This window comes from Salvelinus alpinus, chromosome 4 (genome assembly GCF_045679555.1).
Source record: "Salvelinus alpinus chromosome 4, SLU_Salpinus.1, whole genome shotgun sequence".
NCBI lineage: Eukaryota > Metazoa > Chordata > Actinopteri > Salmoniformes > Salmonidae > Salvelinus > Salvelinus alpinus.
In genome coordinates this window covers 85,302,475-85,446,653 of record NC_092089.1, presented here as the reverse complement: position 1 = coordinate 85,446,653, position 144,179 = coordinate 85,302,475, and the positions used below count along the sequence as shown (strand labels likewise).

General features: G+C 41.6%; 1 protein-coding gene across 3 annotated transcripts in view; it reads left to right on the top strand.

The window, feature by feature from the left end:
* Positions 1–142,289: 142,289 nt before the first annotated feature.
* Positions 142,290–144,179, top strand: part of LOC139574641 (myb/SANT-like DNA-binding domain-containing protein 4) — a 2,313-nt gene continuing 423 nt past the window's right edge. Inside the window, exons 1-8 of one of the 3 annotated variants that reach the window (XM_071399397.1) lie at positions 142,291–142,660; positions 142,958–143,028; positions 143,116–143,292; positions 143,383–143,444; positions 143,527–143,613; positions 143,701–143,742; positions 143,811–143,984; positions 144,064–144,099. In XM_071399397.1, the coding sequence (XP_071255498.1) occupies positions 142,503–142,660; positions 142,958–143,028; positions 143,116–143,292; positions 143,383–143,444; positions 143,527–143,613; positions 143,701–143,742; positions 143,811–143,984; positions 144,064–144,099 (807 nt within the window). In that variant the 5' untranslated portion in view covers positions 142,291–142,502. Of the gene's footprint in view, positions 142,661–142,957; positions 143,029–143,115; positions 143,293–143,382; positions 143,445–143,526; positions 143,614–143,700; positions 143,743–143,810 lie in introns of all 3 variants that reach the window. The other 2 variants (XM_071399396.1, XR_011674806.1) reach the window with 2 other exon arrangements.

Genomic DNA, 144,179 nt, shown 5'->3' with positions numbered 1-144,179 from the left:
ACATTACAATACCACTACACTACATTACAATACCACTCACTACACTACATTACAATACCACTACACTACATTACAATACCACTCACTACAGTACAATACCACTACACTACACTACCACTCACTACACTACACTACCACTACACTACTGTCATGACTTTACTTTCATTAATCTGATGACTGTTATTTAGTTAATCCACTAACTATGTTTAATTGTTACCCAACTAAATTAAGCATTAGGAATTTGGGGCACACGGAAGAAGTTGGTAAAAGAGTGACCATCTCCCGAATTACAGTTTTTCCCAATTGTTTACACACTTAAACTGGCCCATGAGGCAGACCAATAAAAAGTAGAGTGATCGCTGATTAAATTTGGGCAACTGTGGTGGACCATGTGGTCAACCATGGTCTGACCTTGAGAGAGGCTGAGCAGAGAGTGTAGCCCAATCTGAGCCGCTTCACCATAGCGTCCATCAGCCGGATGTTCCAAAATGAGAATAGGTATGTACTTCAGACATTGGACCTCTCTACAACATGTACTACTTGACAGTAGAACAATGTAAAGCACTGTAAAAACGGTAGATTCTAATACATATTGTAAGGGGAAACAAAGTCAATGTTTCATGTATTACTGTATGTATGAAATTGGGAGCTATACTTTGTAAATGTTTATCTTGTATACTGTACTACTGTAGTGTTTACTGTACTGCATGCTATTTGTTTCTGTAGAACTGAAAGACGACCACAACGTACGTGGTGGTAGAATTTACAGACAAACAGGAGGATGCCATTGTGCAAATGGTAGTTGAAAATAATGCCATGACTGTGAAATCCAAAAACAGATTATTGAAAACCCTGCCATCTTCCATAACATCAGAGTGAGCTTATCAACCATAGCCCGCATCCTGAAGAAACACCATCTCCGGATGAAGAAAATCTACAGAGTCCCATTTGAAAGGAATTTCCAAAGTGAAGGATAAACGGTACGAATATGTGCAAGTAAGTAATGTACTAGTATTACACTCTTGAAACAGACTCATTGATGTTGTCAGTGAACTTTACTATACAGCAATTACAGTATTTACTGTAATTTCAGAGAATCATGGAGATGCAAGTCCCATGCTCCAGAAAAGCATATTCATAGATGAGGCTTGATTCAATTTAGAGAAGACGAGGAGGAGAGGAAGGAACATCATTGAGGTACCTGGTCAGCGCGGGAAATGTAACCATATGCGCAGCTATGAGCCACAATAGGGTCCTCCACAGTCATGCCACACTCGGGCTGCTCAGGTCCGCAACTGGTTCCATGACCATCCCAGGTTTACAATTCTCTATCTCCCACCATATTCCCCATTTCTCAACCCCATTGAGGAGTTGTTTTCAGCATGGCGGTGGGTGTATGATCGCAAACCCCATGAACATATGTCCTTTCTCCAGGCAATGGAGGAGGCCTGTGGTGGCATTCCAGCAGAGTCCTGTCAGGGGTGGATGCCAGAAGATATTTCCCCCGCTGTCTGGCCAAGGAGAGTATTGCCTGTGATGTTGATGAAAATCTGTGGCCGGACACTGATTTTGTTTTCTCAATGGAGTATTTGTTTCTTGACTTAGATTTGACAGTTTCTTTATTTATTCCATATCAAATCAAATCAAGTTTATTTTATATAGCCCTTCGTACATCAGCTAATATCTCGAAGTGCTGTACAGAAACCCAGCCTAAAACCCCAAACAGCAAGCAATGCAGGTGTAGAAGCACGGTGGCTAGGAAAAACTCCCTAGAAAGGCCAAAACCTAGGAAGAAACCTAGAGAGGAACCAGCCTATGAGGGGTGGCCAGTCCTCTTCTGGCTGTGCCAGGTGGAGAATTATAACAGAACATGGCCAAGATGTTCAAAATGTTCATAAATGACAAGCATGGTCAAATAATAATCAGGAATAAATGTCAGTTGGCTTTTCATAGCCCATCAGTAAGAGTTGAAAACAGCAGGTCTGGGACAGGTAGCATACAATTGAGCTAACGTACAGTAGTACAAATAGGACTATTTTTCATCCTTTGCATATGCAAAATATATTTACTGTATGTTTGCATTTTTGCTGTATGTGTGCTTAAAGTATGCTGTTTTGCATGTATTGAGTCATGTTGAAATATAAAACACACATTTTTGCATTTGTGTTCCTTTGTTTGAGTACACACAAACAATATACAGTATAACAACAAAATCGTAGTCTTTACACTGAAATAGGTTCTGATAGTAGTGTTTTGAATATGTCACATTAGTGTGAACTCGGTTGTCACTAAGTTAGATTCATTTGATGTGTGTGTGTCTCATTTGTAGGCAGAGTTTCATTTTGAGCAGGGAGTACATGATTTTTGATTGCCGTGTTTCATTTTGCCAGATCTCTGTGGGGTTTGGTGAAATTGGCTAACTGTTTTGTGATTTGTGTTTTGAGTACCTGAGATGTAGTTTCAGACAACATGTGTTACAGTTTTTCCCAATTGTTTACACACTAAAAATGGAACTTAAAACGCAAATCACCGAAACCTGAAACTCATGTACCAAGTCTGCAAAATTGCAAGCACTATTCCTGCTTTACACCTAGTTTTCAATTCTATGTCACACGTTTTGCAAAACACTACACACAGTTCTCTACATTAGGCACAACATTCAAAATTAAAATCTCTTTAGTCCCTTTGGAAAGCAACGCCAATCACAATGCCAAGCTCTATACACCAAATGGCAACACCCACTTCTCACAGGTGTAAACACTAGTTGCTGAATTGTTCACTTAGAAATCAGAGCTTTAGCACTATTAAAGGCCACAGATGAGCTCTCCTGTTTTGGTGGAAAATGGACGTCAATGGTGACGCAAGAGCTAGAGGTTAAGGAGTGGGAGTGACTTGTGTATTTCTGAATAATATCCATGGTTTGGAGAATGTGTAAACGGTCGGTGGAGAAGCCAGCTACGACCCGGTCCATTTTGTTTCATGTTTGTGACCTCATGAAAGACAATACAGCGACATTACTATAACTCTGTTTATACAGGTGCCTCCGTTATGAGGTTTGCGTCTAATTATTGTATAAAATGAATGAGTAAAGGTGAAACTATTTGTGAAATGATGTAATTTGATGTTGAACTGTTAATGTGAGAGAATTGTATTTCCTTTAAAGTTTAAGTCATTGGCCCGCCCCCATGGGCTCATGGGACAGCCCTTTTCTACTGTTACGAATAAAACCCCCCCTCCTGAAGAAATCCTCTTTAGACCACACGTACCTCGATGGACACCGAGGGGGCACAGGTTGAGTTTGGACCACAAAAACCTCATGTTTAAGCTAAGGTTGCAATGGTTGTTGAATTCCTAACCATACCACGTGGAGTATTGGCTACGCGGCGGGAAATGGTTAAACTCTGAGACTATCGATCCCGACAGAATAAGAGCACATTTTTTATACTAATTACTAGTCTGCAGCTCGAAATTATGTCATCCTGGGATGCGAAGACAGACAACCGCCGAAACAACTAGTCTATGAGAACATTTCTGAATGGTACTCTGAAGTTTCCATTCTAACCACGGAAGACTTCAGGGAAGCAGAGCGAAAGACGCTCGGACGAACTCTCTAACAGAAGAACTGACGATTCCAACAGAGATCACGACGACACACTGGGCGTAAATATATATTGATTGCAATTATTTCTGAATGAGTGAGCGTTCATGTGCAAAGGATTAGCATTTAAATTAATATAATTATCAACTGTGTAGTGACTCTTTTTGTCTTTCCCACCCTTCTCAGTCCACACCCACTTCCCTTTGTCCACCAAGCCGTCATATGGGCTTAACCCACTAGGGAACCTCCCCTATCATTTCCTTGTAACCATATCTACTGTTTGTGTGTTTATGCATTTCTGTGATTATTTAGTTAGTTAGTAAATAAATGATTAAGACAATTGATGTATGGATTATTCATAGTAAAGGCTGAGTTCGTGCAGATAACCAACTATTTACGACGTTTGGAATTAAACTAACGTGATGTAAAGAATCATTCATTAATTAGAAGACTAATTGATCAGATATTAAAATATCTGAAGAGTTACATTAGGAAAATTATAACTTTGTAATCTGAAGATTTTCCTTGGTGCCCCGACTTCCTAGTTAATTACATTTACATTAGTTTAATCACACAATAATAGTTTTATAAAATAACAGTCTTCACTTTAATAATGCCAAAGACACAACACCGCCTACGCCTTGCACGCATGCCTCTTCTCCAGGCAATGGAGGATGCATGTGGTGAAGTTGATGTGGGGACTTTCGGCGGCTGGATCCGTCACATTTACATTTACATTTAAGTCATTTAGCAGACGCTCTTATCCAGAGCGACTTACAAATTGGTGCATTCACCTTATGATATCCAGTGGAACAACCACTTTACAATAGTGCATCTAACTCTTTTAAGGGGGAGGGGGGGGTTAGAAGGATTACTTTATCCTATCCTAGGTATTCCTTAAAGAGGTGGGGTTTCAGGTGTCTCCGGAAGGTGGTGATTGACTCCGCTGACCTGGCGTCGTGAGGGAGTTTGTTCCACCATTGGGGTGCCAGAGCAGCGAACAGTTTTGACTGGGCTGAGCGGGAACTGTACTTCCTCAGAGGTAGGGAGGCGAGCAGGCCAGAGGTGGATGAACGCAGTGCCCTTGTTTGGGTGTAGGGCCTGATCAGAGCCTGAAGGTACGGAGGTGCCGTTCCCCTCACAGCTCCGTAGGCAAGCACCATGGTCTTGTAGCGGATGCGAGCTTCAACTGGAAGCCAGTGGAGAGAGCGGAGGAGCAGGGTGACGTGAGAGAACTTGGGAAGGTTGAACACCAGACGGGCTGCGGCGTTCTGGATGAGTTGTAGGGGTTTAATAGCATAGGCAGGGAGCCCAGCCAACAGCGAGTTGCAGTAATCCAGACGGGAGATGACAAGTGCCTGGATTAGGACCTGCGCCGCTTCCTGTGTGAGGCAGGGTCGTACTCTGCGAATGTTGTAGAGCATGAACCTACAGGAACGGGTCACCGCCTTGATGTGAGTTGAGAACGACAGGGTGTTGTCCAGGATCACGCCAAGGTTCTTAGCACTCTGGGAGGAGGACACAATGGAGTTGTCAACCGTGATGGCGAGATCATGGAACGGGCAGTCCTTCCCCGGGAGGAGGAGCAGCTCCGTCTTGCCGAGGTTCAGCTTGAGGTGGTGATCCGTCATCCACACTGATATGTCTGCCAGACATGCAGAGATGCGATTCGCCACCTGGTTATCAGAGGGGGGAAAGGAGAAGATTAATTGTGTGTCGTCTGCATAGCAATGATAGGAGAGACCATGTGAGGATATGACAGAGCCAAGTGACTTGGTGTATAGCGAGAATAGGAGAGGGCCTAGAACAGAGCCCTGGGGGACACCAGTGGTGAGAGCACGTGGTGCGGAAACAGATTCTCGCCACGCCACCTGGTAGGAGCGACCTGTCAGGTAGGACGCAATCTAAGCGTGGGCCGCGCCGGAGATGCCCAGCTCGGAGAGGGTGGAGAGGAGGATCTGATGGTTCACAGTATCAAAGGCAGCCGATAGGTCTAGAAGGATGAGAGCAGAGGAGAGAGAGTTAGCTTTAGCAGTGCGGAGCGCCTCCGTGACACAGAGAAGAGCAGTCTCAGTTGAATGACTAGTCTTGAAACCTGACTGATTTGGATCAAGAAGGTCATTCTGAGAGAGATAGCAGGAGAGCTGGCCAAGGACGGCACGTTCAAGAGTTTTGGAGAGAAAAGAAAGAAGGGATACTGGTCTGTAGTTGTTGACATCGGAGGGATCGAGTGTAGGTTTTTTCAGAAGGGGTGCAACTCTCGCTCTCTTGAAGACGGAAGGGACGTAGCCAGCGGTCAAGGATGAGTTGATGAGCGAGGTGAGGTAGGGGAGAAGGTCTCCGGAAATGGTCTGGAGAAGAGAGGAGGGGATAGGGTCAAGCGGGCAGGTTGTTGGGCGGCCGGCCGTCACAAGACGCGAGATTTCATCTGGAGAGAGAGGGGAGAAAGAGGTCAAAGCACAGGGTAGGGCAGTGTGAGCAGAACCAGCGGTGTCGTTTGACTTAGCAAACGAGGATCGGATGTCGTCGACCTTCTTTTCAAAATGGTTGACGAAGTCATCCGCAGAGAGGGAGGAGGGGGGAGGAGGGGGAGGAGGATTCAGGAGGGAGGAGAAGGCGGCAAAGAGCTTCCTAGGGTTAGAGGTAGATGCTTGGAATTTAGAGTGGTAGAAAGTGGCTTTAGCAGCAGAGACAGAAGAGGAGAATGTAGAGAGGAGGGAGTGAAAGGATGCCAGGTCCGCAGGGAGGCGAGTTTTCCTCCATTTCCGCTCGGCTGCCCGGAGCCCTGTTCTCCAGAAGATTCTTTCCCCGCTGTTTAGCCAGGGAGAACATCGCTTGTGATGTAGATGAGGTGCTGTGGCCAGACCAAAATAGGAGGCAGGATGCAGCCTAATGTCTCTTTTCTTGCATTTTGCTTGTGTTTTGGTGTTTAAAGTTTTGAAAGAATGAGCAACTTTAATGTTTTTTGTAAAGAAAACCCTTTATCTTACTGTATGTTTTTCCTAGTTTTCTACTGTTGGGTGTGGAAAGTGTTACACTATTCCCCAGGCGCTCTCATTTGTTGACTTCTGTTACAGTCCAAGATGGCGTAGCAGTCGGACGTCTGTCTTGTCTTGTCCCGTCCCGTGTATATATCGTTTTCTACGTACATATTTAATATATTTTTAATCTCAATTTCCATCTACAGACTAAACATACTTTCCTGCAACCCGCCTCACCCAATGTGGTATCGTTCTGCTATTTTTTTATACTTTAGAACTGGAACCCCCATCAGTAACTAGTCAGCTAACTAGCTACTAGCTAGTAGTCAGTTAGTCACTGCTAGCAGTCATCACCGTTAACTCAGACATCAGCCAGCCTCAGCCCGGTCAATTCCTGCCAGTCTGCACAGCGCGATATCAACCCAGAGCATATCGGACTGCTTTTCTCTACCACATCTACGGATTCCTACTGCAAGCTCTGAACCTTTACACTGGATCATCGCAGCTAGCTAGCTGCTATCCGAGAGGCTACTCCTGGCTAACGTCTCTGTCCCAAAGCAAGCACCAGTTAGCCTGGAGCTAGCCCCGAGCGAGGCCCATCTCCCGACTAGCTGAAGAGATCCATCAGCCAATTCCTTGGCTACAATACCTCTTTTGCCAATTGACCTGGACCCCTTTACTGCCGACACGGAGCCCCGCCGATCCATCACGACTGGTCTGCCGACGTAACCGTCCGAGGGTTTCTACAGGCTCCTCCGTTGCGACGTCCCCCGCAGGCCCATCTGCTAGACTGCTAGCCCTTGCCTGCTAGCTGTCTGAATCGCCGTGTCTCCAGCTCGGCTAGCTACTCACTGGACCCTATGATCACTCGACTACACATGGCTCTCTATAACATTCTCTGAAAAGATAGAACTGCCAAATGGTGCAGAGTTGCAATCTACTGCAGAGATATTCTGCAGAGTTCTGTCTTACTATCCAGGTCTGTGCCCAAACAATTCGAGCCTCTACTTTTAAAAATCCACCTTTCCAGAAACAAGTCTCTCACCGTTGTCGCTTGTTATAGACCCCATTCAGCCCCAGCTGTGCCCTGGACACCATATGTGAAATGATCGCCCTCCATCTATCTTCATAGTTTGTACTGTTAGGTGACAAGGGACATGCTTAACACCCCGGCTGTCCGACAATCTAAGCTAGATGCCCTCAATCTCACACAAATTATCAAGGAACCTAAAAGGTACAACCCTAAATCCGTAACCATGGGCACCCTCATAGATATCATCCTGACCAACTTGCCCTCTAAATACACATCTGCTGTCTTCAACAAGGATCTCAGCGATCACTGCCTCATTGCCTGTGTGCGTAATGGGCCCGCGGTCAAACAACCACCCTCATCACTGTAAAAACGCTCCCTAAAACACTTCAGCAAGAAGGGCTTTCTAATCAACTTGGCCCGGGTATCCTGGAAGGATATTGACCTCATCCTGTCAGTAGAAGATGCCTGGTTGCTATTCAAAAGTGCTTTCCTCACCATCTTAAATAAGCATGCCCCATGCAAAAAGTGTAGCACTAAGAACAGATAAAGCCCTTGGTTCACCCCAGACTTGACTGCCCTTAACCAGCAAAAAAACATCATGTTGCGTTCTGCATTATCATCGAATAGCCCCCGCGATATGCAACTTTTCAGGGAAGTCAGGAACCAATATACTCAGTCAGTTAGGAAAGCTAAGCCTAGCTTTTTCAAACAGAAATTTGCATCCTGTTGTACTAATTCTAGTTTTGGGACCGTAAAGTCAATGGAGAATAAGAGCACCTCCTCACAGCTGCCCACTGCACTGAGGATAGGAAACACTGTCACCACCGATAAATCTACGATAATCTATAGTTTCGATAAGCATTTTACCACGGCTGGCCATGCTTTCCACCTGGCTGCCCCTACCCAGGCCAATATCTCAGCACCCCCTGCAGCATCTTGCCCCAGCCCTACCTTTATAAAATCTTCAAAAGCCAAGTTAACAAACAGATCACCGACCATTTCGAATCCCACCGTACCTTCTCCACTATGCAATCTGGTTTCCGAGCTGGTCATGGGTGCACCTTAGCCACGCTCAAGGTCCGAAACAATATCATAACCGCCATTGATAAGAGACAGTACTGTGCAGCTGTCTTCATCAACCTGGCCAAGGCTTTCGACTCTGTCAATCATCGCATTCTTGTGAGCAGACTCAATAGCCTTGGCATCTCAAATGACTGCCTCGCCTGGTTCACCAAATACTTCTCAGACAGAGTTTAGTGTGTCAAATCGGAGGACGTGTTGTCCGGATCTCTGGCAGTCTCTATGGGGGTGCCACAGGGTTCAATTCTAAAGGCCGACTCTTTTCTCTGTATATATCAATGTCGTTGTTTTTGCTGCTGGTGATTCTCTGATCCACCTCTACGCAGACGACACCATTCTGTATACAGTTGAAGTCGGAAGTTTACATACACCTTAGCCAAATACATTTAAACTCAGTTTTTCACAATTCCTGAAATATAATCCTAGTAAAAATTCCCTGTCTTAGATCAGTTAGGATCACCACTTTATTTTAAGAATGTGAAGTGTCAGAATAATAGAAGAGATAATTATTTATTTCAGCTGTTATTTCTTTCATCGCATTCCCAGTGGGTCAGAAGTTTACATACACTCAATTAGTATTTGGTAGCATTGCCTTTAAATTGTTTAACTTGGGTCAAACGTTTCGGTAGCCTTCCACAAGCTTACCACAATAAGTTGGGTGAATTTTGGCCCATTCCTGTTGACAGAGCTGGTGTAACTGATTCAGGTTTGTAGGCCTCCTTGCTCGCACATGCTTTTTCAGTTCTGGCCACAAATTTTCTATAGTATTGAGGTCAGGGATTTGTGATGACCTCTCCAATACCTTGACTTTGTTGTCCTTAAGCCATTTTGCCACAACTTTGGAAGTATGCTTGGGGTCATTGTCCATTTGGAAGACCCATTTGCGAGCAAGCTATAAATTCCTGACTGATGTCTTGAGATGTTGCTTCAATATTTCCACTTCATTTTCCTGCCTCATGATGCCATCTATTTTGTGAAGTGCACCAGTCCCTCCTGCAGCAAAGCACCCCCACAACATGATGCTGCCACTCCCGTGCTTCATGGTTGGGAGGGTGTTCTTCGGCTTGCAAGCCTCCCCCTTTTTCCTTTAAATATAACGATGGTCATTATGGCCAAACAGTTCTATTTTTGTTTTTCACAGACCAGAGGACATTTCTCCAAAAAGTACAATCTTTGTCTCCATGTGCAGTTGCAAACTGCAGTCTGGCTTTTTTATGGCGGTTTTGGAGCAATGGATTCGTCCTTGCTGAGCGGCCTTTCAGGTTATGTCGGTATAGGACTTGTTTTACTGTGGATATAGATACTTTTGTACCTGTTTCCTCCAGCATCTTCACAAGGTCCTTTGCTGTTGTTCTGGGATTGATTTGCACTTTTCGCACCAAAGCACGTTCATCTCTAGGAGACAGAATGCATCTCCTTCCTGGGCGTTATCACGGCTGCGTGGTCCCATGGTGTTTATACTTGCATACTATTGTTTGTACAGATGAACGTGGTACCTTCAGGAGTTTGGAAATTGCTCCCAAGGATGAACCAGACTTGTGGACGTCTACAATCTTTTTCCTGAGGTCTTGGCTGATTTCTTTTGATTTTCCCTTGATGTCAAGCAAAGAGACACTGAGTTTGAAGGTAGGCCTTGAAGTACATCCACAGCTACACCTCCAATTGACTCAAATTATGTAAATTATCCTATCAGAAGCTTCTAAAGCCATGACATCATTTCCTGTAATTTTCCAAGCTGTTAAAACCTCTTGGAGCACGGATCCCTTTAACGGGATCATTTTCGTAAACAACCGCTGAATTGCAGAGCGCCAAATTTAAAAGAAATACAAAAAATATTTATTTTCATTAAATCACAAGTGAAATATATCAAAACACAGCTTAGCTTGTTGTTAATCCACCTATTGTGTCAGATTTTGAAAATATGCTTTACAGCGAAAGCAATCCAAGCGTTTGTGAGTTTATCGATCACTAGACAAAACATTACGAACAGCTAGCAGCAATGTAGATTGGTCACGAAAGTCCGAAAAGCAATAAAATGTATCGCTTACCATTGATGATCTTCGGATGTTTGCACTCACGAGACTCCCAGTTACACAATAAATGTTCCTTTTGTTTGATAAATATTATTTTTATATCCAAAAACCTCCATTTGGTTGGTGCGTTATGTTCAGAAATCAACAGGATCCAGCAGTCATGAAGGGAAGATGGAAATTCCAAATAGTATCCGTAAAGTTCGTAAAAACATGTCAAATGTTTTTTATAATCAATCCTCAGGTTGTTTTTAACATAACTAATCGATCATATTTCAACCGGACGGTAAACTATCAATTCTAGAGAGAAAGAAAATGTAGAGCAACAACTTTCGCGCGCATGAACTAATCAAAGGACACCTGGCCATCCACTGACGCGCTTTGATAAATCTCGCTCATTTTTTCAGAATAAAAGCTTGAAACTATGTCTAAAGCCTGTTCACAACCTGTGGAAGCCATTGGAAAGGGAATCTGGTTGATATCCATTTAAATGGAGGATAGGCAGGCAATGGAACAGGGATTTTTCAAAATAAGAGCCACTTCCGGGTTGAATTTCCTCAGGTTTTCGCCTGCAAAATCAGTTCTGTTATACTCACAGACAATATTTTGACAGTTTTCGAAACTTTAGAGTGTTTTCTATCCTAATCTGTCCATTATATGCATATTCTAGCATCTGGGCCTGAGAAGGCCGTTTACATTGGGAACATTATTTTTCCAAAAATAAAAATTCTGCCTCCTAGCGTCAAGATGTTATAAGGCACAGTCAACTCAGTGTATATAAACTTCTGACCCACTGGAATTCTAATACAGTGAATTATAAGTGAAATAATCTGTCTGTAAACAATTGTTGGAAAAATAATTGTCATGCACAAAGTAGATGTCCTAACCTACTTGCCAAAACAATAGTTTGTTAACAAGAAATGTGTGGTTTGGTTGAAAAATGAGTTTTAATGATTCAAACTGCCGACTTCAACTGTACATCTGGCTCTTCTTTGGACACTGTGCTAACAAACCTTCAACAAGCTTCAACGCCATACAACACTCCTTCCGTGGCCTCCAACTGCTTTTAAATGCTTGTAAATCTAAGTGCATGCTCTTCAACCGATTGCTGCCCGCACCCTCCCGCCCGACTAGCATCACTACTCTGGACGGTTCTAACTTAGAATATGTGGACAATTACAAAGACCTAGATGTCTGGTTAGACTGTAAACTCTCCTTCCAGACTCACATTAAGCATCTCCAATCGAAAATTATATCTAGAATCGGCTTCCTATTTCACAACAAAGCATCCTTCACTCATGCTGCCAAACATACCCTCGTAAAACTGACTATCCTACCGATCCTTGACTTCGGCGATGTCATTTACAAAATAGCCTTCAACACTCTACTCAGCAAACTGGATGTAGTCTATCACAGTGCCATCCGTTTTGTCACCAAAGCCCCATATACTATCCACCACTGTGACTTGTATGCTCTCGTTGGCTGGCCCTCACAAGATATTCGTCGCCAAACCCACTGGCTCCATGTCATCTATAAGCCTTTGCTAGGTAAAGCCCCACCTTATCTCAGCTCACTGGTCACCATAGCAACACCCACCCATAGCACACGCTCCAGCAGGTATATTTCACTGGTCATCCCAAAAGCCCACACTTCCTTTTGGCCGCCTTTCCTTCCAGTTCTCTGCTGCCGATGACTGGAACGAATTATAAAAATGCGTCTTATATCTCCCTCTTTAACTTTAAGCATCAGCTGTCAGAGCAGCTTACAGATCACTGTACCTGTACAAAGCCAATCTGTAAATAGCACACCCAGCTACCTCATCCCCATATTATTACTTAACCTCTTGCTCTTTTGCACCCCAGCATCTCTACTTGCACATCATCATCTGCACATCTATTACTCCAGTGTTAGTGCTAATTTGTAATTATTTTACCTCTATGGCCTATTTACTGCCTTACCTCCCTACTATTCTACATTTGCACGCACTGTACATAGATTTTTCTATTGTGTTATTGACTGTACGTTTATTTATGTGTAACTATGTGTTGTTGCTTTTGTCACACTGCTTTGCTTTATCTTGGCCAAGTCACAGTTGTAAATGAGAACTTATTCTCAATATGCCTACCTGGTTAAATAAAGGTGAAATAAAGACATTTAAAAAATACAAAACACAAGTGTTCAAAAATACTGCATTTTGGAAATTAATGACAACATTTTTGTTACTGTATTGCATTTGTGTGTGTTTATTTATGTATATTTGAGTAGGTATACAGTACTGTAACAATCTTTTACAACCGGCTACCGTGTAACACTGAAAATGCAAAAAGGGTTAAACCTACTGATCAAATCAAAGTTTATTTGTCACGTGCGCCGAATACAACAGGTGTAGACCTTACAGTGAAATGCTTACTTACAGGCTCTAACCAATGCAGGTGGTCTGCTTGAAGTATGTTGGTATTAGAGACTCAATCAGGGACATGTTGAAAATGTCAGGGAAAACACCTGCGAGTTGGTCAGCACATGCCCGGAGCACATGTCCTGGTAATCCGTCTGGCCCCGCAGCCTTGTGTATGTTGACCTATTTAAAGGTTTTACTCACGTCGGCTACGGAGAGCGTGATCACACAGTCGTCTGGAACAGCTGATGCTCTCATGCATGCCTCAGTGTTGCTTGCCTCGAAGCGAGCATAGAAGTGATTTAGCTCGTCTGGTAGGCTCGTGTCACTGTGCAGCTCGTGGCTGTGCTTCCCTTTGTAGTCTGTAATAGTTTGCAAGCCCTGCCACATCCGACGAGCGTCGCAGCCGGTGTAGTATGATTCAATCTTAGCCCTGTATTGACACTTTGCCTGTTTGATGGTTCGTCGCAGGGCATAGCGGGATTTCTTGTAAGCTTCCGGGTTAGAGACCCGCACCTTGAAAGCGGTAGCTCTACCCTTTAGCCCAGTGCGAATGTTGCCTGTAATCCATGGCTTCTGGTTGGGGTATGTACGTAAAGTCACTGTGGGGACGATGTCCTCAATGCACTTATTGATAAAGCCAGTGACTGATGTGGTGTATTCCTCAATGTCATCGGAAGAATCCCGGAACATGTTCCAGTCTGTGATAGCAAAGCAGTCCTGTAGTTTAGCATCTGCTTCATCTGACCATTTTTTTATAGACCGAGTCACTGGTGCTTCCTGCTTTAATTTTTGCTTGTAAGCAGGAATCAGGAGGATAGAGTTGTGGTCGGATTTACCAAATGGAGGGCGAGGGAGAGATTTGTACGCGTCTCTGTGTGTGGAGTACAGGTGATCTAGAATTATTTTCCCTCTGGTTGCACATTTAACATATTGATAGAGATTTGGTAAAACAATTTAAGTTTCCCTGCATTAAAGTCTCCGGCCATTAACGCCGCCTCTGGGTGAGTGTTTTCCTATTTGCTTATTTCCTTATACAGCTGACTGAGTGCGGTCTTAGTGCCAGCATCTGTCTGTGGTGGTAAATAAACAGCCACGAAAAGTAAAGCTGAGAACTCTCTAGGCAAGTAGTGTGGCCTGCAGTTTATCACAATATACTCTACTTCAGGCGAGCAAAATCTAGAGATTTCCTTAGATTTCGTGCACCAGTAGTTGTTTACAAATATGCACAGACCGCCCTCCCTCGTCTTACCGGAGTGTGCTGATCTATCCTGCCGGTGCAGCGTGTATCCCGCTAGCTGAATATCCATGTCGTCATTCAGCCACGATTCCTTGGGATATTCTTAGTAGTGTTTTGTGTTGAGCACATCAGTGTGTTGTTGGTTGGTAGACAGATCTATTAATTTGACGTGTGTGTCATTTTAAGGCCAAAAAAAACATTTTGGAAAGAGATAAAAACAGTTTTGAATGCAGTGTTTGCTTTTCTTAGAGACTTGTAGAGTTTTGCATTTTGTGTTTGTGGTTTTATGTTTGGAGTTTTGGGAAATTGGCCAAAAGATTCAGCAAACATGTGTAAACAATTTTGGAACACTGTAACAATTGAGAAAAACTAAACTCTAGAAGGTATATATATATCTATTACGTTGATAAATTGTCATCTTATTTAATCACTACCTCTTATTATATCCTCATTCTGACAGTCGTAACCTCATGCATCTGCTGATAAACCCAGCCTTGCTCATTATTCAGTTTAGTTTTAGTTTAGTTTATTAATTCGACCATTTACAAAAACAAGCACACACACTTAAAAATCCATACATGCACATGAATAAAATCATCGAGGATAACACACAATAAAGTCTGGGTGTAACGATCTTCTTCATCTGAGGAACAGGAAATATCGGACCAAAACGCAGCGTGGTAAGTGTCCATGTTAATTTATTAACTAAACACGAAAAATACAAAATAACAAAGTGAATGAAAGAAACGAAAATCAAAACAGTCCTGAAAGGTGTAACAACACAAAACAGAAAACAACTACCCACAAACCATAGGTGGGAAAAGGCTACCTAAGTATGGTTCTCAATCAGAGACAACGATAGACAGCTGCCTCTGATTGGGAACCATACCAGGCCAAACACATAGAAACAGAAAACATAGAACAAAACATAGAACATACAACTCACGCCCTGACCAAACCAAAATAGAGACATAAAAAAGGAACTAAGGTCAGGACGTGACACTGGGACTTATTTCCATTGTGGTCCTCTTGAGAAAAGATGGCTAGACAAGATCAAACACAGTATGGCAGTGAAATAATAAAACTAAAACATAGAAGAATATCTATCTCATCATTCCAGTTACATCATAGGGGTTATTCATATGGGCACAGAAGACATCAAACATATTTTTACTTTATTTTTAAAGCTGTCCAGAGAGGACATTGTTTTTATAGGCAGAGGCAACTCATTACATTCTGAGGCTCCAGTATACAAGAAAGTACCTTTCCCAGCATTACTCCTGAACCTGTATAAGCACACATCAGCAACATCTGACCTGGTGCTGTGATTGTGTGCATCCCTAACCCGAGGAAAGTAATCACTTAGATATCTGGGCGCAGGACCATAAATACTCCTGTAAACCAAAACCTAGTCTAATCTGGGACACCCTAGCCTCAACAGGCAGCCAGTTTAGTTCCTGAAAGCAGCTCCTGCCTACGTGAGTACGTGGACTCACCTTCAATACTACCCTGATCAGCTTATTCTGGGCTTTCTGGAGCTTCCCCTTCATAAGTTTAGATAAGCCCCAAAACCAGGAAGTACTAGCATAGTCAAAATGGCATTGAATGAGGGCAGTAGCTAGCACTTTCATGGAGTCCTTATCAAGCAGCTTGGACTTTCTAGCCAAAAACGTAGTCCTGGCATTAACCTTCCCTAGCAACTTATTGGCCATGCTCTCACCTCCCAAACTTCCATCAAGGATACATCCCAAGTAGCTAAAATCGGTTTTAGTAGTCAGCACCTCACCCCCTAAATCCACTCTGATTTCAGACGACCTACAAAATTTAGGTCTGGATCAATAAACAGAGATAGTTTATTATCTCCAAGCCATTTGCTAATGTTAGTAAGCTCTGTGCTAAGTATGCTCTCCAACATAGTTTTACTTTTGTGAGACACCAGAAGTGTAGAGTCATCCGCATAAATAAAAAGACGGCAAGAACAAGCATCTTTCATATCGGTAATATACAATAAAAACAGCATAGGCCCAAGCACGCTCCCCTGCGGAACGCCACAACTCATTGGTTTTGCCTGAGACAGTGAACCATTAACCTCTACTACTTGCTCCCTTCCTGATAAATAGGACTTTACCCAGCCTAGAGGGATACTGCTTAATCCCAGTGCCTCCAGTTTGGAGATTAGAAGACAGTGGTTAACTGTATCAAGGCCTTCTGTAGGTCAAGTAGTACCATTCCACACAGATTTCCCTCATCAATCTCTTTCCTGATGAAGTCAGTCAAGTAAAGTAGACATGAATCAGTGGAGTATGTTTTTCTAAAACCCGACTGAAAATCATACATTAGACCCTGTTTGTTAACATATTCATACATTTGCTCATGTACAATTCTCTCCAGGATCTTTGATGTTACACAGAGGATAGATACAGGCCCATAGGATAGATACAGTACTACACAAATTGGTTTAATTATTTATTTACTAGCTAACTAAACAATAACACAGAATAAACATACACCTTTTACATGAGACAAAGGTCCATAGTGGACTGACACAATATGACGGCTTATTACACAGATGGAGAGGGGGGAAAAGAGAGAGAGAAAAAGGGACACATTGTGGATACATTCTGTAACTATTCTCCCATTAATCATATACTTTGCACACGAACCACCGCCCGTTTGGAGTAAGGAATCATGAATGTATTTACGTATGAAATTCCGTCGTTGGTCGTTTATCTATGTCAGAACCAAGCCTTCTTGGAAAGGGTTGGTTGGCCCTTTCCGCGGCCCACTTATACATTCTCTGATTGTCCATCAGAGGTCATAACATCCTTCTTCTTAGTTGTCTGGTCTCCATGGGTGTTCATTCCTCAGAATAGCTACTTAGCTGCACCAGTGATTGTCTGAGAGGGGAGTTCTCCTCTCTTCACCTCTGGTAGATAGTCAAAGTTCCAAACCACTTTACACACGCAGCAGCAGACTGGTGATGTCCTGGTCTGGTAGGTGAGTTAATTTCCTTCACCTCGTGTTGAGGTTGAAAGTTTCAACCATTTCAAATGTGTAGCTAACGCCTCATGTTTCCTGGACTAAAGGTTGATTTCTCTTCCAGGCATTTATGTACTCTTGGTCAAAAGGGCCGTTCCATCATGCTGACAAGGTCTCTGACCTCACTCGGGGTGTGGCTACTTAATGTGCAAAGGATATGAAAAACAATAAATCTCCTTATAAAACTAAAATCATATTCCTATCTTATCACAAATACCTTCTTCACTTTTCATATTATATGCTCAACGCATCAGATGAAACATCATACCTGTAACGGCTATACATTCCATGTTACAGTATTTCCTCCATAAGATTTTTACTGACATCACAAAATAATCAACCACATGACATTAGTTTTCCATATCTCCCCACTGACCATTCTTTATGATAGAATTATTGTTCCATTGTCACTTTTTGGATGTTAGAGTTTTGGGCAGGCAAAAGTCTCTGGAGACAAAGTGACATTAATTTAGTCAATACTGGAGGATAGAGAGAATCCTCTCCTGATTAATTTACGATTGGGAGGTGTCAAAACTGGCCCAGTGCCCTCCTCCCCCCTCTTTGCGGGTGGCAGTGGGTCTGGTTATTGTCAGCCATTGCCAAGCTGATCTGACACATTGTGATCCTCATAGGACAGTCATGACAAAACCACTCGCTACACTCCCCATACCAGTCTCTGAACCACAATATCACTCGATACACCACAATACCACTCGCTACACTACCACTCACTACAATACCACTACACTATAAGAGCACTCACTACACATACAATACCACTCGCTACAATACCACTCACTACACAATACCACTACACTGCACAACCACTCACTACACATACAATACCACTACACTACAATATCACTACAATGCACTACAATACCACTACACTACAACGCACTACACTACAACTACACTACAATACCACACACTGCTACAATACGACTCACTACAATACCACATACCTGATGGTCGACCTTTACCTGTGTCGTATTATATTTTTTATGTAAGACAGACCGTCTCCCTGGGAAAAAAAAAAGTACTGAAACAAATGAAGAGATACATATTGCAACCTATATGTGTCATAAAAGAAACAGTCCCACCTTCTCTTACCTAGCTGCACAGCAATGCTTCGACATAACAGAAAGGACCCATTTCCAGGCCTCCTACAGTCTCCCTCAACAAATGTTTCAACTGACAGTGAAGTGAGCATTGTTTTACACAAGTTAAAAAGCTGTCAAGGACAATTTGTTTGAGCTGAGGGTGGGTAAAAAAACAACACCAAAAAAAGCAGACAGACTGTATCCCTTAGTATTATGGGGGGTTAAAAACAGAGGAGAGGTAGTCAGGAGAACAGTCAGTCGTCAATCACTCAGCGTGGTGACTCCTATTGTGTGGAATTGCACTCCGAAGACAAAAGGAGACTTCAAGTAGTGATATGAGTAGCCAAACTCTTTTAGACTCCAGACGAGATCACTGGGAATTGTCAAATCTAATGGTGTGTCATTGGTGTGTACAGCAGTGTCTCTCAGCTATTGTTTTATTATCATTCTATGGGAAATAATGGCAAACTATTCATCTTAATCACAGGTTTTAGTAGCCAACACTCCGCAAATTGCGGCTGCAACCAGCTAAAATAATTGTTTGTGTGATGAACCACAAAGAATACAGTCATTCTCAGTTTTTGTTCATTTGAATACAACTTTGCTATGATGAGTTGTGTTTACTACATGACCGAATTACTTTAGTTTGTTGTTCTCTGTTTGTTGTGCTCTAATGCAAGTTTAAATGTCATCCACTCATGGATACTTTATGCTTAAACCATGTGAATTTTTGGTTTATTCTGCATAATTTTTGGATTGAAAATGCCCCAAACATACAGTGTATTTGGTCCTCTGTAGCTCTGTTGGTAGAGCATGGTGGTTTCAACGGCAGTATAGTGGGTTCGATTCCCTAAACTACCCATACATAAAATGTATACACACATGACTGTAATTTGCTTTGGATTATTATTTTTTTGATAAACGGCATATTATTGTCTTCATATTACTGAACACTCAATAATGCTTTGAGGTTGGTGAATTGGTCAGTGTGTCATTCAAAGTATATGGTCCATGTGATCAGCTCCTTTACGCATTACAACTGCCTGGTATTCCCCACAGCAGATACCACTCACTGTCGATATTAAATGGCCCCTGAGTGTTGGATAGTCTGAGGGAGAAAGCAGATCTTACCTGTCATGTCCTAACCTCAGATTTTCAAGAGACAGTCCTTGTAAAAACGTCTAGCTGGAGCTGTCTGAGTGGTTGGCTTCTGAGCCCTCACCCATTAGGGACTTAGGCCTAAGGCTGACTCTATTTACCCGCTACACACAAAAAATAAAAAAGGTTCCTGGAGGCACCTTTAGGGGTTCCTCAGATTGCAACCTTTTAGTGTGTTAAGGTTCCTGTAGGAGCCTTTTATGTACCATGTATTCTCTTATGAATAATAGCAATAATAGTAATATTAACAATTATACAAATAACACTGAGTGGAAAACTTGTAAAGTCACAAATTCCTTTTATTGACTTTAAAAGTCCCAGAATTCTCACTTGCAGACATAACAGAAATATCTGGTCTCCCTTAACCCTCTCTACAGCAAAAAGTTTGCCATTCGTACAACATCTGTTGGTAATTTACCCCCCTCATCAATTCACAGAACACATTTCTGAATGAACAGTATAGTGCTTTTCACTGATGCTGAATACTCAATATTAAAAAGGAAGTGGACCCCCATTGCCACTCCCAATCCATGGAGATGTCCTCCGGCTCTTCAATGAGTAGCTCCTCTACATCCAGGAAGAGTTGGACAGTGGTGTAAAGTACTTAATCAAAAAAATATATATATTTGTAATCGTTTTTTGGGGTGTCTGTACTTCACTGGGCTCCCGAGTAGCACAGCGGTCTAAGGCACTGCATCTCAGTATTAGAGGCATCACTACAGACCCTGGTTCGATTCCAGGCTGTATTACAACCAGCCGTGATTGGGAGTCCCATAGGGCGGCGCACAATTGGCCCAGCGTCGTCCGGGTTAGGGTTTGGCCGGGGTAGGCTGTCATTTTAAATAAGAATTTGTTCTTAACGGACTTGCTTAGTTAAATAAAAGGTCAAATAAATAAAAAAATTGACTATTTATGTTTGACAACTTTTACTCCACTACATTCCTAAAGAAAATTATGTACATTTTACTCCATACATTTTCCCTGACACCCAAAAATACTCTTTACATTTCAAATGCATAGAAGGTCAAGAAAATGGTCCAATTCACACACTTATCAAGAGAACATCCCTGGTCATACGTACTGCGTCTGATCTGGCTGACTCACTAAACTCAAATGCTTAGTTTGTTAATAATGTCTGAGTGCTGGAGTGTACCCCTGGCTATCCGTAAATAAAAAATTAAATCATGCCGTCTGGTTTGCATAATATAAGGAATGTGAAATGATTTATACTTTTACTTTTGATACTTAAGTATATTTCAAACCAAATACTTTTAGACTTTTACTCAAGTAGTATTTTACTTGAGTAAAAATAAAGATACCTTCATAGAAAAGTACTCAAGTATGACATTTGGGTTCTTGTTCCACCACTGGAGTTGGTTGTGGCTCTCATCCACAAAGGGATTCCCCTCAATTATTATGGTAGGTGATGGGAACTTTACACACTGTACACAAAATAATGTTACTTCAAGTTATATTTCAAACAGTTAGTTAACTGAGCACAGCACACCTTACACAGTACTACTTACTTTGCATTTATTTATTTGTCTGCTGGGAAATACATACCCTGGCTGTGACGTACAGCCCACTTGGATCTTCTTTGAAGAGGTAAGGGAGGAGCAAAATGGCTGCAGTGACCTTCAGACCTGTGTGTAATAAAACAGCTGCAGTGACCTTCAGACCTGTATGTAATAAAACGGCTGCAGTGACCTTCAGACCTGTGTAATAAAACGGCTGCAGTGACCTTCAGACCTGTGTGTAATAAAACGGCTGCAGTGACCTTCAGACCTGTGTGTAATAAAACGGCTGCAGTGACCTTCAGACCTGTGTGTAATAAAACGGCTGCAGTGACCTTCAGACCTGTGTGTAATAAAACGGCTGCAGTGACCTTCAGACCTGTGTAATAAAACGGCTGCAGTGACCTTCAGACCTGTGTGTAATAAAACGGCTGCAGTGACCTTCAGACCTGTGTGTAATAAAACGGCTGCAGTGACCTTCAGACCTGTGTGTAATAAAACGGCTGCAGTGACCTTCAGACCTGTGTGTAATAAAACGGCTGCAGTGACCTTCAGACCTGTGTGTAATAAAACGGCTGCAGTGACCTTCAGACCTGTGTGTAATAAAACGGCTGCAGTGACCTTCAGACCTGTGTGTAATAAAACAGCTGCAGTGACCTTCAGACCTGTGTGTAATAAAACAGCTGCAGTGACCTTCAGACCTGTGTGTAATAAAACGGCTGCAGTGACCTTCAGACCTGTGTGTAATAAAACGGCTGCAGTGACCTTCAGACCTGTGTGTAATAAAATGGTTGCAGTGACCTTCAGACCTGTGTGTAATAAAATGGTTGCAGTGACCTTCAGACCTGTGTAATAAGGTCTGTAATAAAATGTCTGGATTAGAATCAATACAATTAGAACATGGTACATTTTACAACAACAAAAAACTTTGTGGGCCTCCTCCGTGTGTGAGAGAAGTGCCGTCTTGTATCGATTCAGCAACTCCACGCCCACACCCTTCCTCTCCGTTTCTGCAATGATTTTGTTAGCCATTGTGCCAAATCCAGACAGAATGTTGCTGTCCAATTCCATACCGAATTTGTTTCTCATCTGTGAGAAAATCTGAAAGTCTATTTGTTTATAATGCATCATCAATATATATTTGATTCAGATGGAAGTACCTGGCCATGTTACATTAGTTGTGCTTTTTACCATTTCTTTCTATCAGACTTTTTGTCTACTTGCAATGGCTGACAAAAGGAGTGCTGGGCACAGTTTTAAGATGTCCTTGGTGCCTTGTTGTTTCATAAAAAGTGGTCTCTTTTTCAATCCTTTTCATCTTGTCTCTTTTCTTGGCACTCCACCTTTATCTTTTCAACATTTAACTTCTGACTGAAGGAATCCTCACCAGTCTCAATCTGAAAATCTAATTTAAATAGGATCAAATATTGATCAAACACGATCAAAGTCTATAGGAAAATAAATTGTCATGTCTACTCCTGCTCCCCCTCTCTGGCGCTCGTTGTCGCCAGTTTACTTATTATTACGCACACCTGCCACCATCGTTGCGCGCACCTGCACCTCATGAGACTCACCTGGACTCCATCACTTCTATGATTACCTGCCCTATATCTGTCACTCCCTTTGGTTCTTTCCCCAGGCAGTATTAATTATGTTTCTCATGTCCAGACGCTACTCTTGTTTTGTTCCATATTTTTTGTATTATTAAATTCACCCCCTGTACTTGCTTCCTGACTCCCAGCGTCTGCGTTACAAAAATGCCCCGTATCCACAAAGCATCTCAGACTGCTGAACTTGGATCTAGACCTGTCCATACAATCTTATTTATAATCTTAAAAACTAATGCAGGATCAGCGGTTCGACTTTGAAACACTAAATATGGGCCGTTATTTGTATGCAGTTACTTTCACTCTTTTGGTCAAGTCTTCATTTTTGGTGTCATCTGGGCTCACCTTCTTACCTTGTCTCCCAAACCTCTTCTGCACTTCCTGTACTTGTGCAATGCGAGGAAGCGGCTGCTGTTCTTTTTTGTATTCATTCTTTATCATGCCGTGCCATAACTTCATAAAAAAATTATGTGGAGAGGAGAAATGTCATGATGGATTATTGGGACCAAGGTCAGAGGAGCAGACTAGAGATGGTCTTCTTATGTTGCTGGAAATGTGATGGTTTAACAATGTGAAAAGAAAATATCCAGGTCAGCACATTATGGTCTGGGTAGGCACAATAGGAAAACTGAGGAATTCTTACATATCCCTTCACTGTCTGGTCTCTCAACGAGGGGTACTTTTGAATGAGAGCTGTGCACACATCCATGTATTGCAGGGTAGTGGGGTACCTGAAGCAAACGAGAAACATACAACATCACATTTAGAATATCAATTATGTTTGTAATACAAATGGCACTGGTTGATGGAGAGTATGGAGGACAGAGACAAATCAAATATCATTTTATTTGTCACATACACGTGTTTAGCAGATGTTATTGCGGGTGTAGCGAAATGCTTGTGTTTCTAGCTCCAACAGTGCAGTAATATCTAACAGGTAATACAGTTGAAGTCGGAAGTTTACATACACTTAGGTTGTAGTCATTAAAACTCATTTTCCACCACTCCACAAATTTCTTGTAAAACTATAGTTTTGGTAAGTCGGTTAGGACAACTACTTTGTGCATGACACAAATAATTTTTACAACAACTGTTTACAGACAGATTATTTCACTTCAAATCAAATAAAAGTTTATTTGTCACGTGCACCGAATACAACAGTTGTAGACTTTACAGTGAAATGCTTACTTACAGGCTCTAACCAATAGTGTGAAAAAAAGGTGTGTGTGTGTGTGTGTGTGTGTGTGTGTGTGTGTGTGTGTGTGTAGGTAAGTAAAGAAATAAAACAACAGTAAAAAGACATTTGAAAATAACAGTAGCAGGGCTATTTACAGACACCGGTTAGTAAGGCTTATTGAGGTAATATGTACATGTAGGTATGGTTAAAGTGACTATGAATATATGATGAACAGAGAGTAGCAGTAGCGTAAAAAGAGGGGTTGGCGGATGGTGGGACACAGTGCAGATATCCCGGTTAGCCAATGTGCGGGAGCACTGGTTGGTCGGCCCAATTGAGGTAGTATGTACATGAATGTATAGTTAAAGTGAATATGCATATATGATAAACAGAGAGTAGCAGCAGCGTAAAAGAGGGTTTGGGGGGGGCACACAATGCAAATAGTCCAGGAGTCTTATGGCTTGGGGGTAAAAACTGTTGAGAAGCCTTTTTGTCCTAGACTTGGCACTCCGGTACCGCTTGCCATGCGGTAGTAGAGAGAACAGTCTATGACTGGGGTGGCTGGGGTCTTTGACAATTTTTAGGGCCTTCCTCTGACACCGCCTGGTGTAGAGGTCCTGGATGGCAGGCAGCTTTGCCCCAGTGATGTACTGGGCCGTAGGCACTACCCTCTGAAGTGCCTTGCGGTCGGAGGCCGAGCAATTGCTGTACCAGGCAGGGATGCAACCGGTCAGGATGCTCTCGATGTTGCAGCTGTAGAACCTTTTGAGGATCTCAGGACCCATGCCAAATCTTTTTAGTTTCCTGAGGGGGAATAGGCAGTGTCGTGCCCTCTTCACGACTGTCTTGGTGTGTTTGGACCATTCTAGTTTGTTGTTGATGTGAACACCAAGGAGCTTGAAGCTCTCAACCTGCTCCACTACAGCCCCGTTGATGAGAATGGGGGCATGCTAGGTGTTCCTTTTCCTGTAGTCGACAATCATCTCCTTAGTCTTGGTTACGTTGAGGGATAGGTTGTTATTCTGGCACCACCCTGCCAGGTCTCTGACCTCCTCCCTATAGGCTGTCTCGTTGTTGTCGGTGATCAGGCCTACCACTGATGTGTCGTCTGCAAACTTAATGGTGTTGGAGTCGTGCCTGGCCATGCAGTCGTGGGTGAACAGGGAGTACAGGAGGGGATTGAGCACGCACCCCTGGGGAGCTCCAGTGTTGAGGATCAGCGTGGCAGATGTGTTGCCACCCACCCTCACCACCTGGGGGGCGGCCCGTCAGGAAGTCCAGGATCCAGTTGCAGAGGGAGGTGTTTAGTCCCAGGTTCCTTAGCTTGGTGATGAGCTTTGAGGGTACTATGGTGTTGAACGCTGAGCTGTAGTCAATGAATAGCATTCTCACATAGGTGTTATTTTGTCCATTTGGGAAAGGGCAGTGTGGAGTGCAATAGAGATTGCAGCACCTGTGGATCTGTTTGGGCGGTATGTAAATTGGAATGGGTTTAGTGTTTCTGGGATGATGGTGTTGATGTGAGCCATTACCAGCCTTTCAAAGCACTTCATGGCTATGGACGTGAGTGCTACGGGTCTGTAGTCACTTTGGCAGGTTGCCTTTGTGTTCTTGGGCACAGGGACTATGGTGGTCTGCTTGAAACATGTTGGTATTACAGACTCAATCAGGGACATGTTGAAAATGTCAGTGAAGACACCTGCCAGTTGGTCAGCACATGCCCGGAGCACACGTTCTGGTAATCCGTCTGGCCCCGCAGACTTGTGTATGTTGACCTGTTTAAAGGTCTTACTCACGTTGGTTACGGAGAATGTGATCACACAGTCATCCGGAACAGCTGATGCTCTCATGCATGCCTCAGTGTTGCTTGCCTTCCCTTTGTAGTCTGTAATAGTTTGCAAGCCCTGCCACATCTGACGAGCATCGGAGCCGGTGTAGTATGATTCAATCTTAGCCCTGTATTGACGCTTTGCCTGTTTGATGGTTCGTCGCAGGGTATAGCGTGATTTCTTGTAAGCTTCCGGGTTAGAGACCCGCACCTTGAAAGCGGCAGCTCTACCCTTTAGCTCAGTGCGAATGTTGCCTGTAATCCATGGCTTCTTGTTGGGGTATGTACGTACAGTCACTGTGGGGACGACATCCTCAATGTACTTATTGATAAAGCCAGTGACTGATGTGGTGTATTCCTCAATGTCATCGGAAGAATCCCAGAACATGTTCGAGTCTGTGATAGCAAAACAGTCCTGTAGTTTAGCATCTGATTCATCTGACCACTGTTTTATTGACCGAGTCACTGATGCTTCCTGCTTTAATTTTAGCTTGTAAGCAGGAATCAGGAGGATAGAGTTGTGGTCAGATTTACCAAATGGAGGGCGAGGGAGATTTTTGTATGCATCTCTGTGTGTGGAGTAGAGGTGATCTAGATTTTTTTTCACTCGGTTTCACATTTAACATGTTGATAGAGATTTGGTAGAACTGATTTATGTTTCCCTGCATTAAAGTCTCCGGCCACTATCCTACTCTGAGTGAGTGGTTTCCTGTTTGCTTATGTCCTTATACAGCTGACTGAGTGCGGTCTTAGTGCCAGCATCTGTTTGTATTGGAAAATAAACAGCCACGAAAAGTATAGCTGAGGACTCTTTAGGCAAGTAGTGTGGCCTGCAATTTATCACAATATACTCAATATACTCCCCCGTCTTACAGAGAGTGTGCTGTTCTGTCCTGCCGGTGCAGCACATATCCCGCTAGCTGAATATCCATGTCGTCATTCAGCCACGATTCCGTGAAACATAGGATATTACAGTTTTTGATGTCCCGTTGGTAGGATATTTGTGATCATACCTCGTCTAATTTATTGTCCAATGATTGCACGTTGGCGAGTAATATTGACAGTAACGGCAACTTTCCTACTCGCCTTCTGCAGGTCCTGACGAGGCGTCCGGCTCTTCGTCCTCTGTACCTGCGTCGCTTCCTCTTGTGAATAACTGGGATGTCAGCCCTGCCGGGTGTTTGGAGAATATCATGTGAGTCTTGCTTGTTGTTGAAAAAATCTTAATCTAATCCGAGGTGAGTGATCGCTGTTTTGATATCCAGAAGCTCTTTTCTGCCGTAAGATACGGTTGCAGAAACATTATGTACAAAATAAGTTACAAATAACCCGAAAAAAAACACATAATAGCACAATTGGTTGGGCGCCCGTAAAACTGCTGCCACTTCTTCCGGCGCCATTCACTGTGGCACAATTCCAGTGGGTCAGAAGTTTACATACACTAAGTTGACTGTGCATGTAAACAGCTTGGAAAAGTCCAGAAAATTACGTCATGGCTTTAGAAGCTTCTGATAGGCTAATTGACATCACTTTAGTCAATTGGAGGTGTACCTGTGGATGTATTTCAAGGCCTACCTTCAAACTCAGTGCCTCTTTGCTTGACATCAAGGGAAAATCAAAAGAAATCAGCCAAGACCTCAGAAAAAAATTGTAGACGTCCACAGTCTGGTTCATACTTGGGAGCAATTTCCAAATGCCTGGAGGCACCCCATTCATCTGTACAAACAATAGTAAACACAATGGGACCACTCAACCGTCATACCGCCCAGGAATGAGACGTGTTCTGTCTCCTAGAGATGAATGTACTTTGGTGCGAAAAGTGCAAATCAATCCCAGAAAAACAGCAAAGGACCTTGTTAAAATGCTGGAGGAAACAGGTAGAAAAGTATCTATATCCACAGTAAAAGGAGTCCTATATCGACATAACCTTAAAAGTCGCTCAGCAAGGAAGAAGCACCTGCTCCAAAACCGCCATATAAAAGCCAGACTACGGTTTGCAACTGCACATGGGGACAAAGATTGTACTTTTTGGAGAACTGTCCTCTGGTCTGATGAAACAAAAATAGAACTGTTTGGCCATAATGACCATCGTTATGTTTGGAGGAAAAAGGGGGATGCTTGCAAGCTGAAGAACACCATCCCAACCGTGAAACACGGGGGTGGCAGCATCATGTTGTGGGGGTGCTTTGCTGCAGGATAGACTGGTGCACTTCACAAAATAGATGGCATCATGAGGCAGGAAAATTATGTGGATATATTGAAGCAACATCTCAAGACATCAGTCAGGAAGTTAAAGCTTGGTCGCAAATGGACAATGACCCCAAGCATACTTCCAAAGTTGTGGCAAAATGGCTTAAGGACAACAAAGTCAAGGTATTGGAGTGGCCATCACAATGCCCTGACCTCAATCCCATAGAAAATTTGTGGCAGACCTGAAAAAGCATGTGCGAGCAACGATGCCTACAAACCTGACTCAGTAACACCAGCTCTGTCAGGAGGAATGAGCCAACATTCACCCAACTTATTGTGGGAAGCTTGCAATTTAAATGCAATGCAACCAAATACGAATTGAGTGTATGTAAACTTCTGAACCACTGGGAATGTGATATAAGAAATAAAAGCTGAAATAAATCATTCTCTCTGCTATTATTCTGACATTTCACATTCTTAAAATATAGTGGTGATCCTAACTGACCTAAGACATGGAATCTTTACTAGGATTAAATGTCAGGAATTGTGAAAAACTGAGTTTAAATGTATTTGGCTAGGTGTATGTAAATTTCCGACTTCAACTGTATCTAACAATTTCACAAAATACACAGAAATCTAAAGCAAAGGAATGGAATTAAGGAAATATATGCATTTTTGGAAGAGCAATGTCAGAGCGGTATACACTAAGATACAGTAGAATAGTATAGAATACAGTATATACATATGAGATGAGTAATGCAAAATATATAAACATTATTAAAGTGAATAGCGTTCCTTTATTATACTGCCCAGTGATTTCAAGTCTATGTATATAGGGCAGCAGCCTCTAATGTGCTAGTGATGGATATTTAACAGTCTGATGGACTTGAGATTGAAAAACAGCTTCTGTCTCTCGGTCCCAGCTTTGGTGCACCTGTACTGATCTCGCCTTCTGGATAATAGCGGGGTGAACAGGCAGTGGCTCGGGTGGTTGTTGCTAATGATTATCTTTTTGGTCTTCCTGTGACATCGGCTGCTCTAGGTGTCATGGAGAGAGGGGAGTTTGCCCCCGGTGATGCGTTGGGCAGACCGCACCACCCTCTGGAGAGCCCTGCGGTTGTGGGCGGTGCAGTTGCGTACCAGGCGGGGATACAGCCTGACAGGATTCTCTCAATTGTGCATCTGTATAACTAAAAGAGGGTTTTAGGTGCCAAGCCAAAATTCTTCAGCCTCCTGAGATTGAAGAGGCGCTGTTGTGCCTTCTTCACCACGTTGTCTGTGTGGGTGGATCATTTCAGTTTGTCAGTGATGTGTATGCTGAGAAACCACCTTCTCCACTTCGATCACGTCGATGTGGATAGGCGGGTGCTCCGTCTGCTGTTTCCTGAAGTCCACAATCAGCTCCTGTGTTTTGTTGACGTTGGGTGAGAGGTGAGAGGTTAGCTTGTCAGGAAGCAAGACGTCGGTTTGCACAATGTGGCTGGTTTTCGCTTTACAGTCCGTGATTGTTTGTAGACCTTGCCACATACATCTTGTGTCTGAGCCGTTGAATTGCGACTCCCATTTATTCTCTATACTGACATTTTTCCTGTTTGATTGCCTTATGGAGGGATTAACTACACTGTTTGTATTGTCCATATTCCCAGTCACCTTGCCATGGTTAAATGCGATGGTTTGCGCTTTCATTTTTTCGCTAATGCTGCAATCTATCCACCATGGTTTCTGGTTAGGGTAGGTTTTAATAGTCACAGTAGGTACAACATCTCATATACACTTCCTGATAAACTCAGTCACCACATCAGTGTATTCGTCTATGTTGTTTCTCAGAGGCTACCCGGAACATATCCCACACCTTGTCATCAAAACAATCTTGAAGCATGGATTCCGATTGGTCAGACCAGCGTTGAATAGTCCTTAGCATGGGTACTTCCTGTTGAGTTTCTGCCTATAGGAATGGAGGAGAAAAATGGAGATGTGACTACATTGTCCAAAGGTAGGGAGGGGAGGGCCTTGTTGGCATCTTGGAAGTTGGAGTAGCAGTGGTCGAGTGTTTTAGCAGCGCGAGTACTACAGTCAATGTGTTTTTCAAAAATTTGCTTTGTTAAAATCCCCAGCTACAATAAATGCGGCCTCAGGATATGTGGTTTCGAATTTGCATAAAGTTCTTTGAGGGCCGTTGTGGTATCGCCTTGAGGGGAAATATACACGGCTGTGACTATAACCAAAATAATTATCTTGGGAGATGAAACGGTCAGCATTTGATTGTGAGGTATTCTAGGTCGGGTGAACAAAAGGACTTGATTTCCTGTATGTTATCACAATCACACCATGAGTTGTTAATCATGAAAATTACACCGCCGTCCTTCTACTTCCCGGAGAGATATTTATTCCTGTCTGCGCAATAATCTGAGAACCCAACTGGCAGTATATCCAGAGAGAGCCATGTTTCCATGAAACAGATTACGTTATAATCCCTGATGTCTCTCTGGAAGTAAATCCTCGCCCTGAGCTCGTCTACTTTATTATCCAGAGACTGACCATTAGCGAGTAATATACTCGGAAGCGATGGGTGGTGTGCACACCTCCTGAATCGGACTAGAAGTCCACTCCGAATACCTTTTTTCTGTCGGCAGTGTTTTGGATCAGCCTCTGGAATCAGTTAAATTGCCCTGGGGGGGTACGAAAAAAGTTTCCGATTTGGGAACATCGTATTCCTGGTTGTAATGCTGGTAATGCTGGTGAGTTACCACCGCTCTGATATCCAAAAGTTCTTCCCGGCTGTATGTAATAACACAAAAAAATGTCCTGGGCTAATAATGTAAGAAATAACACATAAAAAACGAAATACTGCAAGGTTTCCTAAGAGCTATAAGCATGGCAGCCCTATCCGTCAGCGCCATTTTCAAGCAACAGGAGAAGGGCTCAGGGTGAAGCACACACACACACACACACAAGCATTATGATTCAAAATGTTTGAACTTATATGATTAACATTAAACTAAGATTAGTTTACTACATAACTATACTCACCAAGTAAAGGTACAGTGGCATGCGAAAGTATTCACCCCCTAGGTATTTCTCCTATTTTGTTGCCTTACAACCTGGAATTAAATAGGATTTTGGGGGGGTTTGTATCATTTGATTTACACGACATGCTTACCACTTTGAAGATGCAAAATATGTTTTATTGTGAAGCAAACAAGAAATAAGACAAAAAAAAACATAACTTGAGCATGCATTACTATTCACCCCCCCCCCCCCCAAAGTCAATACTTTGTAGAGCCACCTTTTGCAGCAATTACAGCTGCAAGTCTCTCGGGGTATGTATCTATAAGCTTGGCACATCTAGCCACTGAAATTTTTGCCCATTCTTCAAGGCAAAACTGCTCCAGCTCCTTCAAGTTGGATGGGTTCCGCCAAAGAGAGGTGTACTGCAATCTTTAAGTCATACCACAGATTCTCAATTGGATTGAGGTCTGGGCTTTGATTAGGCCATTCCAAAACATTTCAATGTTTCCCCTTAATCCACTTGAGTGTTGGTTTAGCAGTATGCTTAGGGTCAATGTCCTGCTGGAAGGTGAACTTCCATCCCAGTCTCAAATCTCTGGAAACTGAAACAGGTTTTCCTCAAGAATTTCCCTGTATTTAGCACCATCCATCATTCCTTCTGACCAGTTTCCGAGTCCCTCCTGTTTCAAACATCCCCACAGCATGATGCTGCCATGCTTCACTGTGGGGATGGTTGTCTCGGGGTGATGGGTGGTGTTGGGTTTGTGCCAGACATAGCGTTTTCCTTGATGGCCAAAAAGCTACATTTTAGTCTCATCTGACCAGAGTAACTTCTTCCATATGTTTGGGGAGTCTCCCACATGCCTTTTGGCAAACACCAAACGTGTTTGATATTTTTGTCTTTCAGCAATGGATTTTTTCTGGCCACTCTTCCGTAAAGCCCAGCTCTGTGGATTGTATGGCTTTAACTTCTTGCAACTATAGGGGGTGCTGTTCTGCATTAGCATTTTTTGGTTTCCAAAGTAAACTGCCTCGTGCTCAATTCTTGATCGTACAATATGCATATTATTGTTATTATTGGATAGAAAACACTTTCTAGTTTCTATAGCCGTTGGAATTTTGTCTCTGAGTGGTACAGAACTACTTCTACAGCACTTTTCCTGACAGGGAGTCAGATTTCAGAAATTTTTACCCCTGATCTGGGATCGGTTTTAAGGTGCCAGTAGATGCTATGGAGAAACCGACACTGCCTACGTCTTCCTCTGGGTGTCAGTACGTCATCACGCTTTGAATGGAGTCGATTGCACAATCAGAGCCACTATAAAACAAGAAGACGTGGAAGTACAGTCCTTTCCCTTCGCGCGTTTTACGCAAGATGAACATCGGACTTGCCTCTTTCCAAATGGTTGTTTAGACAGTGATATTTCTCCGGTCATGTTTTTAGTCGTTATAGTTGTTAAAAACATCATAATGTAGTTAATTTGAACCGTTTTATAGCAATTTATATCCGTTTAGTGCGATTTTGAGGAATTTCTTTGTCGTGCACTCTGAAACTTTGGGCACGTTTCGGGGTCCCGTTCGATCGTTAGTGGATATTTCGAAGGACAGAGGACATCTATCGACCAAAAGAAGATTAGACCCAAGAAAGGATACATTGCCCAAGAATCTGATGGAAAATCACCTCATAGTAAGGAATATTTAATATGATAAATCGTTGTTCTGTCGAAATATTTTAAACGCATATTACGCCATTTTGTTTGTTATAGCTTCTCTTGGCGAACGCTGTATAAGAAAGTAAGGATAATTTTAGAAATGTAAATCAGCGATTGCATTAAGAACTAATTTGTCTTTCGATTCCTGTCAACCCTGTATTTTTTAGTCAAGTATATGATTAGCTTTCAATTAAACTAGATCACTCTGAAAGATGACGTCCGGCATTTTGAGGCTTGATTTCCTAGTATTTTCATTGTGTAACCACGGTTTTGTATGGCTAAATATGCACATTTTCGAACAAACTGTATATGTATGTTGTAAAATGATGTTACAGGAGTGTCATCGGAAGAATTCTGAGAAGGTTAGTGAAAAAATTAATATATTTTGGCGATGATTACGTTATAGCTCTCTTTGGCTTGAATCGATGCTCTGGTAACGTTTTCACATGTGGTATGCTAACTTATCGATTTATTGTGTTTTCGCTGTAAAACGCTTAGAAAATCTGAAATATTGTCTGGAATCACAAGATCTGGGTCTTTCCATTGCTATGCTTTGTCTATTCTTATGAAATGTTTTATTAAGAGTAAATTGGTCATACACGTTGCTCTCTATAGTAATTCTAGTCGTGTTGTGATGGTCGGTGCAATTGTAAACTGTGATTTCTACCTGAAATATGCACTTTTTTCTAACAAAACCTATCCTATACCATAAATATGTTATCAGACTGTCATCTGATGAGGTTTTTTATAGGTTATTGGCTATCAATATCTTAGTTTAGCCGAATTGGTGATAGCTACTGGTGGAGAGAAAAAATGGTGGACAAAGAAATTGTGTATTTTGCTAACGTGTTTAGCTAATAGATTTACATATTTTGTCTTCCCTGTAAAACATTTTAAAAATCTGAAATGGTGGCTTTATTCACAAGATCTGTATCTTTCATCTGGTGTCTTGGACTTGTGATTTAATGATATTTAGATGCTACTATCTACTTGTGAAGCTATGCTAGCTATGCTAATCAGTGTGTGGGGGGGGTGGGGGGTGATCCCGGACCCGGGGTAGAGGCTCGTGAAAGGTTAAGTGGTCCTATGGACAGATACTCCAATCTCTGCTGTGAAGCTTTGCAGCTCCTTTAGGGTTATCTTTGGTCTCTTTGTTGCCTCTGATTAACTTCTCTAGGATAGGAGGCAGCATTTTCACGTTTGGATGAAAAGCATACCCAAATTCAACTGCCAGCTACCCAGAAGATAAGATATGCATACTGTTAGTAGATTTGGATAGAAAACACTCTGAAGTTTCTAAAACTGTTTGAATCATGTTTGTGAGTATAACAACTTATTTAGCAGGCGAAACCCCGAGGACAAACCATTCAGATTTTTTGGGGGGGAAGTCACTCTTTTTTCAATGGAATTTCATTGGGAATACAGATTTCTAATTGACCTTCTTGCAGTTCCTACCGCTTCCACTGGATGTCAACAGTCTTCAGAAATTAGTTGAGGGTTTTTCCTTTGTGTAATGAAGAAGTACGGCCATTTTGAATCAAAGTCACTTGAAGTGTCCTGTTAGATAGAGACGCATGACCAGAAAGCATGCTACAGATTGTTTTAATCCTGTATTGAACACAGATCATCCCGTCTTCAATTTTATCGATTATTAATGTAAAAAAATACCTAAAGTTGTATTACAAAAGTAGTTTGAAATTTTTTGGCAAAGTTTACAGGTAATCTTTGAGATATTTTGTAGTCACGTTTGAGCAAGTTGGAACCGATGTTTTTCTGGATCAAACGCGCCAAATAAATGGACATTTTGGATAAATATCGACGGAATTAATCAAACAAAAGGACCATTTGTGATGTTTATGGGACATATTGGAGTGACAACAACAGAAGCTCGTCAAAGGTAAGGCATGAATTATATTTTTATTTCTACGTTTTGTGTCACGCCTGCAGGGTTGAAATATACATCTCTCTTTGTTTACAATGGTGCTAACTCAGATAATAGCATCGGTTGCTTTCGCCGAAAAGCCTATTTGAATTCTGACATGTTGGCTGGATTCACAACCAGTGTAGCTTTAATTTGGTATCTTTCATGTGTGATTTAACTTCTTATGGCTGCAAGCCCGGTGTCGGTACACTTATGACAACAGCCAGCTCAAGTGCAGGGCGCCAAATTCAAAATATATTTTTTAGAAATATTTAACTTTCACACATTAACAAGTCCAATACAGCAAAATGAAAGATAAACATCTTGTGAATCCAGCCAACATGTCCGATTTTTTAATGTTTTACAGCGAAAACACCACGTATATTTATGTTAGCTCACCACCAAATACAAAAAAGGACAGACATTTTTCACAGCACAGGTAGCATGCACAAAACCAACCTAACTAACCAAGAACCAACCAAACTAACCAAGAAACAACTTCATCAGATGACAGTCTTATAACATGTTATACAATAAATCTATGTTTTGTTCGAAAAATGTGCATATTTGAGGTATAAATCAGTTTTACATTGCAGCTACCATCACAACTACCGTCACAAATAGCACCGAAGCAGCCAGAGTAATTACAGACACCAACGTGAAATACCTAAATACTCATCATAAAACATTTCTGAAAAATACATGATGTACAGCAAATGAAAGACAAGCATCTTGTGAATCCAGCCAGTATTTCCGATTTCTTAAGTGTTTTACAGCGAAAACATAATATAGCATTATATTAGCTTACCACAATAGCCAGAAACACAAGCCATTTACCAGCAGCAAAAGTTAGCGATCGTAACAAACCAGTAAAAGATATATAATTTTTGACTAACCTTGATAAGCTTCATCAGATGACAGTCCTATAACATCAGGTTATACATAAACTTATGTTTTGTTCGAAAATGTGCATATTTAGAGCTGAAATCAGTGGTTATACATTGTGCTAACGTAGCATCTTTTTCCCAGAATGTGTGGATATTTTTATGACACTCAACTATTCTGACCAAATAACTATTCATAAACGTTACTAAAAAATACATGTTGTATAGGAAATGATAGATACACTAGTTCTTAATGCAATCGCCGTGTTAGAATTCTAAAAATAACTTCATTACGACATCCAGCTTAGTTATAGCGAGAGAGTGCCCAAAATCTGGGCGCAAACTACTAGTACACATGTTCGACAGATATATGAAATAGCATCATAAAATGGGTCCTACTTTGTATGTTGTACAAGGGGTCCTTTGTCGGGAACAATCGTTGTTTGGTTTTAGAATGTCCTCTTCTCCAGTCAATTAGCACGGAAAGCTAGCAAAGTGGCGCGAAGCTCTCCTTCGTGAACAAACGCAGACAAAGCAACACGCCTAACGTCCCGAAAAAATTTCAATAATCTAATAAAACTATATTGAAAAAACATACTTTACGGTGATATTGTCACATTTATCAAATAAAATCAAAGCCGGAGATATTAGTCGTCTATAACGACAGCTTTACAGAAGGCAATACCAGGTCCCTTCTCGCGCGTTCCAGAAAACAGGAAATTGGGGTCACGTCATGCCAAGAGCTTTTATTCGACCTCAGATCATGTTATACACTCCATTTCTTCTCTCACTGCCTGTTGACATCTAGTGGAAGGCGTATGAAGTGCATGTATACTAATACATATCAAGCACATTTATAGTCAGGCCCTAGAACAGAGCATCGATTTCAGATTTTCCACTTCCTGTCAGGAAGTTTGCTGCAAAATGAGTTCTGTTTTACTCACAGATATAATTCAAACGGTTTTAGAAACTAGAGAGTGTTTTCTATCCAATAGTAATAATAATATGCATATTGTACGAGCAAGAATTGAGTACGAGGCCGTTTGAAATGGGCACCTTTTATCCAGGCTACTCAATACTGCCCCTGCAGCCCAAAGAAGTTAATGAAAGTTAGATTTTTATAGTAATTCATTTGAATTTGGCGCTCTGCATTTTCGCCAAGTGAGACAGTAGCGTCCCGCCTAAACTCAGATTTTTGGATATAAATATGAACTTTACCGAACAAAACATACATGTATTGTGTAACATGAAGTCCTATGAGTGTCATCTGATGAAGATCATCAAAGGTTAGTGATTAATTTTATCTCTATTTCTGCTTTTTGTTACTCCTCTCTTTGGCTGGAAAAATGGCTGTGTTTTTCTGTGGCTATGTACTGACCTAACATAATCGTTTGGTGTGCTTTCGCCGTAAATCCTTTTTGAAATCAGACATGTTGGCTGGATTCACAACAAGTGTAGCTTTAATTTGGTGTCTTTCATGTGTGATTTCATGAAAGTTTGATTTTTATAGTAATATATTTGAATTTGGCGCTCTGCATTTTTACTGGCTTTTGGCCAAGTGGGACGTTAGCGTCCCACATATCCTAGAGAAGTTTACCTTTTCTCAATATAGGGGGTGCTGTTTCAACGTTACCATTTATCGTTCCCAAATTAAACTGCCTCGTACTCAATTCTTGCTCGTACAATATGCATATTAGTATTACTATTGGATAGAAAACACTCTCTAGGTTCTAAAACCGTTTGAATTATTTCTCTGAGTGAAACAGAACTCGTTTGGCAGCGAAATTCCTGACGGGTACTGCAAAATCTGAAAATGTTGACCCTGTTCTAGGATCAGTTTAAAACTCTGTATGTATCCTATGGGTCGACATGAACTGCACGCGCCTTCCCCTGGATGTCAGTAACCAATGAGAATTGGAATGGAGTTTCTAGGCAGATCTCAGACCTTATAAAAGGCCATGGCATGGGGGGTGCACTCTTTTCATTGTTCGCCATTGCGCAGAGCAGGACCTCAGCATGGCGTTCGGAAAAGCTCAAGTTATCGGCCTTAGATATATCCGTCTGTGTTTTAATTCGATATAGGTGTTAGAAACATCATAACGAAGTTATTTTAAACCGAGTTATATCAGTTTATGCAAGTATATTGCGATTTTCGGAATTTCCTTAGTATTGCGTTCTGAAGATTTGGGCATGTCTGCGCCACATAGCTAACGTTAGCTGCTATTTCCAAAGTTGAAGAGGACGTTTTACAACCGAGCAACGATTCTTTTGGACAAAGGACAATTTGCCCAAGATTCTGATGGAAGCTCGTCCAAAAGTAAGAGCTATTTATGATTTAATTTGTATTTATGTGGAAAAATGTAAAAGGATTTGTCCGCCATTAATTTCGGCACTGGTCTGGCTGTAACGCACACTGTATGTCTAGTAACGTTAATTTTAAAAATCTAACACAGCGGTTGCATTAATAACTAATGCATCTTTCATTTGCTGTCCAACCTGTATTTTTTAGTCAAGTTTACGATTATTTATCGATTAGATTAGGTGCCTCTCCAAGATGGCGCCGGACAGAATGCCTGAAATGTTGCTACTGATCACATTGTATAACCACGATTTGTGCTGCTAAATATGCACATTTTCGAACAAAACCTATATGCATTGTGTAATATGATGTTACAGGACTGTCATCTGATGAAGTTTATCAAGGTTAGTCAAATTATATATCTTTTGCTGGATTGTTACGATCGCTAACCTTTGCTGCTGGTAAATGCGGTTGTGTTTCTGGCTATTGTGGTAAGCTAATATAATGCTATATTGTGTTTTCGCTGTAAAACACTTAAAAAATCTGACATATTGGCTGGATTCACAAGATGTTGGGCTTTCATTTGCTGTACGCTGTGTATTTTTCAGAAATTATTTATGATGAGTAATTAGGTATTTGACGTTGGTCTCTGTAATTATTCTGGCTGCATCGACGCTATTTCAGATTGCAGCTGCAATGTAGAACTGTGATTTATACCTGAAATATGCACATTTTTCTAACAAAACATATGCTATACAATAAATATGTTATCAGACTGTCATCTGATGAAGTTATTTCTTGGTTAGTGACTATTTATATCTTTATTTGGTCGAAATTGTGATAGCTACCTATGCAGGAAAAAAATGGTGGGAAAAAAAGGTTGTGTCTTTTGCTATGGTGGTTAGCTAATAGATTTACATATTGTGTCTTCCCTGTAAAACATTTTAAAAATCAGAAATGATGGCTGGATTCACAAGATCTGTATCTTTCATCTGGTGTCTTGGACTTGTGATTTAATGATATTTAGATGCTAGTATTTACTTGTGGCGCTATGCTAGGCTATGCTAGTCAGCTTTTTTACTGATAGGGGTGCTCCCGGATGAGTACCAAGTAAAAGTTAATGCCCTCCTTGCCTGTGTCACGTTCTGACCTTAGTTTCTTTTTTATGTCTTTGTGTTAGGTTGGTCAGGGCGTGAGTTGGGGTAGGCAGTCTATGTTCTTTTTTCTAGGTTGTTTGTTTTCTATGTGTTTGGCCAGGTGTGGTTCCCAATCAGAGGCAGCTGTTTATCGTTATCTCTGATTGGGAGCCATATTTAGGTAGCCTGTTTTTCATTGTGTGGTGTGGGTGATTGTTTCCTGTTTTCCGTTTCAGTGTTTGCACCATTCGGGACTGTTTCGGTTTTCATTTTGATTCTCTTGTTCTTTTTGTATTTTGTATTCATTCTAATTAAAAGATATTATGGATACGTACCACGCTGCATTTTGGTCCTCCTCTCCTTCCACCAACGAAAGCCGTTACAGAATCACCCACCAAAAAAGGACCAAGCAGCGTGGGAACCTGGAGCAGAGGGTTCTGGACTCATGGACATAGGAGGAGATACTAGACGGCAAGGGACCCTTGGCACAGGCTGGGGAATATCGCCGCCCCAGGGAAGAACTGGAGGGAGCGAAAGCTGAGCGGCGGCGATATGAGGAGGTAGCACGGCAGCGCGACAGGCACGAGAGGCAGCCCCCCCAAAAAAATTGGGGGGGGGGCACACGGGGAGTGTGGCAGAGTCAGGTTGGAGATCTGAGCCCACTCCTCGTGCTTATCGTAAGCAGCGCGTTACTGGTCAGGCACCGTGTTATGCGGTGAAGCGCACGGTGTCGCCAGTACGCGCTCATAGCCCGGTGCGCTATAGGCCAGGCTGGTCTGGTCTCCGGTACGCCGTTTCGGCCCAGGGTATCCTGCGCCGGCTCTGTGTGCTGTGTCTCCGGGGCGCTGGGAAGGTGCAGTGCGTCCTATGCCTGCGCTCTGCTCATGCTGGGCAAATGTGTGCATTGAGCCTAAGGGAGAGGTACGAGTGTTATGCACCAGTTCTCCAGTGCTCACCCACAGCCCGGTTCAACCTGTGCCTGCACTCTGGAGGGTCCGGGCTAAAGTGGACATCCAGCCTGGAGGAGTGGTGCCAAGGCTGCGCACCAGAGCTCCAGTGCTCCCCCACAGCCCGGTCCATCCGATGCCTCCTCTAAGCACCAGGCCTCCTGTAGGTCTCCCCAGCCTGGTGGGTCCTGTGGCAGCCCCATGCATCAGGCTGTCACTCTGTCTCCTCCCTCCAGGTTCGCCCGTCTGTCCTGAGCCGCCCGCCTGTCCTGAGCCGCCAGAGCCGCCCGTCTGTCCTGAGCCGCCAGAGTCGCCCGTCTGTCCTGAGCCGCCAGAGCCGCCCGTCTGTCCTGAGCTGCCAGAGCCGCCCGTCAGTCAGGAGCTGCCAGAGCCACCCGTCAGTCAGGAGCTGCCAGAGCCGCCCGTCAGTCAGGAGCTGCCAGAGCCGCCCGTCAGTCAGGAGCTGCCCGTCACTCCCGCGCTGCCGGAGTCTCCCGCCTGTCCGGAGCTGCCGGAGTCTCCCATCTATTCGGGGCCCGCTGCAAGTGTCCCCAGTCCGAGGTCGGCAGCGAGGGTCGCCGCTCCAAAGGCGCCACTTAAGCGGGCAAAGGCTATGGTGGAGTGAGGTCCACGTCCAGCGCCAGAGCCGCCACCGTGGACAGACGCCCACCCAGACCCTCCCCTATAGGTTCAGGTTTTGCGGCCGGAGTCCGCACCTTTGGGGGGGGGGGTACTGTCACGTTCTGACCTTAGTTTCTTTTTCATGTCTTTGTGTTATGTTGGTCAGGGCGTGAGTTGGGGTGGGCAGTCTGTTTTCTATGTGTTTGGCCTGGTGTGGTTCCCAATCAGAGGCAGCTGTTTATCGTTGTCTCTGATTGGGAGCCATATTTAGGTAGCCTGTTTTTCATTGTGTGGTGTGAGTGATTGTTTCCTGTTTTCCGTTTCAGTGTTTGCACCATTCGGGACTGTTTTGGTTTTCATTTTGATTCTCTTGTTCTTTTTGTATTTTGTATTCATTCTAATTAAAAGATATTATGGATACGTACCACGCTGCATTTTGGTCCTCCTCTCCTTCCACCAATGAAAGCTGTTACAGCCTGGTCGGTGAGTTTTGGTGGACGGCCCTCTCTTGACAGGTTTGTTGTGATTCCATATTCTTAAAAAAAAATTAATAATGGATTTAATGGCGCTCCGTGGGATGTTCAAAGTTTCTGATACTTTTTTTGATAACCCAACCCTGATCTGTACTTCTCTGCAACTTTGTCCTTGACCTGCTTGGAGAGCTCCTTGGTCTTCATGGTGCTGCTTGCTTGGTGGTGCCCCTTGCTTAGTGGTGTTGCAGACTCTGGGGCCTTTCAGAACAGGTGTATATATACTGAGATCATTTGACAGATCATGTGACACTTAGATTGCACACAGGTGGACTTAATTTAACTAATTATGTGACTTCTGAAGGTAATTGGTTTCACCAGATCTTATTTAGGGGCTTCATAGCAAAGGGGGTGAATACATATTCATGCACCACTTTTCAGTTTTCTATTTGTTAGAATTTCTTGAAACAAGTACGTTTTTTTCATTTCACTTTACCAATTTTGACTATTTTGTGTATGTCCATTACAAGAAATGTCCATTACATCCCCCAAAAAATCTATTTAAATTACAGGTTGTATTGCAACAAAATAGGAAAAACGCCAAAGGGGATAAATACTTTTGCAAGGCACTGTACACATTAAGTCGAACAACACCTGCACAATCTGAGACCTCCACTTCGTGAGCACAGTAGAGCGACGGAGATTGTCACTTTTTTTAACGTTTTTCTTTTAATATGGCTGGAAATTCAGGAAAGTCTAAATCCAGATGGCCAGACTCTGGCTGATTGATTTGTCCTGATGCTGGCCAGTTGATATGTCATGCTGAAGATGCTGTACAGATGCTTGGTCATTTGGCTGGGCAGATGCTGGATTATTTAGCTGGACAGATGCTGGGTCATTTTGCTGGACAGATGCTGGGTCATTTTGCTGGACAGATGCTGGGCCATTTTGCTGGACCAATGCTGGGTCATTTTGCTGGGCAGATGCTGGGTCATTTTGCTGGACAGATGCTGGGTCATTTTGCTGGACAGATGCTGGGTTATTCTGCTGGACAGATGCTGGGTCATTTTGCTGGACAGATGCTGGGTTATTCTGCTGGACAGATTCTGGGTCATTTTGCTGGACTGATGCTGGGTCATTTTGCTGGACTGATGCTGGGTCATTTTGCTGAACAGGTGTGCTGGGGCCTTTGGATGTACAGATACTGGGTAATTTTGCTGGGCAGATGCTGGGTAATTTTGCTGAACAGGTGTGCTGGGGCCTTTGGATGTACAGATGCTGGGTCATTTTGCTGAACAGGTGTGCTGGGGCCTTTGGATGTACAGATACTGGGTCATTTTGCTGGGCCGTTTGCTGCAGCTGGGAACCAACAATAATACAGTTTTGTGTGCTTTCGACTCAGAAAGAAAACAAAAATCCAGAGAATGCGAATAGGATCACTGTGATAGAATCCATGATGCAGATAAAAGTCATACATTGACGTACCTATTGACATCTTTTAGATTCTCCATCCATTTTGTGAATTTGATTCAAACTTTGATTATCGGAACGAGTTGCTCCACCATTCTTTGGTCCAATGGAATCAATGTCTCTCCATCAATTTGGTTTTCTGATAATATACATAAAATATACAAAATAAAAAAAACATGTCAGTGTTCTGGTCAGTGTGCATCAGAACAGGAAACGCATATGAAAATGTGAAAACAAAGCTGTGTTGTGCTTAACTTTTCTGCGCTACGGATACCGAATACAGGTTCACTTTCCTAAACAACCGCTGAATTGCAGGGCGCCATATTCAACATTTTACCTAAAAATATTTATAATCATGCAATCACAAGTGAAATATACCAAAACACAGCTTAGCTTGTTGTTAATCCACCTATCGTGTCAGATTTTGAAAATATATTTTACAGCGAAAGAAATCCAAGCTTTTGTGAGTGTAGCTTTCAATGCTATAACAGCTTAGCCTTATATTAGCTTGGTTAGCTTGGTCACGAAAGTAAGAAAAGCAATAAAATGAATCGCTTACCTTTGATAATCTTCGGGTTTTTCCACTCACGAGACTCCCAGTTACAAAAAAAAAAAAAAAAAAAAATCGCATAATTTTGAGAAAACAAAAGCCGTGTTCCGTTCGACAAATCCCAAAAAGTATCCGAAATGGTCGTAGAAACATTTAAAATGTTTTTTAAAATCAAATCTCAGGTTGTCTTTAACAAACATAATCGATAATATTTCAACCGGAGCATAACCTATTCATTAAGAGAGAAAAGGAAAATGGTGAGCTCCTCCCGCGCGCGCAGGAAATATTCAGAGGACACCTGACCTCTTTTGAAACATCTCGCTAATTTTTCAAAAACTATGTCTAAAGCCTGGTCCCAGCCTGAGGAAGCCATTGGAAAAATAATCTGGTTGATACCACTTTAAATGGAGGTTGGACAGGCCAGGAAACAATTATTATTATTTATTTTTAAATATCACTTCCGGGTAACTTTTTATCAGGATTTTGCTTGCAGAATAAGTATTCTTTTTCTCACAGACAATATTTTGACAGTTTTGGAAACTTTGGAGTGTTTTCTATCCTAATCTGTAAATTATATGCATATTCTACGATCTGGGCCAGAGAAAATGTCCGTTTACGTTGGGTACGTTCTTTTTTTTTTTTTTACAATTCTGACCCCTAACGCTAAGAGTTAATAAGTGAATAAATCAATGAATCTCTTCTGAATGAGCAGTGTCGATGATCAGATAGTCTCCTACATTGTATTGCGTGTTGTTCACTGCAATGGACTGCAATGGACTTTGGTGACACATTTTTCTCTGATGTCTTCCCCGAAACTGGCACTTAATTTATTTGCTCATTTGTAAGATGAAACCTGAGGGCATCACTGTAGTGCGTCATAAATGCATAAAACAATTTTCTGTCCTCAACTATGCTATTATATACCGTAGCTGTGATGCAGTGTTCTTCCCTGATTTTCAAAATTAAAAGACAAATAATATTTTTCAGACCTTCAATTAGCTGCGCAGTGTTGATCTCTTTGGCTTGAGCATGTTCAGTCTCTGGCAGACTCTCTACAGTACATCGCTCACATCATCTTTAATGGGATCAGTCCCAGTCACAAATTCATCATGAGGGAAATTCTCATCTAATTTGGTGCTTAAAATCTCTCTGTGGTTTCGGTAGATGTGTGACCGAAAGGCCCTGAAACATCTATTTGTTTTCCCACACCCATTAAGTCCACAGCTAATTAGAAAACACAGAGAAAGTATGTTTGTTGCAAAGTGGACAATTGAATAGAGTTTGCCTTCTTCAGACAGTTTGTGAACCTTGGAATGATGGGATGGAATCATGGAGATCCTTGGTACTCAGCCACTTGCAGACATCATCAACCAGTCTTCCACACTCAAATTCAAGTTGACAATAAAAGCAAAAGTAACATTTCTTAGTGTTGAGGCTAAAACAAAACCAATACTACTCTTTCCAGACAACCACATGTCCTCCTAATTTGTATTTATGGTTGTTGCATAACGGAGCAGAGCTTGTCAGGGAAGGTGAAGATGTATCTCTCATATTTATCTGATGCCATGGGATTCTGCAGACCCACATTTGGGTAAGTGTTGAATCAGATAATAAGATGCTCCAAATGGGGCATTAAGTTCTTCTTCCATGTCAACCCAAATTGGCCTATTAGAGTTCACAATAAAGAGAGCCTATTTGGGCAGTTATAAAGGCTTCTTTATATAATTACATGTTAGGGCGTGTTAATCCTCCCTTCTAAATATTTGCATGTAATATAGCTAGGTTAATCCTAGCCCTTTTAATAGTTCAAGTAAACAGAGTAATCATTTTGTCTATGGTGTTATAGGTGTAAGCAGGTATGGACTGTGGAAACATGCTCATGACGTAATTCAGTTAAGGAGCTTTAACCATCTTTATAATATGTGCCACAATGAAATGTGTAGCTTATCCCAGTTCTTAAGGAGTTGAGTTTTGTTCAAATATACAGAATGTAAAATAAACATTTCCCGTCTCCTAAGAAACAACTTCTCTTCTCACATACAAAAAGAAGACAAAATGACACCAGACATTCACCATTCAGTTAGTATTCAGGAATTAAACAGAACACACTATTCACCATTCAGGAAAAGACAACGGAATTAAACAGAACACACTATAATCACAATGTATTGATTGATTGACTGTTAATACATTCGTTCACCATTCTGTTAGCATTGGAAAAGACAAAGGAATTACACAGAACACACAATAATCACACCGTATTGATTGATTGATTGATTGTCTGTAAGTACATTCATTCATCATTCAGTTGGTATTGGAAAAGACAAAGGAATTACACAGAACACATAACAATCAATGTATTGATTGATTGACTTTAAATACATTCATTCACCATTCCAGACTCACAATAAGCATCTCCAATCCAAAATTAAATCTAGAATCGGATTCCAACAAAGCATCCTTCACTCATGCTTCCAAACATACCCTCGTAAAACTGACTATCCTACCAATCCTTGACTTCGGCGATGTCATTTACAAAATAGCCTCCAACACTTCACTCAGCAAATTGGATGTAGTCTATCACAGTGCCATCCGTTTTGTCACCAAAGCCCCATATACTACCCACCACTGCGACCTGTATGCTCCCATTGGCTGGCCCTCGCTTCATATTCGTCGCCAAACCCACTGGCTCCAGGTCATCTATAAGTCTTTGCTAGGTAAAGCCCCGCCTTATCTCAGCTCACTGGTCACCATAGCAGCACCCACACGTAGCACGCGCTCTGGCAGGTATATTTCACTGGTCACCCCCAAAGCCAACTCCTCTTTTGGCCGCCTTTCCTTCCAGTTCTCTGCTGCCAATGACCGGAACGAATTGCAGAAATTGCAAAAAAAAGATTTATATCTCCCTCACTAACTTTAAGTATCAGCTGTCAGAGCAGCTTACTGATCATTGCACCTGTACATAGCCCATCTGTAAACAGCCCATCCAACTACCTCATCCTCATGTTGTTATTTTTTTTCCTCCTTTGCACCCCAGTATTTCTACTTGCACATTCATCTTCTGCACATCTATTACTCCAGTGTTTAATTGCTAAATTGTAATTATTTCGCCACTATGGCCTATTTATTGCCGTTCCTCCCTAATCTTCTACATTTGCACACACTGTATATTGAATTTTCTACTGTGTTATTGACTGTACGTTTGTTTATCCCTTTTGTAACTCTGTGTTGTTTGTGTCACACTGCTTTGCTCTATCTTGGCCAGGTCGCAGTTGTAAATGAGAACTTGTTCTCAACTGGCCTACCTGGTTAAATAAAGGTGAAATAAAAAGAATTGAATAAAAAAAACCTTCAGTTAGAATTGGAAAAGACAAAGGAATTACACAGAACACACAATAATCCCACTGTATTGATGGATTGACTCTAAATACTTTCATTCACCATTCAGTTAGCATTGGAAAAGACAAAGATATCGGACTATCAGAACAAACAATAATCACATTGTAAATATATTCATTCACCATTTAGTTACTATTGGAAAAGACAAATAATCACACAGAAAACACTATAATCACACTGCATATACAGTAAATCCAAAGACTTTATAGAGGCTAACCTGTTTGTAGATCCATATTGAGCTTTAACCTCTAACGAGCCTCTACCCCGGGTCCGGGATCACCCCCCATCCCCCCACACACTGATTAGCATAGCTAGCATAGCTTCACAAGTAGATAGTAGCATCTAAATATCATTAAATCACAAGTCCAAGACACCAGATGAAAGATACAGATCTTGTGAATAAAGCCACCATTTCAGATTTTTAAAATGTTTTACAGGGAAGACAAAATATGTAAATCTATTAGCTAAACACGTTAGCAAAATACACCACTTTTCTAACTCCATCAGTTTCTTACTCCTTCAGGTGCTATCACCAATTCGGCTAAACTAAGATATTGATAGCCAATAACCTATAAAAAACCCCATCAGATGACAGTCTGATAACATATTTATGGTACAGGATAGGTTTTGTTAGAAAAAAGTGCATATTTCAGGTAGAAATCACAGTTTACAATTGCACCTACCATCACAAGACGACTAGAATTACTATAGAGAGCAACGTGTATGACCAATTTACTCTTAATAAAACATTTCATAAGAATAGACAAAGCATAGCAATGGAAAGACCCAGATCTTGTGATTCCAGACAATATTTCAGATTTTCTAAGCGTTTTACAGCGAAAACACAATAAATCGATAAGTTAGCATACCACATGTGAAAACGTTACCAGAGCATCGATTCCAGCCAAAGAGCGCTATAACGTAATCACCGCCAAAATATATTAATTTTTTCACTAACCTTCTCAGAATTCTTCCGATGACACTCCTGTAACATCATTTTACAACATACATATACAGTTTGTTCGAAAAGGTGCATATTTAGCCATACAAAACCGTGGTTATACAATGGAAATAGTCACAACTCAAGCCTCAAAATGAGGAACGTCAGCTTTCAGAGTGATCTAGTTTAATCGAAAGCTAATCATATACTTGACTAAAAAATACAGGGTTGACAGGAATCGAAAGACAAATTAGTTCTTAATGCAACCGCTGATTTACATTTTTAAAATTATCCTTACTTTTCAATACAGGGTTCGCCAAGTGAAGCTATACCAAACAAAATGGCGAAATATGCGTTTAAAATATTTCGACAGAACAACGATTTATCATATTAAATATTGCTTACTTTGAGCTGTTCTTCCATCAGATTCTTGGGCAATGTATCCTTTCTATGTTATAAACGTCTTTTGGTCGATAGATGTCCTCTGTCCTTCGAAATGTCCACCACCAACGACAGACACCCCGAAACGTTTCCAAAGCTAAAAAGTGCACGACAAATAAATTCCTCAGAATCGCACTAAACGGATATAAATTGCTATAAAACGGTTCAAATTAACTACATTATGATGTTTTTAACAACTATAACGACTGAAAACATGACCGGAGAAATATTGCTGGTTAGACAACGATTTGGAATGAGGCAAGTCCGATGTCCTTCACGCTTCAGGCGCGCGACGAGAAAGGGAGGTCCCTATACATTTTGTTCTTTTATAATGTCTGTGATTGTGCAATCGATTCCATTCAAAACGTGATGACGTACAGACACCCAGAGGAAGACGTAGGCAGTGTCGGTTTCTTCATAGCATTCACTGTCGCCTTAAAAACAGACTCCAGATCAGGGGTAAAAATTTCTGAAATCTGACCCCTGTCATGAAAAGTGCTGTAGATATTGTTCTGTACCACTCAGAGACAAAATTCCAACTTCTATAGAAACTAGAAAGTGTTTTCTATCCAATAATAACAATAATATGCATATTGTACGATCAAGAATTTAGCACGAGGCAGTTTAATTTGGAGACCCAAATATGCTAATGCGGAACAGCACCCCCTATAGTCCCAAGACGTTAACCTTTCTAGCCCAGGGGTTCCGCTAGCGGAACACCGACAGCATTCCGCTGAAAAGGCAGCGTGCGAAAATCCAAAATATTTTTTTGAAATATGTAACTTTCACACATTAACAAATCCAATACAGCAAATGAAAGATAAACATCTTGTTAATCTACCCATGGTGTCCGATTTCAAAAATTATTTACAGCGAAAGCACAACATATGATTATGTTAGGTCAGAGCCAAGTCACAAACACACACAGCCATTATTTCAGCCGGGGATAGGAGTCACAAAAAGCAGAAATATAGATAAAATGAATCACTAACCTTTGATGATCTTCATCAGATGACACTCATAGGACATCATGTTACACAATACAAATAAAATCATAATCAAATCAAATTGTATTTGTCACATACACATGGATAGCAGATGTTAATGCGAGTGTAGTGAAATGCTTGTGCTTCTAGTTCCGACAATGCAGTAATAACCAACGAGTAATCTAACCTAACAATTCCACAACTACTACCTTATACCTACAAGTGTAAAGGGATAAAGAATATGTACATAAAGATATATGAATGAGTGATGGTACAGAACGGCATAGGCAAGATGCAGTAGATGGTATAGAGTACAGTATATACATATGAGATGAGTAATGTAGGGTATATAAACATAAAGTGGCATAGTTTAAAGTGGCTAATGATACATGTATTACATAAAGATGGCAAGATGCAGTAGATGATATAGAGTACAGTATATACATATACATATGAGATGAGTAATGTAGGGTATGTAAACATTATATTAAGTGGCGTTGTTTAACCTGTTATGGCTGCAAGGGAAATTATTGAGTAGCCAGAAAAAAGGTGCCCATTTCAAACGGCCTCGTACTCAATTCTTGCTCGTACAATATGCATATTATTTATTACCTTTGGATATAAAACACCTTCTAGTTTCTAAAACAGGTTTAATTATTTCTCTAAGTGAAACATAACTCTTTTTACAGCCCATTTTCTGGAAAAAGTGAATTTTCCAAGAAGCTATGTCTCTCTTCAAGATACTCTCTATAAAAGGCCTTGGCACTTGGGACTGTACAAACACGTCACACATCTTCCCCTGGTTGTCATGCGGAAGTGAGAGAAAAAAGGACTTGATTATCTCTGTCAGGGACTGAAAGGAACCTCTTTGAGTGATAAGTGCGCACTTTATAATTTTTTCTGGGCGCGAAGTAGGAACTGGACCGCGCTCCTGGAAAACACTCGTTATAGGTGAATATGACCTCCAGCTTCGATTTTCTTTGATACATGTCACAAAATCATCCTAAAGTATGTTTTTTCAATATACTTTAATTATATTATTGAAATTTATTCTGGACTTTAGACGTGATGCGACGCAAGAATTTTGTCAAGACGGAGAGGTTAGCATGGCATGGCCAGTGTGTCATGCTAATTCAACAGGGACATCGTTCGTTCTAGGTCCAAATGAACACGGTTCTGAACAAAGGACCCTTTGGAGAACATTCTGATGGAAAATCAACAAAGATAAGGACCCAATTTGGGATGCTTTTTCATATATCTGTCGAACTGTGCTATCGCTAGCGTTTGACTAGAATCAATGCTGCTGTGTGTTAGCTATTGTAGTAAGCTAATATAACGATATATTGTGTTTTCGCTGTAAAACACTTCAGAAATCGGAAATATTGTCTGTATTCACAAGATCTTTCTCTTTCATTAGCTATCCACCATATATTTTTCTGAAATCTTTTCTGATGTGAAATTAGAAGTAGACGTTGGTGTCTGTTTTCTCTGGCTACTGCCGTGCGATTTCTTACTGTAGCTATGATGGTAGCAGTAATGTAAAACTGATTTATAGCTAAAATATGCATTTTTTTGGAACAAAACATAGATTTATTGTGTAACATGTTATAGGACTGTCATCTGAGGGAGTTTTTTCTAGGTTATTTAGGTTAGTTCTAGGTTAGTTAGGTTGGCTTTGCATGCTAGCTGCATGCTAGCTGCATGCTACCGGTGCTGTGAAAAATATCTGTCTCTCTTTTTGTATTTGGTGGTGAGCTAACATGAATATATGTGGTGTTTTCGCTGTAAAACATTTAAAGAATCTGAAATATTGTCTGTATTCACAAGATCTTTCTCTTTCATTAGCTATCCACCATATATTTCTCTGAAATGTTTTCTGAAGTGTAATAAGGTAGTTGACGTTGGTGTCTGTATTTTCTCTGGCTACTCCCGTGCGATTTCTTACTGTAGCTATGATGGTAGCAGTAATGTAAAACTGATTTATAGCTAAAATATGCATTTTTTTTGAACAAAACATAGATTTATTGTGTAACATGTTATAGGACTGTCATCTGAGGTAGTTTTTTCTAGGTTATTTAGGTTGGTTCTAGGTTAGTTAGGTTGGCTTGTGCATGCTAAATGCAGCCTACTTGTGCTGTGAAAAATGTCTTTCTGTCTTTTTTTATTTGGTGGTGACCTAACATAAATATATGTGGTGTTTTCTCTGTAAAACATTTAAAAAATCGGACATGTTGGCTGGATTGACAAGATGTTTATCTTTCAAATGCTGTATTGGACTTGTTAATGTGTGAAAGTTAAATATTTTACAAAAATAGATTTTGAATTTCGCGCTCTGCACTTGGACAGGCTGTTGTCATATTGATCCCGATGTCGGGCTTGCAGCCTGAAGAAGTTAAAGTGGCTAGTGATTCATTTTTACATAAATTACCATCAATTCCCATTATTAAAGTGGCTGGAGTTGAGTCAGTATGTTGGCAGCGGCCACTAAATGTTAGTGGTGGCTGTTTAACAGTCTGATGGCCTTGAGATAGAAGCTGTTTTTCAGTCTCCCGGTCCCTGCTTTGATGCACCTGTACTGACCTCGCCTTCTGGATGATAGCGGGGTGAACAGGCAGTGGCTCGGGTGGTTGTTGTCCTTGATGATCTTCATGGCCTTCCTGTAACATCGGGTGGTGTAGGTGTCCTGGAAGGCAGGTAGTTTGCCCCCGGTGATGCGTTGTGCAGACCTCACTACCCTTAGGAGAGCCTTACGGTTGTGGGCGGAGCAGTTGCCGTACCAGGCGGTGATACAGCCCGACAGGATGCTCTCGATTGTGCATCTGTAGAAGTTTGTGAGTGCTTTTGGTGACAAGCCAAATTTCTTCAGCCTCCTGAGGTTGAAGAGGCGCTGCTGCGGCTTCTTCACAATGCTGTCTGTGTGGGTGGACCAATTCAGTGTGTCCGTGATGTGTACACCGAGGAACTTAAAACTTACTACCCTCTCCACTACTGTCCCGTCGATGTGGAAAGGGGGGTGCTCCCTCTGCTGTTTCCTGAAGTCCACAATCATCTCCTTTGTTTTGTTGACGTTGAGTGTGAGGTTATTTTCCTGACACCACACTCCGAGGGCCCTCACCTCCTCCCTGTAGGCCGTCTCGTTTTCTTTTTGTAATCTGTGATTGACTGTAGACCCTGCCACATACCTCTTGTGTCTGAGCTGTTGAATTGCGACTCTACTTTGTCTCTATACTGGCACTTAGCTTGTTTGATTGCCTTGCGGAGGGAATAGCTACACTGTTTGTATTCGGTCATGTTTCCGGTCACCTTGCCCTGGTTAAAAGCAGTGGTTCGAGCTTTCAGTTTCACGCGAATGCTGCCATCAATCCACGGTTTCTGGTTTGGGAATGTTTTAATCGTTGCTGTGAGTATTACGTCGCCGATGCACTTTCTAATGAACTCGCTCACCGAATCAGCGTATTCGTCAATGTTGTTGTTGGACGCAATGCGGAATATATCCCAATCCACGTGATCGAAGCAGTCTTGAAGCGTGGAATCAGATTGGTCGGACCAGCGTTGGAGCTTCTTGTTTTAGTTTCTGTTTGTAGGCTGGAAGCAACAAAATGGAGTCGTGGTCAGCTTTTCCGAAAGGAGGTCGGGGGAGGGCCTTATATGCGTCGCGGAAGTTAGAATAACAATGCTCCAGGGTTTTACCAGCCCTGGTAGCACAATCGATATGCTGATAGAATTTAGGGAGTATTGTTTTCAGATTAGCCTTGTTAAAATCCCCAGCTACGATGAATGCAGCCTCAGGGTGTGTGGTTTCCAGTTTACATAGAGTCAGATAAAGTTCGTTCAGGGCCATCGATGTGTCTGCATGGGAGGGGAAATATATACGGCTGTGATTATAATCGAAGAGAATTCCCTTGGTAGATAATGCGTTCGACATTTGATTGTGAGGAATTCTAAGTCAGGTGAACAGAATGACTTGAATTCCTGTATGTTGTTATGATCACACCACGTCTCGTTGATCATAAGGCATACCCCCCCGCCCCTCTTCTTACCAGAAAGATGTTTGTTTCTGTCGGCGCGATGCGTGAAGAAACCAGCTGGCTGCACCGACTCCGTTAGCGTCTCCGTTAACACAGGATCCGCTTCGGGAGAGTCATATTCCTGGTCGTAATGATAGTGAGTTGACGTTGCTCTTATATTCAGTAGTTCCTCCCGACTGTATGTAATGAAACCTAAGATTACCTGGGGTACCAATGTAAGAAATAACACGTAAAAAAACAAAATACTGCATAGTTTCCTAGGAACGCGAAGCGAGGCGGCCATCTGTCGGCGCCGGAAGTAGTTAACATGTATGTTTTGTTCGATAATGTGTATATTTATATTAAAAAATCTCAGTTTACATTGGCGCGTAACGTGCAGTAATGTTTTGATTCCAAAACATCCGGTGATTTTGCAGAAATAATCATAATAAACATTGATAAAAGATGCAAGTGTTATTCACAGAATTAAAGATAAACTTATCCTCTACGCAACCGCTGTGTCAGATTTCAAAAAAACGTTACGGAAAAAGAATAATCTGAGAACGCGCTCAGAACCCAAAATAGCCAAAGAAATTGCCGCCATTTTGGCGTCAACAGAAGCTACAAAAAACACTATAAATATTCACTTACCTTTGATGATCTTCATCAGAAGGCAGTCCCAGGAATCCCAGTTCGACAATAAATGACTGATTTGTTCCATAAAGCCCATCATTTAGCCAATTGTTGTTAGCATGTTCAGCCCAGTAATCCATCTTCATGAAGCACGAGAACTTCCTCCAGACAAAAACTTCAAAAGTTCCGTTACAGGTCGTAGAAACAAGTCAAATGATGTATGCAATGCATATTTAGGATGTTTTTAACATTAATCATCAATAAGGTTCCAACCGGAGAATTTCATTGTCTGAAGAAAAGTATTGGAACGAGAGCATACTCTCTCGTGACCGCGCATAATGAGCCCGAGGCGCTCTGCCAGACCACTCAGTAAAAGAGCTCCTATATAGTAGAATCCTAAAATCAGTATCTAAAGACGGTGACATCTAGTGGAAGCCCTAGGAAGTGCATGCACATCCATAACTAACAGGGATTTCAATTGGCACTGTTTTGAAAATCGATTTCTCACTTCCTGTTTGGATTTCTTCTCAGGTTTTTGTCTGCCATATGAGTTCTGTTATACTCACAGACATCATTCAAACAGTTTTAGAAACTTCAGAGTGTTTTCTATCCAATACTAATAATAATATGCATATATTAGCATCTGGGACAGAGTAGGAGGCAGTTCAGTTTGGGCACGCAATTCATCCAAAAGTGAAAATGCTGCCCCCTATCCCTAAAAAGTTTAATACGTCTTGCTTTGGTCTGAAATACAGTGGACAGAACAGGCCGCCCCAATACACCAACCTGAAAGACATCAATTAGACACAAATACAACAAAAACAACATGAGTATTCGATTTCAAATGCATCTAACTAATCTGATCAGTTTTATGTATTCTTCTTTTTGTCAAATTTAACAATCTACATTGGGTCGTGTGTGTGTGTGTGTGTGTCTCTTACTTGTTTGTGGAGGTTGATCAAGTTCTCTATCAGAGGTCACAGCTCCAAAACTCTCCACCACTTAACTGGACAGGGACAGGATAAGCCAGGTACTAAAGGGAGGGACAAAAGGAAGGAGGATGGAAGGAAAAGGTGATAGATGTTGAATGTTCAATGTTGAATCTAGCTAGCTAATGTTAGCTAACTTTACGCTAACGTTAGCTAAAACCTAACAACAAGTAAACCAGCGAACATTACAGGCTATGTAGCTTAGCTAGCTGATGAAAAACCAAGAGTACATTACATTATGTTTTGTTATTTAGTTTGATGAATTATTATCTTAGCTAGCGAATAGCTAAGGTTCACTCACCTTTCACATCTATCTGTTGCAAGTCATCTCTTATCTGTCATGTCTCTCCAACCATCCGTGCTGTCTTCCAGTTGTCTTTTGACCAACGTTTTCAAAGCACCCCTTAAAACCTGTTGGGGACCAGGAGGTGCTATTTTCACTTTTGGGGAAAATCGTATGATTTTTAAACGGCCTCGTACTCAATTCTTGTTCGTACAATATGCATATTATTATTACTATTGGATAGAAAACAGTCTCTAGTTTCTAAAAACGTTTGAATTATTTCTCTAAGTGAAACAGAACTCCTTTTACAGACCATTTCCTAACCGGAAGTGAGATTTCCAAAAGCGAACTCTCTCTTCAGGAGCTTGTCTATAAAAGGGCATGTCACTTATGACTGTAGAAACACGTCATACGCCTTCGCCTGGGTCTCATGCGGAAGTGAGAGAAAAAATCAGTTGATTATCTCGACCAGGGACTGAACACAACGTCTTGGACTGAGACGTGCGCACTTTTATTTATTTCCTGGGCGCGAAGTCGGACCTTACTCGGCTCATTGAAGAACCTTTTTAAAGGTGAATATGATCTCTGGCTTCGATTTTCTTTGATACATGTCACAATATCATCTTAAAGTATGTTTTTTCAATATAGTTTAATTATATTATTGAAATTTATTCTGGACTTTAGACGTGATGCGACGCAAGAATTGGTTCAAGAACGAGAGGCTAGCAATGCTAGCTAATGGTGCTTGCTAATTCTGAGGGAAATCGTTCGTTATGGATCCAAATAAAGTCGGTTCTGAACAAAGGACCCCTTGGAGAACATTCTGATGGAAGATCCACAAAGATAAGGACCCAATTTGGGATGCTTTTTCATATATATCTGTCGAACTGTGCTATGCTACCGTTTGACTAGAAGCAATGCTGCTGTGTGCTAGCTATTGTAGTAAGCTAATATAACGATATATTGTGTTTTCGCTGTAAAACACTTCAAAAATCGGAAATATTGGCTCTGTTCACAAGATCTTATTCTTTCATTAGCTATCCACCATATATTGTTCTGAAATGTTTTATGATGTGTAGTTAGTAGTTGACGTTGGTGTCTGTATTTTCTCTGGCTACTCCCGTGCGATTTCTGACTGTAGCTATGATGGTAGCAGTAATGTAAAACTGATTTATAGCTAAAATATGCACATTTTTCGAACAAAACATAGATTTATTGTGTAACATGTTATAGGACTGTCATCTGAGGGAGTTTTTTCTAGGTTATTTAGGTTGGTTCTAGGTTGGTTCTAGGTTAGTTAGGTTAGCTACTTGCATGCTACCGTTGCTGTGAAAAACTGTCTGTCTGTCTTTTGTATTTGGTGGTGAACTAACATAAATATATGTGGTGTTTTCGCTGTAAAACACTTCAACAATCGGAAATATTGTCTGTATTCACAAGATATTTGTCTTTCATTAGCTATCCACCATATATTTGTCTGAAATGTTTTATGATGTGTAATTAGGTAGTTGGTGTCTGTATTTACTCTGGCTACTCCCGTGCGATTTCTGACTGTAGCTATGATGGTAGCAGTAAGGTAAAACTGATTTATAGCTAAAATATGCAAAAAAATTTAACAAAACAGATTTATTGTGTAACATGTTATAGGACTGTCATCTGAGGTAGTTTTTTCTAGGTTATTTAGGTTGGTTCTAGGTTAGTTAGGTTGGCTTGTGCATGCTACCTGCAGCCTACTTGTGCTGTGAAAAATGTCTGTCTGTCTTTTTTTATTTGGTGGTGACCTAACATAAATATATGTGGTGTTTTCTCTGTAAAACATTTAAAAAATCGGACATGTTGGATGGATTGACAAGATGTTTATCTTTCAAATGCTGTATTGGACTTGTTAATGTGTGAAAGTTAAATATTTCAATTTTGTTTTTTGAATTTGCCGCTCTGCCTTTTCAATGGAATGTGGGAGGAGTGCCGCTAGCGGCACCCGTGGCCTCAACAGGTTATTAAGTCTACAAAGGTTCAAAAACAAACTGATGGCAGAGTATAGGTTCTTAAATGTTTTACCTTATATTATGCTGATGGATCCCATAGGAACCTTAACCTCTTGACGCTAGGGGTCATATATATATAAATATTTAAAAGAACGTTCCCAAGGTAAACGGACTATTTCTCAGGTCCAGATCGTAGAATATGCATATAATTTACAGATTAGGATAGAAAACACTCCAAAGTTTCCAAAACGGTCAAAATATTGTCTGTGAGTATAACAAAACTGATTCTGCAGGCGAAAACCTGAGAAAATATAAGTCTCGTGAGTGCAAACATCCGAAGATTATCTAAGGTAAGCTAATATAAGGCTAACTGTTCTAGCATTGATTGCTACACTCACAAAAGCTTGGATTTACATACCTACACGTACGCTGCAGTCACAAGACGCAGGCCTCCTAAGTGTCCCTAGAATTTCTAAGCAAACAGCTGGAGGCAGGGCTTTCTCCTATAGATCTCCATTTTTATGGAATGGTCTGCCTACCCATGTGAGAGACGCAGACTCGGTCTCAACTTTTAAGTCTTTACTGAAGACTCATCTCTTCAGTAGGTCATATGATTGAGTGTAGTCTGGCCCAGGAATGTGAAGGTGAACGGAAAGGCTCTGGAGCAACGAACCGCCCTTGCTGTCTCTGCCTGGCCGGTTCCCCTCTCTCCACTGGGATTCTCTGCCTCTAACCCTATTACAGGGGCTGAGTCACTGGCTTACTGGTGCTGTTTCATGCCGTCCCTAGGAGGGGTGCGTCACTTGAGTGGGTTGAGTCACTGACGTGATCTTCCTGTCTGGGTTGGCGCCCCCCCTTGGGTTGTGCCGTGGCGGAGATCTTTGTGGGCTATACTCGGCCTTGTCTCAGGATGGTAAGTTGGTGGTTGAAGATATCCCTCTATTGGTGTGGGGGCTGTGCTTTGGCAAAGTGGGTGGGGTTATATCCTTCCTGTTTGGCCCTGTCCGGGGGTATCATCGGATGGGGCCACAGTGTCTCCTGACCCCTCCTGTCTCAGCCTCCAGTATTTATGCTGCAGTAGTTTATGTGTCGGGGGGCTAGGGTCAGTTTGTTATATCTGGAGTACTTCTCCTGTCTTATCCGGTGTCCTGTGTGAATTTAAGTATGCTCTCTCTAATTCTCTCTTTCTTTCTCTCTCTCGGAGGACCTGGGCCCTAGGACCATGCCTCAGGACTACCTGGCATGATGACTCCTTGCTGTCCCCAGTCCACCTGGCCGTACTGCTGCTCCAGTTTCAACTGTTCTGCCTGCGGCTATGGAACCCTGACCTGTTCACCAGAAGTGCTACCTGTCCCAGACCTGCTGTTTTCAACTCTCTAGAGACCGCAGGAGCGGTAGAGATACTCTTAATGATCGGCTATGAAAAGCCAACCGACATTTACTCCTGAGGTGCTGACTTGCTGCACCCTCGACAACTACTGTGATTATTATTATTTGACCATGCTGGTCATTTATGAACATTTGAACATATTGGCCATGTTCTGTTATAATCTCCACCCGGCACAACCAGAATAGGACTGGTGTAACGGCTGTCGTAGTCGTTCTCCTCCTCAGACGAGGAGGAGCATGGATCGGACCAAGATGCGGATTGGTAAGTATTCATATTTTAATGGGAAAACAACAAACACTACAAATACAACAACCAACAAACGTGACTAACCTGAAACAGTGTTTGGGCCACACAGGACTGACACAGGAACAAACACCCACAAAACACAGGTGAAACCCAGGCTGCCTAAGTATGATTCTCAATCAGGGACAACGATTGACAGCTGTCTCTGATTGAGAATCATACCAGGCCGAACACAAAATCCCAACATAGAAAATCAAACCTAGACCAACCCACCCAACTCACGCCCTGACCAACTAAAACAAATACAAAACAAAGGAAAACAGGTCAGGAACGTGACAACTGGCCACCCCTCATAGCCTGGTTCCTCTCTAGTTTTCTTCCTAGGTTTTGGCCTTTCTAGGGAGTTTTTCCTAGCCACCGTGCTTCTACACCTGCATTGCTTGATGTTTGGGGTTTTAGGCTGGGTTTCTGTACAGCACTTTGAGATATCAGCTGATGTAAGAAGGGCTATATAAATACATTTGATTTGAAATTTGATTTGATGGACGCAGGCAATGAGAAGTTATCGCTGAGATCCTGGTTGAAGACAGCAGAGGTGTATTTAGAGGGCAGGTTGGTCAGGATGATATCTATGAGGGTGCCCATGTTTACAGATTTAGGGTTGTACCTTGTAGGTTCCTTGATAATTTGTGTGAGATTGAGGGCATCTAGTTTAGATTGTATGATGGCTGGGGTGTTAAGCATATCCCCGTTTAGGTCACCTAACAGTACGAACTCTGAAGATAAATGGGGGGCAATCAATTCACATATGGTGTCCAGGGCACAGCTGGGGGCTGAGAGGGGTCTATAACAAGCGGCAACAGTGAGAGACTTATTTATGGAAAGGTGGATTTTTAAAAGTAGAAGTGTTTTGGCACAGACCTGGATAGTATGACAGAACTCTGCAGGCTATCTCTGCAGTAGATTGCAACTCCGCCCCCTTTGGCAGTTCTATCTTGACGGAAAATGTTGTAGTTGTGGATTGAAATTTCCGAATTTTTGGTGGCCTTCCTAAGCCAGGATTCAGTGTGCTACTTAGTGCTCTCTATCCACCTGCTAACAGGAGCTATTGTCCCAAAGTCCAATGAGAGCCAACCATTTGCACTCTCCTTAGATTACAGCCCTGCTAACCATTTAACATCCATGATATTGATCGAAAGCATTGCCATGAAGCAGCTTTAGGTATAATTGTGGAAAGTGCCATCCCACTGGACAAAAGCTGGTTAAATCAACATTGTTTACACGTCATTTCAACAACGACAAAAAATGTGATCACTTTGAATCAATGTGGATTTGCAAAAAGTCCTTTACATTAAGGAATTTCATCTTTTTTTATCAAACTTTTAACCTAAATCTATTTTTTGTTGATTTCACATTGAATTCACATTAGTTGACAACTCAAGCAAGTGTAGCCTAATTGAAAAATAAACTTTGAACTGACATTTGTGCCCAGTGAGATGTTACATAAATGTACAATATTTATCTTTAAAATGTAAACGCATGTGTTTTGCCTGCTCATTTAGCTTATTTAATCAAATAGATGCATCCTCTGCTTATTGCTAATTAGGAGAGGGGTAGAACCTAAAACTCCTGGAATTACTGTATCAGACTCTTTAGGAAATATGTAGCCTAGTAACATATAGAAATAGAATTAACACAATCCGCATAATCAGCAGACACACATTGTGAATTTAGAAATACAAACTTTAACATGTAACAGTCCCCTGCAGTACAAAGTGCATGCAATCGCTGAAAACACATCTACACAGCAATCCAACATGTTTGACAATGCCACCAAATCATTGAAATTCCTTTCCCTGTATTGTTAGCCGGGTCGGCTTCTTGATTAATGAGAGACTTCTTTTCATGGTCGTCACTTTCTGTTACTCCCAACAGAACTTAATTGTATACAGGAGAGCTACAAACAACCCTGGGAGACAGCCCCGCTTTCCAAAGGCATTTGATCTAGGAAACAATCCCACATAATGACTAGCTGGTTCTGACTAGCTTCGTCCGGAAGTGACTTTTTTTGTAGCTAGAGGTCGTGCGAGGTAAGGACTGGGTCTAAAAAATAGGCTCTCCTCCTAGAATTATGGAGAGAAGAAAAAAACTAAAAGAGGACCAGGGGATATGAAATATTATCTGTTCTGTTGATGGAGCTTATTTTGGTCTCCCACCGTTTCAGCTACGTCAGCTGTTCTCTTCAAGTGGGATTTGATGACTGGGAATAAACTCCACCTGCTAAATAAAGCAACCAAATTGTGTGTCTTCTAATGGTGCAGCTCGTACTATGCTTACCTCAAGGCTTTGTGTCCTTGACAGCTTTGCTAATTTAGCATACTTTAAAGGTCATGAGCTCATTCCAGGGGAGTAAGAAAACCTTGCAGTGACGTATGGTTGACCTCGATATTGTAATTTGTTGCAAAAGGGGTCTATCTGTTTTATTTAGTCAGCTACAGTGTAAAAGTTAGCAGTCAGTAGTTTACCAGATGCTTTCTGTGATAGTAGTAGTAGTCATCCCTCATTGGAAAGGCAGTCAGCAAAATGAACCATTTCCAACCATACTTTGTAATGTTAAGGAAATGTTTTATCAGATCTCGATCAGAGGACTATTAAATATGAAGGTAATTACATCTCACAACCATGGAAAATGATTAATTATCATTGTCACAGAATAAATTCACACTAATCACAAATGAACTGCCACTGCATTTAAGGGAAAATCCACTCAAAATCCATATTTTGGTCTTTTTTTTAACTAGTCCACTGTTGATAGAGTGCCAAAATATGTTGCATGTCAGCAGTCAAGTTTTCAAGATATCGCATCATCATGATGATGTAGCCTGTGACAATTTTGGGAATGTATCAACATTGGACTAAAGACAAAAATACCAAAAGATAGATTTTGAGTGGATTCTCCCTTTAAGGTAGCCCTTTTCAAAGGGAGCAAATATTCATTAAGTTTTTCAAAACATAACCAAGTCTAATTCTCAGTTCTATGAAAAATTCTAATTTTAATGACGATACACTGATTCCTTCACTATATAAACCATCAGAGAATAAATGTATTCTATGCCATTTTGACAACAAATCAAGTGTTCATCAAACCATCTTGAAGCAAGCAGAACGAGAGGACAAGATGACATCTATAGCTGTGAGTTTCAACACCCCCTTCTCTATTGCTCATCCTTAAGCCTCCTTGTACAGTATGTTCCTCTCGTTCCTCTCATTCTTCCTCTCATTCTTCCTCTTGTTCTTCCTCTTGTTCTTCCTCTCATTCTCTCTCTCTTACTCTCTCTCTTACTCTATCTCTCTCTCTCTCTCTCTCTCTCCACAAGGCCTTGCAGTGAGTGGTTGGTGTTATTGAGATGCCTCAGCTGCTCAAAAGCTGCAAAATGTGTGAAATCGTAAGTCACCCTGATTAAGAAAATCTACCAAAGCAATAAATAATGCAGGGTAACAGAATATGGTCACAGTATCACATTCATCACAGTAGATGAAGTCACCCAAGAAAGTAAGGCTGGAGGTACACATGAAAGTTAAAGTACTGTGGAGCTGCAGAGCTTTTTACCACGTATGCAGCCCCACACAAAAGTAAAAGAGCAGGGGTAAAAGAGGTGAGAGGAAACATCAGTCTTTCAGCCAAGGAATCAAAGCTGGAATCTGCAGTTGAAACAATAACTAAGCAGACACCCTGCTTCTGTTTTGGTAAAAATACGAGAAATGTACCACTCTTAAATTCATTGACAGAGCTATGGATGCATGAACTGACCATCCATTATATCAAAATTATAGTGTTAACCATGTTTTGAGGCTATAAAGTGTTTGTTTACATGTATGTTGTTTACAAACATTGGAGTAAAACAAGCTTGTATTTTGGGTTCTGAAGAGGTACGACAGTTGAACTAAGCTCATGAGGCACTTATAAGTTATATTCTTCAAGAATCAATGGGTACATATCATTCATTTATACAGTAAGTCAAAATAAATGCGCATTCTAGCTTTAAGGAAAGATGGAGAGGAAGGGGAGTAGGAGGAGGGTGTCAGCCAGAGTGTAGTGGGGTGCTGGAGTGAAATGTAATGATTAGCTCATTGATCCAGTGTAAGCTGCTGATCCTGACCTCGGCAAAGGCCTTCTGCTTGAGATGCATTTATGCCCCCATGGATTTCTTCTGGGAGTCTAGTAACTACATGGATTCCTTCTAGGAGTCTAGTAACTACATGGATTTCTTCTAGGAGTCTAGTAACTACATGGATTCCTTCTAGGAGTCTAGTAAATACATGGATTTCTTCTAGGAGTCTAGTAACTACATGGATTTCTTCTGGGAGTCTAGTAACTACATGGATTTCTTCTAGGAGTCTAGTAACTACATGGATTTCTTCTGGGAGTCTAGTAACTACATGGATTTCTTCTGGGAGTCTAGTAACTACATGGATTCCTTCTAGGAGTCTAGTAAATACATGGATTTCTTCTAGGAGTCTAGTAACTACATGGATTTCTTCTGGGAGTCTAGTAACTACATGGATTCCTTCTAGGAGTCTAGTAACTACATGGATTTCTTCTAGGAGTCTAGTAACTACATGGATTTCTTCTGGGAGTCTAGTAACTACATGGATTTCTTCTAGGAGTCTAGTAACTACATGGATTTCTTCTGGGAGTCTAGTAAATACATGGAGTTCTTCTGGGAGTCTAGTAACTACATGGATTTCTTCTGTGAGTCTAGTAACTACATGGATTTCTTCTGGGAGTCTAGTAACTACATGGATTCCTTCTGGGAGTCTAGTAACTACATGGATTTCTTCTGGGAGTCTAGTAAATACATGGAGTTCTTCTGGGAGTCTAGTAACTACATGGATTTCTTCTGTGAGTCTAGTAACTACATGGATTTCTTCTGGGAGTCTAGTAACTACATGGATTCCTTCTGGGAGTCTAGTAACTACATGGATTCCTTCTAGGAGTCTAGTAACTACATGGATTTCTTCTGGGAGTCTAGTAACTACATGGATTCCTTCTGGGAGTCTAGTAAATACATGGATTTCTTCTGGGAGTCTAGTAACTACATGGATTCCTTCTAGGAGTCTAGTAACTACATGGATTTCTTCTAGGAGTCTAGTAACTACATGGATTTCTTCTATGAGTCTAGTAACTACATGGATTTCTTCTGGGAGTCTAGTAACTACATGGATTTCTTCTGGGAGTCTAGTAACTACATGGATTTCTTCTGGGAGTCTAGTAACTACATGGATTTCTTCTGGGAGTCTAGTAACTACATGGATTTCTTCTGGGAGTCTAGTAACTACATGGATTTCTTCTAGGAGTCTAGTAACTACATGGATTTCTTCTGGGAGTCTAGTAACTACATGGATTTCTTCTGGGAGTCTAGTAACTACATGGATTTCTTCTGGGAGTCTAGTAACTACATGGATTCCTTCTGGGAGTCTAGTAACTACATGGATTTCTTCTGGGAGTCTAGTAACTACATGGATTCCTTCTGGGAGTCTAGTAACTACATGGATTTCTTCTGGGAGTCTAGTAACTACATGGATTCCTTCTGGGAGTCTAGTAACTACATGGATTTCATCTGGGAGTCTAGTAACTACATGGATTTCTTCTAGGAGTCTAGTAACTACATGGATTTCTTCTGGGAGTCTAGTAACTACATGGATTTCTTATGGGAGTCTAGTAACTACATGGATTCCTTCTAGGAGTCTAGTAACTACATGGATTTCTTCTGGGAGTCTAGTAACTACATGGATTTCTTCTGGGAGTCTAGTAACTACATGGATTTCTTCTGGGAGTCTAGTAACTACATGGATTCCTTCTAGGAGTCTAGTAACTACATGGATTTATTCTGGGAGTCTAGTAACTACATGGATTCCTTCTGGGAGTCTAGTAACTACATGGATTTCTTCTAGGAGTCTAGTAACTACATGGATTCCTTCTGGGAGTCTAGTAAATACATGGATTTCTTCTGGGAGTCTAGTAAATACATGGATTTATTCTGGGAGTCTAGTAACTACATGGATTTCTTCTGGGAGTCTAGTAACTACGTGGATTCCTTCTGGGAGTCTAGTAAATACATGGATTTCTTCTGGGAGTCTAGTAAATACATGGATTTATTCTGGGAGTCTAGTAACTACATGGATTTCTTCTGGGAGTCTAGTAAATACATGGATTCCTTCTAGGAGTCTAGTAACTACATGGATTCCTTCTGGGAGTCTAGTAACTACATGGATTTCTTCTGGGAGTCTAGTAACTAAATGGATTATTTCTGGGAGTCTAGTAAATACATGGATTCCTTCTAGGAGTCTAGCAACTACATGGATTCCTTCTGGGAGTCTAGTAACTACATGGATTTATTCTGGGAGTCTAGTAACTACATGGATTTCTTCTGGGAGTCTAGTAAATACATGGATTTATTCTGGGAGTCTAGTAACTACATGGATTTCTTCTGGGAGTCTAGTAACTACATGGATTCCTTCTGGGAGTCTAGTAACTACATGAATTCCTTTTAGGAGTCTAGTAAATACATGGATTCCTTCTAGGAGTCTAGTAAATACATGGATTCCTTCTGGGAGTCTAGTAACTACATGGATTCCTTCTGGGAGTCTAGTAACTACATGGATTCCTTCTGGGAGTCTAGTAAATACATGGATTTCTTCTGGGAGTCTAGTAAATACATGGATTTCTTCTGGGAGTCTAGTAACTACATCGATTCCTTCTGGGAGTCTAGTAACTACATGGATTCCTTCTGGGAGTCTAGTAACTACATGGATTTCTTCTGGGAGTCTAGTAAATACATGGATTCCTTCTAGGAGTCTAGTAACTACATGGATTCCTTCTGGGAGTCTAGTAAATACATGGATTTCTTCTGGGAGTCTAGTAAATACATGGATTTCTTCTGGGAGTCTAGTAAATACATGGATTCCTTCTGGGAGTCTAGTAACTACATGGATTCCTTCTGGGAGTCTAGTAAATACATGGATTTCTTCTGGGAGTCTAGTAACTACATGGATTTCTTCTGGGAGTCTAGTAAATACATGGATTCCTTCTAGGAGTCTAGTAACTACATGGATTCCTTCTGGGAGTCTAGTAACTACATGGATTCCTTATAGGAGTCTAGTAACTACATGGATTCCTTCTGGGAGTCTAGTAACTACATGGATTCCTTCTAGGAGTCTAGTAACTACATGGATTCCTTCTGGGAGTCTAGTAAATACATGGATTCCTTCTGGGAGTCTAGTAACTACATGGATTTATTCTGGGAGTCTAGTAACTACATGGATTCCTTCTGGGAGTCTAGTAACTACATGGATTTCTTCTGGGAGTCTAGTAACTACATGGATTCCTTCTGGGAGTCTAGTAACTACATGGATTCCTTCTAGGAGTCTAGTAAATACATGGATTCCTTCTAGGAGTCTAGTAAATACATGGATTCCTTCTGGGAGTCTAGTAACTACATGGATTCCTTCTGGGAGTCTAGTAACTACATGGATTCCTTCTGGGAGTCTAGTAAATACATGGATTTCTTCTGGGAGTCTAGTAAATACATGGATTTCTTCTGGGAGTCTAGTAACTACATGGATTCCTTCTGGGAGTCTAGTAACTACATGGATTCCTTCTGGGAGTCTAGTAACTACATGGATTTCTTCTGGGAGTCTAGTAAATACATGGATTCCTTCTAGGAGTCTAGTAACTACATGGATTCCTTCTGGGAGTCTAGTAAATACATGGATTTCTTCTGGGAGTCTAGTAAATACATGGATTTCTTCTGGGAGTCTAGTAAATACATGGATTCCTTCTGGGAGTCTAGTAACTACATGGATTCCTTCTGGGAGTCTAGTAAATACATGGATTTCTTCTGGGAGTCTAGTAACTACATGGATTTCTTCTGGGAGTCTAGTAAATACATGGATTCCTTCTAGGAGTCTAGTAACTACATGGATTTCTTCTGGGAGTCTAGTAACTACATGGATTCCTTCTAGGAGTCTAGTAAATACATGGATTTCTTCTAGGAGTCTAGTAACTACATGGATTTCTTCTGGGAGTCTAGTAACTACATGGATTCCTTCTAGGAGTCTAGTAACTACATGGATTTCTTCTAGGAGTCTAGTAACTACATGGATTTCTTCTGGGAGTCTAGTAACTACATGGATTTCTTCTAGGAGTCTAGTAACTACATGGATTTCTTCTGGGAGTCTAGTAAATACATGGAGTTCTTCTGGGAGTCTAGTAACTACATGGATTTCTTCTGTGAGTCTAGTAACTACATGGATTTCTTCTGGGAGTCTAGTAACTACATGGATTCCTTCTGGGAGTCTAGTAACTACATGGATTTCTTCTGGGAGTCTAGTAAATACATGGAGTTCTTCTGGGAGTCTAGTAACTACATGGATTTCTTCTGTGAGTCTAGTAACTACATGGATTTCTTCTGGGAGTCTAGTAACTACATGGATTCCTTCTGGGAGTCTAGTAACTACATGGATTCCTTCTAGGAGTCTAGTAACTACATGGAATTCTTCTGGGAGTCTAGTAACTACATGGATTCCTTCTGGGAGTCTAGTAAATACATGGATTTCTTCTGGGAGTCTAGTAACTACATGGATTCCTTCTAGGAGTCTAGTAACTACATGGATTTCTTCTAGGAGTCTAGTAACTACATGGATTTCTTCTATGAGTCTAGTAACTACATGGATTTCTTCTGGGAGTCTAGTAACTACATGGATTTCTTCTGGGAGTCTAGTAACTACATGGATTTCTTCTGGGAGTCTAGTAACTACATGGATTTCTTCTGGGAGTCTAGTAACTACATGGATTTCTTCTAGGAGTCTAGTAACTACATGGATTTCTTCTGGGAGTCTAGTAACTACATGGATTTCTTCTGGGAGTCTAGTAACTACATGGATTTCTTCTGGGAGTCTAGTAACTACATGGATTCCTTCTGGGAGTCTAGTAACTACATGGATTTCTTCTGGGAGTCTAGTAACTACATGGATTCCTTCTGGGAGTCTAGTAACTACATGGATTTCTTCTGGGAGTCTAGTAACTACATGGATTCCTTCTGGGAGTCTAGTAACTACATGGATTTCTTCTGGGAGTCTAGTAACTACATGGATTTCTTCTAGGAGTCTAGTAACTACATGGATTTCTTCTGGGAGTCTAGTAACTACATGGATTTCTTATGGGAGTCTAGTAACTACATGGATTCCTTCTAGGAGTCTAGTAACTACATGGAGTTCTTCTGGGAGTCTAGTAACTACATGGATTTCTTCTGGGAGTCTAGTAACTACATGGATTTCTTCTGGGAGTCTAGTAACTACATGGATTCCTTCTAGGAGTCTAGTAACTACATGGATTTATTCTGGGAGTCTAGTAACTACATGGATTCCTTCTGGGAGTCTAGTAACTACATGGATTTCTTCTAGGAGTCTAGTAACTACATGGATTCCTTCTGGGAGTCTAGTAAATACATGGATTTCTTCTGGGAGTCTAGTAAATACATGGATTTATTCTGGGAGTCTAGTAACTACATGGATTTCTTCTGGGAGTCTAGTAACTACGTGGATTCCTTCTGGGAGTCTAGTAAATACATGGATTTCTTCTGGGAGTCTAGTAAATACATGGATTTATTCTGGGAGTCTAGTAACTACATGGATTTCTTCTGGGAGTCTAGTAAATACATGGATTCCTTCTAGGAGTCTAGTAACTACATGGATTCCTTCTGGGAGTCTAGTAACTACATGGATTTATTCTGGGAGTCTAGTAACTAAATGGATTATTTCTGGGAGTCTAGTAAATACATGGATTCCTTCTAGGAGTCTAGCAACTACATGGATTCCTTCTGGGAGTCTAGTAACTACATGGATTTATTCAGGGAGTCTAGTAACTACATGGATTTCTTCTGGGAGTCTAGTAAATACATGGATTTATTCTGGGAGTCTAGTAACTACATGGATTTCTTCTGGGAGTCTAGTAACTACATGGATTCCTTCTGGGAGTCTAGTAACTACATGAATTCCTTTTAGGAGTCTAGTAAATACATGGATTCCTTCTAGGAGTCTAGTAAATACATGGATTCCTTCTGGGAGTCTAGTAACTACATGGATTCCTTCTGGGAGTCTAGTAACTACATGGATTCCTTCTGGGAGTCTAGTAAATACATGGATTCCTTCTGGGAGTCTAGTAACTACATGGATTCCTTCTGGGAGTCTAGTAAATACATGGATTTCTTCTGGGAGTCTAGTAAATACATGGATTTCTTCTGGGAGTCTAGTAACTACATCGATTCCTTCTGGGAGTCTAGTAACTACATGGATTCCTTCTGGGAGTCTAGTAACTACATGGATTTCTTCTGGGAGTCTAGTAAATACATGGATTCCTTCTAGGAGTCTAGTAACTACATGGATTCCTTCTGGGAGTCTAGTAAATACATGGATTTCTTCTGGGAGTCTAGTAAATACATGGATTTCTTCTGGGAGTCTAGTAAATACATGGATTCCTTCTGGGAGTCTAGTAACTACATGGATTCCTTCTGGGAGTCTAGTAAATACATGGATTTCTTCTGGGAGTCTAGTAACTACATGGATTTCTTCTGGGAGTCTAGTAAATACATGGATTCCTTCGAGGAGTCTAGTAACTACATGGATTCCTTCTGGGAGTCTAGTAACTACATGGATTCCTTATAGGAGTCTAGTAACTACATGGATTCCTTCTGGGAGTCTAGTAACTACATGGATTCCTTCTAGGAGTCTAGTAACTACATGGATTCCTTCTGGGAGTCTAGTAAATACATGGATTCCTTCTAGGAGTCTAGTAACTACATGGATTCCTTCTGGGAGTCTAGTAACTACATGGATTTATTCTGGGAGTCTAGTAACTAAATGGATTATTTCTGGGAGTCTAGTAAATACATGGATTCCTTCTAGGAGTCTAGCAACTACATGGATTCCTTCTGGGAGTCTAGTAACTACATGGATTTATTCAGGGAGTCTAGTAACTACATGGATTTCTTCTGGGAGTCTAGTAAATACATGGATTTATTCTGGGAGTCTAGTAACTACATGGATTTCTTCTGGGAGTCTAGTAACTACATGAATTCCTTTTAGGAGTCTAGTAAATACATGGATTCCTTCTAGGAGTCTAGTAAATACATGGATTCCTTCTGGGAGTCTAGTAACTACATGGATTCCTTCTGGGAGTCTAGTAACTACATGGATTCCTTCTGGGAGTCTAGTAAATACATGGATTCCTTCTGGGAGTCTAGTAACTACATGGATTCCTTCTGGGAGTCTAGTAACTACATGAATTCCTTTTAGGAGTCTAGTAAATACATGGATTCCTTCTAGGAGTCTAGTAAATACATGGATTCCTTCTGGGAGTCTAGTAACTACATGGATTCCTTCTGGGAGTCTAGTAACTACATGGATTCCTTCTGGGAGTCTAGTAAATACATGGATTCCTTCTGGGAGTCTAGTAACTACATGGATTCCTTCTGGGAGTCTAGTAAATACATGGATTTCTTCTGGGAGTCTAGTAAATACATGGATTTCTTCTGGGAGTCTAGTAACTACATCGATTCCTTCTGGGAGTCTAGTAACTACATGGATTCCTTCTGGGAGTCTAGTAACTACATGGATTTCTTCTGGGAGTCTAGTAAATACATGGATTCCTTCTAGGAGTCTAGTAACTACATGGATTCCTTCTGGGAGTCTAGTAAATACATGGATTTCTTCTGGGAGTCTAGTAAATACATGGATTTCTTCTGGGAGTCTAGTAAATACATGGATTCCTTCTGGGAGTCTAGTAACTACATGGATTCCTTCTGGGAGTCTAGTAAATACATGGATTTCTTCTGGGAGTCTAGTAACTACATGGATTTCTTCTGGGAGTCTAGTAAATACATGGATTCCTTCTAGGAGTCTAGTAACTACATGGATTCCTTCTGGGAGTCTAGTAACTACATGGATTCCTTATAGGAGTCTAGTAACTACATGGATTCCTTCTGGGAGTCTAGTAACTACATGGATTCCTTCTAGGAGTCTAGTAACTACATGGATTCCTTCTGGGAGTCTAGTAAATACATGGATTCCTTCTGGGAGTCTAGTAACTACATGGATTTATTCTGGGAGTCTAGTAACTACATGGATTCCTTCTGGGAGTCTAGTAACTACATGGATTTCTTCTGGGAGTCTAGTAACTACATGGATTCCTTCTGGGAGTCTAGTAACTACATGGATTCCTTCTAGGAGTCTAGTAAATACATGGATTCCTTCTAGGAGTCTAGTAAATACATGGATTCCTTCTGGGAGTCTAGTAACTACATGGATTCCTTCTGGGAGTCTAGTAACTACATGGATTCCTTCTGGGAGTCTAGTAAATACATGGATTTCTTCTGGGAGTCTAGTAAATACATGGATTTCTTCTGGGAGTCTAGTAACTACATGGATTCCTTCTGGGAGTCTAGTAACTACATGGATTCCTTCTGGGAGTCTAGTAACTACATGGATTTCTTCTGGGAGTCTAGTAAATACATGGATTCCTTCTAGGAGTCTAGTAACTACATGGATTCCTTCTGGGAGTCTAGTAAATACATGGATTTCTTCTGGGAGTCTAGTAAATACATGGATTTCTTCTGGGAGTCTAGTAAATACATGGATTCCTTCTGGGAGTCTAGTAACTACATGGATTCCTTCTGGGAGTCTAGTAAATACATGGATTTCTTCTGGGAGTCTAGTAACTACATGGATTTCTTCTGGGAGTCTAGTAAATACATGGATTCCTTCTAGGAGTCTAGTAACTACATGGATTTCTTCTGGGAGTCTAGTAACTACATGGATTCCTTCTAGGAGTCTAGTAAATACATGGATTTCTTCTAGGAGTCTAGTAACTACATGGATTTCTTCTGGGAGTCTAGTAACTACATGGATTCCTTCTAGGAGTCTAGTAACTACATGGATTTCTTCTAGGAGTCTAGTAACTACATGGATTTCTTCTGGGAGTCTAGTAACTACATGGATTTCTTCTAGGAGTCTAGTAACTACATGGATTTCTTCTGGGAGTCTAGTAAATACATGGAGTTCTTCTGGGAGTCTAGTAACTACATGGATTTCTTCTGTGAGTCTAGTAACTACATGGATTTCTTCTGGGAGTCTAGTAACTACATGGATTCCTTCTGGGAGTCTAGTAACTACATGGATTTCTTCTGGGAGTCTAGTAAATACATGGAGTTCTTCTGGGAGTCTAGTAACTACATGGATTTCTTCTGTGAGTCTAGTAACTACATGGATTTCTTCTGGGAGTCTAGTAACTACATGGATTCCTTCTGGGAGTCTAGTAACTACATGGATTCCTTCTAGGAGTCTAGTAACTACATGGAATTCTTCTGGGAGTCTAGTAACTACATGGATTCCTTCTGGGAGTCTAGTAAATACATGGATTTCTTCTGGGAGTCTAGTAACTACATGGATTCCTTCTAGGAGTCTAGTAACTACATGGATTTCTTCTAGGAGTCTAGTAACTACATGGATTTCTTCTATGAGTCTAGTAACTACATGGATTTCTTCTGGGAGTCTAGTAACTACATGGATTTCTTCTGGGAGTCTAGTAACTACATGGATTTCTTCTGGGAGTCTAGTAACTACATGGATTTCTTCTGGGAGTCTAGTAACTACATGGATTTCTTCTAGGAGTCTAGTAACTACATGGATTTCTTCTGGGAGTCTAGTAACTACATGGATTTCTTCTGGGAGTCTAGTAACTACATGGATTTCTTCTGGGAGTCTAGTAACTACATGGATTCCTTCTGGGAGTCTAGTAACTACATGGATTTCTTCTGGGAGTCTAGTAACTACATGGATTCCTTCTGGGAGTCTAGTAACTACATGGATTTCTTCTGGGAGTCTAGTAACTACATGGATTCCTTCTGGGAGTCTAGTAACTACATGGATTTCTTCTGGGAGTCTAGTAACTACATGGATTTCTTCTAGGAGTCTAGTAACTACATGGATTTCTTCTGGGAGTCTAGTAACTACATGGATTTCTTATGGGAGTCTAGTAACTACATGGATTCCTTCTAGGAGTCTAGTAACTACATGGAGTTCTTCTGGGAGTCTAGTAACTACATGGATTTCTTCTGGGAGTCTAGTAACTACATGGATTTCTTCTGGGAGTCTAGTAACTACATGGATTCCTTCTAGGAGTCTAGTAACTACATGGATTTATTCTGGGAGTCTAGTAACTACATGGATTCCTTCTGGGAGTCTAGTAACTACATGGATTTCTTCTAGGAGTCTAGTAACTACATGGATTCCTTCTGGGAGTCTAGTAAATACATGGATTTCTTCTGGGAGTCTAGTAAATACATGGATTTATTCTGGGAGTCTAGTAACTACATGGATTTCTTCTGGGAGTCTAGTAACTACGTGGATTCCTTCTGGGAGTCTAGTAAATACATGGATTTCTTCTGGGAGTCTAGTAAATACATGGATTTATTCTGGGAGTCTAGTAACTACATGGATTTCTTCTGGGAGTCTAGTAAATACATGGATTCCTTCTAGGAGTCTAGTAACTACATGGATTCCTTCTGGGAGTCTAGTAACTACATGGATTTATTCTGGGAGTCTAGTAACTAAATGGATTATTTCTGGGAGTCTAGTAAATACATGGATTCCTTCTAGGAGTCTAGCAACTACATGGATTCCTTCTGGGAGTCTAGTAACTACATGGATTTATTCAGGGAGTCTAGTAACTACATGGATTTCTTCTGGGAGTCTAGTAAATACATGGATTTATTCTGGGAGTCTAGTAACTACATGGATTTCTTCTGGGAGTCTAGTAACTACATGGATTCCTTCTGGGAGTCTAGTAACTACATGAATTCCTTTTAGGAGTCTAGTAAATACATGGATTCCTTCTAGGAGTCTAGTAAATACATGGATTCCTTCTGGGAGTCTAGTAACTACATGGATTCCTTCTGGGAGTCTAGTAACTACATGGATTCCTTCTGGGAGTCTAGTAAATACATGGATTCCTTCTGGGAGTCTAGTAACTACATGGATTCCTTCTGGGAGTCTAGTAAATACATGGATTTCTTCTGGGAGTCTAGTAAATACATGGATTTCTTCTGGGAGTCTAGTAACTACATCGATTCCTTCTGGGAGTCTAGTAACTACATGGATTCCTTCTGGGAGTCTAGTAACTACATGGATTTCTTCTGGGAGTCTAGTAAATACATGGATTCCTTCTAGGAGTCTAGTAACTACATGGATTCCTTCTGGGAGTCTAGTAAATACATGGATTTCTTCTGGGAGTCTAGTAAATACATGGATTTCTTCTGGGAGTCTAGTAAATACATGGATTCCTTCTGGGAGTCTAGTAACTACATGGATTCCTTCTGGGAGTCTAGTAAATACATGGATTTCTTCTGGGAGTCTAGTAACTACATGGATTTCTTCTGGGAGTCTAGTAAATACATGGATTCCTTCGAGGAGTCTAGTAACTACATGGATTCCTTCTGGGAGTCTAGTAACTACATGGATTCCTTATAGGAGTCTAGTAACTACATGGATTCCTTCTGGGAGTCTAGTAACTACATGGATTCCTTCTAGGAGTCTAGTAACTACATGGATTCCTTCTGGGAGTCTAGTAAATACATGGATTCCTTCTAGGAGTCTAGTAACTACATGGATTCCTTCTGGGAGTCTAGTAACTACATGGATTTATTCTGGGAGTCTAGTAACTAAATGGATTATTTCTGGGAGTCTAGTAAATACATGGATTCCTTCTAGGAGTCTAGCAACTACATGGATTCCTTCTGGGAGTCTAGTAACTACATGGATTTATTCAGGGAGTCTAGTAACTACATGGATTTCTTCTGGGAGTCTAGTAAATACATGGATTTATTCTGGGAGTCTAGTAACTACATGGATTTCTTCTGGGAGTCTAGTAACTACATGAATTCCTTTTAGGAGTCTAGTAAATACATGGATTCCTTCTAGGAGTCTAGTAAATACATGGATTCCTTCTGGGAGTCTAGTAACTACATGGATTCCTTCTGGGAGTCTAGTAACTACATGGATTCCTTCTGGGAGTCTAGTAAATACATGGATTCCTTCTGGGAGTCTAGTAACTACATGGATTCCTTCTGGGAGTCTAGTAACTACATGAATTCCTTTTAGGAGTCTAGTAAATACATGGATTCCTTCTAGGAGTCTAGTAAATACATGGATTCCTTCTGGGAGTCTAGTAACTACATGGATTCCTTCTGGGAGTCTAGTAACTACATGGATTCCTTCTGGGAGTCTAGTAAATACATGGATTCCTTCTGGGAGTCTAGTAACTACATGGATTCCTTCTGGGAGTCTAGTAAATACATGGATTTCTTCTGGGAGTCTAGTAAATACATGGATTTCTTCTGGGAGTCTAGTAACTACATCGATTCCTTCTGGGAGTCTAGTAACTACATGGATTCCTTCTGGGAGTCTAGTAACTACATGGATTTCTTCTGGGAGTCTAGTAAATACATGGATTCCTTCTAGGAGTCTAGTAACTACATGGATTCCTTCTGGGAGTCTAGTAAATACATGGATTTCTTCTGGGAGTCTAGTAAATACATGGATTTCTTCTGGGAGTCTAGTAAATACATGGATTCCTTCTGGGAGTCTAGTAACTACATGGATTCCTTCTGGGAGTCTAGTAAATACATGGATTTCTTCTGGGAGTCTAGTAACTACATGGATTTCTTCTGGGAGTCTAGTAAATACATGGATTCCTTCTAGGAGTCTAGTAACTACATGGATTCCTTCTGGGAGTCTAGTAACTACATGGATTCCTTATAGGAGTCTAGTAACTACATGGATTCCTTCTGGGAGTCTAGTAACTACATGGATTCCTTCTAGGAGTCTAGTAACTACATGGATTCCTTCTGGGAGTCTAGTAAATACATGGATTCCTTCTGGGAGTCTAGTAACTACATGGATTTATTCTGGGAGTCTAGTAACTACATGGATTCCTTCTGGGAGTCTAGTAACTACATGGATTTCTTCTGGGAGTCTAGTAACTACATGGATTCCTTCTGGGAGTCTAGTAACTACATGGATTCCTTCTAGGAGTCTAGTAAATACATGGATTCCTTCTAGGAGTCTAGTAAATACATGGATTCCTTCTGGGAGTCTAGTAACTACATGGATTCCTTCTGGGAGTCTAGTAACTACATGGATTCCTTCTGGGAGTCTAGTAAATACATGGATTTCTTCTGGGAGTCTAGTAAATACATGGATTTCTTCTGGGAGTCTAGTAACTACATGGATTCCTTCTGGGAGTCTAGTAACTACATGGATTCCTTCTGGGAGTCTAGTAACTACATGGATTTCTTCTGGGAGTCTAGTAAATACATGGATTCCTTCTAGGAGTCTAGTAACTACATGGATTCCTTCTGGGAGTCTAGTAAATACATGGATTTCTTCTGGGAGTCTAGTAAATACATGGATTTCTTCTGGGAGTCTAGTAAATACATGGATTCCTTCTGGGAGTCTAGTAACTACATGGATTCCTTCTGGGAGTCTAGTAAATACATGGATTTCTTCTGGGAGTCTAGTAACTACATGGATTTCTTCTGGGAGTCTAGTAAATACATGGATTCCTTCTAGGAGTCTAGTAACTACATGGATTTCTTCTGGGAGTCTAGTAACTACATGGATTCCTTCTAGGAGTCTAGTAAATACATGGATTTCTTCTAGGAGTCTAGTAACTACATGGATTTCTTCTGGGAGTCTAGTAACTACATGGATTCCTTCTGGGAGTCTAGTAACTACATGGATTTCTTCTAGGAGTCTAGTAACTACATGGATTTCTTCTGGGAGTCTAGTAACTACATGGATTTCTTCTAGGAGTCTAGTAACTACATGGATTTCTTCTGGGAGTCTAGTAAATACATGGAGTTCTTCTGGGAGTCTAGTAACTACATGGATTTCTTCTGTGAGTCTAGTAACTACATGGATTTCTTCTGGGAGTCTAGTAACTACATGGATTCCTTCTGGGAGTCTAGTAACTACATGGATTTCTTCTGGGAGTCTAGTAAATACATGGAGTTCTTCTGGGAGTCTAGTAACTACATGGATTTCTTCTGTGAGTCTAGTAACTACATGGATTTCTTCTGGGAGTCTAGTAACTACATGGATTCCTTCTGGGAGTCTAGTAACTACATGGATTCCTTCTAGGAGTCTAGTAACTATATGGATTTCTTCTGGGAGTCTAGTAACTACATGGATTCCTTCTGGGAGTCTAGTAAATACATGGATTTCTTCTGGGAGTCTAGTAACTACATGGATTCCTTCTAGGAGTCTAGTAACTACATGGATTTCTTCTATGAGTCTAGTAACTACATGGATTTCTTCTGGGAGTCTAGTAACTACATGGATTTCTTCTGGGAGTCTAGTAACTACATGGATTTCTTCTGGGAGTCTAGTAACTACATGGATTTCTTCTGGGAGTCTAGTAACTACATGGATTTCTTCTGGGAGTCTAGTAACTACATGGATTTCTTCTAGGAGTCTAGTAACTACATGGATTTCTTCTGGGAGTCTAGTAACTACATGGATTTCTTCTGGGAGTCTAGTAACTACATGGATTTCTTCTGGGAGTCTAGTAACTACATGGATTCCTTCTGGGAGTCTAGTAACTACATGGATTTCTTCTGGGAGTCTAGTAACTACATGGATTCCTTCTGGGAGTCTAGTAACTACATGGATTTCTTCTGGGAGTCTAGTAACTACATGGATTCCTTCTGGGAGTCTAGTAACTACATGGATTTCTTCTGGGAGTCTAGTAACTACATGGATTTCTTCTAGGAGTCTAGTAACTACATGGATTTCTTCTGGGAGTCTAGTAACTACATGGATTTCTTATGGGAGTCTAGTAACTACATGGATTCCTTCTAGGAGTCTAGTAACTACATGGATTTCTTCTGGGAGTCTAGTAACTACATGGATTTCTTCTGGGAGTCTAGTAACTACATGGATTTCTTCTGGGAGTCTAGTAACTACATGGATTCCTTCTAGGAGTCTAGTAACTACATGGATTTATTCTGGGAGTCTAGTAACTACATGGATTCCTTCTGGGAGTCTAGTAACTACATGGATTTCTTCTAGGAGTCTAGTAACTACATGGATTCCTTCTGGGAGTCTAGTAAATACATGGATTTCTTCTGGGAGTCTAGTAAATACATGGATTTATTCTGGGAGTCTAGTAACTACATGGATTTCTTCTGGGAGTCTAGTAACTACGTGGATTCCTTCTGGGAGTCTAGTAAATACATGGATTTCTTCTGGGAGTCTAGTAAATACATGGATTTATTCTGGGAGTCTAGTAACTACATGGATTTCTTCTGGGAGTCTAGTAAATACATGGATTCCTTCTAGGAGTCTAGTAACTACATGGATTCCTTCTGGGAGTCTAGTAACTACATGGATTTATTCTGGGAGTCTAGTAACTAAATGGATTATTTCTGGGAGTCTAGTAAATACATGGATTCCTTCTAGGAGTCTAGCAACTACATGGATTCCTTCTGGGAGTCTAGTAACTACATGGATTTATTCTGGGAGTCTAGTAACTACATGGATTTCTTCTGGGAGTCTAGTAAATACATGGATTTATTCTGGGAGTCTAGTAACTACATGGATTTCTTCTGGGAGTCTAGTAACTACATGGATTCCTTCTGGGAGTCTAGTAACTACATGAATTCCTTTTAGGAGTCTAGTAAATACATGGATTCCTTCTAGGAGTCTAGTAAATACATGGATTCCTTCTGGGAGTCTAGTAACTACATGGATTCCTTCTGGGAGTCTAGTAACTACATGGATTCCTTCTGGGAGTCTAGTAAATACATGGATTTCTTCTGGGAGTCTAGTAAATACATGGATTTCTTCTGGGAGTCTAGTAACTACATCGATTCCTTCTGGGAGTCTAGTAACTACATGGATTCCTTCTGGGAGTCTAGTAACTACATGGATTTCTTCTGGGAGTCTAGTAAATACATGGATTCCTTCTAGGAGTCTAGTAACTACATGGATTCCTTCTGGGAGTCTAGTAAATACATGGATTTCTTCTGGGAGTCTAGTAAATACATGGATTTCTTCTGGGAGTCTAGTAAATACATGGATTCCTTCTGGGAGTCTAGTAACTACATGGATTCCTTCTGGGAGTCTAGTAAATACATGGATTTCTTCTGGGAGTCTAGTAACTACATGGATTTCTTCTGGGAGTCTAGTAAATACATGGATTCCTTCTAGGAGTCTAGTAACTACATGGATTCCTTCTGGGAGTCTAGTAACTACATGGATTCCTTATAGGAGTCTAGTAACTACATGGATTCCTTCTGGGAGTCTAGTAACTACATGGATTCCTTCTAGGAGTCTAGTAACTACATGGATTCCTTCTGGGAGTCTAGTAAATACATGGATTCCTTCTGGGAGTCTAGTAACTACATGGATTTATTCTGGGAGTCTAGTAACTACATGGATTCCTTCTGGGAGTCTAGTAACTACATGGATTTCTTCTGGGAGTCTAGTAACTACATGGATTCCTTCTGGGAGTCTAGTAACTACATGGATTCCTTCTAGGAGTCTAGTAAATACATGGATTCCTTCTAGGAGTCTAGTAAATACATGGATTCCTTCTGGGAGTCTAGTAACTACATGGATTCCTTCTGGGAGTCTAGTAACTACATGGATTCCTTCTGGGAGTCTAGTAAATACATGGATTTCTTCTGGGAGTCTAGTAAATACATGGATTTCTTCTGGGAGTCTAGTAACTACATGGATTCCTTCTGGGAGTCTAGTAACTACATGGATTCCTTCTGGGAGTCTAGTAACTACATGGATTTCTTCTGGGAGTCTAGTAAATACATGGATTCCTTCTAGGAGTCTAGTAACTACATGGATTCCTTCTGGGAGTCTAGTAAATACATGGATTTCTTCTGGGAGTCTAGTAAATACATGGATTTCTTCTGGGAGTCTAGTAAATACATGGATTCCTTCTGGGAGTCTAGTAACTACATGGATTCCTTCTGGGAGTCTAGTAAATACATGGATTTCTTCTGGGAGTCTAGTAACTACATGGATTTCTTCTGGGAGTCTAGTAAATACATGGATTCCTTCTAGGAGTCTAGTAACTACATGGATTTCTTCTGGGAGTCTAGTAACTACATGGATTCCTTCTAGGAGTCTAGTAAATACATGGATTTCTTCTAGGAGTCTAGTAACTACATGGATTTCTTCTGGGAGTCTAGTAACTACATGGATTCCTTCTAGGAGTCTAGTAACTACATGGATTTCTTCTAGGAGTCTAGTAACTACATGGATTTCTTCTGGGAGTCTAGTAACTACATGGATTTCTTCTAGGAGTCTAGTAACTACATGGATTTCTTCTGGGAGTCTAGTAAATACATGGAGTTCTTCTGGGAGTCTAGTAACTACATGGATTTCTTCTGTGAGTCTAGTAACTACATGGATTTCTTCTGGGAGTCTAGTAACTACATGGATTCCTTCTGGGAGTCTAGTAACTACATGGATTTCTTCTGGGAGTCTAGTAAATACATGGAGTTCTTCTGGGAGTCTAGTAACTACATGGATTTCTTCTGTGAGTCTAGTAACTACATGGATTTCTTCTGGGAGTCTAGTAACTACATGGATTCCTTCTGGGAGTCTAGTAACTACATGGATTCCTTCTAGGAGTCTAGTAACTACATGGATTTCTTCTGGGAGTCTAGTAACTACATGGATTCCTTCTGGGAGTCTAGTAAATACATGGATTTCTTCTGGGAGTCTAGTAACTACATGGATTCCTTCTAGGAGTCTAGTAACTACATGGATTTCTTCTAGGAGTCTAGTAACTACATGGATTTCTTCTATGAGTCTAGTAACTACATGGATTTCTTCTGGGAGTCTAGTAACTACATGGATTTCTTCTGGGAGTCTAGTAACTACATGGATTTCTTCTGGGAGTCTAGTAACTACATGGATTTCTTCTGGGAGTCTAGTAACTACATGGATTTCTTCTAGGAGTCTAGTAACTACATGGATTTCTTCTGGGAGTCTAGTAACTACATGGATTTCTTCTGGGAGTCTAGTAACTACATGGATTTCTTCTGGGAGTCTAGTAACTACATGGATTCCTTCTGGGAGTCTAGTAACTACATGGATTTCTTCTGGGAGTCTAGTAACTACATGGATTCCTTCTGGGAGTCTAGTAACTACATGGATTTCTTCTGGGAGTCTAGTAACTACATGGATTCCTTCTGGGAGTCTAGTAACTACATGGATTTCTTCTGGGAGTCTAGTAACTACATGGATTTCTTCTAGGAGTCTAGTAACTACATGGATTTCTTCTGGGAGTCTAGTAACTACATGGATTTCTTATGGGAGTCTAGTAACTACATGGATTCCTTCTAGGAGTCTAGTAACTACATGGATTTCTTCTGGGAGTCTAGTAACTACATGGATTTCTTCTGGGAGTCTAGTAACTACATGGATTTCTTCTGGGAGTCTAGTAACTACATGGATTCCTTCTAGGAGTCTAGTAACTACATGGATTTATTCTGGGAGTCTAGTAACTACATGGATTCCTTCTGGGAGTCTAGTAACTACATGGATTTCTTCTAGGAGTCTAGTAACTACATGGATTCCTTCTGGGAGTCTAGTAAATACATGGATTTCTTCTGGGAGTCTAGTAAATACATGGATTTATTCTGGGAGTCTAGTAACTACATGGATTTCTTCTGGGAGTCTAGTAACTACGTGGATTCCTTCTGGGAGTCTAGTAAATACATGGATTTCTTCTGGGAGTCTAGTAAATACATGGATTTATTCTGGGAGTCTAGTAACTACATGGATTTCTTCTGGGAGTCTAGTAAATACATGGATTCCTTCTAGGAGTCTAGTAACTACATGGATTCCTTCTGGGAGTCTAGTAACTACATGGATTTATTCTGGGAGTCTAGTAACTAAATGGATTATTTCTGGGAGTCTAGTAAATACATGGATTCCTTCTAGGAGTCTAGCAACTACATGGATTCCTTCTGGGAGTCTAGTAACTACATGGATTTATTCAGGGAGTCTAGTAACTACATGGATTTCTTCTGGGAGTCTAGTAAATACATGGATTTATTCTGGGAGTCTAGTAACTACATGGATTTCTTCTGGGAGTCTAGTAACTACATGGATTCCTTCTGGGAGTCTAGTAACTACATGAATTCCTTTTAGGAGTCTAGTAAATACATGGATTCCTTCTAGGAGTCTAGTAAATACATGGATTCCTTCTGGGAGTCTAGTAACTACATGGATTCCTTCTGGGAGTCTAGTAACTACATGGATTCCTTCTGGGAGTCTAGTAAATACATGGATTCCTTCTGGGAGTCTAGTAACTACATGGATTCCTTCTGGGAGTCTAGTAAATACATGGATTTCTTCTGGGAGTCTAGTAAATACATGGATTTCTTCTGGGAGTCTAGTAACTACATCGATTCCTTCTGGGAGTCTAGTAACTACATGGATTCCTTCTGGGAGTCTAGTAACTACATGGATTTCTTCTGGGAGTCTAGTAAATACATGGATTCCTTCTAGGAGTCTAGTAACTACATGGATTCCTTCTGGGAGTCTAGTAAATACATGGATTTCTTCTGGGAGTCTAGTAAATACATGGATTTCTTCTGGGAGTCTAGTAAATACATGGATTCCTTCTGGGAGTCTAGTAACTACATGGATTCCTTCTGGGAGTCTAGTAAATACATGGATTTCTTCTGGGAGTCTAGTAACTACATGGATTTCTTCTGGGAGTCTAGTAAATACATGGATTCCTTCTAGGAGTCTAGTAACTACATGGATTCCTTCTGGGAGTCTAGTAACTACATGGATTCCTTATAGGAGTCTAGTAACTACATGGATTCCTTCTGGGAGTCTAGTAACTACATGGATTCCTTCTAGGAGTCTAGTAACTACATGGATTCCTTCTGGGAGTCTAGTAAATACATGGATTCCTTCTGGGAGTCTAGTAACTACATGGATTTATTCTGGGAGTCTAGTAACTACATGGATTCCTTCTGGGAGTCTAGTAACTACATGGATTTCTTCTGGGAGTCTAGTAACTACATGGATTCCTTCTGGGAGTCTAGTAACTACATGGATTCCTTCTAGGAGTCTAGTAAATACATGGATTCCTTCTAGGAGTCTAGTAAATACATGGATTCCTTCTGGGAGTCTAGTAACTACATGGATTCCTTCTGGGAGTCTAGTAACTACATGGATTCCTTCTGGGAGTCTAGTAAATACATGGATTTCTTCTGGGAGTCTAGTAAATACATGGATTTCTTCTGGGAGTCTAGTAACTACATGGATTCCTTCTGGGAGTCTAGTAACTACATGGATTCCTTCTGGGAGTCTAGTAACTACATGGATTTCTTCTGGGAGTCTAGTAAATACATGGATTCCTTCTAGGAGTCTAGTAACTACATGGATTCCTTCTGGGAGTCTAGTAAATACATGGATTTCTTCTGGGAGTCTAGTAAATACATGGATTTCTTCTGGGAGTCTAGTAAATACATGGATTCCTTCTGGGAGTCTAGTAACTACATGGATTCCTTCTGGGAGTCTAGTAAATACATGGATTTCTTCTGGGAGTCTAGTAACTACATGGATTTCTTCTGGGAGTCTAGTAAATACATGGATTCCTTCTAGGAGTCTAGTAACTACATGGATTTCTTCTGGGAGTCTAGTAACTACATGGATTCCTTCTAGGAGTCTAGTAAATACATGGATTTCTTCTAGGAGTCTAGTAACTACATGGATTTCTTCTGGGAGTCTAGTAACTACATGGATTCCTTCTAGGAGTCTAGTAACTACATGGATTTCTTCTAGGAGTCTAGTAACTACATGGATTTCTTCTGGGAGTCTAGTAACTACATGGATTTCTTCTAGGAGTCTAGTAACTACATGGATTTCTTCTGGGAGTCTAGTAAATACATGGAGTTCTTCTGGGAGTCTAGTAACTACATGGATTTCTTCTGTGAGTCTAGTAACTACATGGATTTCTTCTGGGAGTCTAGTAACTACATGGATTCCTTCTGGGAGTCTAGTAACTACATGGATTTCTTCTGGGAGTCTAGTAAATACATGGAGTTCTTCTGGGAGTCTAGTAACTACATGGATTTCTTCTGTGAGTCTAGTAACTACATGGATTTCTTCTGGGAGTCTAGTAACTACATGGATTCCTTCTGGGAGTCTAGTAACTACATGGATTCCTTCTAGGAGTCTAGTAACTACATGGATTTCTTCTGGGAGTCTAGTAACTACATGGATTCCTTCTGGGAGTCTAGTAAATACATGGATTTCTTCTGGGAGTCTAGTAACTACATGGATTCCTTCTAGGAGTCTAGTAACTACATGGATTTCTTCTATGAGTCTAGTAACTACATGGATTTCTTCTGGGAGTCTAGTAACTACATGGATTTCTTCTGGGAGTCTAGTAACTACATGGATTTCTTCTGGGAGTCTAGTAACTACATGGATTTCTTCTGGGAGTCTAGTAACTACATGGATTTCTTCTGGGAGTCTAGTAACTACATGGATTTCTTCTAGGAGTCTAGTAACTACATGGATTTCTTCTGGGAGTCTAGTAACTACATGGATTTCTTCTGGGAGTCTAGTAACTACATGGATTTCTTCTGGGAGTCTAGTAACTACATGGATTCCTTCTGGGAGTCTAGTAACTACATGGATTTCTTCTGGGAGTCTAGTAACTACATGGATTCCTTCTGGGAGTCTAGTAACTACATGGATTTCTTCTGGGAGTCTAGTAACTACATGGATTCCTTCTGGGAGTCTAGTAACTACATGGATTTCTTCTGGGAGTCTAGTAACTACATGGATTTCTTCTAGGAGTCTAGTAACTACATGGATTTCTTCTGGGAGTCTAGTAACTACATGGATTTCTTATGGGAGTCTAGTAACTACATGGATTCCTTCTAGGAGTCTAGTAACTACATGGATTTCTTCTGGGAGTCTAGTAACTACATGGATTTCTTCTGGGAGTCTAGTAACTACATGGATTTCTTCTGGGAGTCTAGTAACTACATGGATTCCTTCTAGGAGTCTAGTAACTACATGGATTTATTCTGGGAGTCTAGTAACTACATGGATTCCTTCTGGGAGTCTAGTAACTACATGGATTTCTTCTAGGAGTCTAGTAACTACATGGATTCCTTCTGGGAGTCTAGTAAATACATGGATTTCTTCTGGGAGTCTAGTAAATACATGGATTTATTCTGGGAGTCTAGTAACTACATGGATTTCTTCTGGGAGTCTAGTAACTACGTGGATTCCTTCTGGGAGTCTAGTAAATACATGGATTTCTTCTGGGAGTCTAGTAAATACATGGATTTATTCTGGGAGTCTAGTAACTACATGGATTTCTTCTGGGAGTCTAGTAAATACATGGATTCCTTCTAGGAGTCTAGTAACTACATGGATTCCTTCTGGGAGTCTAGTAACTACATGGATTTATTCTGGGAGTCTAGTAACTAAATGGATTATTTCTGGGAGTCTAGTAAATACATGGATTCCTTCTAGGAGTCTAGCAACTACATGGATTCCTTCTGGGAGTCTAGTAACTACATGGATTTATTCAGGGAGTCTAGTAACTACATGGATTTCTTCTGGGAGTCTAGTAAATACATGGATTTATTCTGGGAGTCTAGTAACTACATGGATTTCTTCTGGGAGTCTAGTAACTACATGGATTCCTTCTGGGAGTCTAGTAACTACATGAATTCCTTTTAGGAGTCTAGTAAATACATGGATTCCTTCTAGGAGTCTAGTAAATACATGGATTCCTTCTGGGAGTCTAGTAACTACATGGATTCCTTCTGGGAGTCTAGTAACTACATGGATTCCTTCTGGGAGTCTAGTAAATACATGGATTTCTTCTGGGAGTCTAGTAACTACATCGATTCCTTCTGGGAGTCTAGTAACTACATGGATTCCTTCTGGGAGTCTAGTAACTACATGGATTTCTTCTGGGAGTCTAGTAAATACATGGATTCCTTCTAGGAGTCTAGTAACTACATGGATTCCTTCTGGGAGTCTAGTAAATACATGGATTTCTTCTGGGAGTCTAGTAAATACATGGATTTCTTCTGGGAGTCTAGTAAATACATGGATTCCTTCTGGGAGTCTAGTAACTACATGGATTCCTTCTGGGAGTCTAGTAAATACATGGATTTCTTCTGGGAGTCTAGTAACTACATGGATTTCTTCTGGGAGTCTAGTAAATACATGGATTCCTTCTAGGAGTCTAGTAACTACATGGATTCCTTCTGGGAGTCTAGTAACTACATGGATTCCTTATAGGAGTCTAGTAACTACATGGATTCCTTCTGGGAGTCTAGTAACTACATGGATTCCTTCTAGGAGTCTAGTAACTACATGGATTCCTTCTGGGAGTCTAGTAAATACATGGATTCCTTCTGGGAGTCTAGTAACTACATGGATTTATTCTGGGAGTCTAGTAACTACATGGATTCCTTCTGGGAGTCTAGTAACTACATGGATTTCTTCTGGGAGTCTAGTAACTACATGGATTCCTTCTGGGAGTCTAGTAACTACATGGATTCCTTCTAGGAGTCTAGTAAATACATGGATTCCTTCTAGGAGTCTAGTAAATACATGGATTCCTTCTGGGAGTCTAGTAACTACATGGATTCCTTCTGGGAGTCTAGTAACTACATGGATTCCTTCTGGGAGTCTAGTAAATACATGGATTTCTTCTGGGAGTCTAGTAAATACATGGATTTCTTCTGGGAGTCTAGTAACTACATGGATTCCTTCTGGGAGTCTAGTAACTACATGGATTCCTTCTGGGAGTCTAGTAACTACATGGATTTCTTCTGGGAGTCTAGTAAATACATGGATTCCTTCTAGGAGTCTAGTAACTACATGGATTCCTTCTGGGAGTCTAGTAAATACATGGATTTCTTCTGGGAGTCTAGTAAATACATGGATTTCTTCTGGGAGTCTAGTAAATACATGGATTCCTTCTGGGAGTCTAGTAACTACATGGATTCCTTCTGGGAGTCTAGTAAATACATGGATTTCTTCTGGGAGTCTAGTAACTACATGGATTTCTTCTGGGAGTCTAGTAAATACATGGATTCCTTCTAGGAGTCTAGTAACTACATGGATTTCTTCTGGGAGTCTAGTAACTACATGGATTCCTTCTAGGAGTCTAGTAAATACATGGATTTCTTCTAGGAGTCTAGTAACTACATGGATTTCTTCTGGGAGTCTAGTAACTACATGGATTCCTTCTAGGAGTCTAGTAACTACATGGATTTCTTCTAGGAGTCTAGTAACTACATGGATTTCTTCTGGGAGTCTAGTAACTACATGGATTTCTTCTAGGAGTCTAGTAACTACATGGATTTCTTCTGGGAGTCTAGTAAATACATGGAGTTCTTCTGGGAGTCTAGTAACTACATGGATTTCTTCTGTGAGTCTAGTAACTACATGGATTTCTTCTGGGAGTCTAGTAACTACATGGATTCCTTCTGGGAGTCTAGTAACTACATGGATTTCTTCTGGGAGTCTAGTAAATACATGGAGTTCTTCTGGGAGTCTAGTAACTACATGGATTTCTTCTGTGAGTCTAGTAACTACATGGATTTCTTCTGGGAGTCTAGTAACTACATGGATTCCTTCTGGGAGTCTAGTAACTACATGGATTCCTTCTAGGAGTCTAGTAACTACATGGATTTCTTCTGGGAGTCTAGTAACTACATGGATTCCTTCTGGGAGTCTAGTAAATACATGGATTTCTTCTGGGAGTCTAGTAACTACATGGATTCCTTCTAGGAGTCTAGTAACTACATGGATTTCTTCTAGGAGTCTAGTAACTACATGGATTTCTTCTATGAGTCTAGTAACTACATGGATTTCTTCTGGGAGTCTAGTAACTACATGGATTTCTTCTGGGAGTCTAGTAACTACATGGATTTCTTCTGGGAGTCTAGTAACTACATGGATTTCTTCTGGGAGTCTAGTAACTACATGGATTTCTTCTGGGAGTCTAGTAACTACATGGATTTCTTCTAGGAGTCTAGTAACTACATGGATTTCTTCTGGGAGTCTAGTAACTACATGGATTTCTTCTGGGAGTCTAGTAACTACATGGATTTCTTCTGGGAGTCTAGTAACTACATGGATTCCTTCTGGGAGTCTAGTAACTACATGGATTTCTTCTGGGAGTCTAGTAACTACATGGATTCCTTCTGGGAGTCTAGTAACTACATGGATTTCTTCTGGGAGTCTAGTAACTACATGGATTCCTTCTGGGAGTCTAGTAACTACATGGATTTCTTCTGGGAGTCTAGTAACTACATGGATTTCTTCTAGGAGTCTAGTAACTACATGGATTTCTTCTGGGAGTCTAGTAACTACATGGATTTCTTATGGGAGTCTAGTAACTACATGGATTCCTTCTAGGAGTCTAGTAACTACATGGATTTCTTCTGGGAGTCTAGTAACTACATGGATTTCTTCTGGGAGTCTAGTAACTACATGGATTTCTTCTGGGAGTCTAGTAACTACATGGATTCCTTCTAGGAGTCTAGTAACTACATGGATTTATTCTGGGAGTCTAGTAACTACATGGATTCCTTCTGGGAGTCTAGTAACTACATGGATTTCTTCTAGGAGTCTAGTAACTACATGGATTCCTTCTGGGAGTCTAGTAAATACATGGATTTCTTCTGGGAGTCTAGTAAATACATGGATTTATTCTGGGAGTCTAGTAACTACATGGATTTCTTCTGGGAGTCTAGTAACTACGTGGATTCCTTCTGGGAGTCTAGTAAATACATGGATTTCTTCTGGGAGTCTAGTAAATACATGGATTTATTCTGGGAGTCTAGTAACTACATGGATTTCTTCTGGGAGTCTAGTAAATACATGGATTCCTTCTAGGAGTCTAGTAACTACATGGATTCCTTCTGGGAGTCTAGTAACTACATGGATTTATTCTGGGAGTCTAGTAACTAAATGGATTATTTCTGGGAGTCTAGTAAATACATGGATTCCTTCTAGGAGTCTAGCAACTACATGGATTCCTTCTGGGAGTCTAGTAACTACATGGATTTATTCTGGGAGTCTAGTAACTACATGGATTTCTTCTGGGAGTCTAGTAAATACATGGATTTATTCTGGGAGTCTAGTAACTACATGGATTTCTTCTGGGAGTCTAGTAACTACATGGATTCCTTCTGGGAGTCTAGTAACTACATGAATTCCTTTTAGGAGTCTAGTAAATACATGGATTCCTTCTAGGAGTCTAGTAAATACATGGATTCCTTCTGGGAGTCTAGTAACTACATGGATTCCTTCTGGGAGTCTAGCAACTACATGGATTCCTTCTGGGAGTCTAGTAAATACATGGATTTCTTCTGGGAGTCTAGTAAATACATGGATTTCTTCTGGGAGTCTAGTAACTACATGGATTCCTTCTGGGAGTCTAGTAACTACATGGATTCCTTCTGGGAGTCTAGTAACTACATGGATTTCTTCTGGGAGTCTAGTAAATACATGGATTCCTTCTAGGAGTCTAGTAACTACATGGATTCCTTCTGGGAGTCTAGTAAATACATGGATTTCTTCTGGGAGTCTAGTAAATACATGGATTTCTTCTGGGAGTCTAGTAAATACATGGATTCCTTCTGGGAGTCTAGTAACTACATGGATTCCTTCTGGGAGTCTAGTAAATACATGGATTTCTTCTGGGAGTCTAGTAACTACATGGATTTCTTCTGGGAGTCTAGTAAATACATGGATTCCTTCTAGGAGTCTAGTAACTACATGGATTTCTTCTGGGAGTCTAGTAACTACATGGATTCCTTCTAGGAGTCTAGTAAATACATGGATTTCTTCTAGGAGTCTAGTAACTACATGGATTTCTTCTGGGAGTCTAGTAACTACATGGATTCCTTCTAGGAGTCTAGTAACTACATGGATTTCTTCTAGGAGTCTAGTAACTACATGGATTTCTTCTGGGAGTCTAGTAACTACATGGATTTCTTCTAGGAGTCTAGTAACTACATGGATTTCTTCTGGGAGTCTAGTAAATACATGGAGTTCTTCTGGGAGTCTAGTAACTACATGGATTTCTTCTGTGAGTCTAGTAACTACATGGATTTCTTCTGGGAGTCTAGTAACTACATGGATTCCTTCTGGGAGTCTAGTAACTACATGGATTTCTTCTGGGAGTCTAGTAAATACATGGAGTTCTTCTGGGAGTCTAGTAACTACATGGATTTCTTCTGTGAGTCTAGTAACTACATGGATTTCTTCTGGGAGTCTAGTAACTACATGGATTCCTTCTGGGAGTCTAGTAACTACATGGATTCCTTCTAGGAGTCTAGTAACTACATGGATTTCTTCTGGGAGTCTAGTAACTACATGGATTCCTTCTGGGAGTCTAGTAAATACATGGATTTCTTCTGGGAGTCTAGTAACTACATGGATTCCTTCTAGGAGTCTAGTAACTACATGGATTTCTTCTAGGAGTCTAGTAACTACATGGATTTCTTCTATGAGTCTAGTAACTACATGGATTTCTTCTGGGAGTCTAGTAACTACATGGATTTCTTCTGGGAGTCTAGTAACTACATGGATTTCTTCTGGGAGTCTAGTAACTACATGGATTTCTTCTGGGAGTCTAGTAACTACATGGATTTCTTCTGGGAGTCTAGTAACTACATGGATTTCTTCTAGGAGTCTAGTAACTACATGGATTTCTTCTGGGAGTCTAGTAACTACATGGATTTCTTCTGGGAGTCTAGTAACTACATGGATTTCTTCTGGGAGTCTAGTAACTACATGGATTCCTTCTGGGAGTCTAGTAACTACATGGATTTCTTCTGGGAGTCTAGTAACTACATGGATTCCTTCTGGGAGTCTAGTAACTACATGGATTTCTTCTGGGAGTCTAGTAACTACATGGATTCCTTCTGGGAGTCTAGTAACTACATGGATTTCTTCTGGGAGTCTAGTAACTACATGGATTTCTTCTAGGAGTCTAGTAACTACATGGATTTCTTCTGGGAGTCTAGTAACTACATGGATTTCTTATGGGAGTCTAGTAACTACATGGATTCCTTCTAGGAGTCTAGTAACTACATGGATTTCTTCTGGGAGTCTAGTAACTACATGGATTTCTTCTGGGAGTCTAGTAACTACATGGATTTCTTCTGGGAGTCTAGTAACTACATGGATTCCTTCTAGGAGTCTAGTAACTACATGGATTTATTCTGGGAGTCTAGTAACTACATGGATTCCTTCTGGGAGTCTAGTAACTACATGGATTTCTTCTAGGAGTCTAGTAACTACATGGATTCCTTCTGGGAGTCTAGTAAATACATGGATTTCTTCTGGGAGTCTAGTAAATACATGGATTTATTCTGGGAGTCTAGTAACTACATGGATTTCTTCTGGGAGTCTAGTAACTACGTGGATTCCTTCTGGGAGTCTAGTAAATACATGGATTTCTTCTGGGAGTCTAGTAAATACATGGATTTATTCTGGGAGTCTAGTAACTACATGGATTTCTTCTGGGAGTCTAGTAAATACATGGATTCCTTCTAGGAGTCTAGTAACTACATGGATTCCTTCTGGGAGTCTAGTAACTACATGGATTTATTCTGGGAGTCTAGTAACTAAATGGATTATTTCTGGGAGTCTAGTAAATACATGGATTCCTTCTAGGAGTCTAGCAACTACATGGATTCCTTCTGGGAGTCTAGTAACTACATGGATTTATTCTGGGAGTCTAGTAACTACATGGATTTCTTCTGGGAGTCTAGTAAATACATGGATTTATTCTGGGAGTCTAGTAACTACATGGATTTCTTCTGGGAGTCTAGTAACTACATGGATTCCTTCTGGGAGTCTAGTAACTACATGAATTCCTTTTAGGAGTCTAGTAAATACATGGATTCCTTCTAGGAGTCTAGTAAATACATGGATTCCTTCTGGGAGTCTAGTAACTACATGGATTCCTTCTGGGAGTCTAGTAACTACATGGATTCCTTCTGGGAGTCTAGTAAATACATGGATTTCTTCTGGGAGTCTAGTAAATACATGGATTTCTTCTGGGAGTCTAGTAACTACATCGATTCCTTCTGGGAGTCTAGTAACTACATGGATTCCTTCTGGGAGTCTAGTAACTACATGGATTTCTTCTGGGAGTCTAGTAAATACATGGATTCCTTCTAGGAGTCTAGTAACTACATGGATTCCTTCTGGGAGTCTAGTAAATACATGGATTTCTTCTGGGAGTCTAGTAAATACATGGATTTCTTCTGGGAGTCTAGTAAATACATGGATTCCTTCTGGGAGTCTAGTAACTACATGGATTCCTTCTGGGAGTCTAGTAAATACATGGATTTCTTCTGGGAGTCTAGTAACTACATGGATTTTTTCTGGGAGTCTAGTAAATACATGGATTCCTTCTAGGAGTCTAGTAACTACATGGATTCCTTCTGGGAGTCTAGTAACTACATGGATTCCTTATAGGAGTCTAGTAACTACATGGATTCCTTCTGGGAGTCTAGTAACTACATGGATTCCTTCTAGGAGTCTAGTAACTACATGGATTCCTTCTGGGAGTCTAGTAAATACATGGATTCCTTCTGGGAGTCTAGTAACTACATGGATTTATTCTGGGAGTCTAGTAACTACATGGATTCCTTCTGGGAGTCTAGTAACTACATGGATTTCTTCTGGGAGTCTAGTAACTACATGGATTCCTTCTGGGAGTCTAGTAACTACATGGATTTCTTCTAGGAGTCTAGTAAATACATGGATTCCTTCTAGGAGTCTAGTAAATACATGGATTCCTTCTGGGAGTCTAGTAACTACATGGATTCCTTCTGGGAGTCTAGTAACTACATGGATTCCTTCTGGGAGTCTAGTAAATACATGGATTTCTTCTGGAAGTCTAGTAAATACATGGATTTCTTCTGGGAGTCTAGTAACTACATGGATTCCTTCTGGGAGTCTAGTAACTACATGGATTCCTTCTGGGAGTCTAGTAACTACATGGATTTCTTCTGGGAGTCTAGTAAATACATGGATTCCTTCTAGGAGTCTAGTAACTACATGGATTCCTTCTGGGAGTCTAGTAAATACATGGATTTCTTCTGGGAGTCTAGTAAATACATGGATTTCTTCTGGGAGTCTAGTAAATACATGGATTCCTTCTGGGAGTCTAGTAACTACATGGATTCCTTCTGGGAGTCTAGTAAATACATGGATTTCTTCTGGGAGTCTAGTAACTACATGGATTTCTTCTGGGAGTCTAGTAAATACATGGATTCCTTCTAGGAGTCTAGTAACTACATGGATTCCTTCTGGGAGTCTAGTAACTACATGGATTCCTTCTGGGAGTCTAGTAACTACATGGATTTCTTCTGGGAGTCTAGTAACTACATGGATTCCTTCTGGGAGTCTAGTAACTACATGGATTTCTTCTGGGAGTCTAGTAACTACATGGATTCCTTCTGGGAGTCTAGTAACTACATGGATTCCTTCTAGGAGTCTAGTAACTACATGGATTCCTTCTGGGAGTGGTAAATACATGGATTCCTTCTAGGAGTCTAGTAACTACATGGATTCCTTCTGGGAGTCTAGTAACTACAGTGGGGAGAACAAGTATTTGATACACTGCCGATTTTGCAGGTTTTCCTACTTACAAAGCTACTTACAAAGCATGTGGAATCTAAAACAAAAATCCAGAAAATCACATTGTATGATTTTTAAGTAATTAATTTGCATTTTATTGCATGACATAAGTATTTGATCACCTACCAACCAGTAAGAATTCCGGCTCTCACAGACCTGTTAGTTTTTCTTTAAGAAGCCCTCCTGTTCTCCACTCATTATCTGTATTAACTGCACCTGTTTGAACTCGTTACCTGTATAAAAGACACCTGTCCACACACTCAATCAAACAGACTCCAACCTCTCCACAATGGCCAAGACCAGAGAGCTGTGTAAGGACATCAGGGATAAAATTGTAGACCTGCACAAGGCTGGGATGGGCTACAGGACAATAGGCAAGCAGCTTGGTGAGAAGGCAACAACTGTTGGCGCAATTATTAGAAAATGGAAGAAGTTCAAGATGACGGTCAATCACCCTCGGTCTGGGGCTCCATGCAAGATGTCACCTCGTGGGGCATCAATGATCATGAGGAAGGTGAGGGATCAGCCCAGAACTACACGGCAGGACCTGGTCAATGACCTGAAGAGAGCTGGGACCACAGTCTCAAAGAAAACCATTAGTAACACACTACGCCGTCATGGATTAAAATCCTGCAGCGCACGCAAGGTCCCCCTGCTCAAGCCAGCGCATGTCCAGGCCTGTCTGAAGTTTGCCAATGACCATCTGGATGATCCAGAGGAGGAATGGGAGAAGGTCATGTGGTCTGATGAGACAAAAATAGAGCTTTTTGGTCTAAACTCCACTCGCCGTGTTTGGAGGAAGAAGAAGGATGAGTACAACCCCAAGAACACCATCCCAACCGTGAAGCATGGAGGTGGAAACATCATTCTTTGGGGATGCTTTTCTGCAAATGGGACAGGACGACTGCACCGTATTGAGGGGAGGATGGATGGGGCCATGTATCGCGAGATCTTGGCCAACAACCTCCTTCCTTCAGTAAGAGCATTGAAGATGGGTCGTGGCTGGGTCTTCCAGCATGACAACGACCCAAAACACATAGCCAGGGCAACTAAGGAGTGGCTCTGTAAGAAGCATCTCAAGGTCCTGGAGTGGCCTAGCCAGTCTCCAGACCTGAACCCAATAGAAAATCTTTGAAGGGAGCTGAAAGTCCGTACTGCCCAGCGACAGCCCCGAAACTTGAAGGATCTGGAGAAGGTCTGTATGGAGGAGTGGGCCAAAATCCCTGCTGCAGTGTGTGCAAACCTGGTCAAGAACTACAGGAAACGTATGATCTCTGTAATTGCAAACAAAGGTTTCTGTACCAAATATTAAGTTCTGCTTTTCTGATGTATCAAATACTTATGTCATGCAATAAAATGCAAATTAATTACTTAAATATCATACAATGTGATTTTCTGGATTTTTGTTTTAGATTCCATCTCTCACAGTTGAAGTGTACCCATGATAAAAATGACAGACCTCTACATGCTTTGTAAGTAGGAAAACCTGCAAAATCGGCAGTGTATCAAATACTTGTTCTCCCCACTGTACATGGATTCCTTCTGGGAGTCTAGTAACTACATGGATTCCTTCTGGGAGTCTAGTAACTACATGGATTCCTTCTGGGAGTCTAGTAACTACATGGATTTCTTCTAGGAGTCTAGTAACTACATGGATTCCTTCTGGGAGTCTAGTAACTACATGGATTCCTTCTAGGAGTCTAGTAACTACATGGATTCCTTCTGGGAGTCTAGTAACTACATGGATTCCTTCTGGGAGTCTAGTAACTACATGGATTCCTTATAGGAGTCTAGTAACTACATGGATTCCTTCTGGGAGTCTAGTAACTACATGGATTCCTTCTAGGAGTCTAGTAAATACATGGATTCCTTCTGGGAGTCTAGTAACTACATGGATTCCTTCTGGGAGTCTAGTAAATACATGGATTCCTTCTGGGAGTCTAGTAACTACATGGATTCCTTCTAGGAGTCTAGTAACTACATGGATTCCTTCTGGGAGTCTAGTAACTACATGGATTCCTTCTGGGAGTCTAGTAACTACATGGATTCCTTCTGGGAGTCTAGTAACTACATGGATTCCTTCTGGGAGTCTAGTAACTAAATGGATTCCTTCTGGGAGTCTAGTAAATACATGGATTTCTTCTGTGAGTCTAGTAACTACATGGATTCCTTCTGGGAGTCTAGTAAATACATGGATTCCTTCTGGGAGTCTAGTAAATACATGGATTCCTTCTGGGAGTCTAGTAAATACATGGATTCCTTCTGGGAGTCTAGTAACTACATGGATTCCTTCTGGGAGTCTAGTAACTACATGGATTCCTTCTGGGAGTCTAGTAACTACATGGATTCCTTCTGGGAGTCTAGTAACTACATGGATTCCTTCTGGGAGTCTAGTAACTAAATGGATTCCTTCTGGGAGTCTAGTAAATACATGGATTTCTTCTGGGAGTCTAGTAACTACATGGATTCCTTCTGGGAGTCTAGTAACTACATGGATTCCTTCTGGGAGTCTGGTAGCTACAGTACATGTGGAACAAAGGGAGCAATGTAACAAACAAACAAATGCAGAAATAATCTCACACCCATCTCCCCTCAAAATAGTGAGTGCTGGGAAATGCCAACCAATGTGATGACTCACAACTGTCCATCACACAGGCCTGTGTGTGATCCTTAACACAGTGAGGAAGGGTGTTGACAAAGAATAAAATGTCCAAAACGATTGCAACTAAAGTCAACATAGTTTACTTCAGATGAGACTGAAATTACCTGTGTGCATATAAATGTTGTCAATAGGTTTTACAGCAATGGTTAATAAGAGATGGATGAATCATGAGAAGATAATTGTTGTTGGCATATCACATAAAGATTATCATGTATTATACAGTAGAGCCAGTCACTGAACAGGCCCTGAGGCAGGAATGAGCAGTGTGCATGATGGGGTGTTCAGAATGCAGTGTACTACCACAAATATAAAAGTCATCAGATCCCACTGTCTACCGACAAACTGCTGAGGTATTTGTCAGACATAATAATTTATCCCTCCTTGGTTTTGCATATCACGCCAAACCTCCAATGACCCATTAAAAGTTGAGACCACACTGTTCACTTTCTTATGGACCTTCCACAGTTGTGTAGTTCTGTCTTTTATGCCCGCCTGCATTGTTAGTCTGTATGAAATCTGTATCTGTATGAAATCCCTCAATAGTGTCAACCCTCCCGAAACAACCTGAATAATGGAAGACATGACGTTTAAGACTAGCTAAGCAATACACAAGAGGTAACCTTTGGTGTTCAGTAATACATCCTTTCCCCAAAAGACCACATGCCTTTATTCGTTCAGGCTGTTCAGATGATTCCTTTTTGGGAATTTCTTCTGATCGAAGCCTGCAAAGCTTGATAGTATTAGGAGGGTACCAGAGACAAAGGATTAGTAAGAGTTTTCAGATTGAAACATGAGACCAACAGAACTGACAATGTTGGTTGTCTAATGGGAGTGCTAACATCAAGCAGACAAAGCACTCTTTTATCCTGGGTGTTTACAACACCGTCAGGACCAGCGGGAATTTCCGTAGCGTCGGGGAAAAGGGACATTCTGATCCCTGCTAGGAGGCGCTTCACTTTCATCTCTCCATGCACTTATTGAGGAGCCCACTGTTTTGGGGAAATGGAACCAAAGACAAAAACACTGGAATGTTTGTAGCGGTGCAAAAAAGAACTGAACAGGGGAAGTTACATTTGCCTTTTTGAAAACTTGTCAGGAAGGATGTGTGCATCAGGAAATGGGTTCCTCCATATTTCTTGGCACTGGTTTATTCTCAGCTCTGTGCAAAATAATACAAAGGCATTATGAGGGCTCAATATGGTAGATGGGCTTCCTGTAGGTATGTTTTCTATATTCCTTTGATTTCTCCATGTCTCCTCTTTGAATTTTCTGAAGAATTACATCCATACCTCAAGCTGTTGTTTTGCAACAAAAGCAAGAATCAGTCATTTGTTATTTTGGCACATTAATTAATTGAATGGTTTCCAGTCCAATAAAGTATGGATGCAACTTGGAAAGATGTTGGAGCTTCTCATGTGTGTTGTTTTTTTAAACAAAATAATTTACATAGACCTACTATAGATTGTTAACCTTGAAACCTAGTGAAAACCAACGTTCTCATCACACAGCAATACAGAGAGAAATTGGCAATTTGGGACACTGTATCACCCATATGATCCAGAAAATGCCAAGAGAGTTCATTGCAAAGGGCTAAAACTAAGGCAAGCTAGTGTGATAAAGAGGTATATTCAGCAGCTTTAACCCAGTGGATCTCTACAGGGACTACAGGAGTTCAACGATGTCTACAGAGGATTTACAGAGGGGAGATCTGGCGAGGTCAAAGATTCCAGCTCGCTCAACCGAGAGTGTCAAACTGTGTGGTTAACTCGCATTTAGGAAACACTTCGGAGTCATGCAGCAAAGAAAAGAGGGGAGCAGGAATACGCATCATCACCCCACCCCCTTCTCTACCGCCGACAAGTGATACTTTTCCCCTTGATGTTAATCCCCTGAAAGCTGTTTCCTGCCAGGGATTAGCACCAGGGAGAACAAGGCTTAGTGCACTCTGCTAAGTGAAGATGAGAAATCTAACACAGGTACTTGTAAGGACTGAGCCAATTACTTTTTCTGGGTGATATAATATATCATATTTCGAAACCTTACCATACCCCTCGACACAGGAATTGCAACTGCTATGCTCAAAACACTACACCACTGCTTCAATCAGATGTTGTTTAATTGTTTTATTGTAGAATTTCTGTGTAACAATGAATGACTTCCTACCACTGTGAACCACCATGGGCAGGTATTTCTAATGACGCTTCACTAAAAATCTAAATAACTTGCTTGCTTTTCTGTTGTCCTTGTTCAGGAGCTTTTCCGTTGAGTCCCTGTGTCTATTTCTTGCTGTGCAGCTGGTTGTGTGTTGCTGGCTGAGCTCCCATGGGGGCCCAACGGGGCCTTGTCCTGTAATGCTGGGCTGTGCTCACCTGTTAGACATGGGAGACACATTGCCCCATCGCCAGCACAAGACGGATGAGGGGTTCAAATAAGCAACATCGGCTCTACTGGAGGTGACCCAGCTCTACGGGATCCTTGTTAACAAGGAACAACCCGGGAAACTGATGTTGCACTAATCATAAGAATGGGTATCTATGTGTGGGCGGGTGTTTCAGCATCTTATCTGTCTGTCACTCTGACAGTTGCTGCTTAAGTCTAACCAGGAAATAGTGGAAGGTGGATTTGTGTGTGTGTGAGTCTTTATAATGTTTCTGTGAGTGTGAGTGTCTTTATAATGTTTCTGTGAGTGTGAGTGTCTTGATACTGTTTCTGTGAGTGTCTTTATAATGTTTCTGTGAGTGTCTTGATAATGTTTCTGTGAGTGTGAGTATCTTTATAATGTTTCTGTGAGTGTGACTGTCTTTACAATGTTTCTGTGAGTGTGACTGTCTTTACAATGTCTCTGTGTGTATTTTTGCCCTCAAACCAAAGCAGTCACATGGTCACCATGTGAAAATATCATCAAGCCAAGATCTCTGTGAACACTGGAATTGGAACAGCATGGAACTAACAGCATGGATCTATTTTACCAAAAGTATGGAGATGGTAAGGGGTTAGAAAGAGGTGTGGGGGGGGGGGGGGGTTGACAACTCCCCCCACTCAGGTGCTGCCCCAGGGAGAATAGAGGGAGGGCACTTACCAGCTCCTGAGCTGTTTAATTAGGAATCCCACTGTTCGTTAATGAGGACACTACCGAGGACAACGCCGGCTGCCTGGCCCAGGCCCTCGCTGCCTGTTGCTCACTAATGGGGGAGGACCTCATCACCACCTAGGGCCGATGCTGGACACGACACCACCGATACTACTGCCATGGGGGGCCAGGGCACGGACACCGCAGGGGACTCGCAAGATTGGCAGGTCCTGGTAGGGGGGAACGCCACCGAGCCTGTTTAAGTTAAAAATGGAGAAGCGATCCATAATACCTGTTACCTTAACTTTTATTGATGGAAAGTGTTGTTTATTCGCTTGTATTCAAGTGTAAAAGCATAACAGTCCCTACTGTGTTTTTATTCATGAAAAGGCTATTTGATATTGAAAGAACTGTTTAGTCCCTGGCCTTTTTGAGATGTGAGCAATGTGAGTTTACAGTGCTATCTATGATCCTGTCAAACAGAGATTTCTGTGATCCTGTCAAACACAAATGTCTATAAAACCATGACAACTACAATAGCTGTGGCTATTGATGTCCAGTAAAGTTTAGCAGCAAGGAGCAATGCAAGGAAGAGAGAAGAAAAGAGAGGAAGAAAGAGGAAGAGAGAGAGGGAGAGAGGAAGAGAGAGGGGAAGAGAGAGGGGAAGAAAGAGGAAGAGAGAGGAAGAGAGAGGGGAAGAAAGAGGAAGAGAGAGAGGAAGAGAGAGGGGAAAAGAGAGAGGAAGAAAGAGGAAGAGAGAGGAAGAGAGAGAGGGAGAGAGAGAGAGGAAGAAAGAGGAAGAGAGAGGAAGAGATAGGAAGAGAGAGGAACAGGAGAAACCAAGGCCGTTTATCCACCAGTCACAACTGGGATGACAGCCGTAAAAAAAGACTATCCCATTTCATCTCTGTGGGAACATGACGAAGAAATGAAAGCAATACTAAAGTTCAATGGGGCCTGTAAGTTTTCCTTCCCCATGCTATTTGTCACAAGCAGAAAGGTCCATCCAGCACCTGGCGCTTGCACTCCAGGTTCCCAGGCATCCCAGAGTGAGTGTAAGAGCTTTCGCGTCAGTGTGTGTTGTGTGCATGTGTGTGTGTGTGTGTGTGTAGAGACCATTCTCTGCCATGGTTCACCACATTTCCCGTCCCCGCCAGAAGGCTTCCTTTTCTGATATAGGGCATCACTTTTCCTCTCCCCCTCCTGAGGCACAACAGGGTGTGGAATTGATATTCTGCCCTCTGCCTAACCCGAACAAGGCCGACCAAGGCACTCTGTCAAAGTTGGAGCAGAAACAGAAGTATCAAGAAATTAATCACACAGAATAAGACAACAGCAGCAGAATATAATGTATTCTTCCTATGCGTTGGATGTAGGGCAGGATTCTGCAGCCTAAACATACACTGCGGGGAATTGTGTACAAAAAAAACACATGTAGAAACACAAAAATGTTGTCTAGGCACATAAGGATGCTATCGATACAATCTGCATGGCTTGATGGCTGACCCGTTTTTCCAAAGGGTGGGTAATACAACATATATTATTTTACTGTTTTATGGAATCGGGATGTCAGCAATTTTTCAGACAGATAGAATTTCGAGTGGGACAAAGAGGTAGAAAAAAAGGAAGAAAGACGGTGATGAGGCAAGATTCAACCCCATGACAGGTTTGGCTATGTGCTTGGGGGACTGCAGCACTGCCACTATGCCATGCTCCTGCATGCAGCTGTAGAATTTGGAATGGAGAATGAGAATCCCACAGATACTTGTTTGTTCTCCTCTCTCAGTCTTCCTGAACACAAACGATCCCAGGGAGTGGAGAAGTGCTACCTCCTCCAGTAACAGAGACAGAAGTGATAATTGTAATAGTGACAGAGCTCCCGCCGTCCGCCAACTCAACCTAGCCATTAAACCTGATGCATTGGGATCTCATTTATCTTGCACACACAAGCGGCATGCTGGGAGTTGGAGTACCTCACGTGGGCAGGAACTGCAGGCGGCAGGCAACACTGATGGCATCCACAGAGCTAGGGGGAGGAAGGAGGGGGAGGAAGAAGGGGGAGGAGGATGGGCCTGGATAGAGGAAGGGACGTTGGGGATTTTCAACCGTGGGCGAACAGCTTGTTGACAATGACAAAACCTAGGCATTCATATCAAGCTGTTTCATCACTATCTTCCTTCTCTCTCTTTCCCTCCTGTTTTCCCTCCATCTCTTCTCCCTCTCTCTGTATTCTTTCCTCCCCCTCTCCTCTCACTCCATCACTCCCCCCTATCTTCAGCAGAAGTGCAGATTAACTCACCATGTGGGTGAAGACTTGAAGACCACTCAGGGCCCGAATTAAACGCCCTCTTCTCTTCCTGTGCAATCAGCAGCCGCTTCCTGCTTCTCAGATTGATAGGTACAATCTTTGCTGAGACTGCTCCCAACCCCAAAGGCATCCCCGAAAAAAAAGTTATCCTCGAAAATAACCAACATCTCTCCTCTTCAAAGAGCTGAATCTGGGGCCAAGAAAATGGTCAGCCTTCTCTTCAGGTCAGAAGAACCTCGGTTGTCACATGGCATGGCCACTGGAGTAAAGATGGGTATATGTCACCTCTGGTGGTGTGTTGCTGTTTCCAATCACATGAGGCTACCTTCGCCAAAGCTTTGTATTAATACTGACTATATGAGAGTTTAAGATTCCCACATTTTACTTGCTGACATAGCTGTCAAATCACATGACATTTTTTGGGGTGGGGATGCTTTGAATGTCAAAAGATGTGTGCACTCCGCTCCCCATGTTAAATTCAGACTGAATGTGAAACGTCATTTTGTATTTAAATTCCCATCTGACTTTGACCCAGTGTCACTTCATTCTCTCAAGGTAGTCAAGTAAAGATGGGGTCTATAGTGGCAGATTACACCAAAATGACTAAAGAGTATAAAACAATAAGTGCTACAAGCAGATTGCAACATTCTCCGCTCACACAAAACCCAGTAGGTCATTGGATCACAAATTATGTAGCTGTTTTCCTCAATCTAGCTTTTTTGTATTAAATGTTTTTGCTGTTGCCACAGTAAGCACACACAAACTACATAAGGGTACGCACTCGCCTCACCCCACACAACCCTCGCTCCACACATGGACGCACACACTCATAAAAACTGACCATGTACATGTCAATGCTAAAGTAGAGTCCGACACATCGCCAATTGGCTTCCATCTACTGTCACACTAGGGCTATGTTAACTAACGTCTACCCATCACCCCCTTCTCAAACACACACACCCCCGTCCCACAGCCACTTATGTATGTCCTCTGCCTCATCACCATCCATCTGGGCAGTTCTTCCCCAGCTGTTACCTGCATCTGCCACAGATTGGCACTTATGAAGTGAGGCTTGCTAAGTCTGACATCTATTAAGGTTCAGAATCCCTCTGTCATGCATTCATTCTCACTCTCTCTCTCACACACTGTCGTAAGGCCAGAATTGCTAATGATTCCGAGGTGTCATTTAAAAAATATAGGTGACAGGAGACAAATCATCTTCGCTCTCCACATCCAGGTGACTGATGGGTGATTTGTAATTGAATACAGCGCTTTGAATGCCTAAAATCATTTCCACCAATTCCTTCGTTTAAGTCCTTACTGTATGTGACGCGTGGGAGGAGATGGGAGACAATTATCCTAAGTGTCTTCACACCTCACCCTTTCTGTCTGTACAGTCATCTGACGTCCTTTTCTCAGGCTGCACAGATGATTGCTTTTCCTCATGTGCAATTACAGGCAGCTAGGTGGTTGCCTGGTCATTTGCATGACAATGCATACTTATGGTACACAACAAACAGATAGTCCAGGTTGTTGGATCATGGGACTATTTTAAATCAACCATTCGAAACCTATTAGACAATATGAAGGCCCTAGGCAATGTATTGCATGACGACTGTGGACAGGAAGACACTTTGTATAATTGGCTCCCATCTCTTCCCAATGTATTGCATACGCACTGCTCAGCGTAATATTACATTCTGGTTCTATTTTCAAGAATTTGACGGGCATCTCAAGCTTGTGAACAATTTATACAGGTGGCTCGCGCTCTGCTCGTGCTGTTTTCCTGTCCAATGTTTTCCTGATGTCCCAGTGTAGTTCCACCGTAACAAACTGAAAATGCAAAAGTCTCTGGATTGATAGCCCCTGTGGAATAAACTAGAGAGTGGAAACTGAACAGGAAACCTTCCAGTATTCACAATCAACGTGTTCAAATCGGTTTTGTGTCAAAAATAATGTAGGCTACTTCAATATAACACACAATATAACATATATTAGTAAGAAAATGTTACCCCACAATTAAACATCTCCTGATCATGGCACATATTGTAGTAGGAGCAGGGCACCTCCACTGTGGGCTTGCCTGTCACATAGTTCACCATCCAATATATCCCAATCAATTTACCAGCCAACACAATTCAATTTGACAATAAGACAAACTGGGATTCCAATTTAAATGATTAAAACAGACGCTTATTTGATAGTCTAGAGGGGCTTGCAGAGCTTTGTATTCCGGATCAGCTGACGTAACACATCGCTCCTTGTCAGAGATAAATTGTGATGTCAATATTATGGATAAGCCTCTGTTGAGGGAGCTCCATTGTGAGAAAAAAATTGTCCACATCCTCGCAATATCGGACACAGTGGGGAAATAGGTTGTTTGTTCCAACAACAAAATTATAATAGCGATCCGCTGGGAAGAAACTTAATTGAAATATTGGAAAGAGCATAAAGACAGTTGTGTTAGTGTTGTTAACAAGGACGGTACACCGTGTTCTGTTGGGAAGCAGCCACACACAACAACAACCTTGGCTTCTTTCTATACAGCGAAAGGGCCTCCATTTTCCGAATAGGTATTGAAAGTAGGGATTTAAGCACATTTGAACGCACATCCATAGTTGTGTTAATGTTGTCGGTATCAAAAGATGTAGCCCTTGGAAAGAGATTCAGGGAAAGAGAAGGCGAATTTGGGCTTGATATGATTCACGCTCCCTATGGCCTGGAGACTGTCCAATCAGGATTAAACAGTGCCTACCTGTGTCAGAGGAGGCCTGAGTGCGCAGCACACACCCACACGCCCGCCCACCGCATGCCCCTAGGCATGGAGCAATGAGCAGGAGGATTATAGCATACAACCCAACATTAAAACCTCCCCTTTCTGACTGGCACAACCTGAGGTCTTTAACCTCCTCTACTGGGACCATGTAGAGAGGCATCCAGTAGGATGTGGATATCTAGTTTTCAGGCTCCAAAGAAGGGAATGAGCCTACACATCTCAAGAACTAATGTTGACAGGGTGAAAGGTTGGGTGAACTCCAGAGGGCCCTCGTCATCCTAGCGCTAATGCAGCTAAAGCTGAGAGACTCCACAGCAGGCACCGTGTGTCTAAGATGTGAACATTTTCTTGTGGGTGAGTTTAAGTACGTGACCAGAGGGTAATGCATGCTTTCCACCCAGCTGACATGTAGCAACTCAATGGGATGGGAATGCATTTGAATTGGACATTATTTTAACACCAATCTATATTTAGATATGTGCATTTAGAAAGAACAGGTGCATGATTCAGACAATTTGTAAACTCATAGGGTAATCCTGTACAGCGCATTCAGAGTATTCAGACCCCTTGACTTTTTCCACATTTTGTTACGTCTTAATCTAAAAAAATAAATAAAAAAAATGAATCCTCATCAATCTACACACAATACCACATAATGACAAGGCGAAAACAGATTTTTTGAAATTTTTACAAATGTATTCAAATTTAAGTATTCACACCCTTTGCTATGAGACTCGAAATTGAGCTCAGGTGCATCCTGTTCCCATAAATAATCCTTGAGATGTTTCTACATCTTAATTGGAGTACACCTGTTGTCACGCCCTGGTCTTAGTTCTTTGTTTTCTTTATCATTTTAGTTAGGTCAGGGTGTGACATGGGGGATGTATGTGTTTTGTATTGTCTAGGGGTTTTGTATGTTTATGGGGCAGGGCCTAGTCTAGGTGTATGTATGTCTATGGTTGCCTAGATTGGTTCTCAATTAGAGACAGCTGTCTATCGTTGTCTCTGATTGGGAACAATATTTAGGCAGCCATATTCATTGGGTAGTTGGTGGGTTATTGTCTATGTCAGTTGCCTGTGTCTGCACTGTTTAGCTTTAGCGTCACGTTCGTCGGTTTGTTGTTTTGTTTAGTTTGTCAAGTGTTCTTCGTTTCGTGTCATTAAACGTAGTATGTATTCACTTCACGCTGCGCCTTGGTCCTCCTCTCTTCCACCATACGACGATCGTGACACCTGTAGAAAATTCAATTGATTGGACATGATTTGGAAAGGTACACACCTGTCTATATAAGGTACCACAGTTGACAGTGCATGTCAGAGCAAAAACTACGCCTTGAGGTCGAAGGAATTGTCAGTAGAGCTCAGAGACAGGATTGTGTCGAGGCACAGATCTGGGGAAGGTTACCAAAACATTTCTTCAGAATTGAAGGTCCCCAAGAACACAGTGGCATTTATCATTCTTAAATGGAAGAAGTTTGGAACCACCAAGACTCTTCCTAAAGCTGTCCGCCCGGCCAAACTGAGCAATCGGGGGAGAAGGGCCTTGGTCAGGGAGGTGACCAACATAGTCCCTCTGTGGAGATGGGAGAACCTCCCAGAAGGACAGCCATCTCTGCAGCACTCCACCAATAAGGCCTTTATGGTAGAGTGGCCAGACAGAAGTCACTCCTCAGTAAAAGGCACATGACAGAACTGCTTGGCGTTTGCCAAAAGGCCCCTAAAGACTCTCAGACCATGAGGAACAAGATAGACCTCTTTCGCCTGAATGCCAAGCGTCACGTCTGGAGGAAACCTGGCACCATCCCTACAGTGAAGCATGGTAGAGAACCTAGTTCAGAGTCCAAACGACCTTAGACAGGAGTGAATATGTACGTTCCAACAGGACAATGACCCCAAACATACAGCCAAAGCAATGCTGAAATGTCTTCAGAACAAGAATGTGAAACTCCTTGAGTGGCCAAGCCAAGCCCAGACTTGAATCCCATTGAAAATATGTGGAAAGACTTGAAGATTGATGTTCACCGCCCCTCCCCATCTAACTTAACAGAGCTTGAGAAAACCTGCAAGGAAGAATGGAAGAAAATCCCAAAATCCAGATGTTTAAAGCTGATACAGACATACCCAAGACGACTCAAAGCTGTACTCGCTGCCAAAGTATTGACTCAGGTGTGTGAATACTTATCTAAATGAGATATTTCTGTATTTCCTTTTCAATACATTTGCAAACATTTCTAAAAACATGTTTTCACTTTGTCATTATGGGGTATTGGGTGTAGATGTGTGAGAAAATCGATTGAATAGATTTTTTGTAACACAACAAAATGTGGAATATGTCAAGGTGTATGAATACTTTATGAAGGCACTGTATTTCTCCATATGAGTTGCATATGAGTTTATTATGTTATTGTGCACAATATCATAGACATACACAGACATTATCACACTCAAATTAGCTACTGTACATGACTCAAGTTATAGCCTTACAGACGCACTGTGCTCTGTAACCTCTAACTTCCACCAATGAAATCAGCACTTTCAAAGCAAGCAAACAAACAACTATCTGTAACCTTTAACCTTTAACCCACTGGTACCTTGTGAACGGCAAAGTAGTGCTTTTCAAAGTGAACAGAAGTGTCACTGCAGCTCATCTTGTTTCCCCTAACGCACATAGCTCCCTACATCATGGCTTAGGTCTTTGTCTTTCTGTGTGAAAGCTTCTGTGGAAGGATCATTCAGACCCCATGGCTGCCAGTGGCCCTTGGAGCCCCCCTGTGCCCACAGAGCAGTTCTACTGTCCTTAATGAGCTCCCTGGGTACACTCACAGAGGACTCTATGACATGTGAGCAGAGGGCGTTACAGTACAGGCCAGAGGAACTGGAGCTCTGTTCTCTCTTAGTGTTGTAATGTGACAGTACTCTGTTCTCTCTTAGTGTTGTAATGTAACAGTACTCTGTTCTCTCTTAGTGTTGTAATGTAACAGTACTCTGTTCTCTCTTAGTGCTGTATTGTAACAGTACTCTGTTCTCTCTTAGTGTTGTAATGTAACAGTGCTCTGTTCTCTCTTAGTGTTGTAATGTAACAGTACTCTGTTCTCTCTTAGTGCTGTATTGTAACAGTACTCTGTTCTCTCTTAGTGTTGTAATGTAACAGTACTCTGTTCTCTCTTAGTGCTGTATTGTAACAGTACTCTGTTCTCTCTTAGTGTTGTAATGTAACAGTGCTCTGTTCTCTCTTAGTGTTGTAATGTAACAGTACTCTGTTCTCTCTTAGTGCTGTATTGTAACAGTACTCTGTTCTCTCTTAGTGTTGTAATGTAACAGTACTCTGTTCTCTCTTAGTGTTGTATTGTAACAGTACTCTGTTCTCTCTTAGTGTTGTATTGTAACAGTACTCTGTTCTCTCTTAGTGTTGTAATGTAACAGTACTCTGTTCTCTCTTAGTGCTGTATTGTAACAGTACTCTGTTCTCTCTTAGTGTTGTAATGTAACAGTACTCTGTTCTCTCTTAGTGTTGTAATGTAACAGTACTCTGTTCTCTCTTAGTGTTGTAATGTAACAGTACTCTGTTCTCTCTTAGTGGTGTAATGTAACAGTACCCTGTTCTCTCTTAGTGTTGTAATGTAACAGTACTCTGTTCTCTCTTAGTGGTGTAATGTAACAGTACTCTGTTCTCTCTTAGTGTTGTAATGTAACAGTACTCTGTTCTCTCTTAGTGGTGTAATGTAACAGTACCCTGTTCTCTCTTAGTGTTGTAATGTAACAGTACTCTGTTCTCTCTTAGTGGTGTAATGTAACAGTACTCTGTTCTCTCTTAGTGTTGTAATGTAACAGTACTCTGTTCTCTCTTAGTGTTGTAATGTAACAGTACCCTGTTCTCTCTTAGTGTTGTAATGTAACAGTACTCTGTTCTCTCTTAGTGTTGTAATGTAACAGTACTCTGTTCTCTCTTAGTGTTGTAATGTAACAGTACTCTGTTCTCTCTTAGTGTTGTAATGTAACAGTACTATGTTCTCTCTTAGTTTTGTAATGTAACAGTACCCTGTTCTCTCTTAGTGTTGTAATGTAACAGTACCCTGTTCTCTCTTAGTGTTGTTGTAATGTATCAGTCCATTCAATTTATATAATACTTCCTGCTTGGAGATTCAGTGTAGTAGTTGGTTGCTTTGTGGGGGGATGGGACACTCAAGTGCTCTCGCGTGAGGCAATCTGTTCGTTCTTTCTCACTTGTCATTTGGATCTCTCTCGCGCCGACATTCAGGTCAATTTGTCAACAGCGGTGCCTCGTCTGTGTGTGTAGGTATGAATAGGAGATGCTGTCTCATGTTGTGTGATGAAAGTCCAATACTTGCTATAGCTATCCATGGTTATAAATGACAGGTTTTGGACAATGCATGTACCTACAAGCTTGTCATCTGTACTTCAAAATGAGACGTACCTAAAGCCGGGGGGTCTAAGTGTACAATGTGGCACCATGTCGGTAAAACAATGTAGCCACCTCTGTGTTATTAATTCCTGGGAAAATCACAGGTTGGCAACATGGCGTGCCCCCTGCAAAAAATTATAGGCTGCGCGAGCTTGCCACCATGCTGCTAATGTCTGTGAAGATGTCTGGCCGCCGCTAAAGCGTCCAGGAGAGTGCCTTTAATTAGAGCCGAGTGACCGCTGCTGCCAATCAGGAGAGGCTTGTTCCTGGCTCGCTCCCCCTCCTTCTTCCATTTCTCGATCTCTCAATCTCCCTTTCTCTCCATCTCCCTTTCTCTCCATCTCCCTCTCTCTCAATCTCCGTCTTCCTCTCTCTCAATCTACCTTTCTCTCAATCTCCCTCTCTCTCCATCTCCCTCTCTCTCAATCTCCCTTTCTCTCCATCTTCCTCTCTCTCCATCTCCCTTTCTCTCCATCTCCCTTTCTCTCCATCTCCCTCTCTCTCAATCTCCCTTTCTCTCAATCTCCCTCTCTCTCCATCTCCCTTTCTCTCCATCTCCCTCTCTCTCTCTCTCCATCTTCCTCTCTCTCCATCTCCATTTCTCTCAATCTCCCTTTCTCTCAATCTCCCTCTCTCTCAATCTCCCTCTCTCTCAATCTCCCTCTCTCTCAATCTCCCTCTCTCTCAATCTCCCTCTCTCTCAATCTCCCTCTCTCTCAATCTCCCTTTCTCTCCATCTTCCTCTCTCTCAATCTTCCTCTCTCTCAACCTCCCTTTCTCTCCATCTTCCTCTCTCTCAATCTCCCTTTCTCTCATCTTCCTCTCTCTCCATCTCCATTTCTCTCCATCTTCCTCTCTCTCAATCTCCCTTTCTCTCCATCTTCCTCTCTCTCAATCTTCCTCTCTCTCAACCTCCCTTTCTCTCCATCTTCCTCTCTCTCAATCTCCCTTTCTCTCATCTTCCTCTCTCTCCATCTCCATTTCTCTCCATCTTCCTCTCTCTCAATCTCCCTTTCGCTCCATCTTTCTCTCCATTTCCATTTCTCTCCATCTTCCTCTCTCTCAATCTCCCTTTCTCTCCATCTTCCTCTCTCTCTCCATTTCTCTCCATCTTCCTGTCTCTCCATCTCTGTGTGTAGGCGTCTATGGGATTGATTGCACCTTCGGTTACATATTCTGTCCACATTTTCTCTTCTTCGCTTCTCTCACATTTATCCCCCACGTGACAGACCATGAGCTATTACTGTCTCATTAAAACAAGACTGGAGAGAGACAAGGGCTGATAAATCAATCAGACTTGCCCATGCCAGGGGGAGATGGATCGAGACGGATCCCGTCCCAGGGCTATCCCAGCATGCACCACATTATGTGACAGGATATGAGCTGTGAGAGGATGATGGGATTTAGGATGTATGAGGTGATTTTACCTGCAGGCATTCACTTACACAATGTGTCCAACATGTGTACATTATTGGATGTTTTGTGTTTCACACACCACCCTACACATAGCAAATGACATAAGTAAAATGCATGAAGCATTCATAATTATATTATTCAAGAATCAATGAGTAAATATCAAAGTTGGGGACAATTCCAGTCAATTCAGGAAATACTCAAAATAAAAAAAAATGCCATGCATTTGACTATATTGACAATTAAAACAATTAAAAACTATGAGGTTTATACTAAGTACATATACAACTTTCCATTGTCTTGACAACTGTGAGACAAAAGGAGAGGGTGTCAGTGCAACTATCTGAATTCTTGTAAGTAAACATTGGTGTAGTTAGTTTTGTGACACTGTATCTCAGGTGCAGGAGGTCACAGGCAGGACATAGTGCTAAAGTCTTGGGTTACATAATATCTTACTGGGATCTGCCTCATTGGACGAGGTGAAGAGCCATTAGCCTTTGTGTGAACAGTGTACACTGTGACTAATCAGAAGATGACGAGGGCTGCCAGGAAGAATTTGATGAGCCAGCACGGCTCCCACAATTACCTCCAAACCCACCAAAATGTCAGATCGTTCACTTCCTTTAACACCTACTAACCCCCAACCACTTTGATTATTGCCAGTGGGGGCAGCGGCGAAACCCAGTGTGGTTGATTGAAGTGACCATGTAGTTACAGCCAGGAACAGTTGTGATGAGTAATGATCTACAAAACAAGTAGTAGATCATCTGGTGAGATGTTGAGAGTTTCAAGTAGAACCCAATTATTCTTGCCAATTAGTTTCAAAGAACAGACGGTACAACCGCCCTTTACTCTTTAGAACTCTGGGTTAGTGCTGACTAACTGTAGGGGGTAGAACTGTGAAGCCCATGGGGATAGAACTGTGAAGCCTATGGGGGTAGAACTGTGAAGCCTATGGGGGTAGAACTGTGAAGCCTATGGGGGTAGAACTGTGAAGCCTATGGGGGTAGAACTGTGAAGCCTATGGGGGTAGAACTGTGAAGCCTATGGGGGTAGAACTGTGAAGCCTATGGGGGTAGAACTGTGAAGCCCATGGGGGTAGAACTGTGAAGCCCATGGGGATAGAACTGTGAAGCCTATGGGGGTAGAACTGTGAAGCCTATGGGGGTAGAACTGTGAAGCCCATGGGGGTAGAACTGTAAAGCCCATGGGGGTAGAACAGTGAAGCCCATGGGGATAGAACTGTGAAGCCTATGGGGGTAGAACTGTGAAGCCTATGGGGGTAGAACTGTGAAGCCTATGGGGGTAGAACTGTAAAGCCCATGGGGGTAGAACTGTGAAGCCTATGGGGTAGAACAGTGAAGCCTATGGGGGTAGAAATGTGAAGCCTATGGGGGTAGAACTGTGAAGCCTATGGGGGTAGAAATGTGAAGCCTATGGGGGTAGAACTGTGAAGCCTATAGGGGTAGAACAGTGAAGCCTATGGGGGTAGAACTGTGAAGCCTATGGGGGTAGAACTGTGAAGCCTATGGGGGTAGAACAGTGAAGCCTATGGGGGTAGAACTGTGAAGCCTATGGGGGTAGAACAGTGAAGCCTATGGGGGTAGAACTGTGAAGCCCATGGGGGTAGAACTGTGAAGCCTATGGGGGTAGAACTGTGAAGCCTATGGGGGTAGAACAGTGAAGCCTATGGGGGTAGAACAGTGAAGCCTATGGGGGTAGAACAGTGAAGCCTATGGGGGTAGAACAGTGAAGCCTATGGGGGTAGAACTGTGAAGCCTATGGGGGTAGAACTGTGAAGCCTATGGGGGTAGAACTGTGAAGCCTATGGGGGTAGAACTGTGAAGCCTATGGGGGTAGAACTGTAAAGCCTATGGGGGTAGAACTGTGAAGCCTATGGGGGTAGTTTGACACCACTGATTCAAGGGGAACGCCTGTGTCTGTCTTGTTTCTCCAGAACCCAATTTGTCTTATTTTTATTATGTTCTTCATGCCTTTTAAAATATGCTGATGGAAAAAAATAACTGTTTATTTCACACCCGAAGAAAACAACTTGCTATCCTTTTTTCTCAAGTGACTTGTCATTTTGACTGGATCAAACGCCTCATCATACAATGCAACCTAAAAGCTAAATCGCTTATCCATGAGTGAAGGTGTGATACAGTCCAAACACAACAACTCTGCTCTAATGGGGGCGGTGGGAGGGGGGGTCTACAGTTTCCTTTTTTGAGTGTTCAGAGTTGAGAGACAAGTGCAGATACAACAGCTCTTTGGGAAGAAAAGGGTAGACGCAAACTTCCACAGCTTTGTTCTTCATGCTCTTTGAAATACAATGCCTCACGTATTCATCTGGTTTATCTCTCATTGCTTTCTTGTTCTTCCAAATAGTGAAACTCACATATTGCTCGTTAAAATAAAGTCAGTTGTTGGGAGAGAGACTTCCGTGTTATTTCAACATTTCAGTCTACATTTGCAGATAATACTAGTGCATGTCAAGGATGATTATTGTAATAAACCCTTAAAAGATGTATAAATAAATGTACATAAATCAAATGATTTGTGAACTCATGTCCATTCTCAGTAATTTTGTGACGATCATGTTCTTATCCAATCAATAGGCTATTGTGTACATAGAACTAGCTAAATAAAGATACATTTTCATCCAAATTGATGCACATGAAAGCATTCTGATGTCTGTATTTTCACACGGAGGCATATTCTTGGTCTGTACTAGCCTCTTGTGTGATGCAAGAGGGTAATGCTGCCGACAAAAAAGTTTTACTTTCACTTTTTGTGTCCACAAATTTGCCGACACATCAAATTTGATGAAGAAGCACAAACAGGACGGACAATGTTTTTGCATCTAGCACATCTGTACCAGGGATGAGGACTTTAACCTAGAATGGAATAGACTGTGCTCCAATTACCTTGATAGGGTATTCTAGAGAATGTTTGGACTCTGTGTTCATTGACAGACGTGAGACAGTACAAGTCAAATGCAACAAAATTACTTTTCAGTTGTGTCCTGTACCTGTCACAGCCCTGGCATTTAAAACATCAGGAAACACTGGCATGTTTTTGAAACGGTTGGCACTGATTTGTTTAACAACCCCCCACCCCTGTTCACTCACTCTGGTTCCTACATTACACTGGACACGTAACATTTGCAGACTGTGAGATGCTCCTATTCATTTGTAAGCCAAACACAGCGAGAGCCAGCAGCATGTAGAGCATATGTCCTGGCTGCAATACAAGCCGGTGGCATGCTTAAAAGGCTGAGCACTGCATTGTGACACACAAAGCTCAAGACATCAAAAGTCATTGCCCTTCGAGCCAGACAGCCAAGCTCTACATACAGAAAGCCTTCCTCTCGTTGTGCGTCCTGGGTCCTGGTTCCTTATTACTGTTGTTGCAGGGAAAAACAGGAGGCAGGAAAAGGGGAAAAAAACACAAACAACTTTAGTCCGCTAACACTTGCTTGTTAGAGCCAGAGTTTCTTCTAATGGCCAAGCAAAACTTTCTTTCTATAATTGGCAGGTAGCACAGCGAGATTGACAAATGATTGTCAGCCATCAGCGATCCCAGAGCAGCAGATGCCAGACAGAGAGGGAATCAAAATAATTATAATGAATGAAGTGCAGAGCAGAGCAGTCTTTGGCCTCCCCAGCATGGCGCTGGAAATGAGGGCATGTTAACAGGCAAGCAACGAGAGGAGAGGGAGAGTGGGCAGGGAGGATACTGAGGGTGTCAATCTCTGCCTCGCCTCCAGGACCTGTTACCAGAAAGCAATTATTTGTGATAAAAATCTGTCACCCGCCCCTCTCGCCTTGGAAGGGAGGTCCTACCTTGCCGAGAGGCTCAAGTCTTTTTTATAGTTAGTTCATTTGGAATAAAAAGCTTTTGTTTGCACATTGGGACAAGTTTTACTTCAGCGAGGCCTCTTCTGTTGTCACATAGGTGAAAATGATGATCCGCATAAACCACATAACTATGAAAAGGAGAGCAGAGTGTCAGGTATTACCAGTTATTCACTGGGAACCAGGCTTGAAGTCAGGTATTACCAGTTATTCACTGGGTACCAGGGTTGAAGTCAGGTATTACCAGTTATTCACTGGGGGACCAGGGTTAAAGTTAGGAAGTACCAGTTATTCACTGGGGAACAGGGTTAAAGTCAGGTACTACCAGTTATTCACTGGGGAACAGGGTTAAAGTCAGGTATTACCAGTTAATCACTGGGGAACAGGGTTAAAGTCAGGTATTACAGTTATTCACCGGGGAACAGGGTTAAAATCAGGTATTACCAGTTATTCACTGGGGACCAGGGTTAAAGTCAGGTATTACCAGTTATTCACTGGGGACCAGGGTTAAAGTCAGGTATTACCAGTTATTCACTGGGGACCAGGGTTAAAGTCAGGTATTACCAGTTATTCACTGGGGACCAGGGTTAAAGTCAGGTACTACCAGTTAATCACTGGGGAACAAGGTTAAAGTCAGGTATTACCAGTTATTCACTGGGGACCAGGGTTAAAGTCAGGTACTACCAGTTAATCACTGGGGAACAAGGTTAAAGTCAGGTATTACCAGTTATTCACTGGGGACCAGGGTTAAAGTCAGGTATTACCAGTTATTCACTGGGGACCAGGGTTAAAGTCAGGTATTACCAGTTATTCACTGGGGACCAGGGTTAAAGTAATGTATTACCAGTTATTCACTGGGGACCAGGGTTAAAGTCAGGTATTACCAGTTATTCACTGGGGACCAGGGTTAAAGTCAGGTATTACCAGTTAATCACTGGGGACCAGGGTTAAAGTCAGGTATTACCAGTTATTCACTGGGGACCAGGGTTAAAGTCAGGTATTACCAGTTATTCACTGGGGACCAGGGTTAAAATCAGGAATTACCAATTATTCACTGGGGACCAGGGTTGAAGTCAGGAATTACCAGTTATTCACTGGGGACCAGGGTTAAAGTCAGGTACTACCAGTTAATCACTGGGGAACAGGGTTAAAGTCATGTATTACCAGTTATTCACTGGGGATCAGGGTTAAAGTCAGGTATTACCAGTTATTCACTGGGGACCAGGGTTAAAGTCAGGTATTACCAGTTATTCACTGGGGACCAGGGTTAAAGTCAGGTACTACCAGTTAATCACTGGGGAACAAGGTTAAAGTCAGGTATTAGCAGTTATTCACTGGGGACCAGGGTTAAAGTCAGGTATTACCAGTTATTCACTGGGGACCAGGGTTAAAGTCAGGTATTACCAGTTATTCACTGGGGACCAGGGTTAAAGTCAGGTATTACCAGTTATTCACTGGGGACCAGGGTTAAAGTCAGGTATTACCAGTTAATCACTGGGGACCAGGGTTAAAGTCAGGTATTACCAGTTATTCACTGGGGACCAGGGTTAAAGTCAGGTATTACCAGTTATTCACTGGGGACCAGGGTTAAAATGGACCCAGTTCATCAAACATGTTTAAAGCTACTGCTATCACTACAGAAACGGGCTTCCGGTTGAGCGATGTACAAAGAAGTCGCACCAGGTCTCTCCTTCGACAACTTTTTGTAAATAATCCTAAATTTTGCCCAAATTCATACTTCTCATGACCTCAAAAGATATTTGAATTACCCAGTAATAAAGTGTACCAAAGTTAACATGAGCAAACCAGTTACACGCTTCGGAGAATCGACAGAAAAAACGTCCCACTCCACCAAATCAACTTCAGCTAAAATGGCTACCATCCCACCTTCATTGAAGGCTTCAATAGCCACTCCGGGCGATACGGCTAACCCGATATCACTGGAGATCCTTATCAGAGAGCTGGTGAAATCACGTGGAAGTTTGGCAAAAGAACTCACCGAATTGCTGAATAACTCACTGGCGGATGCTCTGGCTCCAATTCAGGCAACCGTGGAAACCATCCGGGGTTCTGTGGCATCTCACACAATCACACTGGCCGAAGTTGAAACCGGGCTGCCGGCCAAGTCGCTGCAGCTACAAGTGGAAGTTATGATTTCACGTTCAAAATTCCAAAATATCCATGTGATTGGACTGCAAGAGGATTCTGAGACAGGATCTCCAACCCAGTTCATGGTGGAGCTGTTCAAGGAGGTTTTGGTTGATGAGGCTTTTCACAATTTTCCTGAACTCGATAGAGCCCACCGCAGTCTTGCACCAAAGCCTCGCCCAGGCGGCCGACCGCGTCCCATCATAGTGTGGTTCCATCGATACAAAGAAAAGGAGCTCATCCTTTGGTGAGCAAGGGAACATGGCGACATCACTTTCCAAGGCCACAAGATCAAGTTCTACCAGGATTTCAGTTCCAGCCTGGCGAAGAAATGGGCCGCATTTAACAACATCAAGTCCAATCTGTACAAGAAGGGAATCCGCTTTGGGCTTATTTATCCTGCTCTTCTCCGTGTCATCTTTGCGGGAAAGTCAATTTTTTCTAAACTCCTGAAGAAGCAGAGTTCTTCTACCGACAGAGCATACATTGACGTTAGTTCTAGTGACCATGTGGACACTAGGCTACATACATCTACGGTTATCTACCAATACGTTTCTCGTGAAAAAAATCTTATGCTAAAGCTTGCTGCCTACAGTAGGTATGTTTGAAGCAGCACATAACTAGTTTGTGTTGTTGACAATGACATACTATGCTGTCCCACTAAACTTTAATTTGATCATGTTAAGTTCCTTAATCAAAGACAATCGCTGTTAAAAGCGCAGCATTTAGACTCTTGGCAGCATCACCTGGAATTCTTTTCCAACAGTCTTGAAGGAGTAACCACAAACGCTGAGCACTTGTTGGCTGCTTTTCCTTCACTCTGCGGTCAAACTCATCCCAAACCATCTAAACTGGGTTAAGGTCGGGGGATTGTGGAGGCCAGGTAATCTGATGCAGCACATCACTTTTCTTCTTGGTCAAATAGCCCTTACAGTCTGGAGGTGTGTTGGGTCATGGTCCTGTTGAAAAACAAATGACAGCCCACTAAATATCATATAATATAATTTTCATGAAATCACAAGTCCAATACAGCAAATGAAAGATAAACATCTTGTGAATCCAGCCATCATTTCCGATTTTTAAAATGTTTTACAGCGAAAACACAATATGTATTTCTATTAGCTAACCACAATAGCAAAAGACTCAACCGCATATTTTCAAAAATTTTCTACCGCATAGGTAGCTATCACAAAACCGACCAAATAGAGATATAATTAGTCACTAACCAAGAAACAACTTCATCAGATGACAGTCTTATAACATGTTATACAATAAATTTATGTTTTGTTTGAAAATGTGCATATTTGAGGAATAAATCATAGTTTTACATTGCAGCTACCATCAAAAATATCACCAAAGCAGCCAGAATAATTACAGAGAGCAACGTGAAATACCTAAATACTCATCATAAAACATTTATGAAAAATACATGGTGTACAGCAAATGAAAGATAAACATCTTGTGAATCCAGCCAATATTTCAGATTTTTTAAGTGTTTTACAGCGAAAACACAATATAGCATTATATTAGCTTACCACAATAGCCAAACACACAAATGCATTTATTAGCAGCAAAAGGTAGCGATCGCAAAAACCAGCAAAAGATATAAAATGAATCACTAACCTTGACCAACTTCATCAGATGACAGTCTTATAACATCAGGTTATACAATACACTTATGTTTTGTTCGAAAATGTGCATATTTAGAGCTGCAAACCGTGGTTATACATTGTGAATATGTAGCATCGATTCACCAAATTGTCCGGAGCTAGTTTGGACACTCACCTAATCTGACCAAAGAACTCATCATAAACTTTACTAAAAAATACATGTTGGACAGCAAATGAAAGATACACTAGTTCTTAATGCAACCGCCGTGTTAGATTTTTAAAAATAACTTACGTTATAGCGAGACAGCGCCCGCAAAAAGGGCGAATAATAGGACTCAACATTTTCCACAGAAATACGAAATAACATCATAAATTGTTCTTACTTTTGCTGAGCTTCCATCGAAATCTTGTACAAGGAGTCCTTTGTCCAGAATAAATCGTTGTTTGGTTTTAGAATGTCCTTCTCTCCTGTCGAATTCGCTCCACAAGGCTAGCCAATGTTGATGACGTTCCCAATTTCTCTCGACGCAGAGAACGGAAAACTCAAAAAGTCCCATTAAACGTTGAATAAACTGATGAAACTCGGTTGAAAAAACCTACTTTATGATGTTTTTCTAATATGTATCAAATAAAAACAAAGCCGGAGATATTAGCCGTGTATACCGAACGCTTATCATAAGACAATATGGAGGTACTTCCCGCGCCTAGGTAGACAAAGGAAATTCTGGACACGTCATTCCAAGAGCTCTTGTTCGACCTCAGATCAAGCTAGACACCCCATTCCACCTTCCACTGCCTGTTGACATCTAGTGGAAGGCGTATGCAGTGCACGCATATCCATAAATATAAGGCAATTCAATAGGCAGGCCCTGGAACAGAGCATCGTTTTCAGATTTTTCACTTCCTGTCTGGAAGTTTACTGCAAAATGAGTTCTGTTTTACTCACAGATATAATTCAAACAGTTTTAGAAACTTGAGAGTGTTTTCTATCCAATAGTAATAATAATATGCATATTGTACGATCTAGAATAATGTACGAGGCAGTTTAATTTGGGCACGATTTTTTCCAAAGTGGAAACAGCGCCCCCATATTGACAAGAAGCTAAGCCCAAACTAGATGGGATGGTCTATCACTGCAGAATGCTGGTTAAACCACAGACAGTGTCACCAGCAAGCATGCGGGGGTACACACCTCCTCCTCCATGCTTTACGGTGGGAAATACACATGCGGAGATCATCCGTCTCACAAAGACACAGCGGTTGGTACCAAAAATCTCCAATTTGGACTCCAGACCAAAGCACAAATTTCCACCAGTCCAATGTCCATTGCTCGTGTTTCTTGGCCCAAGCAAGTCTCTTCTTATTATTGGTTTCCTTAAGAAGTATTTTCTTTGCAGCAATTCAACCATGAAGGCCTGATTCACACAGTCTCCTCTGAACAGTTGATGTTAAGATGTGTCTGTTACTTGAACTCTGTGATGCATTTATTTGGGCTGCAATTTCTGAGGCTGGTAACTCTAATGAACTCATCCTCTGCAGCAGAGGTAACTCTGGGTCTTCCATTCCTGTGGCGGTCCTTTTTTTATTTTACCTTTATTTATCTAGGCAAGTCAGTTAAGAACAAATTCTTATATTCAATGACAGCATAGGAACACTGGGTTAACTGCCTTGTTCAGGGACAGAATGACAGATTTTTATCTTGTCAGCTCTGGGATTCGCTCTTGCAACCTTTTGGTTACAAGTCCAACACTCTAACCACTAGGCTACCTGCCGCCCCAGTGAGAGCCAGCTTCATCATAGCGCTTGATGGTTTTTGCGACTGCATTTGAAGAAACTTTCAAAGTTCTTGAAATTTTCCGGATTGACTGACCGTAAAAATCAAATGAAATCAAACTTTATTTGTCACATTCGCCGAATACAACAAGTGTAGACCTTACCGTGAAATGCTTATTTACAAGCCCTTAACCAACATTGCAGTTTAAGAAGAGTTAAGAAAATATTTACCAAATAAATACAAAGTAACACAATAAAATAACAATAACGAGGCTATATACAGGGGGTACAGAGTCAATTTGCGGGGGTACAGGTTAGTCGAGGTAATTTATACATGTAGGTAAGGGTGAAGTGACTATGCATAGATAATAAACAGTGATTAGCAGCAGTGTACAAAACAAATGGGGGGGGGGGGGGTGTCAATGTAAATAGTCCGGTGGCCATTTGATGAATTGTTCAGCAGTCTTATGGCTTGGGGGTTGAAGCTGTTAATGAGCCTTTTGGTCATAGACTAGGCGCTCTGGTACCGCTTGTCGTGCGGTAGCAGAGATTGGGTGACTGAAGTCTGTTTTCTGTATACCCCCCTACCTTGTCACAACACAACTGACTGCCTCAAACACATTAACTTCTTGCAACTATAGGGGGTGCTGTTCCGCATTAGCATATTTGGGTCTCCAAATTAAACTGCCTCGTGCTAAATTCTTGATCGTACAATATGCATATTATTGTTATTATTGGATAGAAAACACCTTCTAGTTTCTATAGAAGTTGGAATTTTGTCTCTGAGTGGTACAGAACAATATCTACAGCACTTTTCATGACAGGGGTCAGATTTCAGAATTTTTTACCCCTGATCTGGAGTCTGTTTTTAAGGCGACAGTGAATGCTATGAAGAAACCGACACTGCCTACGTCTTCCTCTGGGTGTCTGTACGTCATCACGTTTTGAATGGAGTCTATTGCACAATCCCAGCCCATATAAAACCACAAAACGTGGGACTACCTTTCTCTCTCTCCGCGCGCCACAAGCAAGATGGGCATCGGACCTGCCTCATTCCAAATCGTTGTTTAACTAGTTAGATTTCTCCGGTCATGTTTTCAGTCGTTATAGTTGTTAAAAACATCATAATGTAGTTAATTTGAACCGTTTTATAGCAATTTATATCCGTTTAGTGCGATTTTGAGGAATTTCTTTGTCGTGCCCTTTTTAGCTTTGGAAACGTTTCGGGGTGTCGGTCGTTGGTGGTGGACATTTCGAAGGACAGAGGACATCTATCGACCAAAAGACGTTTATAACATAGAAAGGATACATTGCCCAAGAATCTGATGGAAGAACAGCTCAAAGTAACCAATATTTAATATGATAAATCGTTGTTCTGTCGAAATATTTTAAACGCATATTTCGCCATTTTGTTTGTTATCGCGTCACTTGGCGAACCCTGTATTGAAAAGTAAGGATAATTTTAAAAATGTAAGTCAGCGGTTGCATTAAGAACTAATTTGTCTTTCGATTCCTGTCAACCCTGTATTTTTTAGTCAAGTATATGATTAGCTTTCAATTAAACTAGATCACTCTGATAGATGACGTCAGACATATTGAGGCTTGATTTCCTAGTATTTTTATTGTGTAACCACGGTTTTGTATGGCTAAATATGCACCTTTTCGAACAAACTGTATATGTATGTTGTAAAATGATGTTACAGGAGTGTCATCTGAAGAATTCTGAGAAGGTTAGTGAAAAAATTAATATATTTTGGCGGTGATTACGTTATAGCGCTCTTTGGCTGGAATCGATGCTCTGGTAACGTTTGCACATGTGGTATGCTAACTTATCGATTTATTGTGTTTTCGCTGAAAAACGCTTAGAAAATCTGAAATATGGTCTGAAATCACAAGAACTGGGTCTTTCCATTGCTATGCTTTGTCTATTTTTATGAAATGTTTTATGATGAGTAAATTGGTCATACACGTTGCTCTATCTAGTAATTCTAGTCGATTTGTGATGGTCGGTGCAATTGTAAACTGTGATTTCTACCTGAAATATGCACTTTTTTCTAACAACACCTATCCTATACCATAAATATGTTATCAGACTGTCATCTGAAGAGGTTTTTTATAGGTTATTGGCTATCAATATCTTAGTTTAGCCGAATTGGTGATAGCACCTGAAGGAGTAAGAAACTGATGGAGTTAGAAAAGTGGTGTATTTTGCTAACGTGTTTAGCTAATAGATTTACATATTGTGTCTTCCCTGTAAAACATTTTAAAAATCTGAAATGGTGGCTTTATTCACAAGATCTGTATCTTTCATCTGGTGTCTTGGACTTGTGATTTAATGATATTTAGATGCTACTATCTACTTGTGAAGCTATGCTAGCTATGCTAATCAGTGTGTGGGGGGGGTGGGGGGTGATCCCGGACCCGGGGTAGAGGCTCGTGAAAGGTTAAGAAGGAAAGAAATTCCACAAATTAACTTTTAAGAAGCCACACCTGTTAATTGAAATGCATTCCAAGTGACTACCTAATGAAGCTGGTTGAGAGAATGCCAAGAGTGTGCAAAGCTGTCATCAAGGCAAAGGGTGGCTATTTGAATATATTTTGATTTGTTTAACACTTTTTTGGTTACTACATGATTCCATATGTGTTATTTCAAAAGGTGGCACTGTATTATCCTCAAAGCGGGCAAAGAAGGTGTTTAGTTTGTCAGGAACCGTGTGACGTCGGTGTCCGTAATGTGGCTGGAATTATTTTTGTAGTTCGTGATTTCCTGTGGACCCTGCCACATACGTCTCGTGTCTGAGCCGTTGAATTGCGACTCCACCTTGTCCCTGTACCGGCATTTCACTTGTTTGATTGCCTTGCGGAGGGAATAGCTACACTGTTTATATTCAGGCATATTCCCAGACCTCTTTCCATGGTTAAATGTGGTGGATTTCGCTTTCAGTGTTGCGTGAATGGCGTCATCCATCCACGGTTTCTGGTTAGGGTAGGTTTTAATAATCATAGTGGGTACAACATCTCCAATGCACTTCTTTATAAACCTACTCACCGAGTCAGCGTATAGATCAATGTTGTTCTCTGAGGCTGACCGGAACATATTCCAGTCCGCGTGATCAAAACAATCTTGAAGCGTGGCTTCCGATTGGTCAGACCAGCATTGAATGGTTCTAGTCACTGGTACATCCTGTTTGAGTTTTTGCCGATAAGACGGAAGGAGCATGATGGCATCGTGGTCGGATTAGCCGAAGGCAGGGCGGGGGAGGGATATATATGCATCGCAGAAGTTAGAGTAGCAGTGGTCGAGGGAATATGCTGTGAATATAATGAATATGCTGGAAGAATTTAGGTAGACTTGTTCTCAAATTTGTTTTGTTAAAATCCCCAGCTACAATAAATGCAGCCTCAGGATGTATGGTTTCCAGTTTGCATATAGTCCAGTGAAGTTCCTTGATGGCCGTCTTGGTGTCTACTTGAGGGGGAATGTACACAGCTGTTACTATAACTGACGAGAATTCTCTTGGAAGATAAAATGGTCAGCACTTGATTGTGAGGAATTCTAGATCGGGTGAGCAGAAGGACTTGAGTTCATGTATATTGTTATGATTACACCATGAGTCGTTAATCATAAAGCATACACCCCCGCGCTTCCTCTTCCCAGACAGGTGTTTATCTCTGTCGGCGCAATGCATGGAGAAGCCCGGTGGCTGAACCGATTGCGACAACTCATCCCGAGAGAGCCATGTTTCCGTGATACAGAGAATGTTACAATCTCTGATGTCTCTCTGGAAGGAAACCCTTGCTCAAATGTCATCTACCTTGTTGTCAAGAGACAGGACATTGGCTAGTAGTATACTCGGGAGCGGTGTGCAATGTGCATGTCTACGGAGTCTGGCCAGGTGGCCGCTTCGTCTGTCCCTTCTGCGGCGTCGTTGTTTTGGATCGCCTACTGAAATTAGCTCCATTGTCCTGGGTGGTGGTCCGAACAGAGGATCCGCTTCGGGAAAGTCGTATTCCTAGTCGTAATGTTGGTAAGTTGACGTTGCTCTTATATCCAATAGTTATTCCTGGCTGTATGCAATAAGACTTAGATTTACTAAGTCAACAATGTAAGAAATAATACATTATAAAAACCAAATACTCAATAGTTTCTCTATACCGGGCCAGTTGTTGCTAACGTGCGCTAATGTGACTAGAATGACGTTGTAAGTAACAGCAAACTTTCCATGACATAGAAATGTCTTATATGGGCAGAAAGCTTAAATTCTTGTTAATCTAACTGCACTGTCCAATTTACAGTAGCTATTATAGTGAAAAAATACCATGCTATTTTTTGAGAAGAGTGCACAACAACAAAAAACTTTTATCAAGACAACTGGATTGATACATTCACCTCTGAAGGTAAATAATGTACTTACATTCAGTAATCTTGCTCTGCTTTGTCATCCTGAGGTTCCCAGAGACAAAATATAGCACAGTTTTGTTTGATAAAATACATTTTTATATTCAAATGTAGGGAACTGGGTTCTACAATTTGAACCCGTGTTATCTCTGGCCCCACACTCACCCTGCCCGGCCATCTAGATGTGTGAAGGTTAGTGGTTTTTGTAGGGAATTATCCATAATGTATGACATTCCTGGGAGTATATAAACTTACATTTTGTATTACTATATCATTTTTGTATGTTCTCCATAGTTATGTACTTGAAAATGTATCATTTGACCAAATCGGAACATTTGGATAGACTTGATAGAAAATATTGTGCAGTATTGCAATACATCACTGGATCAGTCTGAATCAGTCTGGAACTTTGCACACACACTCACACTCTAAATTGCGCCTAAACTCCTATAATATATTATGACCTTTCAAAGATTATGAAAAATAAATAATAGTACAAACAAATACATTTTCTATCTTTTACCAGATCTAATGTGTTATATTCTCCTACATTAATTTCACATTTCCACAAACTTCCAAGTGTTTCCTTTCAAATGGAATCAAGAATATGCATATCTTTGCTTCAGTTCCTGAGCTGCAGGCAGTAACATTTCAGGCAAAAATTCAAAAAAAGGTTCCGATCACTAAAAAAGGGCAGGGAGGTGTTTCAATAAGTATAGGGGATAAAATGATGTATCTGTTGAATTTGTCATTTGTCGTTCTTTGCATGTCCAATAACCATATATACATACAAAAATATTTAAAACATCACTGCAGAAACACAGTCATTGAGGATGCAAAGTTTTCTTTTATTAATGTCCCATTAATGTGAGCTCTATGTGTTCATTCCAGACATTTGAAGTAGCACATACATAGTCAAAGACATCCTAGGAGCCACAAAACAACAACAAGATAACTGATCAAAGTGCAACCGGAAAAGTGCTAATGATGCATGTAGCACCTGTGCAGGTGTGTAAACTAACAGGTTTCCAGGTGGGTAAGCTAACAGGTGTACAGATGTTCAAGCTAGCACGTGTGCAGGTGTGTAAGCTAACAGGTTTTCCGGTGTGTATGCTAACAGGTGTACAGGTGTGGAAACAAACAGGTGTACAGGTGTTCCAGCTAACAAGTGTGCAGGTGTGTAAGCTAACAGGTTTGCAAGTGTGTACACTAACAGGTGTGCATGCTAACAGGTATACAGATGTGTAAGCTAACAGGTGTGCAAGCTAACAGGTGTACAGGTGTGGAAGCTAACAGGTGTACAGGTGTGTACGCTAACAGGTGTGCACTTGTGTATGTTAACAGGTGTACAGGTGTGTAAGCTAACAGGTGTACAGGTGTGTAAGCTACCAGGTGTGCAGGTGTGTAAGCTAACAGGTGTACAGGTGTGCACGCTAACAGGTGTGCAGGTCTGTACGCTAACAGGTGTGGAGGTGTGTAAGTTAACAGGTGTGCAGGTGTATATGGTAAAAGGTGTGCAGGTAGGTACGCTAACAGGTGTGCAGGTGTGTACATTAACAGGTTTGCAGGTGTGTACACCAACAGGTGTGCAGATGTTTAAGCTAACAGGTGTGCAGGTGTATACGGTAACAAAGGGTGCTCAATAACAAGTGGGTTGCACCTGTCTGCTTCTGTCACCATGGCATGTACAGTTGAAGTTGGAAGTTTACATACACTTAGGTTCGAGTCATTAAAACTCGTTTTTCAACCACTCCACAAATCTCTTGTTAACAAACTAGAGTTTTGGCAAGTCGGTTAGGACATCTACTTTGTGCATGACACTAGTAATTTTTCCAACAATTGTTTACAGACATATTATTTCACTTATAATTCACTGTATCACAATTCCAGTGGGTCAGAAGTTTACATACACTAAGTTGACTGTGCCTTTATACAGCTTGGAAAATTCCAGAAAATTATGTCATGGCTTTAGAAGCTTCTGATAGGCTAATTGACATAATTTGAGTCAATTGGAGGTGTACCTGTGGATGTATTTCAAGGCCTACCTTCACACTCAGTGCCTCTTTGCTTGACATCATGGGAAAATCAAAATAAATCAGCCAAGACATCAGAAAAAAATTGTAGACCTATACAAGTCTGGTTCATCCTTGGGAGCAATTTCAAAATGCCTGAAGGTACCACGTTCATCTGTGCAAACAATAGTACGCAAGTATAAACACCATCGGACCACGCAGCCAGCCGACATATCGCTCTCTCCTAGAGATGAACGTACTTTGGACCGAAAAGTGCAAATCAATCCCAGAACAACAGCAAAGGACCTTGTGAAGATGCTGGAGAAACAGGTACAAAAGTATCTATATCCACAGTAAAACGAGTCCAAAATCGACATAACCTGAAAGGCTGTTCAACAAGAAAGAAGCCACTGCTCCAAAACCGCCATAAAAAAGACAGACTACGGTTTGCAACTGCAGTACATGATTGTACTTTTTGGTGAAATGTCCTCTGGTCTGATGAAACAAAAATAGAACTGTTCGGCCATAATGACCATCATTATGTTTGGAGGAAAAAGGGGCAGGCTTGCAAGCCGAAGAACACCATCCCAACCGTGAAGCACGGGGGTGGCAGCATCATGTTGTGGGGGTGCTTGCAGGAGGAACTGGTGCACTTCACAAAATAGATGGCTTCATGAGGATGGAAAATTATGTGGATATATTGAAGCAACATCTCAAGACATCAGTCAGGAAGTTAAATCTTGTTCTCAAATGAGTCTTCCAAATGGACAATGACCCCATTTTTACTAGGATTAAATGTCAGGAATTGTGAAAAACTGAGTTTAAATGTATTTGGCTAACGTGTATGTAAACATCCGACCTCAACTGTAGCATCACAGATCGCAATGAACAATGTTCAGAGACAGAGTAAGAGAGGGGAAAAAATGAGAGATTTTGTATGTGCCTGTGACTGAGTGAGTGAGATAATCACATGGGGTGGGGGGAAATATTATTAGAGATATAGTGGGAAGTTTGGCAACAGAGGGAGTGTCTGTCGTGTGCTAATCAGAGCCGCATGTCATGTTTTTCCAGTGACAGGAATGTGGCCCACACCTTCAGACATGTTCTTCTGACTACAGACAGGATGTTCGACATCTAACAACATCTCCTGTTGCTGCTTCCTCTGCTGCTAATTCTGTCCATGTTGCCCACCTGGTATATAACACCCAAGCTTCTGGCTAACAGAACACAAACTATGTGATGAGGAATGGGACTCTTGTCTATTTTTCTCTTTTAAACTATATGGATCTACCTCTCTCTCTCTGTCCCAATTGCTCTCTCTAAATTATACACACACACTAACACTCTAGACCTCTGATCGAATCCCACAAATTATTTGGATAAATTATGAGACGGCTGTCCTTCTTCCAAGTCAAGAACATTAAGATCTGACCATACTTCTCCTTCACTATAGAGCTCTGCTACCCAACCTGAGCCTGACGCGAGTCCGACTGGACCTGACAGGGTCTGTTTTTTTCACCAATACTGTAACTAGGGTACGGGCAGGGCTCGGGTATCACTAAATTGATCACTGATCACTACACAGTACAGTTTTATCTGACTAAGATCATAACATGGTGTCAGAAGTGCTTCAACCTCATCAAATATAAGACAGGAGAAATTACATAGCCGCGAAAAGTCATTTGGGGGTGGGGATGCTGCAAAAAAAAAATGATACGGGGGTTTGCCTACGCTGCAGATGGCTGTATCGGTCCGCTAATACAGGATTAATAACGGCCCAGTGCACTGCTTTTGTGTGTGAAAAAAAGTTACATTGTTTTTATTCTTATTTCTTTTTTACAGGTTGCCGCAGCTGCCACAGCATCCCTACTTCCCGTGGTTATGGATAAGTAGCTAACAGCTAACTGCTCTCTCATATCTCTTTATTGAGCAGAGCAGCCTAAGCAGAGTGAGGGAGCGAGTGAGAGGAGCAGCTAATGGACTAATTTACTAACGGAGGAAGTTATTTCTGATTTCAAGTTTCAGGCAGGGCCAGGTCTTAAACTTGGCAGAAGCAATCGGGCCTGGGTAGAGTAGGGCACGAACATTGCAGGCATGGGTAGGGCTCGGTCTTAAAATGTATGCCTGTGCAGGGCTCCTCTTCACAGATGCCAAAATAGTATTCCATGCCTTCATGGATTACTACAATAGCCTCCTCTTTAATCTCCCCTCCCACCTAGCCAGACTACAACATGTCCAAAACTCAGCTGTCCGCCTCCTCACATCCACCCCCTTCGTCACCACATCACCCCCATTCTCCATGAAGGAGAGGAAAGACTTCAGAGTACTACTCCCCACCTTCAGGACCCTCGGCATAGTGCTGAGAACATGTCCAGTTTAATTCTTCTTTAATTTTCATTAATATTCAAGAGCCGGTGTGGCATGTCAAGGGCCCCTGCAACCATTGTCCCCTAAGATGATTTCTGTTTCTTCTTCCTGTCTCTGTAATTAAGTCTCTGATTGTTATAAGCTCTGTTACATTCAGACGTGTGTGGTTTTCATCATTGTAGTAGGGTAACTGCCGGGAGTCCCCAAAACGTCCACTTAAAATGCCAGATTGTATAGTGCAGGGAAAGACTGATTTTTTATTGAACTTAATGGAATTGGGTTTTTTCATTAGTTTGTGGCTTTTGGGATGGCCGAAATTTAGATGAAATGATAAGGTCAGTCGATGATAAACCCCTCTAGAAGTTAGGTCACAGAGGACATGTCCCATCTCTCAAAATAAGTGAATAAACAAAATGTCATAGTGTGAGGCATTGAAAAGGTAGTCAGGCCTTGTTTGGTTTTTACTGCAACGTGTCAAAGGTTATTCTCTGACCATATTTGGGATTATATGGCTGACTATTCGAAACTGATTATCGTGTTTCTCCCTGAAAGTTCTCTTGAAGTGATGAAGTTCTCTAGATATTCACAAAACTTCATATTTAGCCATTGCTCTCACTGTCCATGACAGACTGTCTCATTGAAAGTAAGCAGCACACTGCAATGCTTGTCATTAGTGTAGATGGAATGCTGTGCGACACATTCAGACAAATAATTGCACAGCTTTTATACAGGAAGTGTTGCCACAGGACGGAAGAGTAGTAATTATGCACTAGCCTCAATGTTCATCTCAATGTACTCTGACTGTGGTTTACCAGTGATGTAAAACACACTTGGAACTCCACAGAAACCCCCCCCCCCCCCCCCCCCCCCCACCAACTCCACACACACACGCACACCCTTGTCCTTTATAAAGGACACACAAGCCAATTGGTTCATGTCATGTCTTTGACAAGGGCAAATTCATCATGTTTTAATAAGCTTTCATGTCACCCACGCCAATAGATTTTCCTTAACACAGCATCTCCACCTGCTCATATACGATTTTCCATGCGTAGCCATAGAGGACAGCCCCTGCAAAACAAGGCTCTCGCTAGCCAGGCATGACTAGCTACAGTGGCTTGCGAAAGTATTCACCCCCCTTGGCAATTTTCCTATTTTGTTGCATTACAAACTGGAATAAAAATGTATTTTTGGGGGGTTTGTATCATTTGATTTACACAACACACGTATCACTTTGAAGATGCAAAATATTTTTTCTTGTGAAACAAACAAGAAATAAGACAAAAAAACAGAAAACTTGAGCACGAAACTGCTCCAGCTCCTTTAAGTTGGATGGGTTCCGCTGGTGTACAACAATCTTTAAGTAATTCCACAGATTCTCAATTGGATTGAGGTCTGGGATTTGATTACGCCATTCCAAGACATTTCAATGTTTCCCCTTAAACCACACAATTGTTGCTTTAGCAGTATGCTTAGGGTCATTGTCCTGCTGGAAGGTGAACCACCGTCCCAGTCTCAAATCTCTGGAAGACAAACAGGTTTCCCACAAGAATTTCTCTGTATTTAGCTCCATCCATCATTCCTTCAATTCTGACCAGTTTCCCAGTCCCTGCCGATGAAATACATCCCCACAGCATGATGCTGCCACCACCATGCTTCACTGTGGGGATGGTGTTCTCGAGGTGATGGGAGGTGTTGGGTTTGCGCCATACATAGCGTTTTCCTTGATGACCAAAAAGCTCAATTTTAGTCTCATCTGACCCGTGTACCTTCTTCCATATGTTTGGGGAGTCTCCCACATGCCTTTTGGCGAACACCAACATGTTTGCTTATTTTTTTCTTTAAGCAACAGCTTTTTTCTGGCCATTCTTCCATAAAGCCCAGCTGTGCGGAGTGTACGGCTTAAAGTGGTCCTATGGACAGATACTCCAATCTCTGCTGTGGAGCTTTGCAGCTCTTTCAGGGTTATCTTTGGTCTCTTTGATGCCTCTCTGATTAATGCCCTCCTTGCCTGGCCTGTTGTGGTAACGTATTCTTTCCATTTTTTAATAATGGATTTAATGGTACTCCATGGGATGTTCAAAGTTTCTGATATTTTGTATAACCCAACCCTGATGTGTACTTCTCCACAACTTTGTCCCTGACCTGTTTGGAGAGCTCCTTGGTCTTCATGGTGCCCCTTGCTTAGTGGTGTTGCAGACTCTGGGGCCTTTCAGAACAGGTGTATATATATATATACTGAGATCATGTGACACTTAGATTGCACACAGGTGAACTTTATTTAACTAATTATGTGACTTCTGAAGGTAATTGGTTTCACCAGATCTTTTTTGGGGGCTTCATAGCAAAGGGGGTGAATACATATGCACGCACCACTTTTCTTTTTTTTTCTTTTTGAAAGTAGGTATTTTTTTCATTTCACTTCACCAATTTGGACTATTTTGTGTATGTCCATTACATGAAATAAAAATAAAAATCCATTTAAATTTCAGGTTGTAGTGCAACAAAATTGGAAAAACGCCAAGGGGATGAACTTTTGCAAGGCACTGTCCTTATACCACAACAAGTTATTCGCTAGCCAGACAATACTAGCTAATTATACCACAACACAAGGCCCTTGCTAGCCAGGCATTCCTAGCTAATTATACCACAACACAAGGCCCTCGCTAGCCAGGCATTCCTAGCTAATTATATCACAACACAAGGCCCTCACTAGCCAGGCATTACTAGTTACTTATACCACAACACAAGGTCTTCGATAGCCAGATATTACTAGCTAATTATACCACAACACAAGGCCCTCACAAGCCAGGCATTACTAGCTAATTATACCACAACAAGGCCCTCGCTAGCCAGGCATTACTAACTAATTACCGCCACATACCACCTGAGCCTGGGTGTCCCTTGCTCCTCCCCATTATATTTTCCAAATACATTTTTTTCCCTGTAGGAAATGTAATTGTCGAGAAAAAAACACTTTTTGATTACAAAAAGGACAAGGTGGAAAAACAAGGCATGCTCCTAATAGCTACATTTCTAAATCCCGCTAAGGCCTCAATCCTGTTTTGAGGTTTGTATTTTTTTACCCCTACGTTTCACCAGTGAAAACAAGAGGGATGGTGTTGTAAACATTGTTGTCTTTGTAATTAATAGCATCCCCTGCCACTTTTCAATAATACAAAGCCAATCTCATCTTTCTCCTCTCTCCCTCCATTTTAGCTTGTCAGAGTAGAACAGAGGCTTAAGAGATTAGGTAGAGAACAGAGAGGAAACAAAACTCTATTTCATCTGACTGTTTATCCCTTCATTGAGTTGGAGATTCTGACAAAAGCCAATGTGAATGCTCAAGTACACACTTACTTTGTGTTATCTAGAACTGCTGTTGACCTGCTCTAAATGTCCCGAAGGGTTCATAGCTAGGACTAGATATATTGTATGTGTCACAACCTGACCGAGGGACTGTGACTGAACTCAGTTCAGTACCATAGTGGAAGAACATGAAATGAGGATCAAAGGCATGTCAGAATTCAGTTTGTTTTATTCATCTCCCAGGTTCAGTTTCATAGCGTTAGCACAAATGGAGGGAGGATAACACACATACATACTGAGCATACTGCATACTGCTAAAGCAACACTCGAGTGGTTTAAGAGGAAACATTTAAATATCTTGGAATGGCCTAGTCAATGTCCAGACCTCAATCCAATTGAGAATCTGTGGTATGACTTAAAGATTGCTGTACACCAGCGGAACCCATCCAACTTGAAGGAGCTGGAGCAGTTTTGCCTTGAAGAATGGGCAAAAATCCCAGTGGCTAGAAGTGCCAAGCTGATAGAGACATACCCCAAGATACTTGCAGTTGTAATTGCTGCCAAAGGTGGCTCTACAAACTATTGACTTTGGGGGGGTGAATAGTTATGCACACTCAAGTTCTCAGTTTTTTTGTCTTATTTCTTGTTTGTTTCATAATACAAAATATTTTGCATCTTCAAAGTGGTAGGCATGTTGTGTAAATCAAATGATACAAACCCCCCCAAAAGGTTGTCAGGCAACAAAACAGGAAAAATGCCAGGGGGGTGAATACTTTCGCAAGCCACTGTACAAGCAATTAAATCAAACAAAAACAGCTTTCAGTGCAGGTAGAGGGAAAGCATTTCAACATAATCATTATCAAGGTAATACTTCTCAGCAAAAACCAACGGTTCCAAAGGAGCTTCCCTCTCAACTGCAACTTCTCCTGGGCGGCCACACCTCAAACAAGAGCCAATCACATTGCTCCATGAATCAATTAGTAATACTCCATGAGGGCAAAAGCATGCACAGTAATGAAGGGCATTTGTCACACCTGATTTACGCATATTCCATATTTATTCATGGGTTTTCAGTATTTAAATTGACAATAAATAGAAATAAAGAGGCACAGTGTGTACACGGAAATATGTTTCTGAATCATAAAGATACAGTACAGTGCTCTCCACTAATATTGGCACCCGTGATAAATATCAGCAAAACAAGCTGTGGAAAAAAAGGTCTTTATTGTTTATCCCCTTGGTCTTTCATAAAAAATATTCACAAAAATCTAACCTTTAATTAAAGTAAAATAATTGAAAGAAAAAATACATTATTAACATAAAACAAATATTTTCTCAAATATATGTGTGCAACAATTATTGGCACCCCATCATCCAATACTTTGTGCAACCACCCTTTGCCAAGACAACAGCTCTTCTCAATATAATGCGTAATGAGGTTGGCGAACACATGGCAAGGGATTTGAGACCATTCCTCCATACAGACTCTCTCCAGATTTTTCAGATTCCGAGGTACGCATTCCACGCTTGTGGACTGTCTTCTTCAGCTCATCCCACAGGTTTTCTATGGGGTTTAGGTCAAGGGACTGGGATGGCCATGGCAAAATCTTGATTCTGTGGACAGTGAACCATTTTTATGTTGATTTTGAGGTGTGCTTTGGATCATTGTCCTGCTGGAAGCTCCAACCACGGCCCAGATTCATCGACGGGGCTGCAGTGGAGCAGGTTGAGAGCTTCAAGTTCCTTGGTGTCCACATCACCAGCAAACTAACATGGTCCAAGCACACCAAGACAGTCATGAATAGGGCACGACAAAACCTATTTCCCTTCAGGAGACTAAAAAGATTTGGCATGGGTCCTCAGATCCACAAAAGGTTCTACAGCTGCATCATCGAGAGCATCCTGACTGGTTGCATCACTGCCTGGTATGGCAACTGCTCGGCCTCCGACCGCAAGGCACCACAGAGGGTAGCGCGAACGGCCCAGTACATCACTGGGACCTCCATCCAGGCCCTAAAAATTGTCAAAGACTCCAACCACCCTAGTCACAGACTGTTCTCTCTGCTACTATACGGCAAGCGGTACCGGAGCGCCATGTCTTTTAAACATTTTTTTTTTTTTACATTATTTCACCTTTATTTAACCAGGTCAGCTAGTTGAGCACAAGTTCTCATTTACAACTGCCCAAGATAAAGCAAAGCAGTGCGACACAAACAACAACACAGAGTTACACATGGAATAAACAAGCATACAGTCAATAACACAGTAGAAAAAAAAGAAAGTCTATATGCAGTGTGTGAAAATGGCGTGAGGAGGTAAGGCAATAAAGTCTAGGTCCAAGAGGCTTCTAAACAGCTTCTACCCCCAAGCCATAAGAATACTGAACATCTAATGGCTACCCAGACTATTTGCATTGCCCCCCCCCCATTATCCCCCTCTTACACCACTGCTACTCTCTGTTTTCATCTATGCATAGTCACTTTAATAACTCTACCTACATGTACATACTACGTCAACTAACCGGTGCCCCCGCACATTGACTCTGTATCAGTACACCCCTGTATATTGTCTCGCTATTGATATTTTACTGCTGCTCTGTAATTACTTGTTACTTTATCTCTTATTCGTTTCCATATTTTTTGAAAAGCATTTGACTGTAAGGTCCTGTTGTTTACAAATGCGACCTGGCCAAGATAAAGCAAAGCAGTGCGACACAAACAACAACACAGAGTTACACATGGAATAAACAAACATACGGTCAATAATACAATAGAAAAAGTCTGTGTACAGTGTGTGCAAATTAGGTAGGATAAGGGAGGTAAGGCAATAAATAGCCCATAGTGGCCAAATAAATACAATATAGCAATTAAACACTGGAGTGATAGATGTGCAGAAGATGAGTGTGCAAGTAGAGATACTTGGGTGCAAAGGAGCAAAAAAAATAATAATAATAACAGTATGGGGATGAGGTAGTTGGATGGATGGACTATTTACAGATGGGCTATGTACGGGTGCAGTGATCTGTATACCTGGTGCTTAAAGTTAGTGAGGGAGATATGAGTCTCCAGCTTCAGTGATTTTTGCAGTTCGTTCCAGTCATTGGCAGCAGAGAACTGGAAGGAAAGGCGGCCAAAGGAAGAACTGGCTTTGGGGGTGACAAGTGAAATATACCTGCTGGAGCACGTGCTACGGGTGGGTGCTGCTTTGGTGACCAGTGAGCTGAGATAAGGCGGGGCTTTACCTATCAAAGACTTATAGATGACCTGGAGCCAGCGAGAGCATACAGGTCGCAGTGGTGGGTAGTATATGGGGCTTTGGTGACAAAATTGGTGGCAATGTGATAGACTGCATCCAATTTGCTGAGTAGAGTGTTGGAGGCTATTTTGTAAATGACATCGCCGAAGTCTAGGATCTGTAGGATAGTCCGTTTTACAGGGGTATGTTTGGCAGCATGAGTGAAGGATGCTTTGTTGTGAAATAGGAAGCTGATTCTAGATTTAATTTTGGATTGGAGATGCTTAATGTGAGTCTGGAAGGAAAGTTTACAGTCTAACCAGACACTTAGGTATTTGTAGTTGTCCACATATTCTAAGTCAGAACCGTCCGGAGTAGTGATGCTGGACGGGCGGGCAGGTGTGGGCAGTGTGGGCAGCAAGAGCGACATCATTGATGTATACAGAGAAAAGAGTCGGCCCGAGGGTTGAACCCTGTGGCACCCCCGTAGAGACTGCCAGAGGTCCGGACAACAGGCCCTCCGATTTGACACACTGAACTCTGTCTGAGAAGTAGTTGGTGAACCAGGCGAGGCAGTCATTTGAGAAACCAAGGCTGTTGAGTCTGCTGATAAGACTGTGGTGTTTGACAGTCGAAAGCCTTGGCCAGGTCGATGAATACGGCTGCACAGTAATGTCTCTTATTGATGGCGGTTATGATATTGTTTAGGACCTTGAGCGTGGCTGAGGTGCACCCATGACCAGCTCTGAAACCAGATTGCATAGTGGAGAAGGTACGGTGGGATTCGAAATGTTCGGTGATCTGTTTGTTAACTTGGCTTTCGAAGACCTTTGAAAGGCAGGGTAGGATAGATATAGGTCTGTAGCACTTTGGGTCTAGAGTGTCTCCCCCTTTGAAGAGGGGGATGACCGCGGCAGCTTTCCAATCTTTGGGGATCTCAGACGATACGAAAGAGAGGTTGAGCAGGCTAGTAATAGGGGTTGCAACAATTTCGGCGGATAATTTTAGAAAGGGAATGTCCAGATTGTCTAGCCCGGATGATTTGTAGGGGTCCAGATTTTGCAGCTCTCTCATCAACTATCTGAATTTGGGTGAAGGAGAAATGGGGGAGGCTTGGGAAAGTTGCTGTGGGGGGTGCAGGGCTGTTTACCGGGATAGGGGTAGTCAGGTGGAAAGCATGGCCAGCCGTAGAAAAATGCTTCTTGAAATTCTCAATTATCGTGGATTTATTTATTGGTGGAGACAGTGTTTCCTAGCCTCAGTGCAGTGGGCAGCTGGGAGGAGGTGCTCTTATTCTCCATGGATTTTACAGTGTCCCAGAACTTTTTAGAGTTTGTGCTACAGGATGCAAATTTCTGTTTGAAAAAGCTAGCCTTTGCTTTCCTAACTGCCTGTGTATATTGCTTCCTAACTTCCCTGAAAAGTTGCATATCGCGGGGGCTATTCGATGCTAATGCAGTACGCCACAGGATGTCAGGTCTGGAGTGAACCAAGGGCTATATCTGTTCCTGGTTCTACATTTTTTGAATGGGGCATGCTTATTTAAGATGGTGAGGAGAGCACTTTTAAAGAATAACCAGGCATCCTCTACTGACAGAATGAGGTCAATATCCTTCCAGGATACCCGGGCCAGGTCGATTAGAAAGGCCTGCTCGCTGAAGTGTTTTAGGGAGCATTTGACAGTGATGAGGGGTGGTGGTTTGACCTCAGACCCATTACGGACGCAGGCAATGAGGTTCTGATCGCTGAGATCCTGGTTGAAGACAGCAGAAGTGTAATTGGTGGGCAGGATTGTTAGGATGATATCTATGAGGGTGCCCGTGTTTACGGATTTGGGGTTGTACCTGGTAGGTTCATTGATAATTTGTGTGAGATTGAGGGCATCAAGCTTAGATTGTAGGATGGCCAGGGTGTTAAGCATGTCCCAGTTTAGGTCACCTAACAGCACGAGCTCTGAAGATAGATGGGAGGCAATCAATTCACATATGGTGTCCAGGGCAACGCTGGGGGCAGAGGGTGGTCCATAGCAAGAGAGACTTGTTTCTGGAATGGTGGATTTTTAAAAGTAGAAGCTCAAATTGTTTGGGCACAGACCTGGATAGTAAGACAGAACTCTGCAGGCTATCTCTGCAGTAGATTGCAACTCTACCTCCTTTGGCAGTTCTATCTTGTCGGAAAATGTTATAGTTAGGGACGGAAATTTCAAGGTTTTTGGCAGAGTGTGCTAAAGCAGTGAATAAAACAAACTTAGGGAGGAGGCTTCTAATGTTAACATGCATGAAACCAAGGCATTTACGGTTACAGAAGTCAACAAATGAGAGCGCCTGGGGAATGGGAGTGGAGCAAGGCACTGCAGGGCCTGGATTAACCTGTATTCGGCGCATGTGACTAATACAATTTGATTTGAGTTTAAGCTTCCTAGCAGAGGCAGTCGGGTTTTGATTGAATATCTGCTGGTACTTGATCTTGTCCATGATACCATGTATCCTAACAAGTTGTCCAGGGCCTTTGGAAGAAAAACAGCCCCACAACATCAAAGATCCACCACCATACTTCACAGTGGGGATGAGGTACCTTTTTGCATGGCTATCTTTCTGTCTACGCCAAACCCAACTCTGGTGTTTCCAAAAATATCTATTTTGATCTCATCTGACCATAGAAAGTTCCAGTAACGTTTGGAAAACTGTAGGTGCTTAAGTTTCTTTATGGCAACTCTCTCAAACAACTTGTGGTTGTGTAGGTGGCGTCTGATCATAGTTTGAGACTTTCTGACCCCAAGACTCAACTAACGTCTGCAATTCTCCAGTTCTGATCCTTGGAGATTTTTGGGCCACTCGAACCATCCTCCTCATTGTGCGTGGGGTCAAAATAGACACACGTCCTCTTCCAGGCCGATTGTTAACATCTCCAGTTGCTTTAAACTTCTTAATTATTGCCCTGATAGTGGAAATGGGCATTTTCAACCATTCAACCTATTTTCTTATCGCCATTTCCTGATTTGTGCAGCTCAACAACCTTTGGTCGCACATCATTACCGTATTCTCGGGTCTTTCCCATAGTGATGGATGACTATGGCTGCGTTTCAAACTCAAAATAGACAGCCCTCGGCCCTAAGCCCTTGGGGGAATCCCCGCGCTCATATTTGTCATTGGTCCGAAGGATTAGACAAGCAAGGGAAGTTTGCAACATAAACCCCTCAGCCCTCGTTTTTAATGGAGTTTGCGAGTGTACAATTATGTTTACTTCAGGGTCTGAAACGCCCCATAATTCAATTCGCGTTGATTGTACATTCGCTAAGAAAAGTCCGCCAAAACTTAAAACCTCAACGTCAATATGGAGTCAACATACAAGTGTAAGTAAAAACGAATGTAAATAAGTTAGAAATTGTGATACTAACGCACAAATACGTCTCATTAAAGTAATAAGGTTTTCATTGGTTAACTTCTGGAAATTGTAGAAATAAAACATTTTCCTTCAGAAGTACCTTCTAGGCAGGGTTAAGTTAGTTAGCTAATGAATTTGCTAGCTATCATACAGTCGTCGTATATATTAACAATTATATAGTTAATATAAGTAGACATGCAATCATAATTGACTGTAGCGCATATAAAGCACCCACAAGCTACCGGTGGCTGAAAACACAATCATCGCGAGATGAACGACGATTTTCCGGGCAAGGGCGGTCCATTTAAAAATCATTCCTTCCTCCCTCACCCCTTGCCCTTGGCATGATGTTGGCCTGGGGGTGGTTTATGACAGTCATAAATACCTCTTCACCCCTTTTTTCCTCTCTCTACCCTACTGATGTGAAATTTGAAAACCCCTTGGTTAACAGAGATTCTGGGAACATCAAAAGGTGGGGGGAAATGAACTATATTCTGGTAATCCGACCAATTGAACATATGTGGTGGTACTTAATGAATATGATGTCAGTTCGGTTGTCATCCGGGACATTCTCATCAATGATAGGATGACATAAACTCTACAGTGGAAAGTCTGCACATTGTAGTTATCGGAGTCACATGGAATTGTTGTTCAATTTAAATGTTTGAAAATAAAATTATTGGTGAAGAGATGAAATGTAATTTTAGCTTCCAAATGAGAGATTTGGGTTTTCATAAGGTTAGGGCTCTGCTCAACCAGTGGCCCGCCCCTGTGAAGAGACATGGGTTATAAACTTTTCAGACACACCCTTCTCGCTCCACTATATAAAGCCTTGACGAAAATGTAACTTCCTGTTCCAAGTACATGAGGTCTGCAGCCTCTGCGTTAAAAGGACTAACATGTCAACTACAGAACTAAGCCAACATCAGCGTGAACTTTGGTTGCGAATGGTATGAACTTTGAACTCTTATTCACTACAGAAGTGATACCTCCTAGACGTTGAGTTAGCAACAGCAGCTGCATACGTAAATTAGGAAAGAACAGACAGAGTATCCAGTCTACCACACAACAACGTTACTACAACGTATCCAATTTACCAGCAGAGACATTCTTCAAAGGACAAAGGACTCGGTTGGGCAACACGGCCTTCCATCTACCACCAACCTACCGAAGCGCAGCTCAGAGTAAATATTTATTGCATTTTCCTTTTCCAAAAGGGCGGTAATTTAGAATGCATAAGATACTGTATTTACGATAGCACAGCTTCGCCCTTTGTTCCTCAGTCTTCCCGCTCTTTCACTCAAACCCAGCCCTTTTCTTTTGTGTAACCAGCTGTCATATCTGTTCCGCCCGCTAGGGACGTTTTCCTTTATGACGTAAATTGTAATCAAAGTATGATTAATTCTGTGTATATGTAATTCTGTGTGATTAGTTAGGTATTTAGCAAATAAATAATTAAACCCAATTTTGTATTGCTGATTCAACTTGTTAGCAAGGGTTCATGAAGATAACCAAGAATTTACAACTTTCAGATGAGACTGAATTAAGGTGACGATTAATATTGACTGCTATTGATGTAAAATATTACTAGGTCTTTAAGAGTTTATTCGGAAGATAACAGCTCTATAAATATTATTTCGTGGTGCCCCGACTCTCTAGTTAATTACATTTACATGATTAGCTCAATCAGGTAATATTAATTACGGAGAAAGGATTTTATAGAATAGCATGTCATATCACTTAATCCGGCATAGCCAAAGACACGACACCCTGCAAGTATATACTCGTCAGATGTCATCAGAAGTGTCCACTTGATTTGAGGGCTGAGTGGAAAGGGTGTGTCTTTTAAGTGTTTGGAATGCAGCCTATGGGAACTTGGCCTGTGTGTCACCTCATATTTATACCCCAGTAGGAGACAGTAGAAACTTCTCTCAAAATCAAAATAACTATGTGAAAATGCTGTTCATAGACTACAGCTCAGCGTTCAACACAATAGTCTCCTCCAAGCTCATCACCAAGCTAGGGACCCTGGGACTGAACACCTCCCTCTGCAACTGGATCCTGGACTTCCTGACAGGCTGGCCCCAGGTGGTGAGGGTAGGCAACAACACTTCTGCCATGTTGACCCTCAAATATGGGGGCCCCACAGGGGTGGGTGCTTAGTCCCCACCTGTACTCCCTGTTCACCCAAGACTGTGTGGCCGCGCACGATTCCAACACCATTATCAAGTTTGCTGACAACAAGACAGCTTGCTGTGGCAATTGCACCGCCCTTCACTACAAAGCGCTACAAAGGGTGGTGTGGACAGCCCAGTACATCACTGGGGCTGAGCTCCCTGACACAGCCTGATCACTGACGGTGAGGAATCAGCCTATATGAACGAGATCAGAGACTTAGCTGTGTGGTGCAAGGTCAACAACCTCTCCCTCAACTTCAGTAAGCCCAAGGAACTGATTGTGGACTATAGGAGAAAGAGGAGAGAGCACACCCCCATCCACAGCGAAAGGGCTGTTGTGGAGCGGGTCGAGAGCTTTAAGTTCCTTTGCATCTACATCACTAAGCACTTAACATGGTCCACACAAACCTGCACAGTGGTGAAGAGGGCACAGCAGCACCACGTCCCCCTCACGAGGCTGAAAAGGTTTGGCATGGGCCCTCAGCTCCTCAAAAGGTTCTACAGCTACACCATTGAGGGCATCTTGACTGGCTGCATTACAGCTTGCTATGGCAATTGCATCGCCCTTCACCACAAAGCGCTACAAAGGGTGGTGTGGACAGCCCAGTACATCACTGGGGCTGAGCTCCTTGACATCCAGGACCCCTATAACCTATAACAGGCATTGTCAGAGGAAGGCCCGATTACCAAAGACTCCAGCCACCCAAGCCATAGACTGTTCACTCTGCTACCATCCGGCAAACGGTACCAGACCATCGGGTCTCGGACAAACAAGCTCTGAGACAGCTTCTACCCCCAAGCCATAAGACTGCTAAATAGCCAGACTGCTAAATAGTAAAGTATTGGTACCCAGACTATCTGCACTGACCCTACGCATTACTCACTAGACTTTATGTACACACCAGATACACACTCACTAAGACACACTACACTATCACTCCCACACCAAACACACACACTCATACTGACACAACACATACATACATACATACATACATACATACATACATACATACATACATACATACATACATACATACATACATACATACATACATACATACATACATACATACATACATACATACATACATACATACATACATACACACACGCACACTCACACACAATTGTATACTCATCATATGCTGCTGATACTCTGTTCCTTATTTTACTTGTATTATTGTCTATCCTGATGCCTAGTCCCTTTACCCTGCCTTCATGTACATGTCTACCTCAAATACCTTATTATTATCTATCCTGATGCCTAGTCCCTTTACCCTGCCTTCATGTACATGTCTACCTCAAATACCTTATTATTATCTATCCTGATGCCTAGTCCCTTTACCCTGCCTTCATGTACATGTCTACCTCAAATACCTTATTATTATCTATCCTGATGCCTAGTCCCTTTACCCTGCCTTCATGTACATGTCTACCTCAAATGCCTTATTATTATCTATCCTGATGCCTAGTCCCTTTACCCTGCCTTCATGTACATGTCTACCTCAAATACCTTATTATTATCTATCCTGATGCCTAGTCCCTTTACCCTGCCTTCATGTACATATCTACCTCAAATACCTTATTATTATCTATCCTGATGCCTAGTCCCTTTACCCTGCCTTCATGTATATATCTACCTCAAATACCTTATTATTATCTATCCTGATGTCTAGTCCCTTTACCCTGCCTTCATGTACATATCTACCTCAAATACCTTATTATTATCTATCCTGATGCCTAGTCACTTTATCCTGCCTTCATGTACATATCTACCTCAAATACCTTATTATTATCTATCCTGATGCCTAGTCACTTTACCCTGCCTTCATGTACATATCTACCTCAAATACCTTATTATTATCTATCCTGATGCCTAGTCACTATACCCTGCCTTCATTTACATATCTACCTCAAATACCTTATTATTATCTATCCTGATGCCTAGTCACTTTACCCTGCCTTCATGTACATATCTACCTCTGCACATTGATCTGGTACTGGTACTCCCTGTCTATAGCTCCATTCTTTTGTATTTTATTTAATTCCTTTTGTGTTAGTTACTATTTTAAATTGTATCATTCTTTTTTATAAACTGCATCGTTGGGAAATGTTCGTAAGCAAGCATTTCACTGTAAAGTCTACACCAGTTGTATTCGGCACTTGTAACGAGTGCGCTGAGAGTCGGGAAGCAAATACAGGGAGTGAGTGTTTTAATAAATAAACAAAACAATAAACACAAAACACAACCAGGGGCCTGTTGCACAAAAGTAGAATTAAGACATCCGGGATAAATGACTCAGCTGAGCTCAATGAAGCCAAAACATGTGCGTCCAGGCTTAATTGGTTGCACAAAGACCAAGCCAGGATGAGCAGACACGGATTCATTAAGCCAGGTGAAACCAATCCTGGATAGGTGCGCGCTCACGGCTCACTCAAATAGACCCCGCCACAGATCACAGATTAACTGATTTACCATGGCAACTAGAGCCGCGTACTTTTCCCCGTCGGAAGCACAAATCCTCATGGAGGCATACGAGGAGGTAAAAGATATAATTAAGAAGAAAGGCAACACCGCCACAGTGATAAAGCAAAGAGAAAAAGCGTGGCAAAGTATTGCAGACCGCCTGAATGCGTAAGTAGTGCACAATTACACACTCACCGCTCCGCTGAAACATCACAATTACAATTCAAATATTTAATTCACATCTCCAAAAATGCAGTTGTACTGTAATTATGAAACGGTTAAATTTTTAATTGAAATGCACTGCAGATATGAGTGAAATTGTGTAAAGTAACTCCATCACACTGTATAAAGCTATGATACATTTTTTGATATTTTTACTGAAAACAAGACAAAAATACCAAGTAATTTTTTGCAGTGTGACTCCATTAAATGTGTGTGTGTGTGTGTGTGTGTGTGTGTGTGTAGATTAAACATGAACGGGCCAAAACGGACATGGCAGCAGGTCAAAATCAAATACAAGAACATTCTGCAGAATGGTATGGTCCCTGACTAATATTTAACAAAGCACAAGCATATATTGTACCCAGAAGGTGCCTGCTCACACATTGTCTGTACTGTTTTAGCAGTGAAAAAGAATACCCACAGACAAGGCACGGGTGGTGGGTCACCAAAGGCTGACCTTACCCCAGCAGAGGACATGGCCTTGGAGCTAAATAAAGGCAGGCCCGTCTTAGAGGGGATCCCTGGGGGGAAAGAGACGAGCATAGGTTCCTCCCAAGATGCCACCCGCTTCATTCAAGGTATGTCCTTCCATCTCTACATGGGATACAACCACATTCATATTGAATCAATTTGGACTGTCTGACTTTGGTTTACCTATTGCCTTGCAGTGTCTGGCAGCACTGTGTTCCTGTTAGAGCCACCAGCACAAGCACCAGACGATGCTGATCCAGTGAGTACTCCATCAAAGGCATACTGTAGGCCTGGCATGTCTTGTCTACTAGCTTCAATATGAATCCGATTAAATGTGATAGGGTGAAGGCCCCAGTGCAGCAGCAACAGCACATGATGGAGACGATGATGAGGAGGAGACCATCTCTCTGGATTCCAGAAGGCATGAGGTATCATGTTAAGACTGTGAAAGTACTATTTACTCTACAATGGTGAGGAGTCCTCATCAAAATCAAAAAATCTAATTTCTTTTACAGGACCCAGATGCTATACAGTGGGAAAACCAGCCTGGCAACATAGTGCGTATTAATAAAAGGACACCACATCCTGCCAAATTCCAGCTGCGCTAATTGTATTGTGTTCACAGAGCTCACAAGCTATCAGAAAGTTGTATGGCAACCACCTCCGGCGCCAAATAGAACTGGCAGACATAGACATTCAGTACAAGAAGAAAAAGATGGAAAATCTTGCACTGGAGTCCGAAATAAAAAAGAGGACAATTAGGAAACTGGACCTTGAAATAAAAAAACTTGAGAGGGAGGTGAGATATGCCTTCAATGTACACTGTATGCTAACTGTAACACAAATGTATTAATCATTATTTTTCTTTCCTCCCCCAGCTCCAAGAAGATGACACAGCTCAAAATAAAAATTAGGTATATTCTCGTAAAGTCAAGTGAGCCATGACATATGAGCTCTTATTGTGAGCACACAGGACGGTGGCATCTTTCTAAGG